Source organism: Magnolia sinica, chromosome 4 (assembly GCF_029962835.1).
Source record: "Magnolia sinica isolate HGM2019 chromosome 4, MsV1, whole genome shotgun sequence".
NCBI classification, from domain to species: domain Eukaryota; kingdom Viridiplantae; phylum Streptophyta; class Magnoliopsida; order Magnoliales; family Magnoliaceae; genus Magnolia; species Magnolia sinica.
In genome coordinates this window covers 31,595,999-31,740,177 of record NC_080576.1, presented here as the reverse complement: position 1 = coordinate 31,740,177, position 144,179 = coordinate 31,595,999, and the positions used below count along the sequence as shown (strand labels likewise).

Sequence of the window (144,179 nt, the reverse complement as noted above, 5' to 3'; positions counted from 1 at the left end):
GGCTATTATAGGGTTAAGTTGAATATTGAAAAATATTTCTAAGGTATAGGCAATGGATTTTCTATGTTCTTCCAAGGGAGAGGTTAATATATTGCCTTGTAATCTTCGTTCTTCATAGTGGAAGTTTGCATCTGTGATTTTTTACCCTAGTTTGGGGTTTTTACCACGTATATCTTGTCTTGTGGTTTGTTTAGATTGTTTTGATCTGTTTCTAGTTTATATTTCTTCTTGTTTATCGTTTGTAGGTGAGGCCTGAGTTTGGATCTAGGCTCACTGCATTGTTGGCGTGCTGCACAACAACTGGAATCAGAGCTATTGGTTTAGTTCTATTGGCAGCGATGACGGAAGAAAGAAAAACTAGAATTGAGAAGTTTGATGGTTCAAATTTTACCTTCTGGAAGATGCAGATGGAGGATTATCTGTATCAGAAGGACCTCTATATTCTTCTAGGAGGAAAAGAGAAAAAACTAAAAAAGATGACAGATGATGAATGGTTTTTACTGGATAGAAAGGCTTTAGGAACAATCCGACTCTCTTTGTTTAAGAGCGTCGTCTTTAATATATCCAAGGTGAAAACTACAAAAGAACTAATGGAAGCCCTAGCCACCATGTATGAAAAACCCTCTGCATCCAACAAGGTTCATCTTAAGAAACAACTATTTAACATGAAGATGTCAGATGGTGGGAGCGTGGCTGAACATCTAAACGAGTTCAATACAGTCACGAGCCAGTTGGAATCTGTTGGCATTATTTTTGAAGATGAGGTCAGGGCATTATTGATCTTATCCAGTTTACCAGACAGTTGGGATGGTTTGGTGATTGCTGTGAGCAATTCTCAGGGTCGACAAAGCTGAAATTTGAAGATGTGGCCGGTCTAATTCTTAGCGAAGAATCTATAAGAAAGGTATCAGGAATTTAAGGGGATTCAGGGAATGCTCTAAACGTTGAAGGAAGAGGAAGATCACTGAACAAAGGAGGCAATAAACATAGGTGTTCTAAGTCGAGGAAGAAGTCCAAGGGACCGAAAGACAAAGACGGGTGTTGGCATTACGGCAAGAAGGGACACATGAAATGTGATTGAAGGGCGCTCAAGAAACAAGAAGGAAGCTCTCAAGGTGAGAAGGATTCAGTGAATCTATCTGAGGAGAGTGACATAAAGGCATTGATCTTGTCTCTTGATGCGAGGAATGAGTCTTGGGTCATAGACTCGGGTGATTCGTTTCATGCCACTTCATATAAGGAAGTTCTGCGTGATTATGTGTCAGGTAACTTTGGAAAAGTCTACCTGGGTGATGATGAGCCGTGCAGTATTGTTAGAAAGGGAGACATTCATATAAATCAGAAAGACGGAACGACGTTGAAATTGAAGGATGTCAGACATGTAAGGAGTCTGAGAAGGAATTTGATCTCAATGGGGTAGTTGGCCGATACTGGTTATGTGACGACATTCACCAGTGATTCCTGGAAGATTACAAAAGGTGCCTTGGTGATATCTCGAGGTAAGAAGGAATGTACTTTATACGTGACTTCAGGATCGTATAGTTCACTCGCAGTCGCATCAAGTGGAGTGAATGGGCAGTTATGACATTAGAGGTTGAGACATATGAGTGAGAAAGGGATGAAAGTGTTATTGTCAAAAGGGAAGCTACTAGGGTTAAAGCCTATTGACTTAGAATTCTGCGAGGACTGCATGTATGGTAAGCAGAAGAGGGTAAGTTTCAAGAAGACGGGACGCACTCCAAAGACGCATCTGTTGGAGCTTGTACACACTGATGTGTGGGGACCGGCACAGATATTATCTCTTGGTGGCTCACGTTATTTTGTTTCCTTTATAAATGATGCTAGTAGAAAACTGTGGGTCTATTTCTTAAAACATAAATCTGATATGTTTGATGTATTTAAGAAGTGGAAAGTTATGGTAGAAAATGAGACAGGTAAAACAGTAAAATGTCTCAGATCTGATAATGGGGGAGAGTACTGTGATAAGAGATTTGAGGAGTATTATGTAGTAAATGGAATCAAACATCAGAAAGCGATTCCAAGGACACCGTAGCAAAATGGTGTGGTTGAGCGCATTAACAGGACCATCCTTGAGCGTACTAGGAGCATGAGGTTACATGCAGGGTTGCCTAAGACCTTTTGGGCAGATGCTGTGAATACTGCCGCATATCTCATCAATAGAAGTCCCTCAGCACCATTGGATGGTTGGCTACCAGAAGAAACATGACTGGGAAAGAAGTGAACCTTGCACATCTCAGAGTATTCGGTTGCACTTCATATATTCACATTGATGTAGAGCACAAAAACAAGCTGGATGCGAAGTCCAGGAGGTGCACATTTATAGGCTACGGGCAGCATGATTTTGGCTATAAGTTTTGGGATGCAGAAAACAGGAAAATCATCAGAAGTAAGGACGTAGTCTTTAATGAAAAAGTAATGCATAAGGACAGTGTGCAGAAAAATAAGGCCAAAGAGAAAGAATTCGTAAAGTTGGAAGAGTTACACGACACGGGTGTTACAGCACCATAGGATGATCATGCACATGAGCATTATGAGGCAGAGCTGCATACACCGGTTGTGAGGAGGTCTACTCGGGAGAGGAGACCCACAGTCTGATACTCACCCTCCTTACATTATCTACTGCTGACAGATAATGGTGAACCAGAGTGTTTTGAAGAAGCATTAGAGTTGGATACACGGGTTAAGTGGGAGCAAGCCATGGATGAGGAGATGGACTCTCTTGAGTCCAATCGTACATGGGAGTTAGTCACTCTACCCAAGGGTAAGAAAGCTCTTTATAACAAGTGAGTTTACAGACTGAAGGAGGAGCACGATGGTTCGAAACGGTATAAGGCTAGATTGGTTGTAAAAGGGTTTCAACAAAAAGCAGGTATCGATTTCACTGAAATATTTTCACCTGTGGTGAAAATATATACGATTCGCATGGTCTTAAGTATAGTGGCTACAGAGGACTTACATTTAGAGCAGCTAGATGTTAAGACAGTCTTTCTTCATGGGGACCTTGAAGAAGAGATATATATGCATTAGCCGACAGGATACATGACACCAGAAAAGGAGAACAAGGTGTGCAGACTGAAAAAGAGTCTATATAGCTTGAAGCAAACCCCGAGGTAGTGGTATAAGAAGTTCGACAGTTTCATGTCGGGAAACGGTTTTAGGAGATGTCATGCAGACCATTGTTATTATTTGAAGAAGTTTGATAAGTCGTACATCATTCTTCTTCTGTACGTTGATGATATGCTTGTGGCCGATTCAAACATGAAAGACATCTCAGATCTCAAAAGAAAAACTGTCTAGAGAATTTGCCATGAAGGATTTAGGAGCTGCAAAACAAATCCTAGGCATGAGGATAAAGCGTGGCAGAGAAAACAATAAATTAGTTTTGTTACAGGCAGAGTACATAGTCAAGGTACTTGATCGATTCAATATGGGAGGTGCTAAGCCAGTTAGCACTTCATTAGCCAACCACTTCAAGTTATCTAAGGACAAGGTGCAAAGACGCAGGAGGAACGAGACTACATGGCTAAAGTCCCATACGCGTCAACTATTGGGAGTCTCATGTATGCTATGGTGAGCACGAGGCCAGACATTGCTCAAGCAGTGGGAGTTGTTAGCAGGTTCATGAACAACCCTGGGAAGGAACATTGAGAAGCTGTGAAGTGGATCCTTAAATACTTGGTAGGTACTAAGGATGTAGGGTTGTGCTATGGTAGAACGGAAATCAAGCTACAAGGCTACGTGGATTCAGATTTGGCAGGAGATATTGACAGCAGAAGAAGCACTATAGATTATGTTTTTTCTCTGGGTAGTGCTGTAGTCAGTTGGGTCTCTCAGTTACAAAAGATAGTATCTATCAGTACGACGGAAGCAGGATATGTTACGGCTACAAAAGCGTGCAAGGAGATGGTGTAGATGCAAGGTTTTATGGAGGAGTTAGGTAAGAAGCAAGCAGATTGCAAGCTGTACAGTGACAATCAGAGTGCAATACACTTGACTAAGAATTCAGCCTTTTATTCAAGGACCAAGCATATTGCCATCAGATATCACTTCATACGTTCGTCACTAGAAGATGGATCGATTGCTCTTGAGAAGATTCATATAAGTGAGAATCCTGCGGGTATGCTGACCAAGGCGGTCACACGGGAGAAGTTGAAGCTCTGTTCAGCTTTGATTGGTCTTCAGGCTTGAAGACGGGGAGGTGGTGCACTCCGGATGAAGAAGACAAAGGTTTATGGCGATGTGTCTCCAAGTGGGAGATTGTTGAGAAGTGAAGCCACATCTAGGGCTACACACAACCGGTCGTGGCCCCTGCTCGACCGATCGTGGAGCCCGCTCGACCGGTCATGACCAGTCGTGGAATGGCATGACTCGAACTCTAGCGAGCATCAATTTTTGGGTCCAAGGTGCTTGACCGATCATGGTTATGCAGATTCGTTTCCGAATCTGATGCGGACTGCGAATTTCTGTGTCGCCTTTCGCAAGGGTGCAAAAGGAAAGTTGTCAAAACTATAAATTGGGGTCCCTAGGGATATTATAGGGTTAAGGTGAATATTGGAAAATATTTCTAAGGTATAGGCAAGGGATTTTCTATGTTCTTCCAAGGGAGAGGTTAGTATATTGCCTTGTAATCTTCGTTCTTCATAGTGGAAGTTTGCATCCATGATTTTTTACCCTAGTTTTGGGTTTTTTCCACGTATATCCTGTCTTGTGGTTTGTTTGGATTGCTTTGATCTGTTTCTAGTTTATATTTCTTCTTGTTTATCGTTTGTGGGTGAGGCCTAAGTTTGGATCTAGGCTCACTGCATTGTTGGCGTGTTGCGCAACAGTTCTTACGGTAGAAATTTCATATTGATAAAGATTTCATCAAACAAGTGGGCTACCAATAACACATAACATTAGGGTTACACTAATAAAGCAATTCAAGCACTAATAACATATGAAATCTCAAAGATAACTAAAAATTATTATCTAATACTATCAATAGTTGATGAAACGAAAACCTAGAAGAATGGTCCGCACCTTAGGAATGAATTTTCCAATTTTTGAACATCTAAGGTTAGGGTTTTAGAAAAAAAATTGATTCTTATACCAAATTCAAAAGAACTATGTCAGATACATTGAATTTATAACTAAGGTAGCGTAGTTCGAAAGATATGATATGTTTCCTACATCCGATCGCAAGGGAGATGGATTTGACCGAGGAAATGGTGACCACAAAGGTTTGTTGCAATAATCGCAACACCCGATAACAAAGGTCTAGAAAATTCAGCTCTCAATCCCTCACCCCCACTCTCTTTTTTCTCTCTACTTCTTTCTCTATCTTTCTCTTCTTTTCACAAAACTTAATAAAATTCGGATTTGGGAGTTTAAGGCTCAATAGTGAAGTATTTATAATGCTAGATGTGGTGCAAATGGTCCTAAAGCCTAGGTACTTACTACTATAACCCCATGGGAGGTTGTTTATAGATTTTGGGGTCAACTATGGAGTGTACAGGTCAATATATGCCATAAGATAATTGTCCCTAGTGATGATCTACATATAGATATGATCAACCCGCCATTTGGATGCATTGATCGACAGGTATGATTAGTAGTCAGTTCAACGGTTACTGATCATCGGTCGGGATTATGACTACACAAATGCTAGTAGGATATTAACTTAAATTAGTGCAAAATTTAGTCGCGATTTAACAATCCCAAAGCCATGGCTGTGGTAAAGATCGGGCGGGAAAAATTAACTTAAGTTCCTAATAAATCCTAAGGATATTCACACATCTCATGCGCTAGCCATACAAGCCCAAGTTAAATGATTCGAGATGCAATCTCAGCTTGATATCCCACGATAGACGTCAAGCCTGCTAAGATAAATGTATTTTTATAGTTTTGAGTTTAACAGCTCATTGACAAGCAATCTAGAGCTTGTTTGGATAATAAAGGAATTTCTTAAATGAATTAGGTAGCGAGATTTCTTGTGTACAATTATTAGAGTTTAGATTAGCTAAGTTCATAGTGTGGCTTATTTGTAATTAATAGAAATAAAAATTTGATTATAATCACCCTAAATCGTTATTTATTAGGATAATAAGGTAATTGGGATAGTTTGATTAGTTAATCAAGATCCGACCTCTAGTTGTCTTAGCTTGAGGTAGGTCTTTATTTAGTTATGGTTGTCTTAATTAGTCAGTGATAGGTCAGCTAAATCTGGGCCATAAATGAATAGGCCACTAGGTTGGGCTTAAGATTTTGGTGATCGGGTGTATTCATTAGTTTCCTACAATTAATTAATTGAATTCGTGTGGTTCTTTATTAGTAATACCTGCGTATAGGCTAACATCGAGTGTTAAAGGTTAGTAAGTGACAAAATAAGCTAATTCTAATGATTTTTTAAAAGATTTTTAAAATCTAAAATAATAAAAATCTGAGATGTTATATTCATTCAAACTTCCAGTATCATGCCAGTATACATTTGCTAGTTTAGTTTACTTTCTTGTAACCACTCAACATTCTAGTCCCGTACTCATCCTATTTACTTTTCCTATGAGCTTCTTGCACTAGTGCTCCTTACATTCAATACTCTAGTTTTGTAACAGTCCTCTTTACGTTCCTGTCTTTACATTTTTGAGTTTTCATACCTTTATTTTCGAAAAACAAAGAGAAAGATAGCAAAATAAGAGAGGGTCGAGGACAAAGAAATAAAAAAGGATATGAAGGGAGAGCCAGAAGTAGAGACATAAGTATCTAACCTAACTTAACCAACAATAATTAGAAGCTCTGCAGAATCCTGTAAGCTTTCATTCTCTATCTTTTTTTTATATATAACCATTCCAACCCAAGCTGTTCCTTGACTCTATTTTACATTCAATCACTTTTGCTGAAAATAATAGAAAAGAAGAGAGATATTTTGATCCTGTTCATGTGAGAGAGTTAAACTATCCTACAATCATTGTGCCCAAAAGATAGCTAGGAGTCTGACTCCCGGCAAAGTCAATCTACTAAAGCATCATCCGAACATGCATACAAGCCAATATGTTGGTCCAGGGAGATTTGTCGAATCCTACCCATAATTCACCCATTCAACAAACCTTTTAACCTATGACAGACCCTGCAATAGACAGTCTAGCTTCTAGCATGAATAAGATAAAGAACTTAATAACCTGATTTTTCCAAACAACAGCCCAACAGTCCATTCACAATGCACAACAACCTCCTACTCATGTGTATCCTTCAAATCCTTTCATTAACCATTTACAACCTATCCATTCCGAATGAAACTGGGTCCATTTCCAATATCCTACAACAGCTAAAAATCTCACCCATTCGTAGTCAAGTGTGAACCAAACAGTGCTTCGCTAAACATACTTTGGCAAGTCTCAATCCAACCAGTTCCAGCCACCTCCCCCCAATGAGACCGATGCCTAGTTCCAATTTGGACAATCACATCCACAATCCAATCCAACTCAAGCTTCACTCTCTACGCCCATCCAGGCTCACCCCGTGGTAGAAACTCTTTTCTAACCTCCTCAAATGTCTGTGCCCCACCAACAAAATCCTCCCATAAGGGACAACCAAAACACAGGAGAGATATATCATTATGAAGAGGAAGTCACTCGAGCTTCTCGAGGGGCATGGGCCCCTGTTCAATAATCATAACAATCTGAGATCAATGAAGTTAAGAGGCATTTCAAGGATCAGCTCAGAGTTATGAGAAATGAACTTAGGAAGAAAAATAGAGTGAAACTTCCGTCTACTCGATTTAGGGACCTTTGTCCCTTCTTTGACACGAGGTTACCTCCCAACTTTGAAATCCCTAAGTTTCAAAGGTACAAAGGAACAAGATGTCCCACCACCCTATCTAAAAGCTTTTTGTGGCGAACCCAATGCTTTAGCATGGGATGATGGACTATTGATCTGATTGTTTCAAAAGTTCTTGAGAGGTGATGCATTTAGTTGGTACACATCGCTCAATCATCCCAAAATCAGCACTTGAGAAGACATTTTCCCAAGCTTTCATTGATCGCTTTATGTACAACCTAAATGCAACACCAAGAAGGGCATATTTGGCCGCCCTTTAGAAGAAAAGTGATGAGACTCTGTCAGTTTACGTTGGACAATGGAGAGCCGTGGTCATGCAAATGAAAACACCTATGATGAGGAAGAGCATATTTTCATGATTGTCCATTTGGCTAATCCAAACATATCTAAATATCTAATCTCGTATCCATACGTCAATTTCTCTTAACTTATTCGTGCAAGGGAATAAGTCGAAGTAGGGATCCAAGTTGGCACCATCTCATTATACCCCCACCAATCCACTCCTATGTAAAAAAACTAAGATGACTGAAGAAAGGTTAAGCAAATATATCCCTATAAATAAGGGTACTTTCACTCCCCGTCTAACAGAAACCAACCATCTCATTGCTTCGACACAAGGAAGGTCAACGCCTCCTCCGCTCGAACAACAACAACAACAACCGTAACAACATATGTGGAATCCTCGATATTTCAATCAAAATAGGCAAACGAGTATGGTGCAGCTTCAGAGGTAGTTCACTCATTTGGCTCATTCTTACACTGATACTTTAGCCATGATGATTCAAAAACAACTGATGACCCTCATGTAGCCCACCACTAAACCCATTGCCTATGAGCTATAATGAAAATGAATATTGTGCATTTCACCAAGGTAGGGGCACACTATGGAGTGTTGTTTCTCTTTGAAACATGCAATCCAAAACTTGATCATTCAAAAGAAAATCGCAATCACTCCCTTAGTAGGCAACTGCTAGCAACTGCAACATATTTTGGAATCCTATGGCACAACATTTGACAGGGACAGGTACATCAGAAATTTTGATAATCAATGCAACGATCAATGTCATTCAAGGGGATTATACCCCCCAAGCCAAGCAATCCCAAAACTAGAACCAGGAATTCATATCTCTTGTCTTACAAGGGGCATTCCCGGCTCAGGAGAGGATTCTTACTCCTATGTACCAATCCACATCCATTCAACAACAATGTGACCAACCCTTTGGTCTTATAGGGGTGTTCTCCTTCAATCAATCCAAGTTACTATCAGGGGTCTATCTTAGGACTAGCAGCCAGTGGTGCTCATGCGAAGAGCACTAGATCCACCATCTTATTACAACCAAGGTTCATTGTGGAACCAACAACTAGTAGTGCTCATGGAAAGAACACTAGATCCACCATCTTACATCAACCCTCCAACAGTCACATTACAAGGAGGATACTTCTCTCCATTTAATAAGACACGAACTAGTTCTGATCAATCCAATCTAGTCCAATCACCCGCAACAACTTATTGTCTTGCCAGGGGCAAGCCCGACGCCACAACCAGATCATCGATATTAGTTTCCTTCCAGGACACATCTACACCGCTGCAACCTCCTTTGGGCATTCAATGAAGGCTGGTACTAGGCTATAACAATAAGGCAGCCCCATGACACTACCTAGAGTGCATGGAAGTGGTAAACATGAATCCAAACGGATCATGCATCCAAAGAGATATACCCAAAGGATCCTTCACAGGTATAACTTCCAAATCCAAGACTACTTTTGATGTGCCAACTCAGTCAAAACTATATTCCAACTCAAATATCAGTGTGGGAACTTCTTCGTACATCCCAGATGACACATCGAGAGATGTTTGTTAAAACTCTCAATGATGCACATATCTCTTAGGATGCCTACCCGAAACCTCACACACATGTAGGTCAACTCCTTGCTCCACAAACCATTGTCTTTTCTGATGACTAGTTAACACTAGAAGGCTATGACCATGGGCATTCCCTATACATAACTGTTTCTCTTAAGTACTGTAACATCTCACTCGTCCTAATTGACAATGGTTCAAGTCTCAACATTTGCCCACTTCGAACTACCATGTGCTTAGGACTAGACTCGTGCACTTTTAAACTAAGCAACATGAATGTCAGATCTTTTGATAACTCCTGAAGGCAGGCTCAGGGAGATTTTGACCTAGAATTGTAGATCAGTCCAGACACGTCCACCATCTCTTTCCATGTGCTAGATATCCCATCATCATTTAACATTATCCTTGGTAGATCATAGATACACAAGGTGAGAGTCATCCTTTCCACTCTCCATCAAAGAATCAAATACATCTTCGGCAACAAGATGTTTTCCAATCATAGTAGATCACATACAACTCTTTCCCATGGAGTTATCCTATTTAGGAGAGCCTAGTGTTCCAGTCATTGATGTTTGGGCTCCAGAGAGAGATGATCCATGTCAGAGCTTTCAATTCGAGAGAGTGGATCATATGCCAACAACTCGTCCTCTCGAGCATAGCCCTATCTTTTCTCCAGTTGAGCACCAAATTAAGAACTACCAACACGAGTACTAAGACACTCGTAAAGTGATCGAAGTATAAGAAAGGATGGGAAGGGTAGGACTAGGGTATGAGTCTTTCCCGAGAGATGAGACAACCTCCTCAGACCACAAGAAGAAAGGGAAAGGCTTGCCAAAAGGCCACAATCTTCCCCTCACACCAGTCTAATTCACGAGTGCTAGAGTTCTCCATCCGGACACACAATTACATTCCATCCAACCATATCACAGGTACACTCTCACTCATCCAATAGTCACTCAGCCAAGCCACAATCACAGCCTCAAACTCTTAGATTCCATTTACCCATATCATAGTCACTCTCTTACTCCCTCAATATTGCCTTGCACACAAGAGGGCAAGGGGTAGGTTTTGCCTCATATCGATTGGACCTCTATCATCATCCCACCTCAGCTACAACAACCCGAGGAAAGCCACGACCTCATGAATGAAGAAGATCAGGTTCGTCGAATATGGATTCAGACCATAGTCCTCGTATCATCATGATGGTTAGGCATGAAAAAACCAATCCAACCTTGCGTGTTGATTGATGTCTTAAATCTGTAAATCAACAGGTCTGTCAATGACAGTTCGATGTCATCGAGTAGACTTCGATGGTATCGAAGTCTACTCCATTGAAGTCTACTTGATGTCATCGTAAAATTCTAGAAATTTCACAAATGGTTGCTTGACACTTTAGTTGTCCTACACGATGCTATCAAAAGAGGTTCGATTCCATCAAGGGCGGTTTGATAACATCGAAGTCTTGCTCGATGTCATTAGAAAAATCTAGAAAATACAAGTTTAGTCGTTGGAAAGTTTTGGTGTTTTGTTTGATGACATTGAAGGGGTTTGATGACATCAACAGCCTATGATTTGTTTCCTATTTCAATTATGATTCTCATAAAGGCTATACATACATATATATAGGGTGTAATCGGGATTAGGGTGTGTCTCAGAGCTTTCTAATTCATTCATAGGGTTTTCAAGGGCTTATAAGGGTGATTCGAGGCTTGTTCGAATCGGGTAATCTCTATCTCTTATAATTTTTGCTTTCATAGTGCATAATTGTCACTTTATGCCGTGGTTTTTTTTTTCGAAAAGGTTTTTCCATGTTAAATTCACTTTGTTTGTGATTGAACTTGGTTGTTGTGATTGGAGTACTTTGCTTGATTCATCTTTGTGTGTTTCTGCGGTCCCCCAATAAGTGGTATCAGAGCAAGCATTGGGGTGTTGATCTAATTTGAGAGCAGAGTATCAATGCCTTCTAATCCTAAGTTCGATGTCAAGAAATATTTCAAGAAAAATAATTTTAAATTATGAAAGGTTAATATGACCGGTCTCCTAGTTCAGCAAGGATTGGGCAATGCACTCCTTGAAAAGCGACCGGAAACTATGACAGAAGATGAATGGAACAAGATGGATAAGAAATCGAGAACCTTTATCCAATTGTGCCTAACAAATGATGTCCTCTACAATGTCACAAGAGAGAAACTTATAGCAAGTACATGGACAAAATTAGAGGACATATATGCGAAGAAATCTCTTGAGAATTGCCTATACTTGAAGCTTTAGTTATTCAATCTGAAAATGGCAGAGGGGGCTGATGTTGAGGCCCACATTAGTAACTTTAATGAGATTATTTGTAAATTGCTAGATGTGGAAGAAACGATGAAAGATGAGGATCAGGTATGTATCCTGTTGAATTCTCTCCTGGCTTCGTATGAGTAATTCAAGGACTCGTTGTGCACCGGTAGATTGACCATTAGCATCGATACCGTTATCTCAGCCCTTTAAGGAAAGGCGATGAAAAATAAAAGTGGTGACATGGGCGCCTCTACTGATGTATTGGTTACAAGGGGCGGAATTCTAAGTGGGATAGTGGATCTTCTTGATTGAGGTCCAAATCCAAGAGCAGGGGCAAAGGGAAGTTGAAGTGCTGGAATTATGGGATGTTTGGGCACATGAAGAAGGATTGTAAGAATCCTAAGGTCAAGAAAGAGAACTCAAAGGCTTCTTCTAGGGAGGCCAACACTACCAAAATCTGATGAAGGTATGAGTGAAAGCGATGTGTTGTCAGTGTACATGGTCAGACACTTATACGATGATCGTAAGGATGAGTGGATTTTGTATACTGGGGCATCATATCACATGAATCCTCATCGGAGTTGGTTCACTAATTACAGAGAGTGCGATGGAGGCTAAGTATTTATGGGCAATAATAATGCTTATAATGTGGTGGGTGTTGGATCAGTATGTATCAAGATGTTTGATGGCATGGAGCGTATCTGGATTGAGGCAAGACGCATTCCTGGTATGAGGAAGATCTTGATATGTCTTGGAGCACTCGAGGCGCTTGACTGCAAGTTCATCAGGTTTGATCGTGTCCTTAAAGTTTTAAAGGGAGCACTCGGAATGAAAATCTTTACAGGTTGATTGGGAGCACTTCATCAGGTGGAGCTGCAGCAGATTCCATGTCTGCACGTATGTGGCATGCACGCTTCGGCCACATGAGTGAGTGGGGCATGAAGGTACTTTCTGACTGTTGTTTAATTCTAGTTTTTAAAGATTATAATTTAAGTATATGTGAGCATTATATCTATAGTAAATATTTAAGGTTATCTTTTAAATCTAGAAAACATATATGTAAGGGTGTTCTTACTTATGTGCATGTTGATGTATAGGGGTCATCGCTCGTAGTTTTTATGAAAAATAAATCTGATGTTTTCACCAACTTTAAGCAGTGGAAGGCAGTGGTGGAAAAACAGTCAGGGCAAAAGGTGAATGTATTAAGGATAGATAATTGTGGTGAATTCACTTTTGAGGATTTCAATCAATACTGCAAGGATGAAGGGATCGTGAGGTACAATATAGTACGCCACAGGCCAGAGCAAAATGGTGTGGTTGAACGGATGAATTAGACTTTCTTGAAAATGGCCCGATGCATTATTAGTAACGCTGGATTGGGCAATGACCTGTGGACTGAGGCCGTTAGTATGGCTTGTTACTTGATGAATCGGTCCCCTTCTATGACCATTGAATGTAAGATTTCAAAAGAAGTGTGAAGTGGTCAGCAGGTAGATTACTCAGGTCTGCGTGTATTTGGTTGTGATGCTTACTCTCATATATCGTCAGTTGAGAGATATAAGTTGGACCAAAGGGCCAAGAAATACATCTTTACTGGCTATGGTGGTGGTGTGAACGGATACATGCTATATGATCGAGCCACGTGAAAAATCATCATTAGTCATGACGTCAAATTCGATGAAGGATCTTTATTCTGTAAAGATGAGAACGGGGAACCATAAAATTTGGTGGTGAACGTTTAGTTAGACAAAGATGAGACACGAGCTGAGATGGAGATGCAGACAAAGGTACAAGAGTAGGTGGAGAAGCCACCTGTGAGAAGGAATTTGCCTTAGGATCCCAGGTTACTGGTGGGATACAAGGATGACCCAAATATTACATATGCCTTCATTACAGATGAAGGGGATCTGTCTACTCTTCAGGAGGCTCTTGATGAGTTGAATACAGAAAAGTGGAAAGCCACAATGGATGATGATATAGGCTCCTTGTACAAGAACGAGACGTGGGAGCTTGTGGAGCTTCTTGTCGACCGAAAAGTAATTGGGTGCAAGTGGATTTCAATAAGGAACATGATAGATACAAGGCAAGATTGGTAGCAAAAAGATATGCTCATAGGGAAGGTGTCGACTTGAATGAGATATTCGCAATTGTGGTGAAGCAAACATCTATCATATTTGTGTTAGCGCTGGTTGCCCAATATGATCTTAAGCTGGAGCAGATAGATATGAAGAGTTCCTTTCTGCATGAGAAATTAGAAGAGCAGATCTACATGAAGCAACCAAAAGGCTTTGAAATAAAAGAGGCAAAGAATAAGGTTTGTAGGTTGAAGAGGTTGTTATACGACCTTAAACAGTCACTTAGGCAGTGGTATAAAAAAATTTCATTCTTTCATGGAAAGTCAGAAGTTTACCAAGAGTGAATATGATCATTGTGTCTATTATAAAATGCTGAGTGATGAGAAGTTCATTATCTTGGTATTGTATGTTAATGACATGCTGATCGCCTATTATAGCATGTCTGAGATCGAGACTTACTGAAGACTCATTTATCAGGAACATTCGGGATGAAAGATCTGAGGCTATAAAAAGGTTTCTTGGCATTGATATATATATATAGATGAGAAAATGACCAAGCTTTTGTTATATCAGAATGAGTATCTTGAGAAGATATTGGTAAAGTATGGGATGGACATGACAAAGCCAGTTAACATTCCTCACGTGGCTCATTTTAAGCTTTCTTCTGAACAATATCCTAAAAAGGATGAAGAAAAGTAGGAGATGTCTCGTGTGCCTTATTCAAATGCGGTTGGCAGTTTGATGTATGTCATGATCTATACGAGACCGGATATTTCGCATGCGGTGGGTGTTATTAGCAGATACATGTCTAATCCTGAAAAGTAATACTGGGAAGTAGTGAAATGACTACTTCGATACATTCAAGGTACGTAGGACTACGTCTCGATATTAGAGAAATCAGGGACCAAGTTAATAGGTTATGTGAATTCAGATTACGCAGGCAGTATTGATACTAGAAGGTCGACTTACGGTTACTCGTTTTTGCTAGCGGGTGGAGCGATCAGTTGGATATCAAAGCTTTAGTTTGTGGGGGCTCTTTCCACAACTGAAGCTGAGTATATGGAAGTAACAGAGGCATTCAAGGAAGTGTTTGGTTGAGGGGGATGATAAATTAGTTGGGGTTTTAACAGGATGTCGTGCCGGTTAATTGTGATGGCGAAAGCGTGATCAATTTAGCTAAAATTTCTTTTTATCACTCATGTACTGAATACATTAATGTTCGTCACCATTTTATTTAACAGGTGCTCGAGGAAGGAGGCGTGACTTTGGAGAAAATTCACACGAGTATGAATCCGGTGGACATGCTCACCAAGGTGGTTCCCACAGAGAAGTTCAAGTTCTGTACAACTTTTTTGGGCTTGACAAATGCATTAATGGAAGACGGAGTGTGCACGAGAAGTGATGGTGGAGTCATAATGTAAGGTGGAATTAGAAATGAGGAAAAAAAAGCTATGAAGATTAGCGATTGAAGACATGGTGGAGATTATTGATTAATGTCTTAAATATATTGATCAACAGGTTCGTTGATGATAGTTCGATGTCATCGAGCAGACTTCGATTCGATGCCATCGTAAAAATTCAGGAATTTCACAATTGGTTGCCGGACACTTTAGGTGTCCTTCTCGATGCCATTAAACAAGGTTCGATTCCATCGAAGTCCTGCTCGATGCCATTGGAAAATCCAGAAAATACATGTTTAGTTGCTGGAACATTTTGGTGTTTTATTTGATGACATCGACAATTTGTCGATGCAATTGTCGATGCCATCAAAGTCCCATCGAAGGAGCCATTGAACGATCGTGTAGAGTTACGCAGAGATGCGTAACTATGGGATTTGTTTCCTATTTTGATTGTGATTCTCATAGAGGCCATATATATGGGTGAAATCGGGATTAGGGTGTGTCTCAGAGCTTTCTATTTCATTCATAGGGTTTTCAATAGCTTGTAAGGGTGATTTGAGGCTTGTTCGAATAAGGTAATCTCTATCTCTTGTAATTTCTTCTTTCATAATGCATAATTGTTACTTTATACCTTGGTTTTTTCCCGAAAGGATTTTTCCACATTAAATTCGGTTTATTTGTGATTGGGCTTGGTTATTGCGACTGGAGTACTTTGTGATTCATCTTTACGTGCTTTTGCAGTTCCTCAACACTACGTTCACAGGCCCTGTCTCCAATAGGGAAGGAACATATGGCCCAAATTAGTTCACAATCTCCCATACCTCTAGGTCGGCCAGCCAAACACATAACGAAGCTGATAAAAAAATGCCTATATAGATAGACATGCGCGTCGTAGGCTGAATCAGGTTAGCCCTTGGTTTGTAGTGACATTTTTCTTAAGGAACAACATTTGCAAAAACCCAAAAAAAAAGAAAAGAAAACCTTCAAAATTCAAAAACATCCATGCATTATTAAAAATTAAAAATATCTCAAATACCATGCACAACACAAAGCCAGACTAGTTCCTTGAGCCAGATAAATTCAAGGTTGACATCTATGATTTCACCATAGAAGTCGACTTTAAACTTATGGGCTTAAAAATGGTCAAGGATGAGGGAGATGATGATTCAACTTTCGAGCTTGACTATCTCCTCGAAAAGTTTAATTCAAAAGCCAACATTGTACCAACGACTTTGTGATGGTTAATCTAGATACCACCGAGACTCCTCGGGAAGTACGCATTTGAAAGAATCTCTGACCAGAAGACATACATGGAATGATCGATTTCCTAAAATCATGATTGTTAAATTCTTCCTTCTCCTACGAGAATATTCTTGGGCTTGATGAAGATCTAGTTATGCACCATCTACCCACCAAGGCAGAAATTGGGGCCGTCAAGCAAAAGCTACGAAGAATGCGGTCCTAGTAGAACCTGAAAGTACAAGAAGAGGTAATCAAGTAATACAATGTGGGGCTCTTGGTAGTGTCTAATTATCCAAAATTGCTCACCAATTGTCTCAGTTCTTAAGAAAGATGGCAAGGTCTAGTGTGCATTGATTTCCGGGACCTTAACAAAACCATTTTAAAAGATGATTTTCCGCTACCTCAGATCGATACTTTGGTTGACAAGATCTTTTCCTTCATGGATGGATTCTTCGGCTACAATTAAATCAAAATGGTTGTAGAAGACTGCGAAAAGATGTCATTTATCACACCATATGGAACTTTTTGCTACGGGGTTATGCCTTTCGGGTTAAAAACGTCAGTGCCATGTACCAACAAGCGATAACAATGTTGTTCCACGATATGATAAAGAAAGAGCTTAATATATATATATATATATATATATATATATATATAGATGACACGATCATCAAATCTCACTGCATCGAGGGACATTTTGAATATCTCAAACGACTTTTTGATTGCCTGAAAAAATTTAAGCTACGTCTTAACCCCCAGAAAGTCTTTAGAGCGATGAGGGGCAAGTTGCTCAGTTTCATCATCACCAAAGATGGCATTCGGGTTGATAACTCAAAGACCAAATAAATCCTCAAGATGCCATCTTCGAAGACCAAAAAAGAAATTCCGGATTTCTATGGCCGAATCCAACATATCATCTTCTTCATTGTATCACTCACTCATATATAAGAGCTCATATTCAAGATACTTTCCAAGCACGTGCCGAGGGATTGGAATGCGGATTCCTAGGAAGCATTTGAAAGAATCAAGAAGTTCTTGCTAAGTTCACCAATTTTGGTTCCACCAGTGCCCAATCCCAAATGAAATTTGCCCAAATAGTACAATCTATAGAAATTCATGTACTTAATCAACAAGTATAGAAAATTTACAAGGTTTTTGCATGGATGCTAGAAGGGTCATAGCTTTTGGATCTCCATTTATGATCATGCAATGTTTTAGAAAAACACAATATCACTTAGTTGAAGTGTACCTATGTGTAACTCAACCCTTTTTTTTTTTTTTTTTTGTCAATGCTAATCTCTCAATGTAGGGAGTATCTCCCTAATTTTATCTCAAGCGTAAGAGGTCAGAGAACTACATTAGATCCTCTAATAAAAAACCAAGGTTGACTCGAGCCATCTAAAAGTGAACCTCACGCCCAGGGAAGAGCATGCACGTGTATAGGATGAAAAGATAAAGTGGCCCACCTTTCCTCTTTCTTTCCACCCTCTTGGATCTCTTTATCTTGGATGTCCAATGAGAGCTTGGATGTCCAAGTTTCTCTAGTTTTTACTATCCCTCTCAAGACATCGTCTATAAATAAGGAGGGATTAGAGTTTTAAAAGATATATCATGATATAGTACTCCACCACTATACAAACTCATGTATATCCCATTGGGAATGTGGATTGTTTACCTTACTAATCCATATACTCAACCGTTCTAATCCCTCCACTATTCATGGTCACCATCCTCAGGCAATCCAATGCCTACTTAAGAGATCGATTAACATATCTCAGTCATTAAAAGTCCATTGAGTATGATTAAAAACAAATCACAAATTGAAACTCAAAATTAATAAGTTATGATTAATTAATCAGAAACCATAAAAGTACAACCCAACAATTAAAACACCTAATGGACAGTCCAATCATAAGATTAACCCATATATTAACGTCTCAGGTAAAATAGAGTGGATCCTATGTTGAATCATGTAGATTTCAAAGAACCTAAGGAAACCACCCAATCATACCTACTTTTAGCCATTATAAGGTAGTATCATAAAGCGAGCCAAAGAAGTATCGATTATGATCTCTCCATTTACGTATACTTAAGGTAAGAGATTTGATCAAGATTTGACCGAACAAATGCAATCGCAAAGACCTTTTAGTTTGAATATAAATGACCTCCTAGACTAGATACTTACCGGCAATTCTATTAATATAAGTGATCACAAACCAATACAAGGAATCATCTCTGACACACTCTTATGTTAGGTAAGGCAAAGGCACATTGACACCGAGTCAGATTCGATGGTGGAGACTATCCATCCTAACACTAAGTCAATTCCCTTATAAAAGATGATCAAATGAATAACATAGGTATATACAAGGAGCTATATGTCATGGCCAAATATGGTCATGATCAAGGCAATGAGATTTAGATCACAACTATTATTGACTACAAGCTAATCATAGGCAATAAATGAGTGATCTATGTATGAAAAAGGTCAAAAATCAACCAAGCAGGTCTGGCTCCATGGCTCAGTGGTAGACAGACTCTCTTTGGACACGGACCCATGTAGTGTGAGTGGGTGTGTGAGTTGGTGGGGTGTGGGGTTGTGTGTGAAAAAAAAAACAAGCATTTAATTTTTAGAAAACTCTAATATTAACACGGTCGTCACATCTCAGACATGGTCATCCAATGTGGGCAAGGTCAACCCAATGGTACTGGTTATCAAATGGTGGGCCCCACGAATTGAAAGATGCGAGTCACGTATGTTCTACTTACTCCGCTTATCCTTGGGAGTATTGCTTTGTTTGAGTCTTTCCTATCTTTGATGCCCTCTCTCTTATCACATTTATTTGCAAGAAACAAGAGCGTTGAGACAATGATGGATCACCCACCATCTGTCGTCTTTGTTCCGCTTCTCTTCTTTTACACTCTTAATATGTTTTGCAACATTTAACAAATGGTGTACGGAAATCCAGACCGTTAATAAACGCACTGCACAAGGTGCACGAAGAGCATAATCCAAAAATTACACTGGTAGATAATATTAAATATTTATATTTTCTGTTCAAATTTGGACCACTGATTTATTTATATTTAATCATTAATTGGATGGTTAAGATTTCTTACTCAGTATGGTTCCACAGAAATGCTCCATTCATTCATCCACAATGGGACCCACAATTTGGACTGTCTATTTGCTGTCCATCGGTGCCGCATGTGAGTAGGATGAGTCACCCCATTTTCAAGATAGCGATAAATTAGCATAGGAATTTAATCCCTCAATTATCGTCCTAGCCCCTCCCGTCTCTAGCCACAAATGGGCACATCTGTGGAGCCTACCGTTATGTATCTGTTTATCCAATCCGTCCATTCCTTTTCTTAGATCATTTTAGGTTATGAGCCCAAAAATAAGGCAGATCCAGTGATTAAGTGGATCACACCAAAGGTGACTCTTGCATTTAATGCAACCCAAGCTAGCTATTTGGTGTGGTCTAATTTAGCGTTGAATCTGCCTCATTTTTTGAATGATATCTTAAAATGATTTAATAAAAGGTATGAACAGTGTGGATATAAAGATACATCACGGTGGGGCCTACACAGATGTGCCCGTTCGTTGCTAAGATGGGCGGGGCAGGAGAGGACGCAATCCGCGTCCGAATTATCAATTAAAAATTATCAGCTACTTGCTCCAGTTCCAGAAGCTTAGCGCACTTCACATGTTTCCCATCGATATCTTACATGTCTACAAATCCTAGCCGTAAAAAATCTTGGAAAAATCACAGTTTTAGGTCATAATCAAAATCAAGCTGTTCAATATATTAGTTGGGCCACAATGTTGAAATGAATGAAAACCCGTCGATCTGAGATAACCTACAAATTTAAGCTACAACATGAATTAATCAGCTTATTTTAACATCAGGAATTCCTCGTTGTGGGCCCAACCTTTTTCACGTATCAGATTTTCCAAACAATGACAAGTTGGCGAGAAAACATTCCAGTAAGTTCAGCTCATGGTACTCGCGGCAGTACCCCGTCATATATCATTATCTAGCATTTGACGCCCTGATAAGGGTATCGTCAAAGAGACCTTTCCGTGGAGATCTAATCTCAACGATCCACCGTACACGTGCCTTCCAAGTGCGAGATCCAAACCGTTCAGTGAGCCCAGGGCGGTGGACAATCTTAGGCGTTCCACTGGTGCCTTCAATCAACGTTAACATTCAACGGGTAAAATCCATAGACTGGACGATTATGATTGTCCATCAAGTGCAATTCCCAGGATGGGGCACGTCAGCAGTAGAGCTGCATCGGATGGATGGTAAGATTGCGTGATCTAAATTTATATCCCTGAGAAGAATCTAATTTTAGGACGGTCAATGTACGGTCCACCTTATAATTGGATCGGCTTTTTTTTTTCTTTTTTTTTTTTGGGATAATGCTCTAAAATCTAAAATGATCGAAAAAACGGATGGATTGCGTGAATACATGATAAATACATCAAGGTGGGCCCCACGGTAACCCCAGGAACTGGACTGTCCGGGGCGAGGCAGGGGTCTCACCTAATCCGCTCTCTATAGGGTGGGGGTTTGTGGTCCAGGTAGTCTTCTGTTGTAACGTGGTCGCGGTGGTTGCCTATCCTTTCCTAGCATGGATGAAATGTCCCTTTATCATAGATATCTTTCAAACGTCAGCCCCTAGTCTCTAAAAGAGAGATATTTCGTAAAAGAGACGTGTGCCCCAGTAAAATCCGAAATTTGGCCATCTCTTTCATCGATATGACCCATTCATTTAAATTAGGCAACTATAAACATACAAGAAGGTTTTTCTATTTTCTTTTTTAAGTTCTTTTGTAGCCCACCACTACACGAACATAATGCGTTAATTCTAAATTATTTTCTCCTGTATGATACATATGTGATTTGTTTTGCCTTCAAATTTGGGTTGATAATATGAAATTAAAACTCTTATATATGGATGGGATGGATTTGCTTCGCAGCAATTCGGTAGGCCCCATGTAAGATGTGAATGAGTTTCCATTTGGCTATTTACTTCTTCCTTCTTTTTTTTTCATGGGAGGGAAAGAATATGTGAAATGGAGGATGGTGTTTTTTTCCTCTCCTTTTTCATTGCACGGTTTCTTTCATAATTGTTTTTCAGTTTTTTTTTAAATTTTTTTTTAATTTTTAATTTTTTATGAATGGTGGGAGTTTGTAAAAGATATGGGGTATAGTGGTTTCCTTCATACTTTTTTTTAAAAAAATTTTTGTTTGATTAAGTATAGTTGGTAGAAGTTTGTGAAATGGATAAGTGTGTGGTGATTCTCTTTATAGCTGTTATGGTTTTTTTTTTTTGTATGAACGATGAAAGTTTGTGAAAGATAAGAGAATGTTGAGTTCCATTTTAAATTATTTATTTATTTATTTATTTTGTTGTATAAATAGTGAGACAACATGGATTGCGAATATTCATTGTGGACCATTGATGTTGATAGTAGACCGATGATATTCAACCGAGGATCGCTAATATTCAGTTGATGACCATTGATATTCAATTGGTCTTAGAATGTCAGCGGTTCTCAACTAAATATCAGCGGTCCACAACTAAATATTAGCAGTCCACAATGATTACCATTGATTCATGCTGAATATCATTAGTCTACTTTAATGATATCTATAGTCCTTGCTAAATATCAACGGTTCACTACTAGTATCTGCATTCCATAGTAAATTCCATTGTTAATATCAACGTCCCTCTTTTAATATCCATGGTTCTTACTAAATATCAGTGGCTCACAGTGAATTCCACAATTCATGTTGTCTCACGGTTCATATAAAAAATAAAAAATAAAAAATGAAACCCTCATATTCTTTTCACTTTCACAAGCTCCTATCATTTATAAAAAAAAGAAAAAGAAAAAGAAAAACAACTATAAAGGAAACCAATAAATGAAGAAGAATGAAGAATGAATGGAAAAATAAAAATAAAAAAATCTTCCCTTTCACGCTCTCCTCCATTCTCATGAAAAAAACTAAGGTAGAAGGAAACGATCAAATGACTCTCCTGCTGCAAAGGCCCCATGTTTTCAACCCATCAATATTTTAGCCGGGGCCAATGGGTTGTGTTGAAATAAATTCATTCTGTCTACATTAAAATGTTTTAATTTCATGTCATCAGCTCAAGTTTTGTGACAAAACTCATCACAAATGGACCATATATGAGAAAATAATTCACAATTAACGCACAACGTTAATATAATTGTAGCCTATAGAAAACTTCAAACAAAAAATAGAAAAAACTCTTCAGTGGGCTCGCGACTATCCAATTAAAATGAGCAGATCAGATCGATCAAGAAATGAACCGAATTTTAATTTTTGGTGGGGCCATGTCTCTTATTTTTTTTTGAATTTTTTTCTCTTCCATATCAGAGCCCACCACATGCCATACGGTAGTTGTGACATATGAGCTTTTTCATCTTTCAAAAAATGAAAAACTGGTTTTAATTGTTATAAAAACTTAAATTAGAAAATGATGGGCTCCTGTTAGTACCACATCAATGTATGCAACTATTTTGACCCACCATGTAACTCCATTCATCCATTTTTTTCAGCTAATTTTACAGCACCATCATGAAAATGGGTAGATCCCATGCTCAAGTGGACCACACTATGGGAAGTAGTGGAGATTGAATGCCTACCATCGAAAGATTCTTGTGGGCCACAAAAGTCTTGGATCAAGATGCTATTTTTATTTTCCCTTCATCCAGGTTTACGTGACTACGTGACTAGATTAGATGGCAAATAAGCATTGCAGTGGATCCTGAAAGGTTTCAACGGTGTGGTCATCATCCCCACTACTTTCGTGGTGTGGTCCACTTGAGCTTTCGACCTTTCTCATTTTTGGGCTCATGTATTAATTTGAGGTAGAAAAATGGATAAACGGCGTGGATAAAACAGATACATTATGGTGGGACCTACGAGCTTTTCCTGTACCGACAATTAGCGACCTCGGTACTGGAGGGGTCACTACCGAATCCGAGTTCCTTGCAAGGCAGCGAAGGTGGACCCACACTGGGCGGTGGACGCATTGACATTTCTTTTTTCTGAGTGAGACAGGGACTACTCTAGCCAGATCAGAGTAGGCACGTGGACGTCCTGACTTGCGCTAACTGAGCCACACGTGCAACGAAAATAAATCTGATCCACCCCGTCCATCAGGTGAGCTGCCAAATTTTCACCATTAATCCTAATTCATTTCAATGAAAAACTTAGGTGGGCCACAGAGTAGAGAACGATATAAATCATCCCTAAAACCTATAAATTCATTTCGTGGGGGCCACAAGAGCCTTGGAATGTGTTTATTTCCAGAAAATCCATTCATCCTTGTGTATCGCGTCAGATGAGTGGATTAGATGGAAGATAATTGCTACGGTGGACCCCGCACACAATTTGGACGACTTTAAGGGTGGAAATTCCCATCTCAACTGGTTCCCATGGTGTACCCAAAATAACTGTTGAATCAGCGTAGTTTTTGGGCCCCTATCCAATAACATAGTGGCACACCCGATGGAAGGGTTGGATCTCATCCACACGAAATCGTTCCCCTCCACGTCAGCGTAAGTTACGGACCCTACAGGTAGGCAGGTTTTTTCGATTACAAAAGAGTCACTCATTCAGCAAAGCGGATGAACGTGGATGGGCCATCATCATACCTTTTTTGAGGGTTAGTTAAAAGGGGAGTGAATTAGCTGTTACCCGGGTAACAGCTCAGTGTGTGTAATCCTATCAGTGTGGGGCCCACATTTATGTATTTTTTTTTATATCCATGCCGGCCATATGTTTTTCGATCTCATTTTAAAATTACATCTCAAATCATAAGAAGATTCAAATATCATATGGACCACACCAATAGAAACAGTGACGGATAACCATTAAAAACTTTTTGTGGGCCACATAAGTTTTGCATTAATATAATCTTCTTTACATTATGAACAGGTTGGATTGCAAATAAACACTAGTAAAATCTTACGATGGGCCCTTTGGAATTTTTAATGGTAAGGTACTCAATCACCACTGTTTCCTGTAGTGTGGTCCACTTGAGGCTGTATCTGCCTAAATTTTTTATACCCCTTCCTAAAATGAACTGGAGAAACGGATGGACGGCGTGGATATACAACAAATCATCAAGGTGGGCCCTATGTTAGGGGTAACACCCACTGAGCTGTTACTGGGGTAACACCTAATTCGCTCACGTTAAAAGGAGGTTTGCTACAATACATCCCAACAGCACACGTCGGCACTTCATCGGTTAGATTCAACCGTTAGATTTAGGTTCTTTTCAATGATCTGGACCAGTTTATGTGATAGAGCTCGCCTTGATAGCAGGGACAAAAAAGAATCCCTCAAATTGAATATTTCTACCCTTTGATTAAACAAAGGTTACTATGACCGTTTATATTCAAAGCAAAAGAGACAATGGTTTAGATAGTCCAATTTAAAGATTTTATTTATTAACTATCCACCGTACAAAGTTACAGACATCATATAAACGGTCTGGATCGACCAAGTTCAAAGTCTCAACGTATCCTATTGCACTGTGTAGGGATGTATTCTGTTAGAAAAACTTGAAAATCACGTGCTTTCGAGAATTAAGTTTCCTTTCCATGTTTTTGAAAATCACATCAATGGTGCTGGGCCATGCCAATACTCCTGTACGAGTTAAAATGGTGGTGAGTCCGGTTACTCCACCGTACACGTGGCATAGTTGCACGGAATCAAGGCCATCCAAATAGCTGAGGCAGACAAAAATAGTAATAGTAAATTTTATTTTTCTCTTTACATTTGGCCCACTCAGTAATTTACTTATATCCATCAATTGGATGGGTAGGATGGTTTGATCAGCATGGAAAGTGAGATCCTGACAGCAGGGCCCACCTCGGTGCATTCACTTTATATACACATTCCTTCTGTTTTTTCAGCTTATTTTATGATATGGCGCAGATACAAATTTCAGGCGGACCAAACCATGGGAAACAGTGTTCATTCAACGCCCACTATTAAAAACTTCCTAGCAACCACCTTAATATTTATTGGTCATAAAAAACTTTTGTAGCCCATAAAAAGTTTTTAATGACCAATAATCACTATTTCCTATAGTGTGGTCCACTTGAAATTTATATTTACTTAAATTTTGAGATCATAAATTAAAATAAGCTAGAAAAATAGATGGACAACGCTAATATACATTGCATACATCAAGGTAGGCTCCTATGGTTAGGGTTTCACCAACACAGCTGGTTACCTGAGTCAAAGCCAAGTCTCGCTAAGCAAAGTCTCGCGGAGCAATATCTATAGGGTCATGCCGTCTGCAGAGGGTGACTTTTTAGTGGCTTGGCATTGGGTGGAGATTGGTTAAGGAATCTAAGGCTTTTTGGAGATTATGTTTGCTGGCGGGTCTTTGGATGATTTAGTAAGAAAGAATTTGGGAGAAGTTTTTGTAATCTTTTCGATAATGAGTAGGTGGTAGGAAGAATTTGGGGCTTTATATTAGAACGTAGATTGTGTATTGGTGGGGTAAATTCATCTTCGCTGTCGTTGCAATGTGACGGGTTGTTTTGTCCTTTACTTATTTATTATTATTATTATTTTGTGTATCTTTTGGCGCTTGTTTATAAAACCATTTGTTGCCTCTAAAAAAATGTCTATGCCTTGTTTGGTTATACCCAAAAATGATTGAACCTCATTTTAGCTTAACAAGTATTATATATTAGAGATCTTCATCTCTATTACATGAGAATTCACGAGCTAATAGTGACTATTTATTAGAGATCAAGAATTCTACATAATTATTATGAACTAAAACTAGGGTGTATGACAAATGCGGTGCATGTGAAGAGAAAGGAAGATGAGTTCGGAAGAGGGAAAGTTATAAAACACCTGAGTACCTCGCATAGATATCTTTTGGGGTTCCTTTCACTGGCATCGAATAAAAGACGATATAAATTAAATTAATACCATCAATCAGGTGAATCACGTATTGTTTGGCTTTGATTCGAAAAGTCAGGTGATTCAACTCTCTTGAATCTTGTAATTATTTTTTTTGGTTAATTTACTTAGCATGACCCCACCTTAGTCACGGAATCTTGAATTTTTTGGGTAATTCGTTATGGGTAAAGGCGGACTGACGGATAAGATAAGGTCGGGTCGCACATCCGTGCATGCCATGAGATCGGTTAACAATTGTTATGATAAAAACCTCAGCTTGATCTCCAATCCAAGTAGGAAATAATCTCGGTCTCGGTTCTTTAACACAAACCTCTATAGGTAGGTCAGCAGGCCGGTATCTGCTTGACGTCAAGAGAAATTGGGTGATGACTCGCTAAGAAAACTTAGGTCAGCTGAACCCCTCTTCGGAATGACTCTCTATCTCGACCTCCCGCCATGCGCTTCTACTAGTTTTGACCTAGCTTCAACTAACTCTACCTGAGAATCCAATCAAAGATCTCGAGGAACTATCATAGCACGGGTCTATCCGAGATCTTCACTGGAGGATCATGGCGATACGCCTGAGATTTGAATCCCTCTACAATACGTCCTTACTAAATAGGGAGATCACCTTTTACGTCACCACATCTCCTCACCTATAAATAGGAACATCCATAATGGTGAAAGATAAGCACAATTCTACTTTAAAAAACACCCCAAAGCCTCACGTTCTATTAGACCTAATTTGCCTATCTGACTTTGACATCGGAGGGTCCCTTGTGGTAGTCAGGGTCTCCATTATTGTCTTCTCTTGCAGGTCTCGAGTGGTCTAGGAATGACATCTAGATTTTTACATCAATAGTTTGGCGTCGTCTGTGAGAATAACATTGAAAGCCGTTCTCATCACATACAAGGGTTCAACATGACAAAAGGGAGGAAGAAAGCCCAAACCACGACTATCGTGCCCATCCCTGTGCCACCAGAATAGTTTGTAGATCATCGGGACTCATCTTAGGGATCTATATAAAAAATGAGAGGTATATAAATCTCAGGGAGACCACACCACATGAAAATAATAGTGATCGGATATGCATCATTAAAATCCTCCAAAGGCCCAATGTACTGTTTATTTGACATCCAATCTGTTTATTAGGTCATACAGGTCCAGATGAAGGGGCAAAACAAAATTCATCTTGATCCAAAACTTTTATGGCCCCCAAAATGTTTTTAATGGTTGACGCTCATTCAACATTGTTTCATGTAACGTGATCCATTTCATATTAAAAATAGATGAGCGGCATGGATGAAACACATACATCATGGTGGGGCCCACAGAGCACCGACCACGATCCATTAGCTGACGTCAGGGGGAGTAGCCAATCCGTTTCCCGGTATTGGAGGGGTCACAACCGAATCCAAGTTACTTGCCAGACAGGGAAGGTGGGGCCCACACTGGGCGGTGCACGCATTGACATTTCTTTTTTCTGAGGGAGACAGGGAGGGACTGCTCTAGCCAGATCAGAGTAGGCACGTGGACGTCCTAACTTGCGCTAACCCAACCATACGTGCAACAAACATAAATCTGATCCACCCGTCCATCAGGTGAGCTGCCGAATTTTCACCATTAATCCTAAAGATCATTTCAATGAAAAACTTAGTGGGCCACACAGTAGAGAACGATATAAATCATCCCTAAAACCTATAAATTCATTTCGTGGGGCCCACAAGAGCCTTGGAATGTGCTTATTTCCAGAAAATCCATTCATCATTGTGTATCACGTCAGATGAGTGGATTAGATGGAAGATAATTGCTACGGTGGACCCCACACACAATTTGGACGACTTTAAAGGTGGAAATTCCCATCTCAACTGTTTCCCATGGTGTACCCCAACGAACTGTTGAATCAGCCTAGTTTTTGGACCCCTATCCAATAACATAGTGGCACACCTGATGGAAGGGTTGGATCTCATCCACACGAAATCGTTCCCCTCCATGTCAGCATAAGTTACAGACCCTACAGGTAGGCAAGTTTTTTCGATTACAAAAGAGTCACTCATTCAGCAAAGCGGATGAACGTGGATGGGCCATCCATCATACCTTTTCTGAAGGTTAGTTAAAAGGGGGGACCGAATTAGCTGTTACCCGGGTAACAGCTCAGTGTGCGTTACCCTAACCGTGTGGGGCCCACATTGATTTTTTTTTTTTTTTTTTATATCCATGCCGGCCATCTGTTTTTTCCATCTCATTTTAAAATTCTATCCCAAATCATAAGAAGATCCAAATATCATATGGACCACACCAATAGAAACAGTGATTACAAACTATTAAAAACTTTTTGTGGGCCACATAAGTTTTCCATTAATATGATCTTTCTATTTTTCCCATCATCTAGATCTTCTTTACATTATAAACAGGTTGGATTGCAAATAAACACCACTAAAACCTTAAGATGGGCCCTTTGGAATTTTTAATGGTGAGGTACTCAATCACCACTGTTTCCTGTAGTGTGGTCCACCTGAGATTTGTATCTGCATAAATTTTTTATGCCCCTTCCTAAAATGAACTGGAGAAACGGATGGACGGCGTGGATATACACCAAATCATCAAGGTGGGCCCTACAGTAGGGGTAACACCCACTGGTCACTGTGCTGTTAGCGGGTAACACCTAATTCGCCCACGTTAAAAGGAGGTTTGCTACAATACATCCCAACAGCATACGTCGGCACTTCATCGGTTAGATTCAGCCGTTAGATTTAGGTTCTTTTCAATGATCTAGACCGGTTTATGTGATAGAGCTTGCCTTGATAGCAGGGACAAAAAAGAATCCCTCAAATTGAATATTTCTACCCTTTGATTAAACAAAGGTTACCATGACCGTTTATATTCAAAGCAAAAGAAACAATGGTTTAGATAGTCCAATTTAAAGCTTTTATTTATTAACTATCCACCGTACAAAGTTACAGACATCATATAAACGGTCTGGATCGACCAAGTTCAAAGTCTCAACGTATCCAATTGCACTGTGTAGGGATGTATTCTACCATTCCTCTAGTTAGAAAAACTTTGAAAATCACCTGCTTTCGAGAATTACGTTTCCTTTCCATGTTTTTGAAAATCACATCAATGGTACTGGGCCATGCCAATACTCCTGTACGAGTTAAAATGGTGGTGAGTCCGGTTACTCCACCGTACACGTGGCATAGTTGCACGGAATCAAGGCCATCCAAATAGCTGAGGCAGACAAAAATAGTATTAGTAAATTTTATTTTTCTCTTTACATTTGGCCCACTCAGTAATTTACTTATATCCATCAATTGGATGGGTAGGATGGTTTGATCAGCATGGAAAGTGAGATCCTGACAATAGGGGCCCACCTCTGTGCATTCACTTTATATAAAGTCCATCTATTTTTCCAGCTTATTTTATGATATAGCCCCATATACAAATTTCAGGCAGACCAAACCACAAGAAACAGTGTTCATTCAACGCCCACTATTAAAAACTTTCTAGTGTCCACCTTAATATTTATTGGTCATAGAAAACTTTTGTAGTCCATAAAAAGTTCTTAATGACCAATAATCACTATTTCCTATGATGTGGTCCACTTAAAATTTATATCTACTTAGATTTGGAGATCATAAATTAAAATGAGTTGAAAAAATAGATGGACAACGCTAATATACATTGCATACATCAAGGTAGGTTCCTATGGTCAGGTTTTCACCAACATAGCTGGTTACCCGAGTCAAAGCCAAGTCTCACTAGGCAAAGTCTCGTGGAGCAAAAGCTATAGGGTCATGCCGTGTGCAGAGGGAGACTTTTTGGTGGCTTGGCATTGGGTGGAGATTGGTTAAGGAATCTAAGGCTTCTGGGACATTATGTTTGCTGGCGGGTCTTTGGATGATCCAGGAAGAAAGAATTTGGGAGATGTTTTTGTAATGTTTTCTATAATGAGTATGTGGTAAGAAGAATCTGGGGCTTTATATTAGAACGTAGATTGTGTATTGGTGGGGTAAATTCACCTTCGCTGTTGTTGTGATCTGACGGGTTGCTTTGTCCTTTACTTATTTATTTTTATTATTATTTTGTGTATCTTTTGGCACTTGTTTATAAATTAATTTGTTACCTCTAAAAAGAAAAGTCTATGCCTTGTTTGGTTATACCAAAAATGATTGGACCTCATTTTAGCTTAACAAGTATTATATATTAGAGATCTTCATCTGCATTACATGAGAATTCATGAGCTAATAATGATTATTTATTAGAGATCAAGAACTCTACATAATTATTATGAACTAAAACTAGGGTGTATGACAAATGCGGTGCATGTGAAGAGAAAAGAAGATGAGTTCGAAATTCATGAGCTAATAATGATTATTTATTAGAGATCAAGAACTCTACATAATTATTATGAACTAAAACTAGGGTGTATGACAAATGCGGTGCATGTGAAGAGAAAAGAAGATGAGTTCGAAAGAGGGAAAGTTATAAAACACCTGAGTACCTCGCATAGATATCTTTTGGGGTTCCTTTCACTGGCATCGAATAAAAGACTTGATATAAATAAAATTAATACCATCAATAAGGTGAATCACGTATTGTTCGGCTTGGATTCGAAAAGTCAGGTGATTCAACTCTCAGGAATCTTGTATTTTTTTAATTTTTTATTTTGGGGGAGGGGTGGTAATTTACTTAGCATGATCCACCTAAGTCACGGAATCTTGTATTTTTTGGGTACTTCGTTATGGGTGAAGGTGGACTGACCGATAAGAGAAGGTTAGGTCGGACATCCGTGCACGCCATGAGGTCGGTCAACAACTGTTATGATAAAAACCTCGGCCTGATCTCCAATCCGAGTAGGAAATAAGCTCGGTCTCAGTTCTTTAACACAAACCTTTATAGGCAGGTTGGCAGGCCAGTATCTGCTTGACGTCAAGAGAAATTGGGTGACGACTCGCTAAGAAAACTCAGGTCGGCTGAACCCCTCTTCGGAACGACTCTCTATCTCAACCTCTCGCCATGCGCTTCTACTAGTTTCGACCTAGCTTCAACTGACTCTACCCGAGAATCCAATCAAAGATCTTAAGGAATTACCGCAGCACGGGTCTATCCGAGATCTTCACCGGAGGATCATTGCGATATGCCTGGGTTTTGAATCCCTCTACAATACGTCTCTACTAAACAGAGAGATCACCTTCTACGTCACCACATCTCCTCACCTATAAATAGGAACATCCATAATGGTGAAAGGTATACACAATCTTACTTAAAAAAAATACCCCAAAACCTCACGTTCTATTAGACCTAATTTGCCTATCTGACTTTGGCATCGGAGGGTCCCCTGTGGTAGTCAGGGTCTCCATCATTGTCTTCTCTTGCAGGTCTCGAGTGGTCTAGGAAGGACGTATAGATTTCTACACCAACGGTTTGACGCCGTCTGTGAGATTGACATCGAAAGCTGTTCTCATCACCTATAGGGGTTCAACATGGTGAAAGGGAGGAAGAAAGCCCAAACCACGACGGTCGTGCCCATCCCTGCGCCGCCAGAATAGTTTGTAGATCATCGGGACTCATCTTCCCAAACTCAGGCCAATTCTGCGCTCGTAGGGTCGGTGTAGCGATCCCGGAATTGAGGAGGTTGGCTTGTTTCTCTTGAGCATTAAGTTGAAGCCCTAACTAGCAACATCGATTAAATAAGGTGAATGTTGGAGAGACAAATCCTTCGTCTCAACCAAGGGGTTAAGGAAGTTGTTGCTCGGGTAGCTATAAAAGTTTATGCACCATCTTGAGCACCCATCAGCTCCCGGAGAAGCAGACAGATCGGCGCAGTGCTTTCCCACGCTTCAGGCACTGCCACGTTGGCTGCCTCCGACTTACATCATGAGTTGGAGAAGAAGAGGCGTGGCAAAGCTCCCGAGGCCGTGATTGAAGCAGTAGCCAAGAACGAAGACCCCTGGGAGGCCGAGCTCAATGAGCTACGAAGTCGGATCGGTGACATACGACAAGCCTACCGCGTGCATGCTTTGACCTCGATAGAAGCCATGTTAGAGGAAACTGAGCCGCCATTCATCGCCGACATCATACACGCTCAGTTCCTGCCCATTTTCAGGATGCCATAGATCACCCCTTGTTCTAGAGCCACTGACCTAGCTGAACACCTAGAATTTTTCAGCCCATGGATGGAGCTTTATGATGCATCGACTATGGTAATGTGCCGAGCATTCTCCCTAACTTTTTCAGGGGTAGCTTGGAAATGGTTTCGACAATTGAAACCACAGTCCATTAGTTCGTTCACACAACTTAGCAAGGCCTTTATTACCAACTTCATCAGAGGAAAAGAAAGGCTAAAGCCGACAACTCATCTCCTCACCATCATTTAAAAAGAAGATGAACTGCTAAAAGATTACATCTAACACTTCAACCAAGAAGCAATGAAAGTGGAGGGCTATTCGGATCAGATCGCTCTGGCCGCCATGATGGCCAGTTTGAGGGAGGGGAGATTCCTCTTCTCGGTCGACAAGAATCCCCTGATAACACTGGTCAATCTTCTAAACCGAGCCCAAAAATACTCTAATGCCGAGGAGCTTTTTAGTTCGTAAAAAGTTACTCGGAACAAGGGAAGCTCGACCAAGGAGAAACGACCTAAGGAAAACGGGCGTAAGCTCATAGCAACAAGCGGAGAAGAGACGAGGATCTGACCAGAGGTCAATGTCCGAGCAAACGACTCGAGAGTAGGTTCAACTCTTACACCCCCCTCAATGTTATGCCCGAGTAGGTCCCCATGGAAGATCGACAAAAATGACTCCTAAGATGGTTAAACCAGATGAAGTCCGATGCCGACAAGTGAGACAAACGGAAGTACTGCCACTTCCACATTGACCACGACCATTCCACTAGCGATTGTTTCGACCTTAAAGAAGAAATTGAGGCCATAATCCGCAACGGACATCTGCGAGAGTATGTTAATAGGAGGGAAGAACGGTCAGATCAGAAGAACGAGCAACCCATCAATGGTAACAACAACGAGGTTATGAGAAAAATCCGCACCATCTTTAGCGGACCTGCAAGAGGAGGAGACTCGAACTGAGCATGCAGAGCCCATGCCTAAAGTATCAACCACAGCAGCTCAAAACATTAAGTCCACCTCACCAGCAGACCTCCGAAGGAACAAAAAGTGGCCTCCTGCGAAGTGACCTTCACCGAAGAGGACGCCCGAGGTGTCCACCACCTCTACGATGATGCAATAGTGGTGGCTATGGCTATAGCCAACCGCAAAGTGTTTCGAATTTTGGTGGACACCGGCATCTTGGTCGACATCCTCTTCATCGACGCTTTCGACAAAATGGGAGTCAGGAGGTCTCGACTTCGACCTATCAAAACTCTTTTGCTCGGGTCCACGGGGGACAAAGTCACCTCCGAGGGATCCATATAGCTTTCGGTTAAAGTGGAAGAAGGATAAAACTAGACGACGGCTATGATTGATTTCTTTGTAGTCTACTGCCCTTCCATCTACAATGTTATCCTCGGACAATCGTCCCTCAACGCTTTATGAGTTGTAGTATTGACCTATCATCTCACAATGAAATTCCTGACCAAGCATGGAGTTGGGCAGGTTGGAGGAGATCAACAGGAAGCTCGGCAGTGCTACTCCATGGCACTAAGAACACAACAGTACCCGATGGCCATCACCTCCCTCGATCCTTGAGAAGACTCGATCGAAAGAGGGTGTCTAATAGAGGACCTCGTAACCATCCCGCTCAATGAATCCAACTCGACCTGAACAATACAGGTTGACTCATCACTGGCTCCAGCTCTACGAGATGAGATCATGGATCTCCTCCAACGATACGTTGACGTATTCGCCTAGTCCCATCAGGAGTCCAAAAGTGATGTTCACAAACTGAATGTCGACCCCGACCATTGACCAGTGAGGCAAAAGCGACGACCATTTGAACCAGAACGGTACGCCATCATCGGTGAAGAGGTCGGCAAGCTCCTCGAAGCAAGTTTCATCGAAGAAATCTACTATCCTGAGTAGATTACTAACGTCCTCTTAGTGAAAAAGTCCAATGGAAAGTGGCGGGTCTGTGTTGATTATATCGGCCCGAACAAAGCCTGCTCCAAGGATAACTTTCCCCTTCCACGGATCGACTAGCTGGTCGACAGCACGACCTGGCACGCATTCCTAAGCTTTGTGGATGCTTATTCGGGATATAATTAGATCGTCATGCATCCCCATGACAAGCAGAAGATGACCTTTGTCACCGATAATGGACTCTACTGCTACAAGGTCATACCCCTCGGGTTGAAGAACGATGGGGCCACATACTAGCGACTCGTCAACACGATGTTCGCTCAACAGATCGGACACTCCATGGAGGTCTATGTCGATGACATGCTCGTCAAGAGCAACAAAGCAATGTGCCACATTACCAACTTCGAGGAGATGTTCATAATTTTGTAAAAATATCAGATGAAGTTGAATCCGGGCAAATGTGCCTTTGGCGTCAGCTCAGGAAAGTTCCTTGGCTTCTGGTCAACCAAAGGGGGATTGAATTAAACTCCGATAAGATCCGAGCTCTACTAGACATAAACTCGCCCAGGACGACGAAAGAAATTCAGTGCCTCACAGGGCTTGAGTCACTGATAAGTGTCTCCCCTTCTTCAAACAGTTAAAAGGCAAACAGAAGATAAAGTGGACCGAGGAATGCGAACTCGCCTTCTAGCATCTCAAACAATACTTAGGTTCACCCCTACTACTTTCAAAGCCCAATTAAGGAGAGCTGCTGCTACTATACTTAGCAGTCTCAACAGCAGCGGTCAACTCGGCCCTTATCGGAGAGCAAGAAGGAAAACAACTACCAGTGTATTACGTCAGTAAAGCCCTGGTCTTAGCCGAGACCAGGTAGCCAGATATTGAGAAGCTCACCCTAGCTTTGGTCGTGTCATCCCTCCGTATCCGACAATACTTCTAGGCACATACAATCATAATCCCGACCAATCAGCCTCTTCGCCAAGTGCTCCAGAAGCCTGGGGTGTCAGGAAGACTCACAAAGTGGGTAATCGAGCTCAGTGAATTTGACATCAAATATCGACCCTGGAACACCATCAAAGGAAAAGTGGTGGCCAATTTTATCGTCGAACTCACGTGCGGGCACAACTTGGAAGCCAGTTCGATCAGTGAAACTGACCAACTGGCCAACCAGGCAACCGAGCTAGACCTACCAACCTGGACATTGTACGTCGATGACTCATCCAATTCTAAAGGCAACGGGGCCGGGGTAGTCCTTGAAGCTCACGACCAAACCTGCACACAATATAACTTAAGATTTGGATTTCAAACATCGAACAATGCAGCAGAGTACGAAGCATTGCTCGCCGAACTTAGGTTGGCAGCAACAATGGGAGCTCAGAACCTGAAAGTCCATAGTGACTCACAGCTCGTCATCAACCAGATAGTCAATGAATACCAGGACAAGGAAGAAAGAATGATCGCCTATTTAGAAAAGGCCTGAGAACTCATTAGCAAATTCTCCAAGTGCGACGTCAGCCTGATCCCTAGGTCGAAAAACTCCAAAGTGGATACACTAGTAAAGCTAGCCACAGTGGCTGAAGACGACATCCCGAAGTCGATCCCAATTGAGTATCTGGCCGAGTTAAGCATCAACAATTCCAATTCGGATACAGTTCTTTCGATGAATTTGATGTCGAGCTGGATGGATCCAATAGTCGACTACCTTCAGGAAGGGAAGCTGCCTGAAGATCGACTCGAAGTACACAGACTCCGATCCAGGTCGGCCAGGTACACCATGGTCGGGGATACTTTATACAAAAAGGGATTCTCTCTACCTTATCTCAGATGTCTCCGACTTGAAGAAGCCGAGTACATTCTAAGAGAGATACATGAAGGTATTTATGGTAACCACTTCGACAGTCGTGCCCTTGCTCACAAGGTTATCTGACATGGATACTTTTGGCCAACCATCCATAAAGATGCCAAGCAATATATCTAGAGGTGCGACAAATGTTAGAGATTCACGACAATATCCCATCAGCCACCTGAGCAGCTAACCCCCATGACCGCGCCATGACCCTTTGCCCAACGGGGGATAGACATCATTGGCCCTTTGCCAACTGGCAAAGGACAGACCAAATTCGCAGTTGTTGCAGTTGACTACTTCACCAAAGTGGGCTGAGGCTGAGCCACTAGCCAAGATTACTGAAGATAAGATCACAAACTTCGTGTGGAAAAGTATCATATGTCGGTATGGAATCCCGCGCACGATTGTCTTGGACAATGGGAAACAGTTTGACAATGATCAGTTCTGAGGCATATGTGAAAACTTCAGAATTTGAAATGCCTACTCATCACCTCGGCACCCCCAAGCTAATGGTCAGGTCAAGACAGTTAACAAGATCATCAAAAACTACATCCGAACCAAGCTTGAGAAAGCTAAAGGGGCCTGGGCCGAGGAGCTCCCCCAAGTCCTTTGGGTGTATCGGATCACTCCCCGAACGGCCACAGGAGAAACCCCTTTCTCCCTGACTATCGAAGCTGAGGCCATTGTCCCAGTTGGGATTGGGCTCCCTATTGCTTGGATCCGTTATTATGACGAGAATCAAAACACCGAGCAAATGGCACTGGACCTCAGTCTGCTCGAAAAAAAAGAGAGCAAGCCCAACTCAAAGTCGCAACTCAGCAACAGCAAGTCGCCCGATTCTACAATTTCCAAGTAAGGGTGAGAAGGTTCCAAGCAGGAGATCTGGTATCCGCAGAACCTTCCAAAACATCAAGGAGCTCGGCTCAGGAACCCTAGGGCCAAACTGGGAAGGACCCTACAAAGTGACGGGCATAACCCGACATGGGACCTATCGACTTGAAGATATGGAGGGGCGGCCCTTGCCACACTCGTAGAACGCTGAACATCTAAATATCTACTACCCATGAACGCCGACCAGATATCTGGTCGGAATCTACATGTCCGTGGCTCGGAATCTATAATAATCAACCGACTAGGTTGGGATCTACATGTTTTATTCAAAATCTGCAAATGAAATCCCAAAGCCGGGAAATTTTAAATTCTACTCGTTGACTACAAATATTCGATCTACATAGTCTATTAAGGATTTCCTTAAATACAAGGAAAAACCATCCTCTAACCAATCGTTCGACTCTTAGAGAAGAGGTCGGACCATTAATCGATCATACTATATATCCTATTGAGGACTTCCCTTAGTGCAATGTAAAAACAATCCTCACCAGTCGTCCGACCCTGAAAGAAGAGGTCAGACCACTAATTAATAATGCTAATTAGGTTGCGTAATCTACAACGAGGATCCCTTGATACAAGGGAAAATAATCCTCCTAAACAAACCACTTAACCCTCTATGAAGGGATCATTGCAATTCGCACATCTGTACTACAAAGGCAAAATCCCCTTAATGAAGGGAAGAGTTCAAGAGCTCGCCCCTGCACCCCTACTCGACTAAAAGGCTCGGCTTAGTACGATGACTAACAAACGACAAACCGATCTAATAAGCCTACTTGGAATTTCGCACACAACAATTGCTACAAAAAAATATTTTCTTTTCATTAACATGAAAAAAGGAGTACATATGGAAGCATACAAAAAAGAGGCCAAAAATACAAAAAAGGGAAGGGAGATCAAAGTTCCTTTGAGGTCGGTTGCTTGGGTATCCGTAGGAGATGGGTCCTCAGCTTCTGGCGGAGTCGGGTCTTCAGTGGGGTCGTCCTCGAGAGAGGACAGGTCGAGCTCGGGGTATAACCCCCTAGCATCCTCAAAGCACGTATCGTACTCAAGGCTACGAGCTTTCGACTTCCACTAGTCTAAAACATTAAATTCTTCGCCTTTGTTCTTTACAAGTGGCCCATTGAGATAATGGTCAAGTTCTGTTTGGGTTGTCTGCATTTGAGTCTCAACCCGTGCCATGAAAGACATGAAATCATCGATTGTGTTTTGTTGTTCATCAACAGTAGAACTAGAACCAACTTCATGAGTCAGGACTGCGGCTGCAGTATTGTCTTTTATGGCGCCCAAAGTTTGTACATAAAAATTATCGACCTCAGTGGTAGTCTTCTCACCTTACAACTTATTAAAGATAAATATAACCATGAACATCTTGTATCGAGAATTAAGAATGACTGCAACATCTATCACCAGACTACACTCAGACCAATATTTATCAAACTTTAACTGCATACCCATAGTTATTAATTGTAAACAGTCTAGTCTACTACAACTTTTTTTTTTTTACACACGCACTCGACACATACCCACGCACGCCATAGTGGGATTTCACCACCTATGGGTATCGAACCCAAGACCTCAGGTTAAAACTCCTCAGAGTCTACCACCGAGGTAAGGACTCGAACCCAGTCCACTACAACTTTTGTACAAAACATCTTTTACCCTCTAAAGTTCTGGAAGAAACATAATTGTTGTTGGATATTTGCTTCCTGAAAATTTCTTTATTGTGTCATAAAAAACTTAAAAAATTTTACAAATTGCTTCAACTCTTGTCTAATCATCATCAGAAGGCACCCACTGATACGCACTATCACGCTTCGTATAGTGAGAGAATGCATCTTTGAAAGCTATCGCCGAATCCAATATTTTAAAAGTTGAATTCCAACGTGTCATGACATACAACTTCATCGTTCTTTGATATGACAAATTTAACCATTTTACGATCTCATTTCATGTATTTAATCGTGAAGGTGACTCTCGTATGTATTTCACACTCTCTCTTATGTTCTTGATTGTTGGCTTAATTGTTTTAAGCCTGTCTTGTACAATTAAGTTTAGAATGTAGGCACAACACATAACATGAAATATCTTTCCATCAAAATACAAGTCATCGATGACCCTAAACGAGTTCTGCAAATTCGTTATCACGCTATCATTTGTAAAGGCATTGTTTAAAGTTCTTAAGGATGTTTTTTTCTCAATGCCCCATTCCACAAGACATCTGTAGATGTAGTCTGAAATCATCAATCCAATATGAGGAGGTGCAAGATACTGAAAGTTTATAACTCTTTTACAGAGCCTCCATTCAGCATCAACGTAGTGGACAGTTAATGACATATACCCATTTCGTTGATTGGATGCCGTCTACAAATCTGGTGTTAGGCTGATTCGGGAAACTGATTCCAACTATCCTTTAAACTTAAGCTTCTTACTTGCATACATCTTCATGCACACTCTCTTTATTGTTGCATGAGAGACCTTCTCGTATCTGGGGTTAAAGCCTCTGACTAATTCGACAAAAGAATGACTCTCTACCATTTAAAATGGCCTTTCATCGTAATAATAAATCTGGCCGTCAACTCATTCACACGGTATCTGTTATACTTATAGATGGACAATGTACCTTGCGATGGACCCACTAAAAATTGGGTAACTGAAAGTGTTTGTTGCCTTGAGGTCCGACTTCTTACTTTTTTATGATACTTCGAAATATATTTCTTCAGAGTTGTGGTCGACCCATCTACTTGTTTAGCATATTGAGCCTTGCAGTACCTATATTGTATTTTCACTGTGCTGTTTTTCAGGGTTACTTTTTCAAAATCTTCCCACACTACCAATATTTATTTTTTTCTTTTCCTGTAAGCTGTGACTGTGAGGTACTAATATCAATGAGAACCTCCTCATCTTATAGACCTAATCATTCATATTTCAAGATCATCTGCAATGTAACTGACAAACCGCTGGGGGTATTGGAAAGACCCTCACTAGCCATTTAATAGTTAAAAGATTCCAAATCATATTAGCATTAGCACTCTAATGCCTTAAAGGTTTTTTTACTAAACCCTAAATTAGTCACCCATCCAAGGTTGGATAGATTGTAATACTTTCATATTCCCATTTAAACGCCAACGCCGAAAATCCGGCAGCATCTTCCGTGTCTCTCCAGATAAATTGATCTTCCATTACATTCCGATGCTAAATATCTAAGCATGTGAAGATATTTGACATGAGAAATGAAAAAGAAGAAACATATCCAGAGAGAAATGAAAAGATAGAGCGCAGATCAGGCATGAACATTTAAATATATTATATGGAAGCATACTACGTATCTAACCTTGAACTGTCCAAAATGGGATAATTTGAGCGATTTCTATGCCACAAAAAACACACTATATCTATGTTTGGCCACATAAAAATCCTCAAATGGACAACTAATTATCTAATTCACAAGTCACAATAATAAGCTAAGAAAAAAATAATGTAATTCATACATATTAAGCTAATTATCTAATGCATAATAATAAGCTAAACAAAAAACAATGTAATCCATACATATTAAGTTAATTATCTAATGCACAATAACAAGCTAAATATTAAGCAATGTAAACCACAATTCCCAAAAATTAACGACTAATTATTTAACTCAAATAAATAAAACATATTAGCAATTTAGGATTCAGGGATTAGGTTTAGCCGTTTAGGAATTAGGGTTTAGGGTTTGGATTTAGGGTTTAGGGTTAGGTTTTAGGTTTAGGGATTAGGGTTTGGGGTTAGGTAGGGTTTATATTTTATGGATTAGGTTTTAGGGTTTAGGGTTTAGGTTTAGGGATTACAGATTATGAATTAGGGTTTAGAGTTTAGGGTTAGGGTTAGGTAGTGTTTAGTGTTTAGGTTTAGGGATTAGGGATTAGGGTTTGGGGTTAGGGATTAGGGTTTGGGGTTAGAGATTAGGGTTTAGGGTTAGGTTTTAGCTCAGCCACACCTGAGCCAAGCTAGATGCACCATAGTGAGCTCAGCCGCATCACACCTGAGCCAGGCAAGGCGGGATGCACCACAGGTCTACAGTGAGCTCGGCCTCATCGCACCCAAGCTAGGCCGGACGCACAACAACGAGCTCGGGTGCGGGCGGGACGCCCCACAGGTCTACAATGAGCCTGACTGCACACTCACACCGGACTCGAGCCAACCCGGACACACCACAGCGAGCCCAGGCCATTCCCAAGTCAGCCCGAACGCACCACAACAAGCCGATGCCGCTCTAGAGCCAGCTCGGGCTTATCCAAGCCATCCCAGACAAATTACGAATTATTAAATTTAAAAAATAGAAATGACCTTAATCGAGCCGGATTGCTGTCACGCCCCAAACTCGGAAACCGGGCTCACAAAATTCCCGATCGCCGAATCTGGTGTGCTGCTATGCCGGAATGGATTTCGGATTGGGTTGCTTCCGATCGGGTGCAGTGGGTAGGGTTAGGGTAGAGGGAAATGTTTATTTATTTATTTATATACTACCTGACGATCGGATCGAGTTGGGTTTAGGATCGGGTTGAGTAAGATCGGATCGAGTTACTATGTAACTCGAACTCGACTCAGTCGGGTTTTGGATCGGGCTAAGGCTACTCGATTCGAATCCGACTTAGCCATTCGGTTCGGGTCGAGTCGGACGAGTCGAGTCCACCAAGTCGGTTCGACTTGTGTGCAGCTCTACCCACATCCAAGGTTAGCCGCTATTGATGAATGATCCACATCCAAGGTGGGCCCCACAAGGCCCACACAATGAACAATATACATCAAAGGTTGGCCCAATGTGATGGATGGTAGATGTGAGGGGGACTAAACAGACTCGAGGGATAAAAATACTTGTGACTTTGGAAACAAAACATGCTTTTCTACTTTTTGGTTGATAAGTATATTGTTTACCAAATATACTTTTTGCTAAATAAGTGAAAACTAAGATAAGCTACTTGCGGCATAAGCAACTTATTTAAACTTATCATTCAAACGCCCCTTAGTATCTAAACATGACATTAAACATGCATATAACCTAATCTATATATTCTTAGCAATCAAGAATTTTATATATATATATATATATATATATATATATATATATATATATATGTGTGTGTGTGTGTGTGTGTGTGTGTGTGTGTGTGTGTGTGTGGGAAAAGGTACTATGCGCTCAACCTCACGATTAGCTCCCGTGAGGTCGAGCTGTGTGGGCCCCACCATGATGCGGGTCGACCATCAACATCGTGCATTTGATGGGTACCCTTTAAATTATGGGATATCCCAAAAATCAGTCGTATACGGAACTCAGGTGGGCCATACCATCTAAAATCATGTGAAACACCGTTAAAACATATAAAAGCACTTGGTGGGGCCCATCTGAGTTTTGAATTCTGCTGAAACTTGGTCTGAACCCTCATGCAAGTGGGACACACATAATGGATGGGCTGGATTTGCAAACCACATCTCTGTGGGCCCAAAAAACTGATTATGAATGTTTTAATGGTGCAAGGCCCCTCCCCACTTCTGTATGTGGTGTGGCCCACACAAGTCACAGATTGACTTGATTTTTGAGACCTTGGTCCACGATGGAATGGTGCATCTGACTGATGGGTTAGATGTTCGAAACGCATCACGGTGGGGCCCACACAACTTGACCTCATGTGACGGACTCGTGAGGTCGAGCGCATAGTACCTTTTCCATATATATATATATATATATATATATATATATATATATATATATATGGAAAAGGTACTATGCGCTCGACCTCACGATAAGCTCCCGTGAGGTCGAGCTGTGTGGGCCCCACCGTGATGCGTGTCGAGCATCAACACTGTGCATTTGATGGGTCCTCTCTAAATTATGGGATATCCCAAAAATCAGCCGTATACAGAACTCAGGTGGGCCATACCATCCAAAATCATGTGAAGACACCGTTAAAACATATAAAAGCACTTGGTGGGGCCTACCTGAGTTTTGAATGCTGCTGAAACTTGGTCTGAACCCTCATCCAAGTGGGACACACATAATGGATGGGCTGGATTTGCACACCACGATGGAATGGTGCATCTGACTGATGGGGTAGATGTTCGAAACGCATCATGGTGGGGCCCACACACCTCGGCCTCATGGGACGGACTCGTGAGGTCGAGCGCATAGTACCTTTTCCCTATATATATATATATATATATATATCAAAATCCATAGGACTATTTTTAGTTTTATATTCTTTTGCTTTTGAGTGTAATGTTTGTATTTCCATGTCTTTTTACATTATAAATTACAGGAATTGACTTTGAATAAAATTGCATCAGTTCAGTTGGATAGTGCATAGATTAAGGCCATATGTAAGGAAAAGCTACCATGTGCAATTATTTTTAGTATTTTATTATTATTATTTCCAAGTGTGTATTAGTGTCTTTTTTTTAACAATTTCTGAAGTTTCAATAAAAAATTCAATCAAATTCCCAATGTTTCCCAATAACAGCAATAAATTACACGCTACAACTAGGATATCCCATGCGATAACCAATTTATATCTATATCCCAAGAGAGTGCAATACAATACACGATAAGTATATGGAAAACATTGCTTATGATACAGACTAATATAAATGATCGCAGACCGTGAAAATACATTTTTGTTCTTCAAGATTTGACCAATGCTAAACACTAGTGCGATTGAATATCATGTTCCTGAAACAGAAAAAACAAGCTATTTACATAGAAGGCCCATGGTATCAATGGCTAATTTTAATTGAAAATGAGGGCAAAATGAAAAACCTAAAAATGTTAGACGACTTGCAGCCTAACCTTAATGCACTTAGATTGGGTCCTTAGCCTAACCTTATTGCACTTAGAGTGGGTCCACATATTAAAAGGTACAACCTGTCTCATCATTACTAAAGGGAGGCATTTGCCATGGCTAGTTTCTCTTGAAGCTTTGCAACCCGAGCCTGTATTAGAAATGTGATATAAGTCAGGATCCATAAAATACTACGGATTCAAGAAAAAAAAAAAAAAACCCATTGAAAATGGCCAAAATGCATACGTTTTATGTTACATCTCAGAATGCTCAGAATCTTTGGAAGGTTAAAAGATAACAGAAATTAAAGGAGGGGCACGTGCATCCTATGAAAGAAAAGTACCATGCACGCCCCCTTTTTTGTAAATGCATTGGAAAAGGTGGAAATAATAAGGGGCGCAAAGTTCCAATTCATGAACTATGTAAAATCATATCACTTGTAACTGCACACATATCATCGGATGGGCCGTATAAGTGTCCTGAATGTGGACTGCTGTCAAGTACTTTCACTATCCACTTTTTCACTGAAGTGCAGCTCAATATCTCAATATATACATGCATATCCCCATGAACGTACAGGCCTAACTGGGGCATGGTGCAGATTTTGGGCTGACCAGATGAAGGATTCGGATCTAGCAGAGGCACCCCTGCATGCAACTCTGCATCCCGGGTTCTCTACTGGTTACTTGTAACCGCACTGTTTATTTTGATAAAAATAAATTAATAAATAACGAGGCTATTTCAACTGTGTTCTTAAAAAAAGAAAAAAAGGGGGGAAAAAAATCAATTTTATAGTACAAGAGGTCCTCCTTATATCAGTAGTCTTGCTCTATCTGGTGAGATATTATGCTGATATTCACTATCCCTCACATGGCTGTGCATATACTGGTGTACTTGATTCTTGCCCACTTAAAAAGAAAGGATAAAGAAAAGAGGGGAAAAAATGGAAACCTAGATAGAGCTGCTTTTCAGTTACTTATGAAAGAAAGATTTAAGTACTGAATAGAACCTTGAAAGACTTAGACCGGCGAATGGATGGATCAATCAGTAAAGCAGATGAATATGCCTTTTCTGCTGCTTCACATTCCTCCATTGCCAAGAAAGCATCACCTTGGGAAATGTAGGCCTGTAGCATTGAACTGGTTAATATATCCAGAATTTCATGAAAATTTCTATATCATATTTTAGGAGCTCCATCACCCTAAACTTTCAAATTGATTAATTTTACTTTTTTTTCTGGATTTTTTACAAAGTGTTTCTTGAGAATTTTAAAGAGGAGAAATTGTCATGCCCTGACAGATCAGCACATGTATAAGCAGGGCCATGTTTTGGTGATCCAGGCAGTTGATCTGATGAGTCCCGCAGTTGATGAATGATGAGGAATAGCCTGAATCTTCCACATTCGAAGATCCTAACCTTCGCTATGCAGTCCGCAAAAATAACAGTTAAAGAAAATTGGAAACTGTCAGGACAAAAATGCCAAAGATTGGATGGCTAGGAATTTCCAATCTAGAAGATTGGTGGGGCAAACTCGATCCACAGCAGAGTATATCAGCTCAATGGTCTAGATTCTGGATCATTGAACCACGGTCCCACTCGACACTTTTGATCAAATGGTTTATCACAACCCGGAAGCTCCTCCAAAAAAACAAAGAAGAAAGAAAGAAACTCCTTTACATGCAGCCAAAATCACTTGTGCATTCATATAGTTTTCTGTTCATGTCACAATTTATCGCACTCAAGTTCATACACGTGGGGCCAGTTCACTGGTCCAGACTGTTTCAGTGGGCTCCACCATGAAAGGACATGTCCCAAAGAACTACAATATTTGAAGATCCTAGCTATCCAACCTTCTATTTAGAGGCCACGCATTGAAGGGTTAGAATTTTCCACTGGGAAGATATTTGGGCACAGAGTCCATTTCATCAGATCAAAGTTCTGAACCATCAAACTGAGGAGCCCCACTTAGGGGTGGCAATGGATCAATTCGGCTCACAAGTCAACTGGCTCAACCTGCTTCTGAGGTGAGTTTGGGCCAACCTCAAGAGGTAGTAGGTCAGTCATGGGCTAGAAAACGTGGACCATTTAAGTAAATGGACCGAGCTCAGGTTGAACCCTACCTGAATTGATCCACCCATGGAGGTTATCAATGGGTTTGGCCAAATGACCCAGCCAACCAAAATCCAAAACAGGATAATAGAAGATAAGGATAGATCCATGACATATAATGTCTATGTGCATGCTGTATAGATACATCCATATGATGTTTGTATCCACTAATTGGGGAGCCTAGGCTGGTCATGCCGCGTTGGGTCAACCAAGATCGACTCAGTTAAAATTAAAGGGGCCAGGCTTGGGCCTGATGAATTTTTGAGTGCATCAGGTTGGCCCAAAGGGTAATGGATCATGGGTTGGGTACAGGCGAGAATTCTTGCCCCGTTTAGTAAATGGGCCGGGATTGCAGCCCAGCACCGACCCAACCCATTGGTACCCCTAGCTCCAATTGATTGGACATGGTGACTTTGTACACTGTCAGTGTCCTCAGCTCAATGATCAGATAATTTGTCAGACCACACCCTCAGTTCAAGGACTCTGTAGTTTCTCAGTGGCATGTGCATGAAGCCACTACTGTAATGTAAGTCTTACCTGAGGATATCTAGGAGCTATTCTTGAAGCTTCTTCAGCATCTTCAAGAGCACCAAAATTATTGCCCAGTGCCAATCTTGCAGAAGACCTGAGAAGTGAAAAACCTCATAATTATGGATTGGAGTTGTAAATGGCACAAGAGAACTGAAAGAAAAAGATCCTTAAAATTTCAGTAATTTAACACAATACCCTTCTTCTTCATATGACAAACTCCTAAAGAAAAAGAATGATACATTTAACAAGAAGGTGAAGTAGGAACACTCAAATAAAACAAAAGATTCCTTTAGTCTGTTGGGATATTAGGAAAAGAAAAGAAAACTATTAGCTATACAATGATGATTTCCCAAGATTTTCCATGAGAATGGACTCCAATGGATTCCATTTTGGGGTTCTTGTTTGGATAACAAGTAGAAATCGAAATAAAGCTCTAAAAATAGTCACCTCATATCTTGTGCGTGAGAATTTCACTATGGTGTTTGGGTAATGATTGCTTTTTGAAATCATGTTTCGTTTGCTATCCAAATGTAGCGAAACATCCCATCATAGGAAAACTTATCCATTTTTTTTCTTTTCTTTTCCCACTATCCAAATAGACCCTTATGAAGATAGTTGTGGTTCAAGAGGCATGATTAACTAAATGCACTAGAAACAATCATGAAGAGTATAAGCATATTGCTGGCATTATGAAGGGATAGCAGAACTATGAGACGACAAAGCTCTTTGAACTTTACAAAATAAAATAGACCAATAGCCTGTTCTTCAGAAAAAAAATCACTCAGAATTATAGACTTCATGCACGATAGTAATTTCAAGGGTAATCCCATATATATATTTGAAAAAAAACAGGCAGCTAAGGCCTAAGAGACACATGAGGCGTCCTTATTTTCTCATATCACTATCAACTCAGCCATTTCCAGATGATTATATACTTCTATGAGTTTTACAAACCTGCATTTATAAATAATATGCAGACCTCCGGAAGGTTTGAGATCAATGGCCTGCAACCATGAGAAAGATGATATCATTAGAGCCTCCTTACCACACCTAACCAAGAGAGAGAGCATATAGTTAAAAGGCTTTTATTAATCTGGATTCATGGTACATTCCGGGTAGGGGTCTAGCACATGCCCTTAATTACATTCCGAGGAAAATACCCTTGATTGTAACACAAAGCTTGAGAAAGCTGTAACATGCGTGATGCAAAGGATGTGCTGCAAATGAGCCTAGGCTGTTAAAGGATCAGCGTCATGTCCTTTGCTGGCTAAAGTAAGCTCGTCACCCAGGAAAATAACATTGGGCAATGCCCGGAAGGCTAGTGATCATTCAATGAGGTGTTCATGAGTCATGCATCACTTTCCTCATTATTGACTAGTGTGAGGTCGCACAACATTGAGTTAACATGTGTGATATTGGCAACATGGCTCATCACAACGTTGTTTGACTTTGTCCTCTTTTTTTTTGAGAGGCAACAAAAAATTTATTAAAAAATGGCAAACAAAGTGGGAAAGAATACAACAAAAACAGCAAGAAGATAAAACTACAGGCACAAAAAGGCTACAATAGTGCAAGGTTCCATATCCTTCAAACCCAAAGGCCGCTCGATCACCCAAGTGCTTTTCAAAAGATTTGATCCGCCAATTTGGATTTGTTCTCAAAATATCTCCTGTTTCTCTCTACCCGGATAGCCCACAAGGTAGCCATAGCAGCCAAGTACCAAACCGCCTTACCTTCTTTACCCACGCCTCCTTCGTCCCATGAAGCCAAAAAGTAAGGGATGGAGGCCGGCAAAGCCCAACAAACATTTTGAATAAATAGGAAAGTCTCCAAATCTTCCTAGCAAAGGGGTAATGGATAAATAGATGATCCACCAACTCAGCATCCCTCATACATGAGAGACAAATATTTGGAAGCACCATTCCTCTCTTACATAGATTGTCCACGATGAACACCCCATTCCTACCTACCAACCACACAAAAGCTGCCACTTTTGAGGGAGCTCCATACTTCCAAAACCGAAAGTTATAACTAGGGGGCGAAGGGGATGAGGATAGCTTTCTGTAAAAAGACCGAACCAAGAAGCAACTTGATTTGTGATCCGTCCAAATCAGCGAGTCTGCCTCCAAAACATCTGGCAGACTGACGCTACTAACTTTAGCCTATCCAAGAGACTAATGAGCATCTCCACTTCCTCATCATTAAGACCTCTACAACAAGGGAAAGCCCACACGACTCTTCTATCAGATCTTGAGAAACAATTAGCTATAGAAACATTCTTGTCTTAGGCTAAAACCGCCAAGTTCGGGAAGGCATCTTTAAGCAAGCAATCGCCCAACAGAAGAACTTCCCAAAACCAAATTCGAGATCCACCCCCCACCGAATAGGAAACTCCTTTAAACTTTGGGGCTACCGAGAATATGGCTTTCTAAAGACCTGGAGCTTTGTAGTGCAACTCGTATGTTGATCAAATTGCCATTCAGTCTTGAAACGGGGAATAATGCTTGTCATAATGTTAGCACAAATGGCCATTAAAGTGTCTGTCGTGGCTAGATGATCGAGGTGTAGCATCGATTAGGAAGCAACTGGTGTCATCTCCATCGACATGTTCATTGTGTAGCAAAGGGAGTATTGGCTGTATGGTTGAGTGGGTCATCTTGATGCAAAGGCTTTTGTTGATTGGATTACAACGCTAAAAGATTATTTTTCATGGTACGACATGGATGATGTCCAACGAGTGGCTTTTGTCAAAGTCAAGTTGAAGGGCCCAGTAAGCATCTTGTAACATCGCAGATGTTACCGTTTCAACCTAAGTTCAACATCTAGCTTGTGATGTGTATTTTCCCTTAGTTAACGAGAATTTTAACTTATTTGATGAACTCTTTATCTGTGATGATTTAGATATAGGTTCTTTTGTAAGAATTTCTTAGAACCATGCCTAGAACCATTTAGAATTATTAGATTTCTCAAAACTCTCAGATCAGAAAGAATTACAAAAATGCCACTGACCTAGACCCTTGATTTCTAAATTGCATGGTTCCGATGATTCGTTTGACCTAAGATTTTATCTCATGCCTATCTATCATAAATTAACCATACAAGTCAAATTTCAGCCCTTAGATCATAGTAGAAGTGGCCTAATTGCAAATCAGCCCCTTAATCCTTGATTTTAGTGAGTGAGGAAAGTCTGTAGGTAATCGTAGTCGAATATTTTCCTTCATGTGAAGGACTTGGATCGCCCATCATGTGGACTGAATGTGAGTGCCTCACCTTGTTAAGCCATTTCTTAAGCGCCAAGTCACCTATTATAAGAAATGGCCACGTTACCAAATCCAGTGTTTTAAATATTGATGATATCGGCCGATATATCCCATGACATATCTTATATCCCACCTGCGCGATATGAAACACACAGGACCACAGGTAGTGCCGATATATCCTATATGTTTGATCCGATAAGCATTTTCAATTTTTGATCATTTTTTTTGTTGAAAATATGTTAAATCGGTGTCAAATGGTTACAAAGCCATTGGTTCTTCATGTTTTGCATGAAAAATCATGGAGTTAGAGCTTTGATTTCGATATCCAATGGTTCTTCATGTTCTCCATTTTTTTTTATTTTTTTTTTTTTTAAATTTTCGAAAACTTCCTTTAATCAACTATCAATTGAGGCTAATTTCATGGTATTTATAAGTATTTAAACAATTATCACATATACTCTAATTTCGAAATTTGAATGTCGTGGTCCGATTTGGGAAAAAAATGGAGAAAATTCAAAAATTTCCCAATTCTCCCAAATTGCTTGCAATGTTGCACTCTAAATATGAAATCAAGCATGTATGAGGGTTGATTTACTGATTTGTTAAGTCCTTGTCAATTTTTGAAAAATAAAAATCATTTTTAATTAAAAATTAATAAAATAAATATTCAAATAGTAATTTTTTTCTTCGAAATTTCCCTTCAACCAACTATCAATTGAGACTAATTTCAAAGTATTTAGGAGTGTTTAATGAAATGATCATCACATACACTCTAAATGGTATGCATTCAATTTGAATATAGTTGCATTAGTTCAGTCAGATAATACAGCTTAGGACCCTATACAAAGGAAACCTATTATGTGCATTTTATTTTTATTTTTATTTATTTTTAGATGTTATGATTTAAAAGTATGTATTAAGGTCTTTTTTAACAATCCTTGAAGTTTCATTGAAAAATTCAACCATTTCCCCAATGTTTTCCCATGTGTCCCAAAAAGTGCAATAAATTACCTGATACAAACGATATATCCCGTGTGATAACCGATACATATCTGCATCCCAATGATGTGATACATAACGCGATGCTAATATTTCGAACACTGGCCAAATCTTCCCAAATTTGGACCTTCCAATTGACCCGCTTCCTACTGTCAACCACTCAAATTTGGATCACGCCTTGGCCTGGTATGACTACAAGATCATACAAAATTTAGACCCCGCTATATGATCCTACACCATTGAATGATGACAGCCTTAAAGCTAATTTCTTCATTTTGATGCAACATGTGAAATTTCATATTTAGATCTTTCCTACCATCAATCAACCACCAAAATTTTCCTAATTATTTGCTTATCATGACCACATTTCCCCCAATTTTGGGCCCTGATCATCAGGCGTGGATCGTTAATCAAGATCAAGTCCGTTTTGGCACCCACCAAGCCATTTTTCAAGATCGGTCAATCTAGATGTCGGATTGCCAAGAAATTAGTGCCACCCTACTCTATTCGACGGCATAGACATGGTGAACGGATTAGAATTAGATAAAGATCGCCCAAAATCAACTTTTTTGTGTCCCAATTGGATTGGGAGGTGGGGATGCCCAGCCTTGCACCACACCATGCACACACCCCTTTCTCCCTATTTCTCCGCAATTTCTCAAGTTCCCTATTCCCCTCTTAAAGCCACACACCCCCACTCTCTAGACCAGCCCTCCACACGTCCAACAAGAGAGAGAGAGAGAGAGAGAGAGAGAGAGGACGTCTCAGCAAGGGCGCACATCCCCTTTTCCATCCAATGTGTGATGCTTGTGCATATGATCATCTTCAACGTCGTGGTTCGTGTAGACACCGTGTCCCTTTAAGTTCCACTAGGGTTTTCATCCAAGGCTAAGGTGAGGAACTCCTTTAGGCTTATACACAATTCTAGCTAGTTTTCTCATAAACTTAGACATTGTTTTCCTTGTTTGTTTGTTTGATGATTTGGGTGGTAAAACCTATGTTAATTCTTTGATTTATTGTGTATAATTGCAATAAATTCTATGATGGTTGAATGGATTCATGGTTGGGTGAAGTTTGTGGAGAATTGATGATGAATGGGCTTAAACCCAAAGTACGTGATGTAGGGTACTCAAACTAAATGATGATGGAAACCTCATGTACCTTGAACATGTGAACCTATGGTGCTCCAATTGACATTCCATAATGGTGGATCTTATGTGGACTTGTAGGTCAGTGAGTTAACCCGTTGAGACAAGCTAACCTGCTGAGTCTACATGGTGCACCCACTATGTTAGCCCATATGAACCCTATGCACTGTAGATTGGTTTAGCTTATTTGTTGTGATGTTTGTACGATGTTTAATGTTGTTTAACATGTGAATTAAATAATGATTTGTCGCTGGACATTTTGATTCTTATGAACAAGTTACACGTTTGGACGTTTGAACATGGACTTGTGGATGAAATCATGTATATGGAAGGACTATGTGGAAACTATGCATGTTTCATGATTATTAATACATGTTGATGAACATGGCACACCCATGATATGTGGTGATGATGGAATTATGTATTTTGAACGCCACATTACAAGAAACCCCTTATCCCATGTATTTTGGAAAACATTGTAGAAGCCCATGTGGTTTATCCATGGTGAGTTGTGAAGAATCTAATGGTTAGATCATTTCTTATGATAGATCCTTGAATGGTAGATGTGTCATGTGCCATGGAATGGGTGAGGTGGTGACTTGTTGAGTGTGAGCATTCTTGTAACGGCTGGATGCATCCATTATAGTATGATCACTACCTATAAATGGTGCATTATAAGCCTACTTGCTATAGTCTCATGAACCAGGCACGGTGGTATGGGACACTATGCTCGAGTTGTCGGTCTATGCTGGATGACAAGCCCCCCATGGTGACCTTTAAGCTTACCTAATATGGCTGGATTTAAAACCGGAATAATTAAATGATGGAACTAATCATGCATTCACTGGGATCCGAATTGGTGGATCAGCCCCTTGGGTGTTACAATACAATTTGTAATGGATTAGTCCACCTCTGATTGTGTACTATCTAGTGGAAGTTGTAATGGATTAGTCTGCTTCCATTAGTTGGGTTTTGTTAGTGTGAAGTCGTAATAGGATTATTCCGCTTCACATAACTCTGATGAGTAGTGGCTAACGTTGAAGTTGTAACATGATTAGTTCGCTTCATTTACCGAGGGTGCTTTCATCAGAGCATGCATATCATGCATTGCATTAATCAAGATTTTCTCATGGATGTTTTACTTTGATTGTTTATATTATGAATGTGCTATTATTGTGATAACCTTGTAGGGGTGCCTTGAGTTGAACCTAGGCAACTCATTCCTCTTGTTGGAAAAACAATCGTAAACTGTGCAGGTGATGATCCAAAGAATGAGCCAGAGCTTCAAGGTGAGAATTATGATGGTCCATGGCAATGGATGGTGGACGATGAAGCCAAAGTGACTTTATAGAGAGATTATATTTTACTTGCTTTGTTTTTAATATTTGTTGTTTATTTATTTTTTAATATAATAAGTCTCATGGAAGGACCGATCATGTAATATATTGATATTATGATGGTGAATGAAACTTAGAGTAGTTACTTTAATGGAATGAGATTTAATTTTTCCATCATTTATGCCGCTATTGCCATGAAAATTTAGAATTATATTATTTTAAGGAAAAAGTGGAGTATTTATACTCTGTCATATTCAAATTATTACTTGGAATTCAGTTTTTCATATTGTCCACGATAGACAAAATCACGAGTTGTTACAAACCTAATCACGAAGCATTGATGACAACAATCTTATCATGGGTCGTCCTACTATCACCAGGTGGGCTGACATGAAGGAGATGCAGGAAAGTAAGTATTTGCTTTCAGATTACATTGATACTCTTCTTCAAGAATTTGCATTCAAACAAGGAACTTTATCGGTGGATGACTACACCGAAAAGTTCAATGAGTTTTCTATCTGTTGTAAGCTTGCAAAGACAAACCGCGTAACAACTAACCACTATCGGGCAAGGTTACACCAAGTGATCCATCGCAAGATGGTCATGTATGATTTTGAGACAGTTGATGATGTTCATTGAAAGGCTTGATGAGTTGAATAGCAACAATAGCAACATACTCTCTGATGTTTTGGTTCGCCAATTAGGGAACCTTCTGTGAGAAGGGGTTCAAATCCGCACCTCAATCGGATTCCACCACAGGGCTACCGACCACCTCCTCTCCCTTTTCAGTTGTGCTCACAGATGCATGCTCCTCTTATAAAGCAGCCCCAACCTTTGCAACCCCCCACCCCCCTTCGGAATTCATACCCAAAGCAACCAATGGTGCAGGGACATGACACCATGGGGCGAGGTTTTATTTTTAATCCTTCTCTTTAAAGAGAATGGCAAGGTGTTGATTTTTAGCGTTGTAGATAGATATGACACTTTTCTAATGAGTGTCCGCAAGCCAGTAACCTCCACTATTGCAGTAATGAGGAGGACCCCCACCACCCAGACGGCCATGAGTATTGCGATGAGCACATTGAGATGGAACAACCCTATGTAGAACCTGCATCATAGCTAGAGGACCCTGCCGTTGAAACTGCAATTGAAGCTAAAGATGAAGGCCCTACTCTTATCATATGATGCCTCCTTACCACCACCGAGGAGGAAGAGGAAGTCTGCCGATAGACCATTGTTTTCTGTACGTGTTTAAAATGCCAAGGCATGTTATGTAACATGATCATTGATGACGACAGTGCAATGAACATCGTATCTCAAGAGGTGATTGGCAAGCTCAAGTTGCCAATTGAAAGGCATCCAAACCATATGAGGTTGCGTGGGTTGATGATAATGCCATCCCCATGACTTAAAGGTGTGTGATAATTTAAAATTGGCATATAAGAGGATGATATTTGGTGTGACATAATTCCGATGAATGTCGGCCACATCCTTATCGGTTGACCTTGGCTTTTTGACCAAAAGGTACAAAGTGACGGTGAAGCTAACACGCATACTTTCCTATGGCGAGGTCATCGTATCCTTCTTCACCCATTGCAACCTATGTCACCTCCTTAATCATCGACATTGGCTACCTTTTCAAACTCTCATGTTCTCACCATGTGAAAGTTCGAAGACGAGAGCAAGGAGAAAGGCATAATGTTCGCTTTAGTTACAAAACTGGTGCAAGAGCCTGTTATTGACCAGGATGAGCCTATTCCTGATGAAGTCAAACTATGCTACATGAATTCCACGATTTGGCTCTCGATGATCTACCCGAGGAGTTGCCTCCATTGTGGGATATTCAACACGCTATATATTTGGTTCTCGGAGCATCCTTACCCAACTTACCTGCATACTGGATGAGTCTTGCCAAGCACGTTGAGTTGAAGTGGCAGGTTGATGAGTTGCTTAAAAATGACTACATCCAAGAGAGCCTGAGCCCATGTGCGGTGTCGGCCCTCCTTACTCCCAAGAAAGATGGAAGTTAGCGAATGTGTGTAGACAACTGAGCTATTAATAAAATCACAGTGAAATATTGTTTCCCCATTCCTCGGCTTGATGATATGCTGGACTTTATGCTAGGTGCTACCGTTAGAGCTGGGCATTGAGTCGAGTCGGACCAAGTTAGGGCTGAGCCGACTTGATCCAGTTTTGAAATAGGCCTGACTCGAACTCGAACCGACTCGGTATCGAGTCCAGCATGCTCGACCCGATCCGAGTCCGGGTCTGGCCTGGACTAATCCGGACTAAGTTCGACCTGGTCACAAGTACCGAGTCGAGACGAGTCAGCACCAAGTCGAGTCAGGTGTAGCAGGTATTCACGGGCTAAAATCACCACTCAAAGCCTAGATTCACTTGCCAGAATTGCAGCCTCTCCATCAGCTACACGCCATCTTAGATCTAAAACGTCATATCTGAGTTTTTTTAATACACACACACACACACGAGTTGAGTTGAGTTTCAAATTGAGTCAAGTTAGTACCGAGTTGGATTTTGGGTTGAGTCGAGTTACTGGGTGACTCGAACTCGACATGGTTTGAGTTCTTATTGGACGAAGTCAACTCGATTCGGATCAACTCACCCACTAGGTTTGGATCGAGTTGGATTTGAACGAGTCGAAGGAGTCGAGTTTGCTGAGTCGAGTCATTTTGTGCCTAGCTCTAGCTACCGTCTTCTCCAAGATTGATCTTTGCAGTGGATACCACTAGATTCGCATAAGAATTGGTGACGAATGGAAGACGACATTTAAGACGAAGGACAGTCTCTGCGAGTGGCTAGTTATGCCATCCGGTCTCATAAATGTGCCTAGCACTTTCACGCGCGTCATGGCGCAATTGTTGCACCTTTTATTGGTAAGTTCGCCGTTGTCCATTTTGATGACATTCTTATCTACAGTATGTCAAGTCCTTTGTCGTGAGCGCTTCTACATCAACTTTTAAAAGTGTCTTCATGTGTGCATTAGTGGTTTTCTTAAGGTACATTGTCTTGTTGCAAGGTGTGGAAGTGGACCCCGCCAAGGTGAAAGCCATAATTGATTGGCCGACACCCACCACTATCCCTGAAGTTTGCGATTTTCATGGCATCGCTACATTTTACAAACGTTTTGTGCAAAACTTTAGTAGCATCATGGCCCCAATCATCGATTGTATGAAACAAATGGAGTTTCGATGGAAAAGTGCACCAACACGAGCATTTGATAGGATCAAACGTACGATGACTGAAGCTCTAGTCTTGTGCCTTCCCGAGTTTGAGAAGGTATTTGAGGCGAGTCGTGGCACCTCTAATGTCGGCATTAGTGGAGTTTTCAGTAAGGAGAACTATCCAATAGCTTTCTTCAGCGAAAAGCTCTTTGATGTGAAGCAATGATACTCCACTTATGACTTGGAGTTTTATGCCGTTGTTCAGACTTTATGGCATTGGTGTCACTATTTGGTTGGCAAAGAGTTTGTCTTATATTCTGATCATGAAGCACTCAAGTACCTAAAACTCTCAACAAAAGATGAGTGCTCGTCATGTTAAGTGGAGTGCTTACCTTCATGAGTTTTCTTTCGTCATTCGTCACGAGACTGGCAAGGACAATTAGGTTGTTGATGCATCAAGCTGTCGCGCACATCTATTGTCATTGATGGCGGTCATTGTTCTAGGATTCGAGGAAATATGACTTGAGTATGCTGATGACAAGGATTTTATACGTATTTATACAAGCGTTCTTAGTGGAAAGCTTGCGAAACACCTACATTTCAGCATTCGTGATGGCTATTTGCTCCGAGGAATGCAACTTTGTTTACCCAATACATCCATCCGCGAGTATGTTGTGAGGGAGTTACACGCCAGTGGGTGTAGTGGTCACTTGGGCCACGATAAAACCCTAGCCCTCGTTGGAGATAGATACTTTTGGCCTTGTCTAAAATCATATGTCATAAAGATTTGCCAGTTCTGCAGGGTTTGCCAGCTTGCTAAGGGTCAAAAGAAAAACAGCGGTTTGTATCAACCGCTATTGATCCCACATGCTCCATGGGAAGATCTCAACATGGACTTCGTCTTGGATTTGCAAAAAACCGTTCGGAAAGTTGATTCACTATTTGTTGTGGTTGATTAATTTTCAAAGATGGCTCATTTCATACCATGTTCGAATACAACAGATGCTATCAAGATTGCTCAATTATTCTTTTGAGAGATTGTTCTTCTTCATGGGCTTTCGAAGACAATTGTGTCTGATCGTGATACCAAGTTCACGAGTTATTTCTAGAAAACTCTTTGGACAGTAACGAACACCAAGCTTCAATTCTCTAGTGCGTACCACCCACGGACCGATGGTCAAACAGAACTGGTCAATCGTAGCTTGGACAAGTTATTACGGTGTCTTGTCCGTGATCATATAGCTACATGGGACCTAGTAATACCCATGGCTGAATTTGCTTATAATACCTCAGTCAATGGGTCCATATAGGTGTCACCTTTTGAAGCAATAATTAGTATATGACCACATCTTCCAGTCAATTTGGTTCCTCTACCTGTAGAGTCGAGAGTAAGTGCAGAAGCTAATGACTTCATCCGCCATATGCAACAGAAGCATGACGAAGTTCGACGCAATATTGCCGCAAGTAATGGAAATTATAAACAACATGTAGACACAAGACGTTGCTTTGTTGAATTTGAGGAAGGTGACATGGTTATGGTCCGTATTCGACCTAAATGTTTGTCCCCTGGTACCTCGAAGAAGCTCCATCTTTCCATCTATCATGGGTGTCATACTGACGATGGTATCGAAGAACAAGCCATCACACTTCCGGCCATTTTACCACCTACGGACATGGTCGTTGATGTTCTCAATGACTAGATTGTCTCCACGCGCCAAGGTGGTTACCAAAAGTTTCTTATCTGTTGGCAAGGACGACCTCTCTCTGATGCTACGTGGATCACAACAACCAACTTCCATGTTTGAATCTTGCCCTTTATGAGAAATATGAAGCCATTCACTCGCCGGAGTTTAGTTCTATCAAGCGCGGGAGGACTGATGTAGGCTGATCTGGGCCCATTATCGATAGGCCAAGCGCAGGCCTATTAAGCCCAAGCTCAACAGTTGGCCCATCAATAAGGAGGCCCACGCCTCCTATTTAGGTAGGTAGTTAGAGAAATCAATCAGCTAGCTATGAATAATCCACTAGTTAAATCTTTTTTATTTATTTTCCATATTTGTAATAAGTCATTGGTTGTCAATGACATTATGTATTTTCCTTATATGTATGTTTCAAAACCTTATATGAGAGCCTGTGATGAGTAGTTGGAAGGCATCTTTGAATTGAATAAAATTTTTTAGCATGCTTCTTCCTACTTTATTTAGTTCTCAAGTTTAGATTGAAGGTGCCTATGCATGGGCGGATCCTTCCCATCAGCCGTTTGCACCACATATCAACGAGCACAAGCTAGAAACACCTATAAAGGGTTGTGGCTGGCTACATAGATAGCAAGGAGGCACTGATCCATGTTTATCAAGCAGGACTTACATGCCAAACACGGTCACATCCCATGTACAAAAACTTATCTATTATTCTGTTTCATAACAAGACTAAGTCCATTATATTGGCATATCAAGGTGGGTCACAAGGCATTCCTATCATGAACAAATAGTGCAAGTTCATAATCAACAACAGCATTTTGATGAGATGGTCTGTCTCCTTACACCAACTATGAATTACCCAACAGGAGGCATCAATTGTCTTAAAGAGACCAACTCAAAAACTACATTCCAGTCCAATATGAGTGCAAATTCTACAACATTCTAAAGTCTATTAAATGCCAAATTGCCAACAAATAACAAATATCATAGGAAGAGATCCAATGCTTGCAGAGGCATGGAACTTCTTTTATGGAATTATGCATGCATACCATGAGCCATTGCTGATTTGTTTTTTGCTGTCCATTTGCATGACAATGATACCAAACTTGTTCTCGGCAATTTCTTGCCCCTGAAATTTCCCAAGATTTTCAAAATTTGAGGTTTTTCTCAGGATATTATCGGGAAAATCTCTGCAAAAATAAAAATATTTATTGTAAAATAATAAATAAATTTATATTTATATTTATATAACAAAATACCCTAAAAGAATGCAATATTTTAAATATTGCGATAATATCACAATAATATCATTTAGTATATTTCTTGCGATATTATCACAACATTTCCAAAATCTTGGTGGTATTTGTCATACTATGTAGGACCACCCAAATGAGCAGTCCGGTCTCCTCCATGTTTACAAGATGTGCAGCAATGATACAGACATACCTCTCAATTCTCCAGAGGCACAGCATCAGTTCCCAATATCATAATATCATCCATATCAATGATTCTTACTTTTATCAACACAGAAAATTTCTGCTTATTCATTACACACACACACACAGAGAAAAAAAAAAAAAACTACTTTTCCAAAGCGAACTTCAATTGAACTCTCTCCTCAATTCAAACAAACAAATTCCAAAAACAGAAGTAACAAAGAAAACAGAGAACCGAGGAAAGAATGAGTTAGATAACCTGCGAGAGCAAAACCTCAGCCTCCGAGAAATTTCCCTTCTCCAATTCTCCCTCTCCTCTCTTCCTCAACGCCAGTACCGCCAAATTCTTTGAAGCATCAAAACCGCCGCTGCCACGGCAGACCTCCGCCAAGACCTCGGCCGCTCGAGTCGCAGTCCCGCAGTGGCGGACATAGACAGCGTCCGGCAGGACGACGAGGTTTGGGCCCGCGCCACATTGGCCCAAGCAGCCGCAGGAATTGACGGAGACTTCTGGCGGGGCGAGATTCGAGAGGAGTTCAAGGGTTTGTCTGGATCCCAATCTGCTGCAGCTCCTGTTCACGCAAACCCTAATCTCGGTCTCTGCTCTTATAGGGCGACGAGCATTGGAAGGAGATTTTGAAATTATCGGATTTGGAGAAGATGATATGGGACGATAATTTGAGAATGAGGACGAGAAGCTGAGATTTTGAGGTGTGGAATTGAAATGGTAGCTCGCAGGTGCTGCTGCCACCTTCATCTCCGTTTTATCTTCTTCTTTCTCTGGTCCGTCTCTTTTTTCGCGGTCTTTTTTTTTTTTTTAATGAAGATATGGTTAAGACTATCTTAGAACCCGTTGGATGCCTATAAGTTGGGTAAGCGGGCAGTGAACTTGGTGTAATCACCTGTAAATAAAAGCAAATTTACCAAATAACTGCAGGGGAGTGAAGGTAAGAAGTCTCTTCCCTGACTTTAACCTGTAAGTCACTTGCAACTTAAAATAACTTACATGCATCCAGACGGGCCCTTAGTTTTGCACCAATTAAGAAATGGCAGTGACACATCATCCTCCTTCCATGCTGCAATGTGAACAGATATCCAGACCATCTGAATTGTGGGTCCCAGTGTTGATATAAAGTATATGTTTAAAATCACATCGATCAAGAAATTTTGACTATTCATTTATTGGATATCAAATGTATGATTAGAAGTACAATAGTTTGAGTGGTTCAAATTCGAGGAAAAATCAAACGGTTTACTATTATGTTGTCTATGCAAATTTTGGTTTATTCCCAGTACAGAGCTGAGTGGGAGGTTTGGACAGTTTAGATTTCCTTAAACCTATGCGATGTTTATGTTCGGAAGAGTCGCCACTGTCTTTTAAATGGTGCAAAACTAACATAGGAGTCTTCAATTCGAGATGGATGTTGAAGGAAAAAACTTACTCCGCTGGACTAATCGAATCTGTGGTATCTAATAGGTCAGAGAAATGATGACGTACAAGCTGGTAATGCACCACAGCTCGCCGTCTCATGTTTCCCGCATCCCCGCCACCATACCACTTGCGTAAAATATCCGAGCCATGAAAACGGTAGGCCCCACCATAAAGACCAGCTGATACAAGATTCAGACTAATCACCTCATCAGATGGGCCACACATTAGGAATCAATGAAAAGCAGATGGTCAGATTCAACATAGAGGTGTGGCCCAACAAGTAGGTCGGTCAGCTTGATTTTTTAGAATGATGATCCTCATTGTCGGTCCCACCGTTTTCATGGTATGGATGTGCTACAAAGTAGCACGGTAATAGTAGAACCTGTATATGATCGGATCTCTTACAGATCACACGTATCCATCGGCTGTACTTCTCGCCGTTGACCGTTCATTCAATTTAACGGTCGACGTTGCAAGATCGCACCGACAGTATCCTTCGATTAGCTAACCAGTTCGTGTTGAAGTTGGACTATAGTAGTTTTTATTTCTGGCCGTTCGTTTTTTTTTTTAAAAAAAAAAATTATCTTTTTTTGGTTGAATGTTTCTCTTCCTGGCCGCACAACACTTCCTATATATCTCGCTTGTATTTAGGGAGGTAGACTCTGCGATCGTTTAGCACCGTTTAAAATTGCTTGTGGCTTTTTGAACGAAGATACGGCATGGTCCGTACGGCAATCCGACCGTCCAAATCGCTGAAGATTGTTAATGGATCGTAACCAAAAGATTGCACTGAGAAATAATATTAACGATCTGATTTTTTCCATTGAATTTCACCCCACCATTTTACATTTTAACCATCTATTTGATAGCATTAAATGGTTGGTTAGGATTATTTTATCAGTTTGATTTTAGATATAGGCTCCATTCATAACTTGGATGGTTTTGATAGCTGTACATCAGTGCCACATAAGGTGAAATGGGTCAACACCATGTTTTCAACGGTGCGAATGGAAGGAGCTGAAACATTGAATTAGGCACCATGTGGGCTGAGAGACGTCCGAACTTATTTGGGCTGAATTTAGAATGAGGCAGGACTTTGTGCATTTAACAGACAATATTGGAAAAGCTCAGGCCAGGTGGGCCGGTATACTTGACCTACAGTAGAAAACACACCAGAAATTTAATATTAGCCATTGAATTAAAAGGGAATGGCCCAGATTCAAAAGGTAAAAGTCTATTAAATTAATAAACTTTGACGGTTATTGCATCAGCCATCAATTGTATGCCCAACATTTGTACGGTCTGGGTTCACCGATCCCACAGCCAAGCATCATCTAGAGCTGCTACTGACCATGACCTGTTAGTAGCTGTTAATCAGACGCTGGAATTAATCAACTGTACCATGAGACATAGATAGCATATCCCACCATTTGGATGGTCCAGATTCACCAAATAAAAGCTCAACCAGGTTTGAGACCACCAGCATCATGCACAGGTCAATACCTTCAGGCCTGTTTGGGTGCAACTTCAAGAACAGCTCAGAGATTAACTCATTTTTTAAGTGGCAACCAAACAGATATTAAAACAGAGTAAATAAAAACTATCAACAAGCGACCATTAATTAAAACTTAAAATCATTCAATCAATCTGAACTTTGGAGGATGACCTATCTGCAGTGGATGTTGGAATTTGGACGGTTTAATTTGAGTTATGCCACTTTTATTTCTGAGTGCCTGTATATCAAGCATCACACCCTGTTAGAGTATCCAATAACACCACTTCCCACAAACCATACATTTGCAAGTACATATCCTGAAAATATACAAAGGCCTCACACTTATTTTTGTTGGGGCAGCGCCCAACCTTTCAGTGACCCAGAACATTTGTTCACAGCCACAATCATGGCAGATGATGATGCCAAAAAGTTCTTCCCCACCAGATCTTAGCCTCTTGATAATTAGTCCGCCAATGGACGATTCAAAGGAATTTATATCTAATGGTCCATATGCACTAGCAAATATCTGCTGATCTTACCAATCAGGCTTACTGAAAGACGTGGCCGACTCCTTGAGAAAGAAAAAGGCGGTGAATCACCAAGTTCACTTGTTCATTTCTAACCCCTTCCAGACCACACTTCAAATCTAGAACACAATCTAAAGAAAAGAGCAGATTTAGGGATCAAAAGTCACAAGCTTTACCTAATGAAGAGGAACCATTAGATCCTTGACCTGGAGTATGCAGTCTAATTGGGTTTCTGGTTCATACAAGATAGGCCAATTTTGTAATGATCCCGACCATTGGTCTGATGGGGCCTGCACAGATGTGCCTATGTCCCGAAAATCTTCAAGATTGGAACAACATAGCCCCCAATCCTGTGATGTTTCTCAGTTGAATGTTGATAGTTGCTCTCTCCTTGTTCATCTACTGGCTGGTGAGAATCAGAGAGGGTAGGATTGTCATACCAAGGATATTCTTGTGGCATGGTCATCCACAGTGGGTCCCAACAGACAAATGGCCTTGATTACTAACCATGGGCAGCGGTACAAACTGCAGATCCAAGTAAACTGGGCATATCATCCAGTTAGAGGATCCTAATTTTCCCACAGGAATACTTCCTTTCATGAATCCAAATACAATACCGGAAAACCAAAAGTACACCATAAAGCACTAGTTCAGACCCACTTCTCCCGAATGACCAGAAACTCTCTCAAACCATCGAAAACTTGAATTGCGAAGGGGGAATTTGGTATTACCACTCTCGACGGCGGTCACGCTCCCTCCCATGTTCTCGGCCTCTGTCATGATCGTACTCTTGGTCTCTATCTCGATCTCTATCTCTATCTCTCCCTCTTTCTTTCTCACGGTCCCTATCCCTTTCTCTGCTCCGGCTCCGGTGCCTTTCTCCCTTATGCATGTACCCATCTCGTTCCCAGTTCTTGCTACTCTCCCTCTCACCATGGTCCCGTCCTCTGTCTTTGCTTCTTTCTCTACCATCTCTCTCCGTCATACCTACAAAAATAACCATTAAAAGCATTCAACATTGGACCAGCTTGCTGAAAATTAGCAGACATGGGCAATCTACACAATTTGCCATTTTATCGTCCCCCATTCCACTTATAAAGCTTCAACAGTTTTGCCCAGCCACATTTCCAGGCCAATCCATGCTGCTGACCCATGCACGAGGTTCAAGTTGTACATCTGGTGGGGCCCACCATGTAGACAACCTGGTCCAAAATAAGCAGGTCAATCATCATGTGGGTTATATATGCACGTTGAATGAAGACAGCTAACCTTTCTTTCAGCTGTCCACATTCCACATGGTGTGGCCCACCTGACGATTATTGAACCAGCCTATTTTTTGGTACATGCTGGCGTCCACCTGATGCACATCCTGGACCTTTAAACATGCCATGGTGGCATGTGGCCACACGTAGATGGGCTGTGATCCATAGGCCTGTTGGCTCAGGTAAACTATATTAGTAGTTCTGTTCTATGACTTGACCATTCATGAATTAATATGCATACAAGTGGCAACAATGGATGCACATGCTATGTAGCCACTGTACAAGTTGCATACATGTACCTTTAATCAAAACCGTTTAAATTGTGGGCCCACTGTAGATCTGCCATGGGCCCAACGTCAGGTCAGTGGCTGTCATATGGAGGGTTAAAAGAAGTGGTCAACCCTCCAAATTCAACAAACAAATGTCCATTAATTAGAGGTAAGGATTGTCCACTCAATCCAATTTTGGTGCTAGGCCCCATCTACAATAGGGCACTGTGATTCAGACAGGTTTAGATTGACCTACGTGTCACACCATGGGAACAGTGGCTGTGTACCATTTGTATAGAGATGGTCGTTCTGAAAGCATATGGAGTGACTCTGTCTACATAACGTATATGTTTCAAAATCATTGCATCCATGTGAATGTGTCAACATGTCATGTTTCCAGGGTCATGATGCATGACAAATACAAGTGTCATGCCTAAGTTGTTTCACACCGGTACATGCGTCATGCCTAAGCTATCCATTTTTTTTATTTTTATTTTTTAAAGGCATCATGCCTAAGCTATCCATTTTTATTTTTATTTTTTAAAGGCGTCATGCCTAAGTTGTTTCACATCAGTGCAAGCATCATGTTATTTAGCTTTGAACAAAGCCGAAAAATAGCACCCAACAACAGCAATACATGGAAATCAACCTTTCAAGAATATTATTATTTTGAGGAAAATGCAGTTTTCTCAAGAGATTGATACAATACCTAGCTCCTCAACCTCCCATCCTGCACGCCCGGAGCCTGGAAGTATCTGGCCAGATTCCACTTGCTGCATTTTGGCACGGAATTTCTTCTTGAGATTGCCAAACTCGTCGTACATCTCCCCATCATCCTGAAATTGAAGCAGACAGATCTTAAATACTACAATCTAACTTACACCATTTTTTTTTTAATAGAGGAGAAAAGAGGCTCTTACTTCTTCAGCTTCCCGCCGCCGTCTTCTTGTTTCCTCTATTTCTTCTTCGTCGAGTTCTTTGTAACCCCCAGCACGGCCTCCTCTGATGCACAAGAAAGTAACATAAATGTATGCCTTGGCTAAAATAAACTGGACAGCAGATTTTATTTCATTCACTCTTCACAAAGCCAAAAATGAGGCCCGAAAATTACTCAATTGAAGAAGGACAACGAAAGGACTTGATATTTGACCTCTAAAAAAGTTAGTCCCACCCCTATAAGGGTATTTTGGCCATTACAGAGGTTGTCAGGACACATGAAGATATGATGGGGGCATCATGCGCACACGCGCATGCACACCACCCCCCTACGCATGTACGTACGTAGAAGGAGGGCCCCACCATCGATCTGGATTGATGACGACGTCCAGAGAGGACCTCCTAGCTAGAAGACGAAGTTTTAGTTTAAAAGGGTGGGCCCGATAGTCCAGAAAAGCCCATCATGGGATCTCATGATCGTGGTCCACTCGTCGAATTGATCTCATATTTTAGGTTTTGCTTATTGTTATTATTTAGAACATCATGAACGCTTTAGATTTCTTTGCTTAGTTTTTTATTTTAATTTACTTCACCACCAAGTAATAGGTTGCACACATGGTGCGAGTTTTGGGGGTATGGGATTTTTCCTATAAATAGGCACCCCTTGTAGTTCTTTTCATTCATTGAAGCTTAATAAAAATTCCTACTTTATTTTTCTGCTCTCTTAGTGAGTTGTGGAAGAATTCAAAAGTGGGTGCGAAGCCCTCCCTTTTCGAAGGGCTAACTACCTTGGTGCGAAGCTACATCTATCCCCATCCGCCTCTACCCTCTTCCATCCATATCTCTCATCTTCTATCATCATTATTGTTTTGAATTTCTCAGTTTTTGCAGCTATTCATCCTCCTACAGCCAGTTTCTAGAATCTAGACCTGTAGGAGAGCTGAAACTTCGGTGAAACAATACGCCTTGACCTTACGTCGGATCGTTGTCAAACTTGGAGGGATTGGAGGTCTCCCCTAGCCGACCAAGGCCTATGTGTCACTTTGGGGAGGCGGGCTTCCATCACACGTGCGGCCAACCCCCACCCGTGCACGTGCGTCAGCCCTGGGCCACCATCTGCACGCAGGAGCTTTCTCCGGGTCAGGTTTTCTTCTGGTTTTCCTCTTTTCATTTCTATTTCCTAAACCCTAGCCTTAGTTTGCATTAGCCCTAATTTATTTGCCCATTTTTTCACCCTAGGGTTCCTTGAATTGAAATTGGGGAATCCCTTAGATTAGGGACTAATTCTTATGCATGTATGGTTGATTTCTATTTCCCTTTGACATCGTTTAGCTTATAATTTTTATTGGTCCAGCCCTAGCCTTTGTCGGCCTGGACCCGCATAGATTCTCCTTTCATTGAATGTTTGGACTATCATGTGGGATGTGGAATTTGTATAATTGTTTCTGAATTGGTATGATCTAAGCCTGAATTCTTGCACATCATACTTGAATTTCATGTCCTGCATCAAGAGAGCTTGGCATGACCCCACCAAAATGGCCCTATAGGGGGTGGACATATCAATTTTAGGTGGTGGAAAACATCCCACCAGAAAATTACAAACAGTAATTCAAGAACTCTATGATACTCTACCCGAGGATATGCTTGAACCATATACTCAGTTTATTGTTTTGTACATGATGGAACACGTACGATCATGTCGGGTAAGCAACAACCACTTCATCACAGTACTGACTGACAGGCTAATGGGTCACACTTTGGCTAATTATCCTAAAAGAGACTCCTGAGAACCAGAAGTATTGTGGGAATGGTCTCATCATGACATCATAAGATGTCCCGCCTGAATGAATTTGTTGGTAGAAGATATGTTACAAAAGGTGAACAAAACGAGTAGCAAGGAAGTGAAAAGGAAAAAGACACTTCCCAAATGGAAAGCAAAGCTACCACTGATGGTATATGTAGTGCAAGTGAGTACCAAGATCATATTCTGCCGTTCATCCTTCACCCCATTCCTCTATTTGTTCCCTTCAAGGGTGCCAACAAGCAACAACTAGCTTCAAAGCTTATTTCTATATAGTCAAATGCACTAGCACTTTAATTTATAGTCATTTTGGAGCTGGGTGAAAAGGATTTATGTACAATCGTGCTAGTGTCTTTGGCTTTTATAGATAGTCACAAGCGTTTTGAAGCAAGCTACCCATGATTTAGTGATCCAAACCATTGATTTGCAGGGTCTTTCTTTTTTGTTGGAGGATTGCAGGGTCCTATAGGACCTAGAAAAGATAATAATTTTCAATCCTGAAACCAAAGAATGAAGAAAACTTCAAGAGAGAATCTATGAGTGGAAAAGAGATACTCAGAGAGCTCTATCCTTCCAAGAGATATAATTCGAGCAAAAAAGGAAATTGAAAGACAATGGGATATTCAATGGAGGGAGTGTGATCTTTGCTGGAAGCTGAAGAATGCATTCGATCCGGTGACAAAATCTTTCTTGAAGGTCCTCATGGCAACAGCACAATCGTTGCGGAATGTGTTGCAATCAAAGAAAATCAATGGAATATGGAATATTTGGAGCATCCAACTCCGGCTAATCATAATCAAGATCGAAGCCATTCGGGAAATCGGAGAAGAAGCTACTCACCTCCCAGAAATACACTTCACTCTCACAACTGGGATGAAACTGTAGCCGATAATCTCCAGAGCCGAAGGGAGAATCCCCTCTCACCATTTACACAGAGAACATAGGCACATCCTAGGACAAGCCCCATCAAAGGTGACGAAGCAAACCAAGGACGGATGGACTATAGTCTCAAAGAGAAGATCATCAGCATCAACGAAAAGACAACCGGTTTCAAGGTATGCAAATTTCCCCACCCTCAGTCTCCAATATCCCAAAGGATTGGGACGAGCACACGATTTCTCACATCTTTAGCAAAGTAGGGAAAATCATGGAGATTATCATTCCTGGAAGACGGGACTCGGGAGAAAAAAAAAAGGAGTTTTGCAGTTGTTAGAACAAGTGTTTTAAATAGAGAATAGCATGTAGCGTAGAGTTCATGCCTGTGAAGCGTGAGGCGTAAGCTACATAGAGTGTAGCGTAAGCCGATGTTTTAAATATCGACGATATTGGCCAATATATCCCACGATATATCTTGTATCCCACCTATGCGATACGAAACTCACAATTAGTGCGATATATCTCACATGTTAGATCTAGTGAGCATTTTTTATTTTCGATCTTTTTTTTTTTTTTTTTCTATAAATCATGTTAAATCAGTATCAAATTGTTACGAGATTTAGAGGAGATGGGCTGAGTTGCGAAAAATTGAAAGAAAATAAAATAAAATCAAAATTTCCCACTGTCTAGCAGATCGGTTGCAATCCTTGTGTCCAAACATAAAATCAAACATACATGTAACCTAATCTAGTGATTCTTCTTTTGCTTTTGGGAAGAAGAGCAAGCCGGAAATTTCCTGCATTTCAGGAGTAGGAGAGATTTTCTTCAAAATTGAAGCTTAGGTGGAGATGTCTAGAGATACGCCTATTGAATCCACTCCCTCTTCATGCAAGAAGCTCGGAAATCATGGAGGCTCATCTTCCTCCAAGCAAATCCGAGAAGAAGGAACATGGCTACTTTAGTGCTCCGGCAGACTACTGGCACTCCCCAAGAATCCTCAAGAAGAGTACGTGGCATTTCCAACTCTTCGCCACGACAATCAAGAACGGGACCGAATTGCCTTGACTTTCGTGTTTGGGTCCCAAACCACCATTCTCAATCTCCACGCCCCGATCTCTATGCTCAGGACCCATCAACCAAACTAAACTCTAGAGTGGATACTCGAGATGGTCTAATGGGTACACTGGTGCAAGACCCGACTCCTTTGGGTCACATCTCCAGTGAACCAAACCCGCCAAATCCTCTTACGAACTCGGCCCCGATCCTACAAAATGAGGACCGACTCAAGCCTTTCGAGCCAAGTCCCCCTGTCCAAAGTTGTCTTGATATAAACACATGTTCATCGAGAACGATGACTCTTTCGTCGATGAGCCACATGTCAAAGGAAGAATCAATCCTGCATATCTTGAGCATGCTCCTCGAGATAATGAAGTAACGTGCATTAATCTCAATGCAGTGAGAAAGCCTATCTCATTTACACGTAGCCTGTCTCTTAGCTCCTTGTATGATTCTGAATCATACGTCAGCAAGGGAGATTTGGATGATCTCAGCGTCGATTTGCACGAGTCTCAACGTCTTCTTTCCTCCACTGACAACAACGTGGCCTCTTCTCCAGGAGACACGTTCTCCCCTAGCCTTTTCAATCAGTTCTTGAAACAGGTGAGGCTCCTTTCTTGGAGCCATGTGGTTTCCAGCATTCATTACCATTCCTTTCAATTTATTCGATCATCAATGCCCTTCCCTCCTCCCACCTCCTTGTTTCACCACGTGTCCTCTCAGAAGCTAACCCAATTTCCATCCCAATCCCTCTTTGCAATTCTCCTTTCTCAGGGCTCTATTCCCCCTCCCTATCTCACCACCTACATCTCGATCCTACCACTGGCACAATGTCGTACGAAACTCCGTTGGATACCCGTCCTCTTTCCCCTCTTTCATCAGGATCGGCTATGGTTCCTTTCCAAACAAAGGAGTGATGGCTAACTCACATCCCCACTCCCACTTTAATAATTCTCTCTTGGATGTTGTTCACTTACAAATTGTTTCTAGTTCCCATGCCCTAGCTTAATTCCCTCAACTCCCAAGTGGCCCACAAGCAATTGCTCTGTTCTAGCTAATTGCAAAGACCCTCAGAAAATCAAAGAGGCCCACATGGAGTTTGGCCATTCTATTAGGATGTCCTTTGGAGATAAGGAGGAAGATTACATTGCCCTATACCATTTTATCGAAGATTGAGAAGCTCGAGCAGCCCTGGCAATTAGAAGATCTCCCAAATCGACTCAGGGAAGATGAGAGATGAGAGTTAGCCAACCTTGAAACTACAATCAATTACGAGGAATGCTCAAGTTCCAGATCCTCGAAAAAAGGAAGAAAGGGTAGTTCAGGTACCCAATGAAAATTATCTCTTGGAATGTTTGAGGTCTCGGATATGCAAGGAAGAGATCAAAACTCAAAGACATGCTCCAAAAATAAAAAGCTTAGATAATAGTCATCCAAGAGACATCTTCAGACAGTTAGGAAATCTAATCTCGATAACATCTGGGGAATTAGGCACAGGGACTGGATCTTTCTAGGGGCAAATGGTTCAGCAGGTGCTATTCTAGTTGCCTAGAGCCTCTGCACCAAAGACGACTCTTTAATAGGTAACTCTTCTGTCTCTACAGTACGTACTCGTCTCTGTAGTCCATAAAGATAACTCCTCTAGTTTCAAATGGGTTTTCTCTACCATTTATGGACCTGGCAGGGTTTTCCTTAGGCACACTCTTTGGGACAACCTCAATGCCTTTAGTCTCAAGTGGTCCTTTCCGTGGTGCCTCGAGGGAGATTTCAATGTTATTAGGTTTTCCTACGAAAAATCGAACTGGGGGCCAATAATAAAGTGTATAAAATCTTTTTCGAAATGGGTTGGTGCCACTAACCTTATTGACCTTCCTCTTCTAGATGTTAGATTCACCTGGACCAATGGTCAATCCCCACTATCTTGAATCACTTAGATTCTTAGTTTCCCCGGTTTGGATGGATGTTTTTCATGTTGTCTTCCAAAGGGGATTGCCTAGACCGGTTTCCAATCACTATCCCATCCTTCTGGATTTGGTGGAAGATAGTTGGGGTCCTAAAACTTTCATATTCGAACTTTCCTGGGTTAAAGGATTATCTAATCTTATTTCCTCGAGGTGGTCCTCCATTTCTGGCAATCATGGCTTTGTCCTCAGTCTCAAGCTTCACCTTCTTAAAACCCAATTAATCGAGTGGAGGGAGACTCGAGACAATCACGAGATCATTGCCTCAAATGCGCTTTCTGCTATCTAGTTGCTTGACGTGCAGGAAGAAGTGGGGCCCCTCTCTGAGGAAGAATCCAGCCAAAGATAGAACCATAGATCTGTGTAAGCTACTGCTTCTATCTAAATTGAAATCAAATGGAGACAGAGATCCATATTTGTTTGGCTAAAAGAGGGGGACAAAAATACGTGCTATTTCACGCCATAGCCAGTGCTAGATCAAGGTCCAACAAGATAAACTCCGTGAGTATTAACAAGAGGTAGGGACATGACCATACAATGTCCCACTTCTCTTCCCTTCACATTGTGGAATGTTGGTCTAGACTGAGATTGGACAATCTTCAATTTCAATCAGATCTCTACTGAGGAGGCTTCTTCCATTGAAGCCCCATTCTCTAAGGAAGAAATTAAATAGGCCGTCTTCTCTCTTAGTAGAGGCAAATCATTGGGGCCGAACAGCTTTCCTCTAGCATTCTTTCACTCTTTCTACAATTAGGTTAAACAAGAGATTATTGACTTCATTGATGATTTCTTTTCTTCGGGTTCCATTTCCAGGGCAATGGGAGTAACCTTCATAAGCTCTTATCCCCAAAATGGAAGGTGTGACTAACCTCAAAGATTTCAAACCTATCAGCCTTATGGGTGCCCCTTACAAAATCCTAGCCAAGGTTGTCTTCTAGACCGAGACTAGTACTCTTTAAGGTAATCTTTGAGGCTTAATGGACCTTCTTAGCTAATAGACAAATCTTTGATTGTGCTCTTATAGCCCACGAATGTATTGATTCCCACCACAAAGAGGGTCTTGAAGGTTTAGTTTGTAAATTGGACATCGAAAAGGCATTTGACCATGTTGATTACATTCTGGGTCACCTCGGTTTTGGCACGAAGTGGAGAAGTTGGATTCATCGTGTTTGCCCTTTGCCCATTTCTCCATCTTAATCAATGGATTGTTGAAAGGCTTCTTTCGATCCTCCAGAGGAATCATGCAAGGAGACCCTCTTTCCCCTCTACTTTTTGTTATTGTAGTTAAAGGCCATAGCTGAATGATGTTCAGAGGTGAGTTGATAGGCTTATCCAAATTCAATGGATTTGGTCTTCTTCAAGCCCTTCTATTTCACATATCCAGTATGCTGACGATACTTTAATTGTTTTGCAAAGCCTCTATCATAGCTGTGACTAATCTGAGGAAAATTCTTCGTCGTTTTGATACTATTTATGGGCTTAAAATTAACATTTTTAAAAGTGAAATGCTTGGTATCAACATTCCACCACACTCTCTATCCAACTTTGCTAAGGTGTTAGGATACAAACTTAGGCCTTTCTGATGGGGACATAAGAGGACCCACTCGAGCATACAAGAGGCGGAGGTGACCACCGACATCAGCGCAACCCTCTCTGTGGATGGGAAACAAGTTCTCGATGGGGCCCATCAGACCACTATGAAGACCCCACAAGCATCAAACATGCATCGGGAATCCCACATTGGGATGATGCACATGGGCTGCTTACGAGACACTTTTAGTCATAGGTTTTTATTTTTCGTGTTGATCCGACCATTGGATCTTGTCGATCGGGCCACCAAATCTTCCAGATCTAGGCCCCTTGGACCCTGATCTTGCTTTATTTTTATTTATTTTTTGTTATTTTAGGATTTATTAGACAGTTAAGATTGCACTTAGGTGTTTTAGTGTACTTATTTTGGATTATGGGCCATAACAATTGAGTGGATGGCAATTTTGTAATTTTTGGTATTTTGTTATATACAAGCACGGGGGTACGCCCAACCCTAATAGTGTTTTAAGTAAAAGAAAACAAAAGACTTCTCTCTCTTGAGAAAAGCCATTCTTCATTTTCCTTTACACCCCCCCCCCCCCCCTCTGCTTGGTGGACTCCTCCAAAGTTCTCTTCTTCCTCTCTCTTCTCCAACAAGGTACACAACTCTCTTCACTTTTTTTCTTCTTCCTTTTTCTACAACTCCTCTAAAACTGAAACCCTTTTCATCCCACATCCTTTTTTAAACCTTTCCCAATCAAACCCATCAAAACCCAACCATCCATCGAACCCACATGCACGTTTGTACGTACCAGCCTTACGGACAGCCCTATCCCCTCGTTTTACATCTCATTCTCCTCACATTATCCTCTACACCCTTTTGTTAACCCTAGCATCAATCTTAAACCTAAAACCATAATTCCCAATTTCCTAAAACTCTAAATCCCTAAGTCCCAAAATCCCAAAATCCTCAATTCCTGATTCCCAAAACCTCCTTCAAGTCAGAGGGCAAATTCTCACAATAGACAGTCTTCAAAGCAGAGGCATGATTTTACCAATGTTTCAAATAGCATTCATACTGTAGTGGTAGCGTACGCTACATAGTGTACTAAATAGCATAAATCCCCTGTAGCGTACACTACAGGGGTCATAGCATATGCTCCAACTACATAGCGTGTAGCATATGTAGCGTACGCTGCCATGTATTTTTTATTATTTTATTTGTTTATTTTTTTACATTTTCGTTGTATCTAATGTTGAGGTATGTGACACTTGTATTATACTTAATACTTTTAACTTGTGGGATTTTTATTTCTTTTCATACTTGCGACTTGTGGTTTCAATATTAAAGTGGTTTGCTTAGAAAGTTGTTGGTGTGATAATTATTTGATTTTGTTTATATATGTTGATTGGTTTTTGATAAATGATAATCAATAACTTTTTTGAACATAATTATACTTGAAAAAATGAATCATCTTTTAGGTATTTTATATTTTTTACCTTTTTTCTTACTATTTATCATATTTTTCCTATTTTTTAAATTAAAAAATAGAAGTATTGTGTAGCTTACGCAACACACTACAGAGGGTTGAGTGCTACACAACACACTGACGCTATTTAAAACACTGGATTTTACCAAACGTTTGTTGCCTTTGTTTGGGGAATGAGGAAACAATTAATTACTTGTTCCTTCACTGCCCTTTTGTCTTTGAAATTTGGGCTTCCATTTGTGTGCCAAATTCTAAGTTCCATGGGTCATGCCTAGCTCAATTACTGATTTCCTTTTCTGTTGGCATGGAGTTGGAGGGGAAAAATCCTTTAAAGCTATTTGGAGATTGGTCGTCCTTGCTTCTCTTTGGGAAATCTGGAGAGAGAGGAACAAGGGACGGCTTCTAATCTTTTTGCTTCACAAGAGAGAATTCAAGGATCAATCTTTTGTGATATCATAGACTGGGCATCGGTTCTCAATCTTCAATCTGAACTGGATACTTCTCGCATCCTCTACTAGCTCTCTTCTTCTGGGGTCTCTCCTGGGTGCTTTTGTCTGCCCTCTTTGTAGCTGCTCTTGCAGTCGTTGGTCTTGAGTTGTATAGTTCTAGCTTTCTTTCCTTTTCTTATTTCTTCTTTTTCTGTTCTGTTTAGTTTTTGTTTTTCTTCTTTTGTTTATGTTCTGTTTTCTTTTTTCGAGTTGCCCTTGTTTCCCTTTAATAATATTCAATCTTCAAAACAAAAATTTTTGCAAGGTCCTATAATAGATGGACCATGTGGTCGGAACTCCCAAATTGGAAGATCTAAGCCACCCATCTTAGGTTTTTTCAGTTAAATATGGACCGTCAGACTTTCCTCTTAACCATATATTTTCCTTCCACAAATTGAACGGACAAGATTACCCTACGGAGGAGATTTTCGAGGCATGATCCATATCCATGCCCAACAGATTAGTCAGCTGGACCACAGAACCATGGCTCTACTTCTACAAGCTGGAAACCCGACCACACTATGCATATCCTTTTCTTTTTTTCTTTTTAAGCTAATAGATCTAGGCCCTGATTTATTGAAAGGTTGCTTGAAAAATATCAAAGCAACAAAAAATAGACGAGGTGTTACATCCCAAACAGTAGTATGGTACAACATGCCAAGCAAAGAAGAAACATCATGAATATTACATGTTAAATCCCAGAAGCCCATTCTATGACACCCCTGTTTACTTTCCACATTACTTCCTCTCACAAACCCTGTTTGTTGAGAAAGCATCACCTATTTTGTTCCCCCCATATATTTCAAAGCATGGCAAGCAAAAGGCGCCAAGACATAACTTCTCCTTAGCAAGCAGAACTCCATGCCACATCCATAGCAAGTCATCCACTGACAATGGCATCACTCATTCCATGCCGAAGGTCTATAAGAAGGTGGAGCACATGCTGCGCAAATGAGCAATGAATGAATAGATGATCTACCGACTCAGCGTCGCCCTTGTAGGAGGCATATATGTTGGGGATAATCAATGATCTTTTCTGAAGATTATCTAGAGTTAAGATACAGTTTTGCCCAACCAATCAAACAAAAGATGCAACCTTACAAGGAGCCCCAAGGAACCAAAAAGCATGGGAGAAATCTCGTCTACGTGTACTCAACGAATTCCATAGCATCATGTAGAAAGACTTGACTGAAAATTTACCAAAAGATGACACGCTCCATGACAAGGAGTCCTTCAAACCCAAATTGGGATAATGTTGTGGAGCCTCTCCAATAGCATAGCATAATCCCCAGCTTCCTCTTCGCTTAACTCTCTACGACAAATGGGACAGCACATGCCGCAGCCACCAGTGAAGGAGAAACAGCTTGCCACTGACATGTTCTTTCTAGGAGCAACTCTTAGCATCAACGAAAATTCCGATTCCAACATTCTAACCCCACACCATGGATCCTCCCAAAAACAGGTTCTACTTCTATCCCCATCTCCAAGTGAGAATAACAAGCCTGGTTTGAGCATAGGAGCTACTGAGTTGATGGCCTTCTAGATACCCGAAGCTCAATAGTGGGACGATGTCTTAACCTCCCAATCCCCCTCTTGGACGCCATACTTGGAAGCAATGACTTCCCTCCACAGCTTTCCCTCTTCAACTCGGAATCCCCATTGCCACTTTCCTAAGAGAGACACATTCCTGCACCCCAATCGGCTAATGGTTTGCAAACATCTTCCCACTTAAGTAGATGAAATTTATGCTTCACTTCTGCCCCTTGCCATAAGAAATCTTAACGTACCTTTTCTAATCTATCCAGAACTGACTTTGGGCATTGGTACGAGGACATAAAATAGAGAGAGAATGGAAAGGGCTACTTTGAAAAGAGTGATACATCATGCCATCAATTTTGTCAAAATTGTTATCGTATCGTAAATCGTAAGGTATTTTTACAAATTTCTTAAAAACTTTAAAAAATATATATGAAAACTATAAATAAATCAGATTTAAATTTTTTTTTTTTTTATAACTCATCAATCTTCCTTTAGCCATCAATGTGCACCATATAATACCATGTCATTATAGTGTTAAAGGATTCTTATTCCTTTTCTTCTTTTTTTTTGTCATTCAATAAATTTTCCTTAAAAAACATACAAGGGTCCTTTAATAATTTATTTTCTTGTTACCTTTCTTGAATGTAAAATCATGGTGGAAAAGCGGCCTTTGGTACTGTAGACCAACGAAAAAAGATATTTTGATTTCTAAACATCATTCCATAATACATAAAGTCAGAATGATCATAACCATCCATAAAAACATTACAGGTAAGCCATACACCAATTTGGTCCAGTTAAGAAGTAAGAAATCACAAAAAAACAAAAAAAAACAAAAACTGCATGATTTAATGTAGAATATATATCATTTAATCTCTTATAAAGAACAAATAAAATAATTAATTCAAATTAATTCTTCATCATCATCATCATTTGGGGGCTATGTCCAAATTAATTCATCATCATCAAAGCCTTGCCCAGTTATTTGGGGTCGATTTTGTGAAACTCGGAACCTGGTTTTCACTAGTAAATCCTATCAACATCTAAGTTAATTACTTCATTGTTCTTCCTTCGGAATTTTGTGGGCAAGCACCACTAAGCAAGACCGGAAAAATTAGCATGAAGAGATGATGCAATTTGGCAGCTCGGGATGAGTTCTACATCTAGCGGTTACTCAAAGCCTATTTTACTTGCACTCTAAATGGGACCTACTAAATGGGTAATAATCAACCTGACCGTAAACGCCAATTTGGAAGAATTCATTTTAAGTATTTAGGTAGCATGGCAATTCATGGGTACAAACTACATTCGCTCCCAATGATTTTTTGCAAGTTATTTGAGCTCTGTTTTTATTTCTTCCTCCCAATGCATTTTCTTTATTTTTGCTCAACTGTCATTCTGAGGGTTTAATATAAATTTGACACCAAAACCAAAACACCAACATTGCACCAAGGGACCGATCAGATTATAAAAGAAAATGAAAGAATATGATGGGAAAACATTAGAAATAGCGACAAAATGATCAGGCGATGTCCAAAATTTGATGACAAAGCATTAACTATCTCACCAAAATATTCCAGGCTTAAGTTTCTTTACTTTCTTGAAATCAGTTTTCTTCTTGTTTCTGTTTTGCACAAGGATTTCGTTCTGGTTGAAACAGTCTGAAACTAACAAGCTGATTGAACTCTGTTTTGCACTTCAAAAAATTCATCCTTTCGCTTTATGGATAAAAATCAGCCATTTTAGCTGTGGTGTATCTTGATCCCTCAAGGTTGTATTAGTTAAAAGAGGTCCTCCCAATCCAGTGTAAGGGTTAAAAATGTGTGAAAACCTGAAGAGAGGTTTACGATTTTCTTCCTATATATATATATATGTGTGTGTGTGTTTGTGTGTGTGTGTGTGTGTGTGTTGATCTTTGTGAAATTGGAGCAGCAAAGCAACCAAAGCGCCAAAGCATACCATTCAAGTAGGAAAAAGGAAATGCCCCTCAATGGGAAAAAGAAGTGTTAAAGGGGTCAGGAGTCTCAGACAGAGGGATCCTCTTTCTCCTAACCTTTTCGTTGGGATGTGATGTAACAAGATGCTTTGTGAATGGGAGGAGAATGATTTAATTAGTGGTTTCAAGGTGTCAGACGATGGGATTCAAATAGGTTATCTTCAATATGCGGATGATACTCTCCTATTTTGTGATGCGGATGTCGTTTCAGTTGATAACCTTCGGAAAATCATTGTTTATTTTGAAAAAGTCTTAGGGTTAAAAATTAATATGGCCAAAAGTGAAATGTTGGGAGTTCATGTGATTGGTGAGGGTCTATCGCATTTAGCAAATGTTTTCAGTTGCAAGACAGAGGTGTTCCCCTCGACATATGTATGGTTGCCTCTATGTACTGGGAAGCCAGCTAAACATTTTTGGGATAAGGTTATTGAAAAAATTGAGAGAAAGTTATTGAGTTGGAAGTGTCAATATATCCTTGGGAGGCCGGTTGACTCTCATTAAAGCGGATTTTTCTAATATGCATGTGTAATTTATGTCTCTTCAAAATGTCATAAATCGGTGTTGGATGGACTAGAAAAGTTGAGATTAGACTTTTTCTAAAAAGCAGCCAAGGATGAAAGGAAGTTTCATCTCCTCAAATGGGAATAGGTGTGCCAATCGATTGCTACTTGTGGGGCCGATTTAAAATTTTTGGGAGTCATGAACTTAGCGCTCCATGGGAAATGGCACTGGAGATTTGGAACAGAGGCAGGAAGATTATAGAGAGAGCTTATTGCAAGCAAGCATGGAACACAAGTGGGAGGTCGGTATGTGAAGAGCTCCTCTCTCTGTCGAGCCCCCAGTCTTTGGAAAACAATAGCATCAAACATTTGGTCAGTAAAGGAATTGCATTTTTGCTTGGGAATGGGTATCACATCTGTTTTTTCGGTGGATGTTTGGTGTGGAGATCGGGCATTTCAAGATCTTTTCCTAAGAGTGGCTCGCCTCGCTTCAAATAGATTCATAACTATGGCCCGAAGTGATTCTTATTGTGGTCGCTCTATCGTGTGGAATCCTCATCACCATAGAATAGGCAGATGAGGAGATTGTAGAGTTTGCCGAGTTACTGGACTACTCAAAGAGTATAGCTCCCTCATCTCAAGAAGAGGACTCGATGATTTGGATCGCACATCGCTTGGGTAATTTTTTTGTTCACTCATTCTTCAGTATGATTAGCGAGTCACCTCTTCAGAAGAGGACTCGATGATTTGGATCGCGCATCGCTTGAGTAAGTTTTTTGTACGCCTTGTTTCAGATCAATTCATAACTATGGCCCCATGTGATTTTTATTGTGGCAGCTCCGTTGTGTGGAATCCTCATTGCTATAGGAATAGGCAAATGAGGAGTGAGTAGAGTTTGCCGAGTTACTGGACTAGTATAGCTCCCTCATCTTAAGAAGAGGACTCGATGATTTAGATCGCACATTGCTCGAGTAATTTTTTTGTTCACTCATTCTTTAGTATGATTAGCGAGTCACCTCGCAACACTAATCCTCCTCATCCTCGTGCGGCGATCTTCGTTTGGCAAGTAGGAAGAAAGAGAGTTCTCACTATTGAAAATCTTGAAAGGAGATCCTTAGTCCTCCCTAATACCTACTTGATGTTTCTGGAGAACGCAACGAAGATTGATCACCTCTTCATTCATCGTCCTTTTGTTCGTAAAGTGTGGGACATGGTGTGTCATAACGGCCGTTACATAAAGGTAACGGTGGGTGGCGCATCTAGAAAGGAAAATTAGTTAAAAGCCCCTCTTGCTGCCAATTGATCATGATTGTTCCTTCAGTAATCCGGAATTAGCGAGCATTTGTGGGTTGTCTGTGACAATGACGGTAGAGCTTGATAGATTTCTTGGCTCTATTGGGATAAAAGATCTAATTATGCAGAAGTTGTTGTCCTTCTTCAAGCTATCAAAGTGGCTATTGATTTCAATTCATTCATGTTGGTTGTTGAAGGCATTGTTCGAATTATCCCCGATTTTTTATTTTTTATTTTTGACAACACAAGGTGTCCCTATCCCATTTTAAGGCAAGACTATTCCCTGCGGATGCACGCAATCACCTGCAACCACGTGCATCGGGTAATGCCGGGGAGGGGAGTCGAACCAATGCCTATAGGGAGCAAACCCATGGTGTTGGCCGCTTGCCCAAACCCATTGTTCGAAATATCCCTGATATTATCTCTATCTCTAGCTCAGCGATACCGATAACACGGATAATATAAAAAATTCCAAGTATCGGCAATGTATCGCTAAGTATCTCCAATGTATTGATATCGCCAATGTATTACCAATATTTTCGACTATGTAAATTCCAGGTGTCGCTTCTATCGCCAATACTTTTTACTGTGTAAATTGCAGGCATCGCTTGTATCACCAGTGTATCAGTGATATTTCAATAATATAGCCAATGTATCGATGTTGCCAAAAATCTGTTTATAAAAAAAATTCCACTTCAAATTATTTTTTTAATGGGAGATATGAAGACCACATTTGATGCAAACCTGAAAGAGAAAGCAAATAAATCAATTAGAAATGAAAGAGATTGTGGGAAAAGACCCAACAATCCTCTAGCTGAATGCTAGAGATCACAAATGCAAGACTATGAGCAAGCTCAACAGTCCTCTAGTCTTGAACTAGAGACCACTCCCCCTCCCTTCAACAGCTACCATAGAGAAAATATGAGAATTTCATAAAGAGAATATTAATCAGCTTGTCTTATTCCATAGGCCATAGGTCCTATTTATAATCAACCTTAAAATCTGTAATAAAGGATACGGAATCTAAAAATCTGCGAAAATAGAAAAACACCTAGATAACAAAGCATTCTAATTAAGAAAATGCATAAAATAAGAAAATACTTAGATAAGAAAACATTTAAAATTATTCTCTACCTAAAATAAAGATATGAAAGAAAGAGCAGATTTCCTAATCTAGAGATTTGAAAGAAATGGGAAATGGTCATGAGCTAAAAAAGGAAGGTGGTCCTTTTCTTGTACAAACGTGCGGAGCGTGCACATGTGGGCAGTGTTCAAAATATCGGTATCGCGTTACGTATCACATCCTTGGTATGCAGATACATATCGGTTATCGCACGGGATATATCATTTGTATTTAGTAATTTATCGCACTTTTTGGGAAACATGGGCAAACATTGGGAAAATGCTTGAATTTTTCATTGAAACTTCAAGGATTGTTAAGAAAGATCTTAATACACACTTCTAAATCATAACATCTCAAAAAAGAAGTGCACATAATAGGTTTCCTATGTATAGGGCCCTAAGTTATGCATTGTCTATCTGAACTAATGCAACTATATTCAAATTGAATACATAACATTTAGAGTGTATGTGATGATCGTTCCATCAAACACTCCTAAATACTTTGAAATTAGTCACAATTGACAGCTGGTTGAAGGGAAATTTTGATTAAAAAAAAATATATATTAATTTTTAATTAAAAAATAAATTTTATTTTCCGAAAATTGACAAGGACTTAACAAATCAGTAGATCAGCCCTCATACATGCTTGATTGCATGTTTGGAGGGCAACATTGCAAGCAATTTAAGAGAAATTGGGAAAATTTTCCTAATTTTCACCAAATCGGACCACCTATACTCAAATTTCAAAATTAAAGTGTATGTGATGATCATTTCATCAAATACTCATAAATATTCGAAATTAGTCTCAATTGATAGTTGGTTGAAGGAAATTAAAAAATAAAAAAAAGTAAAAAATAAAATAATAATAATAATAATAATAAAAGCATGGAGAACATGAAGAACCAATGGATATCAAAATCAGAGCTCCAACTCCATGATTTTTCATGCAAAACATGAAGAACCAATGGATTTATAACCATTTGACACTAATTTAACATAATTTCAACCAAAAAAAGGGATCGAAAATTGAAAATGCTCAACGGATCGAACATCTGGGATATATCAACACTACTTATGTTCTTTATCGCATAGGTGGGATACAAGATATGTCGTGGGATATATCGATTGATGTCATTGATATTTAAAACATGGTGTGGGATGTGGGACGATTGCATCAATTCCCCCTAGCTTGAAAAAACTCGGCTCCGTAGAGTTAATGGCAATATACTCCTCATAGAGTTCTGGGTTGATGCGCCTGAAATCCTTTGCTAAAATCCATGTGTTATCAGACCTTGACAAGAAACTTCTGATACCCCCCCTTGGCGTGTGGAAACTATCTGATCATCCAACACGTCCTCAATGATTTCTTCGAGTTGGCGTGGTACCTCAGGTATCTGGATAACATGTTCTTTCGTGCTCCCATTTGTGTGGTGTCCACGATAAATTGTAAGGTCTTCCACATTAAAAATGGTGTTGATCCTCATTTCAGGTGGCAGCTCAATTGGGTATGCCTCATCACCTAGTTTCTTCAAAATGTGGTAAGGACCTACCTTTCTGGAGTGGAGCTTTGTATAAGAGCCTGTTGGAAATCGCTCAAGCTTATGTCGCACCATGACTTTATCTCCTTCTTGAAATTGTGCAGAACGTCGTCAAACATCTGCATATCCCTTGAAATTTTCATTACTAAGGGTGATCTTTCACCTAACTTTTTCATGTATCTCCTTAACATGCTGTGCAAAAGCTTCAGCGTCCTGGCTCGATCGAGTCACACTAGGAAGTGGGACTAAATCGATAGGTTGCCGCAGTCGCATTCCGGTCGCAATTTTGAAAGCAGAGTCCCACAGTGCAGTTCATAGAACAGTTATAAGCAAACTTAGCTTGTGATAACACGATGTCCCATAAGCTGATGTGATCACCAACCAGACATCGAAGTAGATTCCTAAGGCTACAGTTTACGACTTCAGTCTGCCCATCTGTTTGCGAATGATAAGCACTTGAGAATTTCAACTTAGTAAGACCACAAGGTGCACCAGAAGTAGCTCATAAACTTGACGTCACGATCAAATACAATAGTTTTGGGAACACCATGCAGACGAACCACCTCTTTAAAGAAAACATTGGCGATGTGCATAGTGTCTAATGTCTTCGTGTATAAAATGAGCCATTTTCAAACACCTGTCAACCACAACATAAATAGAGTCATGGCCACGTTGACTCTTAGGTAATCCCAAGACGAAATCCATACTGATGTCTTCCCATGGAGCATCTGGCATAGGTAATGGTGTATAAAGACTAGTATTCTACTTGCTACCTTTACCCAACTGACACGCTCGACATTAACGAACAATGATCCTAGCATCTTTTTTTAGACATGGCCAATAGAAAGGGTCCTCAACCAAGGCTGTCATTTTATTGATACCAAAGTGACCACCCAGGCCACCTGAATGAAGCTCTTGTATAACAAGCTCTCGCAGGGAACTCTTAGGAAGACACAACCCCATATCAAAGAATAAGTACCCATTGTGCAAATTATACCTTCGGTACTCGGTGCCTACACCGGAAATGAGTATTGAAAATACCTTCCCAAAATCATCATTTGTGGCATAGTCCCGTTTAAGTTCTTTAAACCCAACAACGGAAATTGATAAGGTAGACAATAGGTGTGACTTTCGGCTGAGGGCGTCTGCTACCTTATTTTCAATACCAGCTTGATTTTTAGGTTGAATGTGAACTCTTGAAGATAGCACTCCACTTAGCATGCCCAACGCTCAACTTTTTTTGAGAATTCAAGTAACGTAATGCCTCGTGATCATAATAGAGCACAAACTCTCGATGAATGAGGTAATGACACTAAATAGGTATCCCAAATCAGATACGTATCGGCCGTATCGATAACGGTGGGAACCGTTATGCGTTTCGGGGCTGTGTCGGCCAATGTCCATTTTTGTACCCTTAACGGCCGTTACTGACCCGTAACGGCTAGCCCGTAATGGTCATATAATGGTAACTTTTTTTTTTGCCTTTTTAAGCTCCATTTTTTCATTTTTTTTGAAACCATTTGCTTCCAAACTCTCACTCAATCCTTCTACTACTAATTTCGACTAATCTTGGCTTGGTATTTGAGATAAAAACACATTATATTACGGATTTTCTTGAATCGAAGCTCGGTGGGCCATTTTTCAAAAATTCGTCAAAAATAGGTATTTATACTTTTTTTAATATGTTTTGTTGTTTTAATCATGTCATATGATGTATTAATCATAGTAGAACATGTTAATGTGCATTTTCCAGATTTGGGGTGCCATTTTATATTTTTTTCTATTTACACATTAATTTTGGCCCTTTTTTTAAATTTCGAAAATCAATTTTTAATGATTGTTTTGTCGTTTTAATTATGCCATATGATGTGTTAATCATAGTAGAACATGTTAACGTGCATTTTACAGATTTGGGGTGCCATTTTATATTTTTTATTTTTTTTTCTATTTACGTATTAATTTTGGCCCCTTTTTTTTAAAATTCGAAAAATCAGTTTTTAATGATTGTTTTGTTGTTTTAATCATGTCATATGATGTGTTAATCATAGTAAAACATGTTAATGTGCATTTTATAGATTTGGGGTGCCATTTTATATTTTTTCTATTTACGCATTAATTTTGGCCCTTCTTTTAAAATTCAAAAAATCAATTTTTAATGATTGTTTTGTTGTTTTAATCATGTCATACGATGTGTTAATCATGGTAGAACATGTTAATGTGCATTTTACATATTTGGGGTGCCATTTTATATTTTTTTCTATTTACGCATTAATTTTGGCCCTTTTTTAAAAAATTTGAAAAATCAATTTTTAATGATTGTTTCGTTGTTTTAATCATGCCATATGATGTGTTAATCATAGTAGAACATGTTAATGTGCATTTTACAAATTTGGGATGCCATTTTATATTTTTTTCTATTTTCGAATTTGTGACTTCATGTTTTTATTTGCTTATATTGGACAAGTTTTGGAGCTTCTTAAGGTTTAGAACATAAAATCATCTTTATTGACATAGGTCATACACTCATACTCTAATCTATATCTAATTATCTAGTATCTACCTAAACCTAAAGAAATGTCTGGGTCTAGCCAACAAGTGAGGATATTGGATGGCAACATTGTGAGAGGGTTGGTGGTACTAAGCACCAAATGAGGTGCAAGTATTGTGATAGAATAGTGACTGATGGAATTACCCGTCTCAAACAACATTTGCCACATCGAAAGGGTCAAGTTGCGGCATGTACTAGAGTACCGAAAGAGATAATGCATTTAATGCAAGCTAGTCTAGATGAGTCGAAGGGTAAATATGCTGCTGTACAAAAGAAAAAAGATGATGTTTTGAATGCAGCTCGACAGGAGGTGTTTGGTCCTGAATATATGGGCGTTCGTGATGAAGATATTATTGATTCTGATAAAGATTCAGATCGGGAAGTAACGATAGCTAGGAGAGAAAGCTTACGTCTAGCTCGTGAAGAGGAAAAACGTCGTCGCATGGGTCAGTGCATGATACTGGGGCCGGGGGGGGGGGGAGGGGCAGTGGGAGTGGGAGTGCAACTGAAAGTGCAACTGCTTCTGCAGGGGGGTTACAACGTGTGTTTGGGAGCCGACGACAGATATCTTCACGTGATGCCCCTATACATTTGGATGAAGAAGTAAATGAGCCTAGGAGACCCTCCATTGATCCAATCCTGTTTAGGAAAGAATCAACTAAACAAAAGAAGATAAAACAAATGTGGAGTAGAACTTCCGTTGTGAAATTAGGTAGAGCAGCAGCAAAGTTATTTATATATGCCAACATACCTCCTAACGCGGCCAATTCTCCATATTGGCAGGTGGTAATTGATGCAACAGCAAAAGCAAGTGAAGGAATAAAAGCTCCCGCGGCTAAGGAGATTAGGGGGAAATGGACAGAAGCAGAGTATGCGGATGTGAAAGCATACGTGGCTACCTTTAAACCTGTATGGCAAGCCAGAGGATGCACGATCATGTGTGATGGTTGGACTGGCCCAACCAGATGCAGCATACTCAACTTCATGGTGTACTGCCACTTAGGAACTATATACCACAAGTCAATTGATGCCTCAGAAGTAACAAAGGATTCTAATTATATTACTAAATTAATGGATAAAGTTATAGAAGAGATTGGAGAGGAAAATGTAGTGCAAATTATGACAGATAATGAAGCATCATATAAGCTTGCAGGACATGTTGATGGATAAGAGAAAACATCTTTTTTGGTTACCATGTGTTGCCCATTGTATTGATCTTATATTGGAAGATATTGGGAAGAAGAAGAATGTTAAGGAAATAGTCGAAAGGGCAAGAGAAGTGACGATGTTTATTTACAACCATAATCAAGTAGTCGCAATAATGAGAAAGTTCACGAAAGGACGAGAGTTGTTGAGGCTTGTGGCGACTAGATTCGCAACAAACTTTATAGCATTAGAGAGTTTATTCCAGCATAGGGGAGAGTTGAGTGAGATGTTCGCTTCCCAAGAATGGCTCAACACAAAACATGGGAAGACATCAGGGACACCTGTTGAAGTTGTGAACACTATACGAGATAACAAATATTAGAAAAAGGTCAAGTCGATCCTAAAGGTGATGGAGCCACTAATGAGGGTACTCCGTCTTGTTGAAACCGACGAAGCACCTACCATAGGCTTCCTATACGATGCCATGGATAAGGCAAAGTTGGCAATTCAACGTGATTGTAGAAGCTGGGAATCTTATTGGAGGATGATCGATAAGAGATGGACAAAACAACTCCATCATGATCTTCATGCAGCAGGTTACTATCTAAATCCTAGGTATAGATATGCACAATCATTTGTTGAGGATGATGAAGTTCGTGTCGGGTTAAAAAATGTGATAAAGAGATTAGAGCCTGACACAGATCTACAAATAAAGGCATTGAATGAATTAGATACATTTGGAAATCGTCTTGGTAGCTTTGGTGATGTTCTTGCACAACATGCAGTATCTAGGTTGCAACCGGTCGAATGGTGGATTAATTTCGGAGAGAGTACGAAGGCTTTCCAAAAATTGCAGTAAAAGTTTTAAGTCAGACAACATCTTCATCTAGCTGCGAAAGGAATTGGAGTTATTTTGCACTTATTCATTCAAAGAATAGGAATAGATTGCAGACTAGAACATTAGATAGACTTGTCTTCATGCACTACAATATAAAACTAAGAAAGTGACGAAATCGTAGGAGCATTACAGCTGTCGATGACGGAGACTGCTGTCCAATAAACTTCGACAATATTTATGATGAGGATGACCCGCTTCTACCTTGGTTGGAAACAAGAGAAAAGCAAATTGAAGAGGATAGTGAAGAATTAGAAATTGATAACCCAAAAATACGTAAAGCGCAACAAGAGAATCGTGCAGATGTGTTGGACTCAGTAATAGGGGCAGCGTTTATGCCAAGTACGGATACGGCTCAAGATCAACAAAAGAGTACGAGCAGTGGTAGCGTGACCGTGTCGGATGATGGTGACGATGACCCCCCTGCCCCTGGTGCTGGCACTTCCGGTGTTGCTCAATGCCCTATACAGCCGTCTACAGATCGCGATGCTGATGAACATCGACGAGATGGTACATGAGGTCGGACTTATGAGTGTACCGAGTCACGATACAGCCAGTAGGAGGGTACATCTAGAGGTGCATCGGGTCCGGGAGGTCCGGAACATCAGCAGGCTCATGGTCTTGGTTATTATGATAGATACTCTTATGGTCAACTGGATTATGATTATGATGGTTATACTGAGCCTGTTCCATCACATTCATGTTGGAGTAGCCCTCCCGATCAATATCCATATGATTATAAATATCCAGATCCAAATTCAAGTTACTCGTCACAGCAGACGCACTCTCAATCTCAAGATTCTCAACAGCCTAAGTATGGGCACCAGTATGGCTATTCGACGGGCACTGGTGGATATCCTTACTCTGGGTCAGAGTCGTTGCCTAGTCAGGATCAGTCATCCTCTGGTTTCGTTGATCTAGTATTTCCTTCTGGCACTGGATATTATGGATATGCAGCACCTACACCTATTGGATAGCCACAGCCTGATGGTGACGATGAGGATGATGTGGAGATCGAGCAATCACAAAAAAGCAGATTTTCATTTTGGTGGTGACTTGTGATTGTGAGTATATATTTGTATTGAGGTAAGTATTTGCAGCAGACAGCTCACAGCAGTATTATTGCAAGAAGCCATGCACATACTTGACACTGCGAACTTGTATTTAAAATAGCTCCCCTGACAACCAATCAAGTAATCCTTAATCAAGTTGCAGAGGAGTATATCAGACACTACTAATTTATTTTTTTTAATATTCTTGACTTGAGGATGACAGGTCATAGACAGGAATCACAGTCACGTGCACAGGTATGTTCGAGAAATTCCTCAAAAATAATTGCAAACACCTAATGTAAGATATTTTCATATTACATTCATTCTAATATATCTATCATTGATGGTAGATAGTTAGAAAATTAAATATACGAATTTTGTAGTCAAATTCAGGTTATCTGGTTCACAAATTCATCAGACAGTCCGATACAACTTCTCACCAAAGAGTGGACTGTTACACCACCACAAACATGTTCCAATTTATAAATGAATGCATATTTGGAATGCTTAGAATATTCCGGATTTAATCCATATTTTTTCATATTTTTTTGGAAAAAAAATAATTTTGCGCCGTTACGCCCCGGTATCGTCGTTACACGCCTATATCCGTATCGGTTTTGGAGGTCACCGTTACGCCAACCGATACCGATACGGGACACCTTCACCAATGCTTCAGAGCTTGTACAATAGCATAAAACTCCACATCGTATGTAGAATACTTCTTTCATGCCTTATTGAGTTTCTCACTGAAAAAGGCCACCGGATGTCCTTCCTGGCTAAGGACACCTCCTATGCCTATGTGTGATGCATCACAGGCAACTTCAAACACTTTTTCGAAATCAGGAAGTCTAAGAACTGGAGCCTCTGTCATTTTCTGCTTGATTTCTTGAAACGCCTTTGTTGTTGCTTTAGTCCACTCAAATGGATTGGACTTTATACATTCAGTAATTGGCGCCATGATGGAACTAAAGTTCCAAATAAACCTTTGATAAAATGTCGCAAGCCCATGAAAACTACAAACCTCATGAATGTTTATGGGAGTAAACCATTCAACAATGGCCCTTATCTTTTCTGAATTAGCCTTCACGCCCTTTGTTGAAACGACAAACCCCAGAAAGACCACACTAGAACTCATGAAGGTACACTTCTTCAAATTGATGTAGAGTTTCTTATGGCATAGTACTCTCATCACTTGGCGAAGATGGTCCAGATGATCTTCTCGTGAATGGCTATAGATGAGGATATCATCTAAGTATACGACTTGCCAATGAATGGTTGTAGAATTTGCGTCATTACCTGCATGAATGTGTTAGGTGAGTTCGTCAAGCCGAATGGCATAACAAGCCATTCACGCAATCAATCCTTTGTCTTGAAAGCAGTTTTCCATTCATCGCTAGGATGAATTCTTATTTGGTGGTACCCGCTTCGCAAATCAATCTTTGAAAAAATTGTAGCATTTGCCAACATGTCCAGCATGTCATCTAGGCGCGGGATGGGAAAGCGGTACTTTATTGTTATCTTGTTGATGGCACGACTGTCAACACACATTCACCAGTTGTCATCCTTCTTTGGTGTCAGCAATGCTGGCACGGCACACAAGTTGAGGCTATCATGAATGAACCCCTTTGTTAACAATTCTTCCACATGTCGACGAAGCTCTGCATGCTCTGTCGGGTTCATTCAATATGCTGGAAGAATTGGTAATGGCGCTCCGGGTACCAAATCAATTGCATGTTGAATGTCGCACATGGGTGGAAGGTCACTTGGTCGTTCATCAGGGACCAAATCCTGAAATTGGGACAGAATGTCCAGAATCTCAGGTGGTTGAATAACAACATTATCAATTGGATTGGCCTTGCATCCTACTAGAGCATACATGATTCCATGTTCACGACTCTCCTCCATGAATCCTCCTCCATGAATCAGGCCATACTCAATACTGTGGAAGCCAACTTTGCCTCTTCAAATTCGGCATCCTTCATAAGGTTAAGAGTAATTGGCTTTCCTAAGTTGTAAGTGTTCTTGCAACCCTTGTGAGTTACATCATTGTCGTATATCCATGGGCACCCCAGTAATATATGTGTGACCTTCATTAGAATGATGTCACACCAAAGCGATTCTTCTTAACGACCTAGAGAGAAGTTAACTACGCACCTCTTAGTCACAGGGATGAAAGTGTCATTCACCCACACAATCTTGTATGGCTTGGGATGCGTTTGAGGTTTCAGTTTCAACTTGTCCACCATGCTTTGTGAGACCACGTTCATGTTGTAGCCTCCATCAATAATGACCTTGACAACCTTTCCACCACACAATACTCTTGTATAGAAAATATTCGTTCGAAGCCAGTCTTCTTGGGCCTCCGCCTTTGGTGCTGTCAGAATCCTTCTAACCACCAATGATAACTTGTTTTCATTTAGACCATCGAGGCCTTCCTCAAGTTCCTGCTCATCATCTTCTGGATCATTTGCGTGTTCATCTTCCACTTGGTCTGCAGTGAAATCTTCTGTCTCACAAAAATCGAGATTGTAAGAGTCACATAATGTCCACTACCACCACACTTTAAGCAATTATTGGTCGACCTCCTTTGCGTTACTGCGACAAACTTTCCCTTTGTATCAGAATTGGTAGCGGATTGGGCGGAGTTCTGACCAATTTTGCAATCTCAAGGTAAGTTAGTGGAGGGCACGAAGTGGAGTCACCAATAGTGGGACAGGTGGATGCATAGGCCCCGCCTTGAGGGTTATCGCGCCTTATCACCAACTTCCGGTCTTACACTTTTTGGGCCATTTGATATGCCTTGTCTACGTTGTTGAGCCGAACAATTATCAACTCTCTTTGAATCTCGAACCGTAGCACATTACAATAACGCGCCACTTTTTGTCTTCCAGTTTCTGTTAAGCGGCACCGAATGACTAAGTTGTAATAATGTTGTGTACTCATTCATGGTCGGATTGTCCTGTCGAAGTGTGAGGAGCTCTTGAAAAGATGTCGTCTCATAATCTAGCAACAGAAACCTTCGCTTCATTCTTGCTTTCATTTCTTCCCAAAGCAATTGGGAGGAAAGCCACACTATTGTAGATCTTCTTCGATGGCGTACCACCAGTCTTGAGCTACGCCTTGAAGTTTTAAGGTAGCAAGATGTAACTTGACAACTTATTCCATTTATACCAATGAAAATATTGCTCCATTGACTTTAGCCAGTCATTAAACACTTTGGGATCCAAATTACCATCATAATCCGGAATATCAATCTTGAAATGCTTAGCGAGATCCGAAGCGTGAATATTCCTTCGTCCTTCAAGATAAATTGGATGATCCCATCAAAGGTTGTTCATCCCTCTGGCTCTCGGTTGCTAACGATATTGTTGAGCCCCGTAGTCAAGCTCATATTCTTCTTCTTGGAAATTAACATTTCGACCAGGATGCCTTCAGTCAACATTTTTGAACTCCAATTCTCCGTCAAGGTCATCCATAGATGTTTGGCAGTCTAGATTGATTCCCTTGTTTGCATTTTCGAGAACAATAATACGTCCTTCCAAAGCATTCATTCTAGCTGTGGAATGGGCCTCTAGGTTATTCACCCGTTTTGTGATCAAATTGACCACTTGTTGCGATGTTGTGACAGTTTCATCTTAAGGTTGTGTGGCCATCTCAGGATTGTAAACCGTCCCTCTTCTAGTGCGGCGTATAAGACAACAGGCTTTGGCAAAGCATGCGAGAAAATTTTTCTTCTTCTCTTTTTTTTTTTTCTCCTTTTCTTTTCTTTTTTCCCCCTTTTTTTTTTTGGTTTTTTTGGTAAGGAAAGAGAGGAAGGGCAAGGAATTGATATGTTGAAACGGGAATAGGATGTGGTAGGGTTGGAAGAGTTTTGAGATGGGGAAAAAAGGAAAGAAAAGAATATGAAAGATGACCGATGGATGAAGGGAAAAGATGAAAGGTTAGATTGAAATGAAAAAAATTACCTTCTAGTTTTCCCAAGAGCAGAACTTGCTCTGATACCAATTTGATGCAAAACCCAAAGGGGAAAGCAAATAAATCAATAAGAAATGAGAAATGAAAGAGACTGCAGGAAAAGACCCAACAATCCTCTAGCCGAATGTTAGAGATCACAAATGCAAGACTGTGAGCAAGCTCAACAGTCCTCTAGTCTTGAACTAGAGACCACTCCCCCTCCCTCAACAGCTACCGTAGAGAAAATAAGAGAATTTCATACAGAGAATATTAATTAGCTTGTCTTATTCCATAGGCCATAGGTCCTAGTTATAATCAACCTTATAATCTGTAATAAAGGATATGGAATCTAAAAATCTGCAAAAATAGGAAAACACCTAAATAACAAAGCATTCTAATTAAGAAAATGCCTAAAATAAGAAAATACTTGGATAAGAAAATATTTAAAATTATTCCCTGCCTAAAATAAAGATATGAAAGAAAGAGTAGATTTCAAAATCTAGAGATTTGAAAGAAACGGGAAGTGGTGATGGGCTAAAAAAGGAATGTGATCATTTTCTTGTACACACGTGCAGAGCGCGCATGTGTGGGATGCGGGACGATTGCATCAACATCCTTTCGTCTCCTTTTCAATTGTCGACGATTTTGCAACGAAATATTATGTGTTGTCTATATTCTTAAATATTGATGGATGTTTGGATGGAAGGATGGTTGGATGGATAAATGGGATTGATGGGATGGTTGGACTAATTTCTTACAACAACACATGCCTTTAAGCCCCCCATTAAATGGAAACTTATTATATATGCATTCCTTTTGCTATTTTTTTATACCTAAATATGCAAATATGTGTATTTTAGCATCTCCCAAAGTTTCACTGAAAATTTCTGTCGTTGTCCCATGTTTCCCCAATGTTTCCCCGCATTTCCAGTTATCAGCAATATTATCAACGATATCGATATTGTTTCTGTATCCTCGTCCAACGAAACTTGTAGCGATACCGATACTTCGAACGCTGGTTGAAGGTGACTCTTCTAACACTATTTGGTGGGCTAGATCAGGTTCCTGTCCTTGGACAAGCTAGAAATTTTGTGTGGCTAGCATCTAGTGAGTTTCTCTTAAGTGCCTAGATAAGCCAATGATGTAGCGGGCGTGTTAGCCAAGCTTGGTGCTGAAAAAAATCTTTCTGCTGGCGTGACACACAAGATAAGCCTCTCTTTCTATATTTTATTATTTTTCTGTTTTCTTTCGTTTTGCTTTAGCTGGGAGGTCATTGATATATGCTATTATGGGTTGTTCTTTTGTCCAATTTTGGGTAGACCCTCCTACTTGTTGTCTTTTCTTCTTCTTCACTTGATAAAAGTCCAGATTGCTCAAAAAAATCCCGTGGGAATTGCCAGCTAACATTCTAATAAAATCTTTGAAGCATGAACTTGTAAAAGCTTAAGATTGTCCTAAGTGTTTGTTCTCTAAATGGGTTCTTCAGAGGATGGTCTGGGGCAAAAAATGCAGGACAAGAATGGAGTGATGTTTCATTCAAATTCCTGTTTTGGTTAATGGACCAATCCAGAGAAGTTCCTTTCAAATCTTCACAACCAATAGCTAAATAGGCCACTGATAAATTGTATCAAAGCCATGACACTCCCAACCACTAGAAATCATTGCCATGAGTGACAGGGCCTTATTTTGACATCATATTTTCAACAATCCCATCCATCTTTTTTTCTCAAGTTATGCACAGTAGCAATCTTACTATATTAGAGGGTCATGTTTTATAGAGACGTGCATAGAAGGCCCAGCACTAAATAGAGCTGACAAGAATACCCTAGAAAACAATGGAGATCATTAACTTTCAGTTAAGGCCTTAGGAACAAAAAGCATGTATATCGTTACTTAATGATCTCTTCACAAGCCTTCCACTAAGCATAAAAGATTCAAGTTTCAAATACAAATCCAAGTATTAAGACAGTTCATTACCTCACACCACCCTCATTGTGACCAGGCTTATTGGTGTTACAAATATTGCATTTCGTGCGTTTTGCCCAGTTGATATTGCCACACCTGAAACAACAGTACAAAGGATAAGAAAATAAAGCAGCAGTAATGATGGGTATGAAATAAACAAATCACTCCATGAAAATTTATCCATTAGGTTGTTCATCCCTTCTGAGTAATCATTCCAATTCAAGAAATATAGCCCTTGATAAAAAATCCCAAAATCACCCATTGGAGATGAGATTCTGTAATAAAAAGGCTTTCATCCCTTTTGAGTAATCACTTCCAATCAAGGTGTCCCGTATCGGTATCGGTTGGCGTAACGGTGCCCTCCGAAACCGATACGGATACGGGGGCGTAACGGCGTAAAATTTTTTTTTTTGCCAAAAAAAATATGAAAAAATATGGATTAAATCCAGAATATTCTAAGCATCCAAATATGCATTCATTTATAAATTGGAACATGTTTATGGTGGTGTAATGGTCCACTCTTTGGTGAGAAGTTGTATCGGACTGTCTGATGAATTTATGAACCAGATAACTTGAATTTGATTACAAAATTCATATATTTAATTTTATAAATATCTAATTTATATACTTAACAATTTGATATCATTTCTCCCAATAGTTCTTTAAAAAAATGAAATTAAATTCAGGTAGATGGCGTTGCCAATTTGGGGCTGACTTGGAGGACCAATCCATGCCCCAAATCAGTCTCAAATTCATGCAATTTATTGGCATTATCCTACTTATGAATTGGTGGACATTTATTGGATAGTAAATCATGAAAAAAATCGAAAGGCCCTATTTAAAAAAATAAGCATCTACAAATTAACAATTAAAACTATCCAAACAATTTGATTTTGGCATGGTGAATTACCAATTATAGTCCATAATTTAATTGGTAAATTTTAAGTTAATACATGTCTCGTGTACAATTTTTTAAGGGCCCGAATTAGGTGGGACCCGAATTGTGAAGTGTAGCACACGAGTGTCAAAGTTTTTTGGGCCCTACCCGTGATGAATGTGTTATATCCACACCGTCCATCCATTTTGACAAATAATTTTAGGGCATCAGCCCAAAAATGAGGCAGATCCAAAGCTCAGGTGGACTGCATCGTAAGAAACAACAATAATTAAACATCCACCATTAAAAATTTATTGGGGCTACAAAAGTTTTAAATCAAGCTGACGTGTGTTTTCCCTTCATCAACGTCAATGTGACCCCATTAACAGGTTAGGTGAAAAGTAAACATTATAGTAGACCCTAAGTAATTTTTAATGGTGAGCATTCTATAACCACAGTTTCCTATGGTGTGGTCCACTTGAAATTTGGATCTTACTAATTTTTTGGATCATGACTTAAAATGATGTGGCAAAATGGATGGACAGCATGGATAAAATATATACATCGTGGTGGTGCCACGCAACACGTGTACAAAAGCCTACCACGCACATTTATTTGAAAGTGGATTACACTGTGTACCTCAATGACGTACCTATATTAACGTCAATAAGTCCTGTGGGTCTGATCATGACGTATGTATTATATCTAAACCGTCCATTCATTTGACGAGCTCGTCTTAAGGCTTGATACTTAAAATAATACAGATCTAATTATCAAGTGGACCACGCTGCTAAAAGCAGTGGGGGATTGAACGTCTACCATTGAAACCCATTTTGGGATCACAGAAGTTTTGGATCAATATGAAATTTGTTATTCCCCTTCATTCAGGTCTTTTTGACCTTATGAACAGATTGGATGGAAAATAAACGTTATGGTGGGCCTACGAATTGTTTAACAGTGAAAATCATGATCTCCGCTGCTATTTTTGGTGTGGTCCAGAAGATCTTTGGATATGATTCATTTTTTGGTTAATGCTCTAAATAATATCTAAAAATAGATGAACGGTGTAGATATAACAAATACATCACTGTGGAGCCCATGTAACTTTGATCTCCTTTGAATCGTTTGTACAACTCAGAGCTCGAGGAGTGTCAGTGCTCGTTTTAGCATGACACGTACCTACAGTAGCTATATAGCTATAGCTGTTGTGTGGTACACCAGTGAATCAGCTTCCGATATCAGACGAAAAAGACGGGAGAGAGAGGGCTTCCAATTTCAAACGAAAAAGACGGGAGAGAGAGGGAAACCGAAAATCTAAAGAGGGAGAGAGAGAGAGAGAGAGAGAGAGAGAGAGAGAGAGAGAGAGAGAGGAAGAAGAAGAAGAAGAAGAAGGAAGAGGAGGCCCGCAGCCGCAGTCGCAGCAGGGCGAGAAGAAGAAGAAGAGGACGAAGAAGAAAAGAAATTAAAAAAAGGTATGCTTTTTTTTCCCCATTTTTTTTCTTTTTTTCTTTTTTTCTTTTTTGGCCTGTAACAGCCGTTACGGTCACAGAATTCCGTAACGGCCATTTCGACCCCGTATCGCGTAACGGTGCCGACCGTTACCATTACGTATCGGCCGATACGGCCGTATCGTAACGGATACGGGACACCCTACTTCCAATTTAAGAAATATAGCTCTTGATGAAAAGATCCCAAAATCATCCATCAGAGATGAGATTCTGTAAATAAAAAGGCTCTAGACATATCCATTGAAAAGTTGTCCACACATTTTCTTGACATGGCCATTGGTTTTATAAAGAATTTATAAAAACCATAGTCCAAAACTACTATGAAACCTCAAGATGGATAAAATATCAAAGAATAAAGAAGGAAATATAGTGGTATAATTACAGAAAATGACGAGAACCAATGCAATGAAATCCAAATGAGTTACTACTACAGCACCGAAGGCAAAAGGAACCTTAAATAGCCTATGAAACTATGAAAAATAAGTTAAAAACCTGAAATCAAATCTTATATATATGAACAGGAAAGCGCAGAAAGGATTTTTATTATGAATAAATAGCTCCAAAAGAAAAGAAAAAAAGAAGAAGAAGAAGAAGAAGAAGAAAGCTCCCAAACAATCAAAGTTCCAATGGTACTATACCTTTTAGCAAACACATTGAAATGGTACACAGAAATCATATAATATACAAAGTAACTACAGAACGCATCTGCAAAATAAACAAAAGTATACATTGTAATACAATTCATGCAAAAAGTACATAGACCTTTTCAAAATCTAGTTTATGATAAAATAATAAAATATGTAAGTCGAGGGGAGAAAGGAATCACGAAATAAGCAGCCTCTCGAAAGTCAATCCTAGAAATTGTTTCAACAAGTCCTAAAAATATGCAAATTCAAATTCTAAAAACAAGATAGCCTTACATTGGACAGGGCCAGTCATTTGGACCAAAAAGCCCTGTAGGACCACCAGCAGCAGCAGCACGGCCACGGCCCCCAGAGTCATTGTTGCTGCGGCCCCTCCCTCGACCACCACTCCCTGCACCTGTGCCAGAGGCGCCAGCAGGACGAGCAGTTCCACAGCGATTACAGACACCACGGAAAGCAAAGTTTACATTTGCACAGCTGCTAGAAAATGGCACAAGGGATCCAATTATATATCTTTCATAACAAACAATGCACCAAAAATAAAGTAGAAGGGTCTAAAGTGCAAGAAAGAGCTGCTCACCAATGTCACATCACAGACCTTGTATTCGGACACAACCAATCTCCATCCTGTTGCCATGCTTTTCCTGCAGCATCACCCCGTCCTCCACCTCTTCCTCCAACCCCATTCAAATCCCCAGCATCTTCCCCTTGGCCGCCAAAATCGCCATCTACACTTGGTTCTCCGGCATGATCCAGTTGATTAGCAATGCCCAAGTTATATGAATTGTCAACTGAATCTTTGGTCTTTGACTCAGCTATATGTACTCCAATAATGCTTCCATGAAAATCCTTTTCGTTAAACCATTCCACAGCAGCAAATGCTGCATGTGGATCTTCATATGTAACTGTTGCATCGCCCTTTGGTTCGCCAGTTACTTTATCTCTATATAACCAGATCTTTGGTTGTCCAGTCCTTCTATCTTTCTGTAAGTTTTACAACAAATTGGAAAGGAAATATCAGGATTTATTAACTTTCCTGAACACAAAAAAAATAATATTAATTAATAAATAAAGAATAGACATTGATTTTGCATACTAAGAAAAATGCTAATCTTTTTCTTTTTTCTTTTTCTTTTTTTGAAGGCAAGAAGAATGATAATCTTACATGTCGATCTCAGGTAAAAGGGGCTTGTACGAAATCCGGGTCACTCATCAGGTGGTCCCAATGATGGATGTGACCAAGTCCAAAACCAGGGCAGTTGGACAATCCTTACCACTGAATAGAGCATTCAATGTTGACTGTTGGTCAACTCTTTTTGGACATCCACCTTTTCCACAAATCCAAAGATTAGGACGGTCCAGCTGGCACTTTTTGGACATTATCGCATCCCCCAGTCAGCAGCTTGGATCTCTTAGATGTGGTGTCATGTGTAAGATTGGGGATGCACGTGTAAGATTAGAAACTCTACCAAAATTTAGCAAAACTACAATGAAGTGTGGACTAAAATGATACCTGATGGAACTCCCTACCTTTAGCAACCCTATGGTGCCAAAAAACTCTGCCAGCATACTCTCGTCAGTTCCAGGGGGCAAGTTACAAACATACACTGAGCCATTTGAAGGCGATCCTCTTCCTAAATAACTTGCCATTTCAACAAATACGATCCGCCCTCATGAAATCACAGAGAATGAAAGAGCGCCCAGTTCTGGACATTGAAAAAAATTGCGTTACATTACATGAAAACACCTTCATACAGGGATTAATCCATAGCTTAAAAATCATATGACGTCTAAAGGTAAGTATCACAAACTGTCAAACTGCAAAAGAAACACAATTACTTGAAAGCGTTTATGGTGCATTTGGATGTTAAAACAAACTGAATATCAATAACTCAATTCAGTGAAGAGAAGATGGCAAAATTGGAGTGGCACCAATTTATTTCACAACAGCAAACTAAACTTCCGATTGCAATTCCATGCATTTCAAGTTGGGATGCAACGAATTGTAATGGAATTTGCGCTAAGTGGAGCCTAGCCCTAGACTTGTCATTTTGTTTCTGTTGAACTATTGTAGTTTAATTCATTTGACATCCAAAGAGTCTTAGCCTGGTGAACTAGATTGGTATGCTTAGCATGCTTTAGAAAATTATATTCCATTCCAACCAGCAACCAAACCAAGAGATGAGTGCTTAAGAAAAAACAAAGTGATGAGTTGGTCACTTGCATCTTGGAGTTGAAAAACAAAGTACATGCTTCTGAGCATTGGACAAGTAGTTATGCATCTTGGAGTTGGTCACATGCACCTTGCGCATGGTGAACTAATGCACATTTGGACAAGTAGTCGTGCATATGTAACTATTAGACCATGGATTGGGTATCTTTGATGCATACATGGAGCAACTTGTCAATGGCACTTTGTAGTTTTCAGTGCACATGAGAATCATATCCATCAACGCACGTGTGTGACATATTTCAATGTGTCACGTGAGCGACCTTTAAAGTTCAAGCATCCCACATATGCATATGTGCAACCATCAATCTTCAAGCACTAAAAATTGTGACATGTCACATGTGTCAAATGCATACATGCACATGTGTAACTATGCCATCAACCAATCCTTAATTTCCACACATGTGCCACAATCTATCTTGTCCATGATCAACAGTGTTTGACAAACAAGGGACAGAACAACTAGTCGGCAAAAGCATGTCCATGACCAACTAGCCTTAACAACATGCCACGAATTGCTAGTCGTGAAACAGCTTTGCCAAATCCAAACAGGCCCTTGGAATACAAGCATTTGTTGGATAGGGCCAAATAAATTATCACTTGCGGGCCTTTTCTGAAACCGTTTGTGATTATTCAACGACTGGTGGAGGACTAGATAGGGTGTGACGATAAGATCTTGGGTTCGAGCCAAGTGTACCTATACAAAAAAGATGGTATCAGTGCAATTTTTAGGAACATGGCCCGTGCAAGAGGTGACCCCACTGACTGGACAATCAGGATCCATTGCCCTGTACACCAATCCATGGTCTGTGTGATTGCTACCATTCACTATGTGTGCACTAAATCCTAAGCCTTTCTTGTTGATAGTATCTAGCATAATATCCTGTCTAAGCATTACATGCACAGGAAAGCGAGAATTTCAAAAGAGAGACTTTTGGGAGTTGACATCTGCATCCACCTGGATTGAATTGCATACACCTATTTTTCCATTTTGGGAGTTGAAATGGTGCACTTGTACTAATTCCATTCCAAAAATGTGGGTGTGAATGGCTTGTGTTTCTGGACACCTAACAAGGATGCAATTATACCCTCCCCAGAATACTAAGTACAGAAGCACATGATATCACGGATGCACATGAAAAAAAGATATCAACACGTGCAGAAATTTCATGCAAGATACAATTCGTTCATTGGGTAGGCCCCACCATATCATTATTATGACCAAGATGAAGTGAGCATATTACACACAGGAATCCACTGATCACATGGCATGAATGTGCCTCAATCCAAACCATCCAAATCAAGGGGCAACTGCAGAGAGGGTAGAGCACCGGTATCCAATCAATTGGATTATCATAACCTATTAGTTTTTTCTTCTTTTTTTTTTTTCCTTTGGACGGCTGAAAAGTTTCGATTCGATGGCCACCAACTGAACAGTTAGGATCATCCGCTAAGTGTGGTTCTTAGGTTATGGCCCATCCATAATGAAGTCCGAGATTTGGACGGTTTGGATTGACGGCACATGCGTCCCATGTGTGCATTGGCTGTGTGGATTTGAAATCCATCAATCGAACGAAAACCAGAAAAGTCGAGACACCCCAACCCTAATGGAAATTTAAGATCTAATAATATCGGAAAAACGAGAATAGATATTTGAGATTCCGATAGCTAATCAACGAGAGAGAGAGAGAGAGAGAGAGAATCGAAACGTGAGAAAAACAAGAAGAAAGAGAGGGATAGAAACTCGCCTGGAGATGAATCTGATGAAATTTCCGCGAGTCTGAAGAAATTTATGTCCCAGATATTGAAGAAAAGGGAAGAAATTGAATAAATATGGGGTTTTGGTTTGCCAAACGGAGGGAGAGAGAGGAGAGGGGTTTCAGGGGGGGTCGAGGACCCGCTAAAAGGACACTCGCGGGCACGCGTGTCCTGGATTCGTGCCATTAGAAAGAACGGTAGACTCGTGTGCTGGCCCTGGAGGGATTGAAAGTAACGGCGGTGATTTATCCTCCTCGCGTGTGGAACTGTGTAAGGATGTTCTGACCATCCAAATTGTAGGTCCCATTTTGGATGGAACGTATCATTAAAAGCATAGTGGTCAAGTTATCCCAAGTGTTATACCCTATTTTCTAGACATTCTTAGAAAGCCCATCAAGGGGAGACAGGTGGCATTCCACGGGATCACAATTCATGTAAGTCTATTTTTCCATGTCAGTTGATGGTTGGATAAGTACTGCGGTTCAAAACACAGTTTCGCTAATTAAGATATAAATAACAAGCGAGGCCAAGAAAATTTTAATAGACAGAAATGAAACCTTTGTAAAAATAAATAAATAAATAAAAATACTAAAAGGAAGGACCTAAAGAAGAAAATAAGCTAAAAAGACTTTTAGACTTGAATAATTATTACAATAATAGAAAAATGATATGGAAGAATAAGATATTGTAGAAATCTATAAATAATAGAGGAATGTAACGAAAAAAGACTCACCAACAACAATAAATTAAATCTATTAATTTATCTTTTATCTCATATTATTATAGGAGTAATAGCATTTCTTAACCATAATATTTAGTTGTAATCCAAGTCTACACTCATACATTGGATTTGTTCATTATCCAATATCAAACGATTCTTTTAAGAGATATGTTTTTACAGTTGCTCATAGTGATCGATTATGAGTTATTATTTAAAAAAAAAAAATTACACTAGTATTTTGAAAGTCATTTCTTGTGAAAGTTACAAAGTAACCCATCTTTGGATGAAGAACCCCCAGCCTTCGATTATCACCTGATCATTATCAATTTGTATAAGTGTCTGAGTAAGCAACCGATCTTCTCAGAATTTGGTCATATACATTCATATTGGGCGCATCTGCTTATTTTGGCACTTAGTGGTCGAAGTTGATCAATTTGAATCAAGTTGCTTAATCAATTTTAGCACGCGTAAACAACTGAAAATAAATCAAGTGACTAACATTTTTTGTACGCCCGGTGAGACTACAAACTAGGTTGTCATAACATTTGGTTGATTCAAATATATTTGTCAGTGCAGTATTCATTCAGAATCATGAGCTGAAGAGGTAGTCGTAGTTGTTTGGCCCATATCCTAGTCCGTACCGTTCTTTAGACTCTCGTGATCCTCCCCGTCGAATTCCGGCAACCCGTGACCTGTAATCAGTATTTGTGCGTAACCCTAAGTCGTATCCCATAAATCTGACTCGGCTCGACTCGAGACTTGTACCATTACGACTGCATCGTAGTCGCGGTTTCAACTCCGCGTCTTATGCACCGATGCGATACTTAGACCAGGAGTTGTGGGCCCACATTTATTTTGAGAAAAACACCGCGCATTCGCAAATCCTGAGAGAATCTCTACAATTCATCACATCAATCAATTAAGTCAAGTCAAGTACACATCTCATCCTTAGCCCGTGCTTTCTTTCTCCCCGAAACAATCAACCCACCTAAGTCAACTCTCAAGTCAAGTACATCCATCACTCACCCATCCCTCTCCCTTACAACCACTCTCTCTCTCTCTCACTCTTCCCTAACCATTTTTTTCCAAGCAACCAAAGGAGGTAACCGTCCAAGCTCCAAGAGAACTTAGGTGTGGCCCACTCCCTACCACCCAATCTCTCATCCTAGCCATCCATACTTCATCAACCTTCATCAAAGAGAGAGCTTAGGAGCTTAGTATTTCAAGGAACCAAGAAAGAGTGAAATCAGTGGGTGTTTTATAGGCTTAGATTTGTGTTTTGATGATGGCCCAAGTGAGGCCTACCGATTAATGATTTGGATCTCATTTGGGACCCATCTTGATGTATGTATTGTAATCCTAGGAGGGCTCATAGCGGCGGAGCCCTCCATCACACGATTTTTCTCTCTCCTTTTGTGTATGATGACCCACCTTGATGTATGATCCACGTCGTCCATTTAGTAGGCCACACCACTACTTAAGCGGGGCCCACCTCGTTTCCATGGCTGGGGCCCATTCTAGATGTCCATTCGAATTGGCCTGGACCGAAGGGAAATACAAATATCAGCTTGATCCAAACCAAGTGGGCCACGTGCGCATGGGACCCACCTTGAGGTGTGATCGGTGTCCACACCGCCCAGCCCAACAGGGGCAGCAAGCCCATGTGCCTCACCCAGGTCGTCCGTCCGCTGGAAGTCCAGTAGGCTTGGACAAGGTAAAACACAAATACCAGCTTCATCTAAGCAGGTGGGCCACATGTGTGGACCCACCTGACATGTACATTTTATCCATGCAATCCATCCACGTGGGACGTGGACCCCACCCTCGTGGCCTGCCTTGAGGTATGTATTGCATCCCACCGTCTAGCAATGGACGGTGTGGCCCTAGTGTATGTATTCTATCCAAACCGTCCATCTCTCGGTCCCACGCAGCTGCTTAGCTACTGCATTGATGTCAACATGTTTCGAGGGTCTGATCGTGGGGTACGTGTTATATCCCAACCATCCACCCTACCTTAATGGCACGTGTGGCCCACTGGACGTGGGAGCACCGTGGCGCATGTGATTAATCCACACCGTCCAGCCTCTTAGACGGTGTTACCCACCTCAATGCATATATAAATAAATATATATATATATATATATGTATATGTATATATATAAATAATATTATGGTGGGCCCCATGTGGGACCTACCTGCAGTAGAAGCAGATTCAAATCTTAGATGGTGTACAGTGTCCACCGTCCAGATAGGACTGGATGTGGGAAGGTGGGACCCACCGGATGCGATTATCCACGTCATCCATCCATTTGTGTGGGACCCTGCACGTGTGGTGCATCCACATCGTCCAGACCTTGGACGGTGGGACCCACCCTACATGTGGGGCCTACCTTGATGTGGAAAGCAGATTGGCTGGTGTATCTCACACAAGCAATATAGTTGTTGTATGACGTCAGCAAGTTCTGTGGGGCGGTGGGTCCCCTTTGATATATGCACCTCACCCACCATCCACGTGGACGGTGGGGCCTGCATGTGATGTGTGTGGGGTCCACACCGTCCAGATGGATAGGACAGTGGGACCCACCAGATGTGTGCATTTTATATTCACACTGCCCATCTGTGTGGGCCCCTCTACATGATGTATGTGTGGTATCCACACCGACCAGACCTTGGACGGTGGGACCCACCATGATGTATGCGTTGTATAACCACATCGTCTAGACCTTGGACGGTGGGGATTGGATTGACTAGTGTACCTCACTCAAGCTATATAGCTGTTGTATTGACATCACCAGGTCTTGAGGGTCTGATCATGATGTATGTGTTTCATTCCTGCATTGTGGTGCACACCGTGATGCAGGTGTTTTTCACCCACGCTATCCGATCACTAGATGGGTGGGGTCCATCGTGATTTATGTATTTTATATACACGATGTCCATCCGCGGCCCATTTGATGTATATGAGGCCCATATATTGTGGCCCATTTGATGTATATGAGGCCTATATATTGTGGCCCATTTGATATATATGAGGCCCATATATTGCGGCCCATTTGATGTATATGAGGTCCATGTATTGGGCCCACTGTGATGTATATGAGGCTCATTGTGATGTATATGTGGCCCATTTGTCAAGGCCCAATATGATGAATATGAGGCCCATGAGTGAGGCCCAATGTGATTTATATGTGGCCTATGAGTGAGGCGCATCATGATGTGTATTAGGCCCTCGTGTGAGGCCCATTGTGATGTATATTTGGCTCTTGTTTGAGGCCCATTACGTTGTATGTGAGGCCATTATGTGAGGTCATAGGCTCCACTATATGCTTGGCCCTATGAGGGCCACTCCTTAGGAGCAATGTTGGTTGAATGTCCACATTGATGAGCAATGATGGTTAAATGTCCACATTGTGACGTTTCCTTAGGCCTCATTAGGCCCATTCTTGATATGAGTAGGTCATTTAGGCCCATCCTTGATATGAGGAGAGTACATCATCATCATATAACATGCTTAATATAGCTCCACGATCCATACCTATGTGCATCATATGTATACTTGATATGAGAGTGATTGGTCATAGCACATGCCATTGGGCGGATTATTATGGGACTCCCTGAGAGACGGAGTTACCCCGCATGATCGCGCGGCACGCGCAGGTTTGACGCATGACTGGATGGTATGACTCATGCATCTCGCATTTGTGTGACATGATCACTTAGCGCCCTAACGATATCAGGGTTGTGGCCACCACAGGTTCATTGTGGATGGCCAGATAGGATACTGAAAATATTTAGTTCTAGCACTGTGGGCACATAGGATGTCCTTGGGTGAGAGTCTCAGAATTCTCTTAGTACCGGAGGATACTCCAACGTCTAGACCGAATGGATACATAAGTGCCCGAGTGTCGAATACCAGTAGGTGGCGTCTCTCACTGTGTCATAGTTGGTTGGGAAGGGGGTGTGGCCTTATCCGCCCGAGTGAGGGGGCTGTAAGCTAGGCTGAATATGACCAACTATTAAATGGGTCTGCTATCGACGAGCCGAGTAAGTATTGGCAGACTACTGGCTAAGCGGATTGTGATGTCTTTTCCCCTCGCTGGTTGTACAGCTAGGAAGGTGGCAGCCATTGTGGAGTGTACTAGACCCCGGTGATATCCCAGAGATAAGCTATACTGATATGTGGATTTACTGAGTAGGAATTGCGTACTAAGTATTTGACTCATTCATTTATTCATTCATTCATTATCCACTCGGGCTGGTGGTGCGCAATCAAGTCATCGTGTGTACCTTCGCAATGGCCAGAATTTCGGTTGGGGCGCGCGACCAACCTGAGATCAGGAGGTTACCACATTGAGTCTAGCTATCCAAATTTAGGTATGAGACTAGTTTGGATAGAAAACCCTTGTGATGGACCTCATAGCCTACGATATTATGTACTATCATGCCGACTTCACACTCCAGCTTGGTTATTTCATTCGCACCGCATATGGCATTGCATCCTCAGCACATAGCTTTTGGTTTACCATCCTTCCGTTTTACATAGTCTGAATAAGGTTGATGGTATTATGGACTCGCTGGGATCTGCATATTGTATTACATCCGCGGCATATGGCATTTGGGTTACTATGTTTCTGCATTTATATGGCTTAAATGAGGTTGATGGTATTTGTGGACTCATCAGCATTTGCATGTTGCATTGCATCCTCAGTATATAATATTTTGTTTACTATGTCTCCACATTGCATAGCTGATCTACATTGCTTCCTCAGTATATGATATTGCCTTATTATGTTTTTGCATTGTATAGCCTGGATAAGACTGATGGTATTCGTGGACTCGTCAGCATTTGCATATTGCATTACATCCTTAGTATATGATATTTGGTTTACTATGTTTCCGTATTGCTCTGATATTGCATTCTTAGCACTTATCTTATGCACACACTTTCACCATCCTCTAAGCTTTCTATAAGCTTATGCATGATAAATGCGTGCAGGTGACATTAGGTTGCAACAGTGTTGAGCTTGGAGCGTGCAGCTGTCTTTTGGAGCTTTGATTTTCGATATATGTATTTCCCTTTCAGCACTGTATTCAACTGTTTATATTAGTGGATGTGTGATGATGATGACGCCTTTGTGATTTGGGTAAACTCGTGGTTATGCTTCTTACGAGATAAATGTACATTGAAAAATCCTCCTTGTTGGATCGCAGGATCGGAATCTGGCGTATGGGCGCTGGGAGCCGAGAATGGTATACTACGGAGGTTGTCGGCACCGGATTCGGCGATAAAAATTTGAGTTCGGTTTCTGAGTTTGGGGCGTGACAGTAGTTGGTATCAAAGCATAACTTGGGAATACCTGAGGATAACATCACATATTTGCTGATAGTTACCTTACACTATATGCTTGTTAAAAACTTAGAATGATTAGGTTCCCGAGTTTGAATAACTTAGAAACTTTCTGATATAACTCCCTACCGTTGAGATTGTGAGGCTGCATAGTATTCTAGTCTCGATCGTTTCTGATCGGGATCCGAGGATCAGTGGGGTCATTATAATGCTGATGAGGCATCTTAGGAGCAAGAGGCTGAGATTCATGGGCGTTATCCCCATCTCTTAGGTGTTTGATTATGTTAGTATGTTGTGTTCTGATTATATCTTAGTGATAGGATTTTCCTCCCTTTGTGAGCTCTGTATTGGTTGTGTTGTCGTTTAAATTTCGATGACGAAATTTTTATTAGGAGGGGAGAGCTGTTAGGCGCCGTATCCTAGTCCATACTGTTCCTTAGACTCCCTCGATCCTCCTCGTCAAATTTCGACAATCCGCAACCTGTAATCGGCATTTGCATGCCACCCTAAGTCGTATCCCGTAGATCTGACTAAGCTCGACCCGAGACTTGTATCATCGCGACCATACTGTCGCCACGGTTCCAACGCCGTGTCTTGCGCACCGATGTGATACCCAGGTCATGAGTTGTGGGCCCGCCTTTATTTCGAGAAAAATGTCGCGCATTTACAAATCTGGATAGAATCTCTATAACTTATCACATCAATTAATCAAGTTAAGTCAAGTACACATCCCATCCCTAGCCCATGCTTTCTTTCTCCCCAAAACAAGCAACCCACCTAAGTCAACTCTCAAGTCAAGTACATCCATCACTCACCCATCCCTCTCCCTTACAACCCCACTCTCTCTCTCTCTCTCTTCCCTAATCATTTTTTTTCAAGAAACTAAAGAAGGTGACCGTCCAAGCTCCAGGAGAACCTAGGTGTGGCCCACTCCCTACCACCCAATCTCCCACTTAGTCATCCATACTTTATCAACCTTCATCAAAGAAAGAGCTTAGGAGCTTAGATTTATAGGCTTAGATTTGTGTTTTGATGATGAGCCAAGTGGGGCCTACCGATTGATGGTATGGATCCCATTTAGGACCCATTTTGATGTATGTATTGTAATCCTAGGAGGGCTCATAGTGGTGGAGCCCTTTATCACACGATTTTTTTCTCTCTCTCCTTCTCTCTCTCCTTTTGTGTATGATGGCCCACCTTGATGTATGATCCACACTGTCCATTTAGTGGGCCACACTGCTGCCCACGTGGGGCCCACCTCATTGCCATGGCTGGGGCCCATTCTAGCTGTCCATTCGAATTGGCCTAGATCGAAGGGAAATGCAAATATCAGTTTGATCCAAACCAAGTGGGCCACGTGCACGTGGGACCCACCTTGAGGTGTGATCGATTTCCACACCGCCCAGCCCAACAGGGGCAGCAGGCCCATGTGCCTACCCAAGCCGTCCATCTGCTAGAAGTCTAACAGGCCTGGACAAGGTAAAACACAAATACCGGCTTCATCTAAGCAGGTGGGCCACACGTGTGGACCCACTTGACATGTACATTTTATCCATGCAGTCCATCCACGTGGGACGTGGACCCCACCCTCGTGGCCTGCCTTGAGGTATGTATTGCATCCCACCATCTAACAATGGATGGTGTGGCCCTTGTGTATGTATTATATCTAAACCGTCCATCTCTCGGTCCAACGCAGCTGCTTAGGTGCTGCATTGATGTCAGCATGTTCCAAGGGTCTGATCGTGGGGTACGTGTTATATCCCAACCGTTCACCCTACCTTGATGGCACGTGTGGCCCACTGGACGTGGGACCACCGTGACGCATGTGATTGATCTACACCATCCAGCCTCCTAGACAGTGTTACACACCTTAATGCATATATATATAATATTATGGTGGGACCCACCCGTCCACCGTCTAGATAGGACTGGACGTGGGAAGGTGGGACCCACCAGATGTGATTATCCACGCCATCCGTCCATTTGTGTGGGGCCCTGCACATGTGGTGCATCCACACTATCCAGTCCTTAGACGGTGGGACCCACTGTAAGGCGTGTATCCTAATTCGTACCGATCCTTAGACTTCCGCGATCTTCCCTATCGAATTCTGGCAAACCGCAACCTATAACCGGCGTTTGCGTGTGACCCTAAGTCGCATCTCGTATATCTGAGTCGGCTCGACCTGAGACTTGTACCCTAGCGACCGCACCGCCACCGCAGTTCCAACGTCGCGTCTTGTGCACCTATGCGAACCCAGGCCAGGAGTTGTGGGCCTGCATTTATTTCGAGAAAACACAGCGCGTCACAAATCCAGAGAAGAGAATCTCTACAATCTATCAAATCAATCCCATCAATCAATCAAGTACAACCCATACCTCTCCCATCCAAAGTCAACTCTCTCTCTCTCTCTCCACTCATCCCTTCCTTACACCCATCACCATCTCTCTCTCCCAATCATCACTCTCTCTCTCTCTCTCATTTCTCTCTTCACTCCCAAGCTACCAAGGGAGCAACCGTCCAAGCCTTCCAAGGAGAGAGAACCTCAAGTGTGGCCCACTCCCTATCACCCAATCTTCCATCCTAGCCATCCAACCTTCATCATCTTCCATTAAAGGAAAAGCCAAGGAGTTTAGGAGTCTAAGGAGCCAAAAAGAAGCGGAATCGGTGGGTGATCTTGAAGTTTCCTCCATTGATTTCTATTTGTGGGCCCACTTATGGTGAGACCCACTTGATGTATGCTTTGTATTGAGTGTAGGGAGGGCCCATAGTGGCGGGGTCCCTCCCCTTCCCACGTCTCTTTATTTCACTCTCTCTCTCTCTCTCTCTCTCTTCCCCCTATTGATGGCCCACCTTGATGCATGATATTATCCACACTTCCATTATCCGGACGGTGGAAATCCCACCTTAATGTATGATCCATACCGTCCAATGATCAGGTCTAGACGGAGGTAAAATATAAATATCATTTTGATCCAACACGTGTGGCCCATTGGACATGGGACCACCATGATGTAAGTATTTTATCCACTGTCCAGTCCCTGGATGATGGAAAACCACCTCTGTGTACGTGTCCATGTCCAGGTCGCCCGTCCAGGGCCTGGACGCTGGAGCTGTATGATAATAATAATAATAATTATTATTATTATTATAATATATACTAATATATAATATAATATATATTATATACATATATCTAGTGGGCCCCACGTGGGACCCACCTACCGTGGAAAGCGGATTGGCTGGTGCGTCTCATACCAGCTATATAGCTGCTATAGTGACGTCACCAAGTTCCGTGGGACCTGCCTGTCTGTGGATTTCATCCACACCGTCTGTCCATCTGGATGGGACCCACCTGATGCGTGGATGGAATCCACGCCGTCCGTCCATCTGAATGGAGCCCACCGTGATATGTGTACTTCATCCCATCGTCCATCTAGACAATGGGGACCACTGTGATATATGTGTGTTTTATCAACACCGTCCATTTAAGGACGTGGCCCCAGTTGCAGCATTGACTTCAGCAGCTCTGTGGGTCCGACCATGGCTACGTGTTATATCCAAACCATCTATACAGTGCAGCAAGTAGTTGCTGTGTTAACGGCAGTAAGTTCTGTGAGTTGGATCAGGAGGTATGTTGATCCAAACCGTCTATCAGGTGGACCACACTGCAAAAAGTCAGCGGGGGATTGAACATCTACCACTGAAACCCTTTTTGGGTCATAGAAGTTTCGGACCAATATGAAATTTATTTTTCTTCTTAATTCAGGTCTTTATGACCTTATAAACAGATTGAATGGAAAATAAACATTATGGTGGGCCCCATGTGGGACCCACCTCTGTGAAGTGGATTGGCTGGTGTACAACAGTTATATAGCTGCTGTATTGATGTTAGCATGTTCAGTGGGTCTGATCATGTGGTACGTGTTATATCCACCGTCCAACATTTTTGGACAGTGGGCCAACTTGATGTGTGTGTTTTAAATCCACACCATCCACTATTTGGGATGGTGGGAACCCACCTATAATGTATGTATTTTATCCCCGCTGCCCATCCATTTTCTAGGCGAGGGACCCACCCACACGTGCTGCACGTGTGGGGTGGGGCCCACCTTAATGTATGTGTTGTATCCATACCATCCAACCATTTGCAGAGATCGTTTTATGGCATTGCAATGAGAATGAGAAAGATCTAAATTTCAAGTGGGTCCCACCTTGATATAGTGTCGTATCCACTCCATGCATCCATGGGTCCCACGTGAGGCCACCATGATTTATGTATTCTATATCCCCACCATCCACATGATTGGGACAGTGGGATGCCACTGTGATGCATGTGTTTTACAGCCGCACCGTCCATTTGGACGGTGCTGTGAGGGCCAACCATGATGTATATGCTTTGCAGACACGCCGTCCATCTATTTTTCTAGGGTGGGGCCTGCCTTAATGTCTGCATTGTATATCAGCACTGTCCATTTGGACGGGCTGTGGGACACACCATAATGTATTTGTTTAATCCACGCCGTCCTAATTGCTGGATGGGTGGGGCCCACCTTAAGATGTGCTTTATATCCGGTCTGTCCATCCTTGGACGTAGACCCAACCATGATGTATTTGTTTCACCCCACCGTCCATCCACGTGGGCTCATCATGTTGTACGTGTTTCGTCTATGTCGTCCATTTGTGTGGCCCATATGTGCGGCCCAATATGATGTTTGTATGGCCCATATATGTGGCCCAATATGATATTTGTGTGGCCCATTGTGATGTATTCGAAACCCATGTAATGCGGCCCATTGTGATATATTTGAGGCCTAGATATGAGGCCCATTATGATTATATGAGGCCCACATGATGCAACCTACTTGAGGTATATATGAGGCCTACGTGATGCAACCCATTTTAATGTATATGAGGCCCATTATGATTATATGAGGCCCACGTGATGCAACCCACTTGAGGTATATATGAGGCCTACGTGATGCAACCCAATTTTATGTTTATGAGGCCCATTATTACGGCCCATTGTGATGTATTTGAAGCCCATGTGATGCGGCCGATTGTGATGTGTATTAGGCATATGTGATGTGGCCGATTATGATGAGTGAGGCTTATGTGATATGGCCCATTGTGATGTATATTAGGCCCATGTGGTGCGGCCCATTGTGATGTGTATTAGACACATGTGATGTGGCCCATTGTGATGTATTTTAGGCCTAAATATGAGGCCCAATGTGATTTATATGAGGCCCATGAGTGAGGCCCAATGCGATATATATAAAGCCCTTGTGTGAGGCCCAAGGTGATGTATATGAGGGCCATTGTGATGTGTAATTCCATCAGGATGTATGTAATGATGTTTATGATGCCCATCTATTTTCCTAGTTGATATTAAACGCGCCATGCTTTGGGAGCAATGATGGTTTAATGTTCACGTTGGATGAGCAATGATGGTTAGTTGTCGACATTGTAACTCTCCCTAAGGCCTGTTGTTAGGCTCATTCTCATCTCCCCTTAATAGGCTAACCCAAACCATTGGGCTCCCATTGATGAATATATTACCCATCTTTCCCTTGATTAGGCTATCCCAATCCGTTGGGCCCCCATTTGATAATGATGCTTTCCACCATACCTTGTAGGACCACTCAAGCCTTGGAGCTCATCTTGTGTTCATACTGAGCTTTCCATAGGGAATGTGGCCCACCTTGTACTTATTAAGCCCTTAGGAAGCCCAGATTACTATGTGATGGAACGGTCGAGGAAGCCCACTCGTTGTTCTTAGGCCATTCTTGATAGGAGTAGGCCATCTAGGCCCATCCTTGATATGGAAAGATCGGTGGTATCAGGTTTGGTATATCCACTGTTGAGGACCGATTCTCATGTTATGGATTAGATCTGCTGTCCTTCTATGAACCCCGCCATATACATAGGCCGATTATCGATTACGACTATGGTTGGTATACACACTGAGTATGTGTTAGCATAACATTGTGATTGTATGAGGCCCATTGTGACTATGTAAGGCCCATCGTGATTGTATGAAGCCCATTGTGTGATTATATGAGGCCCATTGTGATTGTGTGAAGCCCCTTGTATGTGTGAGGCCCAATTGTGATGTGTGAGACCCACCATGTGTATGTGATTGTGTGCACGCCACTCGTTCATTATTACGGGCCATGGGCCGCCTTATACAGGCCCACCATGATGTATGTGATTATAATCAGGCTTAGTATACTTCATGATACATGCCCATATGCATCATTCGCATGCTTGTTATAAGGAGTGATTGAACATAGCATGTGTCATTGGGCTGATTGTTTATGGGACTCCCCGAGAGACGGAGTTGCCCCACATGAGCGCGCAGTACGCACAGGTTTGATGCATGACTGGATGGTATAACTCATGTGTCTCGCATTTTGTGACATGATCATTTGGCGCCATAGCGACATTAGGGTTGTGGCCTCTATAGGCATATCGTGGATGACTAGATGGGACATTAAAAATATTTGGTTTGAGCATATGGGCACTTTGGATGTTCGTGGGTGAAAGTCCTTAAACTCCCGTAGCCAGGGGATGCTCCAACGTCTAGACTGAGTGGAAGACATGAGTGCCGAGTACCGAATACCAAGAGGTCGCGCTTCCCACTGTGTCGTGGTCGGTTAGGAGGGTTGTGGCCTTATCCGTCCGAGTGAGGGGGCTATAAGATATGCTGAGTTTGACTAGCTCACAAATGGGTCCGCTATCGATAAGCCGGGCCGATATTGGCAGGCGGTTAGTGAGGTCTTTTTCACTCGCTAGGTTGCGCGGCCGGCAGGAGCGGTAGCCAGCTTGGAGTGTACTAGACCTCGATGATAATCCCAAAGACATACTGTATTGAGATGTGGAGTTGCAAATTTATCATTTGACTCATTCATTCATTCATGCACTATCCACTCGGGCTGGTGGTTCGTAACTAAATCATTATTTGTACTTTCGTAAATCCCAGGATTTCGGTTGGGCGCGTGACCAACCTGAGATCAAGAGTTTACCACATTCAGTCTAGCTATCCAAATTTAGGTATGAGACTGGTTTGGATAGAAGTCCCTTGTAATGGACCCCATAACCTGCGATACCACGTTCTGTCATCCCGACTTCACACTCCAGCTTGGTTATTTCATTTGCACAACATATTACATTTCATCCTCAGCACATAGCATTTGGTTTACTATGCTTCTATATTGTATAGCTTAGATGAGGTTGACGGTATTCGTGGACTCCTCACGATTTGCATATTGCATTGCTTCCTCAGTATATGATATTGTCTTATTATGTTTTTGTATTGTATAGCATGGATAAGGTTAATGGTATTTATGGACTCACCAACATGTTTTCGCATTGCTCTGATATTGCATACTTGACACTTACCTTGCGCACACACTTTCACCACCATCTAAGCTTTCTATAAGCTTATGCACGATAGATGCGTGCAGGTGGCGTTAGGTCACAACAGCATTTAGCATTGGAGCGTGCAACTATCTTCTGGAGCTTCATTTTTTATATATGTATTTTCCCTTTCAGCATTGTATTCAACTGTTTATATTAGTGGATATATAATGAGGATGTTGCCTTTGTGATTTGAGTAAACTTGTGGTTATGCTTCTTACAAGATAAATGTACGTTGGAAAGTCCTCCTTGTAGGATCCCAGGATTGGAATCTGGTGTATGAGCGTCGAGAGCCGAAAATGGGGTACTACGGAGGCTGTCGGCATCAAATTCGGCGATCGGGAATTCTGTGAGTCTGATTTTCAACTTTGGGACGTGACAGAAGTTGGTATTAGAGCATAACTTGGGAATACCTGAGGATAACATCACATGTCTGCTACGAGTATAACTATTGTATTGATGTAAGCAGGTCTTGAGGGTCTGACCATGATGTATGTATTTCATTTCTGCTGTGTGGTGTACACCGTGACCCATGTGTTTTTCACCCACGTCGTTCGATCGCTGGAAGGGTGTGGCCTTATCCGCCCGAGTGAGGGGGCTGTAAGCTAGGCTGAATATGAACAGCTTATAAAGAGAGAGCTTAGGAGCTTAGCCTTTTAAGGAGCCAAGAAGGAGCGAAATCAGTGGGTGTTTTATAGGCTTAGATTTGTGTTTTGATGATGGGCCAAGTGGGGCCTACCGATTGATGGTATGGATCCCATTTGGGACCCATCTTGATGTATGTATTGTAATCCTAGGAGGGCTCATAGTGGTGGAGCCCTCCATCACACGATTTTTTTCTCTCTCCTTTTGTGTATGATGGCCCACCTTGATGTATGATCTACGCTGTCCATTTAGTGGGCCACACCATTGCCCAAGCGGGGCCCACCTCGTTGCCATGGCTAGGGCCCATTCTTGTTGTCCATTCGGATTGGCCTGAACTGAAGGGAAATACAAATATCAGTTTGATCCAAACTAAGTGGGCCACGTGCGTGTGGGACCCACCTTGAGGTGTGATCGGTGTCCAGACCGCCCAGCCCAACAGGGGTAGCAGGCCGATGTGCCTCACCCAGGCCATCCGTCCATTAGAAGTCCAGTAGGCCTGGACAAGGTAAAACATAAATACCGGCTTCATTTAAGCAGGTGGGCCACACGTGTGGACCCACCTGACATGTACATTTTGTCCATGCAGCCCATCCACGTGGGACGTGGACCCCACTCTCGTGGCCCGCCTTGAGGTATGTATTGCATCCCACAGTCCAGCAATGGACGGGGGGGCCCAGGTGCATGTATTCTATCTAAACTGTCCATCTCTCGGTCCCACGTAGCTGCTTAGCTGCTGCATTGACATCAGCATGTTCCGAGGGTCTGATCGTGGGGTACGTGTTATATCCCAACTGTTCGCCCTACCTTGATGGCACGTGTGGCCCACTGGACATGGGACCACCGTGACGCTTGTGATTGATCCACACCGTCCAGCCTACTGGACGGTGTGACCCACCTCAATGCATATATAATAATAATAATAATAATAATAATAATAATAATAATAATAATAATATATTAAAATAATATTATGGTGGGCGCCACGTGGGACCCACCTGCAGTAGAAGTAGATTTAAATCTCAGATGGTGTACACTGTCCACTGTCCAGATAGGACTGGCCGTGGGAAGGTGGGACCCACCAGATGCGATTATCCACGCCATCCGTCCATTTGTGTGGGGCCCTGCATGTGTGGTGCATCCACACCGTCCAGACCTTGGACGGTGGGACCCACCCTACACGTGGGGCCTACCTTGATGTGGAAAGCAGATTGGATGGTGTATCTCACACTATCAATATTGTTGTTGTATGACGTCAGCAAGTTCTATGGGGTGGTGGGTCCCCTTTGATGTATGTACCTCACCCACCGTCCACGTGGACAGTGGGGCCTGCATGTGATGTGTGTGGGGTCCACACCGTCCAGATGGATAGGACGGTGGGACCCACCAGATGTATGCATTTTACATTCACACCGCCCATCTGTGTGGGCCCCTCTACATGATGTATGTGTGGTATCTGCACCGTCCAGACCTTGGATGGTGGGACCCACCATGATGTATGCGTTGTATATCCACACTGTCCAGACCTTGGACGGTGGGGATTGGATTGACTGGTGTACCTCACTCCAGCTATGTAGCTGTTGTATTGATGTCAGCAAGTCTTGAGGGTCTGACCATGATGTATGTGTTTCATTCCTACTGTGTGGTGCACACCATGATGCATGTGTTTTTCACCCACGCTGTCCGATCGTTGGACAGGTGAGGTCCACCTTGATTTATTTATTTTATATGCACGCTGTCTATCCGCAGCCCATTTAATGTATATGAGGCCCATCATGTATTGTGGCCCATTTGATGTATATGAGGCCCATGTATTGCGGCCCATTTGATGTATATGAGGCCCATATATTGCGGCCCATTTGATGTATATGAGGTCCATGTATTGCGGCCCACTGTGATGTATATGAAGCCCATATGAGTGAGGCTCATTGTGATGTATATGTGGCCCATTCAGCAAGGCCCAATATGATGAATATGAGGCCCATGAGTGAGGCCCAATGTGATGTATATGTGGCCCATGAGTGAGGTCCATCGTGATGTGTATTAGGCCCTTGTGTGAGACCCATTGTAATGTATATTGGGCTCTTGTCTGAGGCCCATTATGTTATATGTGAGGCCCTTATGTGAGGCCATGGGCCCCACTATATGCTTGGCCCTATGAGGGCCACTCCTTGGGAGCAATGTTGGTTGAATGTCCACATTGATGGGCAATGATGGTTATATGTCCATATTGTGACCTTCCTTTAGGCCTCGTTAGGCCCATCCTTGATATGAGGAGAGTACATCATCATCATTATATAACATGCTTAGTATAGCTCCATGATCCATGCCCATGCACATCATATGTATACTTGATATGAGGAGTGATTGGTCAATGAAAAGGCCGAGCAATACGTCTTAGAGGGGAGGGGGGGGGGTGAATAGGACTATGCCAAAAAAAATAAAAATACAGAATTTAAAGAATGATAGCACAAACAAATAATAAATAAGCACAAGTAAATAGCAACCTCAAATGTATTAGTATTAAGAGGTTGATACAAACTTAGTTCTAAGGACAACCTAACACTAAAAACTAAATGCTTATGACAGGACAACCTTACTATATCGTTTGTAAGTATCAAAAATCCAAACTAATAAAGAGGTAAAGGAAATAGCAAATAAAATAAACTAAGTTATTACAACATTCCCACAAGTGCATATAATAAATTACACCATTCACCACAAATGTTGAAAATAAATCACAACATTCACACACATTGGCACATTCAACCATCCACCATAACACTAGGAATTATAGTGGTTCGCTTGTGTGTACACCAACCGTTAGAAAACAACCACACAACTACTCCACTCCTAATATCTACTCCCTCGGGATATTAGCGTTTACTTATGAAAAAAGGTTTTCCAAGGTTCATCTTAAAACCTTCACAATTGTGTCTTTGATTGGACTTACATAATTCCAAAAACCCCACACTCTGAGATTTTCTGGATTACCTCAGACAAACCAAGAAGAGATTTTTCTGGCACAACCTCAAAAACCAAAAAAAGATACAAAAATGTAAATGTACTTATCTAGAAATTCTCCTTTGAAGAAGCCCAGTAAAACCGATCCGATGTAGACGAAGATGTTCAATGTCCAGTCTCACAGATGATAAGGTTCTAGTTCTAAATGATTTTTAAATTAAATCAACCTGGGCTAGCTTGATTTGATTTTAATCTCAAGAAAGGGGAAAACACAAATCCCTTCTTAAAGTAAAATTGGAATAAAGATTTCAAAATCAAATAACAAAAGCTAATTAAAGAGAATATTAAATGAGCACTATATAACTTAAAAATATTACAAACTTATCTCTCAGAGTGGTGTCTTGATTTCACTTTAAATGAATGAATCAACTCTGAAATTCGTGCTCTATTTATAGGTGAAAATACTATTCACTCGACTAGTCTAAGGGTCGGTTCGACTGGTTGAAGGACTAACAAAATTTCAAATTTTCTGGCGTAATTAGCTAAGGCCGTTACTCGATTAGTCAAGCCATGCACTCGACTAGTCGAGTGGGACTAGAAAAACTTGCTGGACTTTGAGTCAAGCACTGCACGACCGGTCGAGCACTGTTCACTCAACTAGTCAAGCAGTTTCCAGGATTGGTCGAGACCCATAGAAATATCTAAAAATTAGCAACAAACCTTTGACTGGTCTAGCCAGTACTTGGATTAGTCGAACAAGGTTTAAGACTAGTCGAGAAAATGACCTATAAACATATGAAATGACCTACATACAATATGCAATGAATATGACACAATGTAGGGTCATCCAAACCTGTTTGTGAGTAGGAACACTTGAAACATCATTCACTTCAAATTCTTGAATACTTGTGATACTTGAAGCTTGAGTTTGAACTTGAGCTTGAGTTACGCTTGAGTTCTTAAATCTTTAGTGTTCAGTAGTTGAACTTCAATCTTGAACTTGAGTTCATGAATATGATCTTGAAACCATGAATTTCAACATGCTTCACTTCAACTTGAAGATGTGGGCAAGATCGATGAAGATCCAGAGAACTTAAAAATGTATGAACCTGATCACTTCAACTCAAAGCATGATACAAATACTAAATGGTTTGACACAACAAAATTTGACAATACAACGGGTGCTAGATTACACAATAGCATTTACAATCTCCCCCTTTGTCAAATTTGTGATAAAACCAAATAAAGAGAATCATGCGCATGAAGAATCATGTACTAGTTATATATCAAGCACCATATGAGTAACAAATGATCAAATGATCAAAATAAATAATCTGATCAACAGACACAACTCCTCTCATTCCATTACTCCCCCTTAATGTAGGAGAGGTGATATGCAGAACTTGTAAAAATTTTCATACATACATACACTTCATATTCCATATTCCACAATCACACATCTCTATAATTTCTCTCCCCTTTTGGCACAACATGACAAAGGAAGGATAGATAAAGATAAGAGTAGTAAATGAAATAAGATAGGAAATATTACCATGATAATCAAAATATCAACAGAAAGCACAATATCAAGTCAACATACTAAAAAGTAAAAGTATGTCCAAGAAATATCCCAACACACATGATCCCAATACAAATGTAAGAGAAGAAAGTATTAATACATGTCCAGAAAGAAATAAACAGCTAATCAAATCTAGATGGAGTAGGAATAGAAGGATATATCTGATGTAGTCCTTTATTAATGCGCCTAAGGTATTTGCACATGTATTTAAATTGATTTTCTTGAGACACATGCATACCCTCTACCTTCTCCTCAAGGGATCGCAAACGCACATTAAAGTCAGAAGGTTGAAAGTCAGGATCAATCGCAGAATCTGACTCATCAATCTCATCAAATAAGTCATACATATTGATATCATCTGGAGGTAAAACATCATCCTCTTTAGTTGCTTCAGCTGCTCCACCAGCACCCACATCAACTTGGCCAGGAGCTAACCTCAAATTCATCTTATTTATGTTCGAGTTGTTGAAGGGAAGATGGTTAATGAGAGCTTCTCCAACAGGTATATCCACAAGACTATGGGTGGCTAAGACAGTCATAAGATAGGCAAATGGAATATCACTATAACCTGGATGGAGACAGAACTGAATCATGATGTAATAGATAAGAGATGGAAGACATATAGAGACACCAGTAACAATAGAGTGAAGGATGCGAACCATGAAAGTAGTGAGCTCAGTTTTGTTACCAGACCTAAGATAGACATTAGAGATGAAAATGTGATGAGAACCCTATCTGGGTAACATAAATTTAGAACTGAGCGTATTCCTGGAACTTCATTTCGTATTCATGTTGCATAACACTCTAGTGAGCATTCTTTTCTTAGACTCAGAAGGTTTTGCTACAAGAGTAAAAATGGGAATACCGTCATCATTAACTGGAAGATCCATCAATCCAGATATTAAATGACAGTCCACTTCAATAGGACTTTCTCTAGTTGTAATTGTAAAAGTTAGATTCTCAGATGAGAAGTCAGTTATGCAAGCATACATGGCCTGCGTAATAGAACGGTATGCCGGACCGCTCCAATTTAAAATGTTATCCTATCCTATAGTTTGAAGGGGGGGAACAATGCCAAATGGTTCCAAATGATTTGAGTTGACTGCTTGTTCAACAATCATGTTGTGAAGACGTATATCCCGCACATACTCGGGGTTTTCTTTGGGTGACCGAAGATGGCTTACCATGATTGGAGTGGAACGAGAAGAAGAAGGACCACGAGAACCTTTCTTCTTATGTTGACCTTCTATAGCAATAAGAAAGACAAGGAACACAAGCAATGCAAGAAAGGAAGAAAGGGTTTCAAGGAAATCAGATTATTAGCAAGAAAACCCAACAAACCACCATAAACCTTGAAATAAACTACAAAAACAAGGAAATGGAAGTGCAAAGAACTTAAATCTATAAGGAAATCGAAAATGATGCACTAACCATGAAGGAATCGAAGGTGGGTTCGACTGGTTGTGGTAGGGCTGGTTGAGAAGATGAAATAAATGAAGAAAAAGTGCTTTTTACACAATAAAAACCCCCAAACCTGAGCGGCTCGACTGGTCGAGTACATACTCAACCGGTCGCGCCACGACTGGTCGAGTGTGTACTCGACTGGCCGTGCACCACAAAAATTCTGCAATTTTACATATTTTTGAAATTTAAAAATTTATAAAAATAAATAAAATAAAAATATGCAATAAATTAAAAATAAATACAAATATTTCAGTTCATATTGCACATACCCATATCCAATTTTAACTCAACAAACATGTTTTTATCAAGTAGCTTTGTAAATATATCAGCAAGTTGATTTTCAGTCTGAATATAATCCATTGAAATTGTAAGAACTGTATCCTAGCCCGTACCGTTCCATAGGCCTCCGCGGTCCTCACGGTCGAATTTCAGTGACCCGCGATCTGTTACCAGCATTTGTGCACGACCCAAAGTCATGTCTCGTATTCCAGAGTCGGCTCAACTAGAGACTTGACCCTTGCGACCGCGTCGTCGCTGCGGTTCCAACGCCACGTCTCGCATGTCGGGAGGATACCCAGGCCAGGAAATGTGAGCCCGCGTTCAGTTCGAGGAAAACACTGTGTGTTACAATCTCAAAAGAATGTCCCATGAATCACATCAATCAAGTACACATTACTCTCATCACTTACACCCATCCCTAAGTACAACCAACCATCTCTAAAGTCAACTCTCTCTCTTACACAAGTACTCCCATCACTCACTCACCCATCACTCACATCTCCCATCTCTCTCATCTCTCTCATCTCTCTCATTCTCCCAAGTAACTCCAACGTCCCTACTTCATGTTTAAAGGACCAACAAAATTTTAAATTTTCTTGCACGATTAACTAAGGCCGTTACTCGACTGGTCGAGCCATGCACTCGACTGGTCAAGTGGGACCATAAAAGCTTACTGGACTTTGAGTCGAGCACTGTTCACTCGACTGGTCGAGCAATCTCCGGGGCTGGTCGAGAGACCAATAGAAATTTTTAAAAATTAGCACCAAACCTTGGACTAGTCGAGCCAGTACTTGGACTAGTCGAATAAGGTCTAAGACTAGTTAAGAAAATGACTTATAAACATATAAAATGACCTACATACAATATGCAATGAATATGACACAATGAAGGGCCATCCAAACCTGTTTGTGAGTAGGAACACTTGAAACATCATTCACTTCAAATTCTTGAATACTTGTGATACTTGAAGCTTGAGTTTGAACTTGAGCTTGAGTTATGCTTGAGTTCTTAAATCTTTAGCGTTTAGTAGTTGAACTTCAATCTTGAACTTGAGTTCATGAATATGATCTTGAATGTCACACCCCAAACCCGGAAATCAGATTCACAGGAATCCCAATTGCCGAACCCGGTGCCGACAGCCTCCGTAGTACCCCATTCTTGGCCCCTAGCGTACATATGCCAGCTTCCGATCCTGGGATCCTACAAGGAGGATTTTTCAACGTACATTTGTCTCATGAGAAGCATAACCACAAGTATACCCAAATCATAAAGGCAACATCATCATCACATATCTAATAATATAATCATTTGGATACAATGCAGAAAGGGAAATACATATATATCGAAAATCAAAGCTCTAGAGGACAGCTGCACGCTCCAAGCTCAATGCTGCTGCAACCTAACGCCACTTGCACACATCTATCGTGCATAAGCTACAAAAGCTTAGTGGGTGGTGAAAGTGTGTGCACAAGATAAGTGCCAAGTATACCATAAAGCCCATATATCATACGTCATCGAAATAAGCGGAAATACTGACAAGACATGAATCATACGATATCAGAGTAAGCGAAAATATACTGGTAAGTCTATGAGTGCTATCAGTCATACCAAGGCTATACGATGCAAAACATAATAAGATAATAACAGATGTTGAGGATGCAATGCAATATACAGTGCGAATGAAATGGCCATGCTGGAATGTGAAGTCGGGATGATAGTACGTAGTATCGCAAGCTACGGGGTTCACCACAAGGGACTTCTATCCAAACCAGTCCCATACCTAAATTTGGATAGTCCGACTTAATATGGTAAACTCCTGATCTCAAGTTAATTGCGCGCCCAACTGAAATGCTGGCCATGCGAAGGTACACATGATAAATATATATGCACCACCAGCCCGAGTGGATAGTGAATGAATGAATGAATGGATATGCAATTCTTGCTCAATAAGTCCACATATCAGTATGGTTGCTCCCTGGAGAAATCACCGGGGTCTATTACACTCCACTCCGACTGCCTCTTCCCTAGCTGCATAGCCCAGTGAGTGGAAGAGACCTCACTATCCGCCTGCCAATATCGGGCCCGACTCGTCGATAGCGGACCCATTTACGAACTGGTCATACTCAGCCTAGCTTATAGCCCCCTCACTCAGGCGAATAAGGCCACACCTCCTTCTGACTGACCACGACACAGTGGGAGACACGACCTCATGGTATAGGCACCGTCGCTCATATTCCACTTAGTCTAGACGTTGCAGCATCTCCTAGTACCAAGGAGGTTCTGAGATTTTCACCTAAGGACATCCTACGTGCCCACAGTACTAGAACCAAGCATTTTCAGTGTCTCATTTGGCCATCCACGATGTGTCTGTGGAGGCCACGGCCCTGATGTCGCTAGGGCATACAATGATCAAGTCACATATATGTGAGATGCATGAGTCACACTATCCAGTCATGCAGTAATCTTGTGCATATGGCACGATAATGTGGGCACTCCGTCTCATAAGGAGTCCTGTAAATAGTCTGCCCAATGGTGTATGCTATGATCAAATATTCCTCATATCAGGCATATATATGATGCGTATGGGCATGAATCATGGAGTTATACTAAGCATTTTATATGGTGATGAACTATCCTCACAACGAAGATGGGCCTTGATGGCCTACACACAACAAGTATGGGCCTATCAATGGGCCCTAGGGAGAGTTATAATGTGGACATTTAACCAACATTATTCTTACAATGTGGACGTCAAACCAACATTGCTCTCAAGACATGGTCCGCCATAAATGTCATTAAATAACCCATGGTGGAATCACACAATGCAATAGACCTTATATACATCCCATTGGGCCTCAACTCATGGGCCTCAAATACATCAAATGGGCCTCAACCCGGGCCCTAATACATCATAATGGGCCTTAACCCATGGGCCCTAATACATCACAATGGGCCTTAACCCATGGGCTCCAAATACATCAAATGGGCCACATCATATGGGCCTTATATGCATCAAGTAGGCCTCAACAACGGCCCATAAACATATCAAAGGTGGGCCTCACAGATGGGTCTCATACATATCAAAGGTGGGCCCCAATGGATGGGCCATAACTACATCAAGATGGGCCTTAGAATACGTCAAAATGGGCCTAATCACATGGGCCATATGCATATCATATGAGCCTCAATGGATGGCCACAAATAAATCAAGATGGGCCTCATACACATACCAAGGTGGGCTTCAATGGACGGCCATAAATAAATCAAAATGGGCCCCATACATATACTATAGTGGGCCTCAATGGACGGCCATAAACAAATCAAAATGGGCCCCATACATATACCAAGGTGGGCCTCAATGGGCGGCCACAAATAAATCAAAATGGGCCCCATACATATACCAAGGTGGGCCTCAATGGACGACCATAAATAAATCAAAATGGGCCCCATACATTTACCAAGGTGGGCCTCAATGGGCGGCCATAAATAAATCAAGATGGGCCCCATACATATACTAAGGTGGGGTCCACTTGAACTATAGATCTATCTTATTTTTAGTCTCAAGCCGTTAAGATAAGCTCGCCAAGTGGTTGGACGGTTTGGATGCAACATATGCATCAAGGGTGGGTCCCATAAAGATGGACGGTGTGGAGAGAACACGTACATCATAGGGGGTCCCACCGTCCAGTGGTGTGGACTGTGGTGATAGAACAAATACATCAATGGTGGGGCCAGCACTGCACGTACAGGGGGGGCAGGCGCAGGTGAAACACATACATCATGGTGCAGCCGACCGTCCAACTATCTGGACGGTGTGGACCAACCACAAACACCAAGGTGTGGTCCCACGTGGGGCCTACCATAATGTTTATTTGCAATCCAACCCGTTGGTAAGGTCACACGGGCCTGGATGGAAAGGAAAAAAAATTTCATATGATTTCAAAACTCCAGGGACCCAAAAGGGTTTTCAAAGGCAAACGTGCAATCACCACTATTTCATATGATGTGGGCCACCTGAGTCATGTATAGGGTTGATTTTTGGGTGGCCCACTGTCCCACAGGGGACCCAATAGATGCACGGTGTGGATGTGCAAAACACATCACGATGGGGCCCACGTATGGTACCCATTTCCCTGCCCTCCAGCGTCAAACGCGGGACGCCGTGCGTCCTGGCGTCAGCAACAGCAACAGCAGCACTGTTGCCTATTTTATTTTATTTTTTTTGAAAAAATTGAATTTTTGTGGTTTTTCAGAGGTAGGGCCCACATCTGCTGAATCCAGGTCCGCCGATGGATTCCACCATCCATAACAAATCCATCAAGTCCAATATTGGGCATCTTTCGGTGTGTAGAAAAATTAAGGTGAGTTTCAATGGTGAAAATCACTGTTTTCAAAGGTATGGCCCGCTAGAAAATTAGATTGGCCCTATTTTTCGGCTCAATGCCTAAAATGGGGTAGGAAAGGGGATGGACGGCTTGGATTAAAAATATATATCAAGTGGGGCCTGCATTAGCGGCCCCCCCAAAACCCTTAAAATCCTTTTTTTTTATTTGCTGTAGTCCGTACACCCACCATCTGTTCACATTTCACTTTGCATTTTGCAACCACGTCTAGCGTCTAGGGACGCTGGACGGTTTACATACAATTAGAGTGGGTCCCACAGGGACGTGGTCCACTTAGATCAATTTGATATTTGTGTTTTCCACTCCTATAAGGTAGGGCCCACATGACTTGGACGGTTTGGATAAAACATACATCAAGGTGGGGCACATCCGGGTGGGCCATACAATCACATCATCACACAAAACAAATGAAAAAGAGAAGGAGAGAAAGAAAGGGACACATGATGATGGAGGGACCCCGGTACTATGGGCCCTCCCTTCCATGATCTACAATATACATCAAGTGGGTCCCATTACATGTGGGCTCACCGATCAAAATCAACGGTGGAGATCCTTTCTCCACCAAAAGGCAATGGTCTAGATGACCCTATTCATGCAAGGAAAACAAACATCATGATGTGGTCCATGAAGAATGACTCCACCATGGAATGATCATGAGAATCATGGTGGGCCATCGGCCACACCTAGGGTCCAAAATGAGATCCATACCATCAATCGATAGGCCTCACTTGGCCCTTCATCAAAAAAAAGGAAATCTAAGCCTAATAGAGCACCCGTCGATTTTCTTGGTCCGTTGGAACACCGATCTCCTTGTGCTTCACTTTAAAGGTGAAAGATGAGAAATGAATGACTAGGATGAAGGTTTATGAGATGGGAAAGTAGGCCACAAAAATCACTTCTCTCCTTAGAAATGCATGGACGTCCACCTCTCTTCTCTCTTGGAATTGTTGCTTGGAATTTTGTGTTGAGAAAGAGAGAGAGAGGTGTGGTGGTTGTAAGAGAGATGTGAGTGATGGATGTGAGGTGAGTGATGGGTGAGGTGAGAGATTGGTTGACTTTGGGGTTTGCTTGACTTGTGGAGAAAGGAAGCATGGGTTGCTCTTGTACTTGACATGATGTGATGTAATTGATTGATGGAGTGATTGATTGATGAGACATGTTGTAGAGATTCTCTTGGGATTGTAAACGCGCGGCGTTTTCTTTGAAATAAACGCCCGCCCACATCTCCCTGCCAGGGTATCGGATCGGTATGCAAGACACGACGTTAGAACTGCGGCGATGGTGTGGTCGCAATGGTATATGTCTCGAGTCGAGCCGACTTTGATATACGGGACACGGCTCAGGATCACGCATAACTGCTGTCTACGCGTCGCAGGTCGTCGGAATTCAACCGGGAGGACCGCGGAAGCCTACGGAACAGTATGGGCTAGGATACGGGTCTTACATTAAAACCATGAACTTCAACATGCTTCACTTCAACTTGAAGATGTGGGCGAGAACGATGAAGATCCAAAGTACTTAAAAATGTATGAACCTAATCACTTCAACTCAAAGCATGATACAAATACTAAATGGATCGACACAACAAAATTTGATAATATAACAGGTGCTAGATTTACATAATAGCATTTACAGTCATAACACATGCCATTAGGCGGATTATTATGGGACTCCCTAAGAGACGGAGTTGCCCCACATGATCGCGTGGCATGCACAGGTTTGACACATGACTGGATGATATGACTCATGCATCTCGCATTTGTGTGACATGATCACTTGGCGCCCTAGCGATATCATGGTTGTGGCCTCCACAGGTTCATCGTGAATGACCAGATGGGATACCGAAAATATTTGGTTCTATCACCATGAGCACATAGGATGTCCTTGGGTGAGAGTCCCAGAATCCTCTTGGTACCAGAGGATACTCCAACGTTTAGACGAAGTGGATACATAAGCGCCTGAGTGCCGAATGCCAGTAGGTGGTGTCTCCCACTGTGTCGTGGTCAATTGGAAGGGGGTGTGGCCTTATCCGCCCGAGTGAGAGGACTGTAAGCTAAGTTGAGTATGACCAGCTCGTAAATGGATCCGCTATCGACGAGCCATGTAGGTATTGACAGACTACTGGCTAAGAGGATAGTGAGGTCTTTTCCACTCACTGGTTATACGGCTAGGGAGGCGGCAGCCATTGTGGAGTGTACTAGACCCCAGTGATATCTTAGAGATGAACTATACTGATATGTGGACTTACTGAGTAGGAATTGCGTACTCAACATTTGACTCATTCATTTACTATCCACTCAGGCTAGTGGTGTGCAATCAAGTCATCATGTGTACCTTCGCAATGGTTAGAATTTGGGTTGAGGCATGCGACCAACCTGAGATCAGGAGTTTACCACATTGAGTCTGGTTATCCAAATTTATGTATGGGACTAGTTTGGATAGAAGTCCCTTGTGATGGACCTCATAGCCTGCGATACTACGTACTATCATCCTGACTTCACACTCCAGCTTGGTCATTTCATTCGCACCATATATGACATTGCATCCTCAGTACATAGCATTTGATTTACTATCCTTTTATTTTGCATAGTCTGAATAAGGTTGATGGTATTATGGATTCACCAGGATCTGTATATTGTATTACTATGTTTATGCATTTATATGGTGTAGATGAGGTTGATGGTATTTATGGACTCATCCGCATTTGTATACTGCATTGCATCCTCAGTATATGATATTTGGTTTATTATGTCTCCGTATTGCACAACTGATCTACTTTGCTTCCTCAGTATATGATATTGTCTTATTTTATTTTTGCATTGTATAGCCTGGATAAGGCTGATGGTATTTGTGGACTCGTCAGCATTTGCATATTGCATTACATCCTCAGTATATGATATTTGGTTTACTATATTTCCGCATTGCTCTGATATTGCATTCTTGACACTTATCTTGTACACACACTTTCACCGCCCTCTAAGCTTTATATAAGCTTATGCACGATGATGCGTGCAGGTGGCGTTAGGTTACAGCAGCGTTGAGCTTGAAGTGTGCAGCTGTCTTTTAGAGCTTTGATTTTTTATATATGTATTTTCCTTTCAGCACTGTATCCAACTGTTTATATTAGTGGATATGTGATGATGATGTTGCCTTTGTGATTTGGGTAAACTTGTGGTTATGCTTCTTACAAGATAAATGTACGTTGAAAAATCCTCCTTGTTGGATCTCATGATCGAAATTTGACGTATGGGCGCTGGGAGCCAAGAATGGGGTACTACGGAGGCTGTCGGTACCAGATTCGGGGATCGAAAATTTTGTGAGACCGGTTTCTGAGTTTGGGGTGTGACAGTAATACTTCTACAGTCGTTGTTGTGGCTAACAAGCCTCTTACTCGTGAGAAGGAGTTACAAGTCAGCAAGTGCCTAAGCAAGGAGATCTACTACCTAATCCAGTGCATGTTCCTTCAAATCCATATAGACCATTGACATCTCGGGTTGAACCTCTTAAGATTATGTCAGCTGGGATGGTTGATGTGCAAAGAGGTATTCAACACGTCGCAGAACTATTACGAGTTCAGGTAGAACACTCATGAGTTGAAAGCAAGGCTTTCAATAGCTGGATGGTTGGCCACAATGATAATATGAATCGAATGGCAGCTTTGTGCACTGAGAGAGCACTTGTTGCACCTCAACAACGGGCTGATGCAAGTTCTATTGAAAATCTAGCACTTGCACCACTAGTCCGGCCAATGTAAAAGACACTTATATTGCAACAAAACATACCACATGTTCCTATCCCTGATCTAATCTAGTATGTGCGAAATTCACTGATATTGATAGATTTCAGACGTATTGAACATGTTCCTATCCAGGAAATACGAAATTAACTGCCACCGGTAAAAATAGGAATGTAATTCATGAAGCCAAGAATCAATGGATGGCCGGGGAGGGGGGAACCCTTAACCTAAAAATTAACCTTATAATGAGCAACAATATCAGGATGGCCCTGAAGTATCTAAAGTTGTTGCACAACAATAATAGAAGCGTAACCAAATTGTTCAACTGGTTCAGGAAGTAGAAGCCCAAGTTCTCGATCGAACTACTAATCTAGTTTATCATAAGCTATATCCTGATTGGATCAACCGGCAATATTCATTGCCGACATATGTCAATTTATCATAGAATGTGAAGAATTGGTCAATAATGAGTACTATAAATTACAACTATTTAGGCATTCACTCACTGGGGTAGCCTTTATTGGTATTCCAATTTAGTACCAAAATTTCATACAAATTTGGCAAGAGCTAGAAGAAAAAAATTCATGTTTGATTATTTTATAAGGATAAAGAAAATTTTATGGCCAATCTTGGTCGTTTTCAACAATTGTCAGGGGAATTGGTCGAGAATTATATTGCTCGGTCTAAAGGAGCAAAAAATCGATGCAAAGTAGTTACAACCGAGATAGAATTTGTCTAATTGGCTTAAGATAGACAGGATGTCAAGATTCGAAAGAAGTTTATCATAATAGAATTCACAGATCTTTACTATTTAACCAGGAATGTGTCTCGATATGAGGCTCTGCTTCAAGAGTCAATGAGGCAAAAGAATTCATCGACAGAGACATTATTATGACCATAATTATGATGTTGTAGTAGCTGAAATAGTGGTTAAACGGTCATTCATATGTTCGGCCTTAGTTAAAGCAGAGACAGTGACATCCACTAATCAGAAAGTTCAATGATCCTGCACCTTTGATATTTCTTATGCTGATGAAATCTTTGATATTATGTTAGCTATCAAATTTATTAAAATTTTGATTAATCATAAGATTCCAACAGGCAAAGAATTGAAGAAAATTAATTATTGTATATGACATGGAACTCTATCGCATTCCACAAAAAAATGTATTATTTTTAGGAATGTTATTCATTATAATATCGATAAAGAGTTGCTGAAATTTTTTGAAAAAGAAGCAATGTTGATCGATATTGATACATTTTCATCTAATGTAGAGATTAATATGGCCACTATCAATCCTCAAAGGCTGGTTTAACCACGACAAAAAGATCAATCTTGGAGTTCAAATAAATCAACCCAAGGAGCAAAAATGGCATGAGCGGCATGAAGCTAGAGTTTGCGGTCAACCAAACCGAAGCATATCCAAGGACAACAATGTCAAATTATCAGTAACTTTATGAGAGATGTTATCGATCGGAATATCTAGCGAGACAATCGAGCAATTAGAATTATGAGGAAAGAAACATATTTTACCCTTATAATGAAAAACACGTCAGTGATTACTCTCAAACTGTTCAAGGGCCAAGGATGGTTAAGCATCGGGGGGCAAGAAAGTGTTTGGAAAAGGCTGAGTCATCTGAAATTTCCAGCTATACTTGAGGAGATGACTCGTACCTAGAAGCGTCGTTGGCAAAAATAACTTGCAGCAAAGAGAAGGCAATTAGTCGTTGCTTTTGTATCAATCGTAAATGTACTAGCCAACTTGACTAAGGCTGGTAGTGCCAAAGTCAGAAGGAGAATAACATATATTGACCAATATAGAAGAATCAATTAGATTTCGTGTGGATCATGACTCGATCAAAAATCCTAATTATGATAATATAGGAATGAACATGGAGGGATCAACTGAATACTTCAGTGCTGAGGAATTTTCGAATGATCTTTTGATTGAAGAGTTTCTTGCTAAGGCAGGAGCATTAGATTCATCTTCTTTTAAACTGAATAAAGGAAGCATAAACAAAGCTACACATGAAGTGGATACATAACCATATTCGAAAAAACCTGGGGTAGTATCCAAATTCGGTCTACAATTTATCTCATTACCACCGATTACATTGGATTGTAATATTGTGTTGAATATATCATTAAGTTTTCAGGCAAAACCATTTCAACCGAGCACGACGAAAGGAGGTGTGAAAGAATTAGGCTCGCTAATAATTATGTAGCATAGATCTTTCAACTCTGATAACAAAGTTAAAAAGGTGTCAACCGCGACTGTAACATCCCGAATTTTTGTAAGCCGAGTACATACTCATGTCTAAGAATTCCGGTTGTTAATAATGTAAAAATTAGATGCTTCAAAATCGCACCTTGTTTTTTATTTTTCTTTTTTTCATTTATATCCAGTTACATTCAAGAAGGTAACCATTCACGTGAGTAAAATCAACTATATTTATTATTTCATTAGATTAAAAGAATTCAACAAATTATCAAATGCTCTCTCAATGGGAACTTATTACATTATTAAAGTTTACAGTGGAAATGAATAAAACTAAACATAAAGCTATCGCTTTATTTATTTATAATAATCTTTCGTAAGGGGATTATCATCCGTGTCTTCAATTTGCACATCACCTGCATCATCTGTACGGTTGGAGATGGTTAATGCCCTACTCATAGTGATAATTATCCTTTAAGATTAACAATAATTCAAAAGATTCATAAGAGTGATGTGAGGGTTCTGATACGTCTCGTATTCCACCACTACGAGTGGTATCAGTATGCGTAACCAATATATATATGAATGCATGCCTAACAAAGTGTGTACGGTCCATCATACGTAGTGATCGTTACAATGTAGAATATAATTCATAAAAAACCTGGCTTGCCCCGCATCCCATACTATGGAGATTCGTTGGTGTGTCCAATGTTAATGTGAATTTATGCAAACATCTTAAAGCGACACAACAACACGATTGAGAGATTGACGTGACGTGATGTGTTCATGGAGCAACTATTTGTGACATCCAATCCCAAGAAGTGATGTAACACGCATGACGAATTACTTACATCAATTGTGCACCACTCACCAACTCACGGGATTACGTTCCGACCAAGAGGCCGCTACCCGAAACGCATTATGTCTATGATAATATATATGAACCACTATATATGAGACCTATAACATATCACTTGCATCAATAAAGAAATAAGTCGAACCATGAGGGTTTTGGAATTTCAAGACACATGCCCACGCCACAAATGGAGGTAGTACAAGGCTGACCTAATAAAGGAGAAGAGTAGTAATAAGCTAACTCAATAAAAGAGAAGAGTAGCAAATAGGCTAACTTAACAAAAATAAGGGCAGATGAGCAAAATGGTAACTCAATATAGAATGGAAGCACACGTCGCTCTCAAAATTGGCAAAGGGTAAGGCTTGCATCCATCACCCCACATAAATTTATAAAAATCATGTATAACTAAAATCATACCTTAACTATAATTCCTAAAAGGATAAATAATTGATAATGGTAAACCAATCAATTGTATGAAAAAATACAGTAATATGAAAGCATGCAAAAATAAGATAAATCATATCAACTTAAATTAGTGTAAACTTTAAAGGAATCCGTCACCTTAGCCTTAGATCTAAGCCCTAGGTAGATATCCATGTAGGAAAGTTTCTATATGAATCACGACATCGCTTGAGTAAGAGGGAAACACCACACGCGTGGAGAAGGAAGAGGATGATGACGTCTAGACTTTCTCTTTCTCTTTCTCTATCTTCCTTGGGCATTGGGAGATTTGGGCATGTGAGTGGAGAGGGGACGAACACTCCTTTTATAAAGGAGTGGGCGTGTGAGAGGGGTGTGTTTCACATCCCACTTGGATTGAGTTTCTCCAATTTGCCCTTTTCTGATGATCTTTCTTTAAATCTAATTCATCCATTGTATCAGGGTCGTCAAATAGAGACATGGTATATGATTTTCTTTGTGATCCGAAATTTAGATTGGCCTATCTTGAAAAGTTCTCTCTACGAGTACCAAAACAAAATTGATTTTAATTAACAGTTTACACTTGATGATCAGGGCCCAATTTTAGAAGAAATATGTAGTCAAGATAGATAAACGGTTGAAAAAAATTTGGTGGTTGATTGATGGTGGAAAATGCCTAAATATAAAATTTCACCTTTTGTACCAAAAGGAAGGAACTGGCTTCAATCTTCAACGGTGTAGGATTGTATATCGGGGTCTAAATTTTGTATAATCTCGTAGTCATATGAGACTAAAGTGTAGTCCAAATATGAGCTGGGATAGACGACAGAAAGTAGTTAAATTAAAAGATCCAGATTTATAAGGAGTTGGTAAGCCTTAAAAGGATAACTTCACGCTTAAGGAAAAGTCTACTAAAGTGTGGTCTTCATATTTCACACTTGGTCCATATGATGGACAATTCTAGTCGTTCATATAAAGAAAAATATCTTACTACGACTACCCACGAAGTTTCTTCACTCAATGGACACCAAAATCAATGGTTAAGGGGACGATTTGTCAATTGGGTCACTTTTACAATGATCTAAGGGCTGAAATTTGACATGTATTGTTAATTTATGATACATAGGTATGGTATAAAATTTCACATCAAACAGATCGTGAAAACCATGTCATCTAGAATTTAAGGGTCTAAGTTAATGATATTTTTGCAATTATTGTTGATATGAGAGTTTTGGAAAATATAATAGTTCTACATGGTTATAAGCACGTTTTAAAGTAATTTTTACAAAAGAACTTATTTCTAAATCATTATGAATAAAGAATTATTCACCAAATTAATTAAGAGAATGTACATATATCAACCAACATAATGGATGGTCAAATAACATGTTAAAAATAGAAAAACTTGATGGTTAGTACTCTGATCTTGTATGTAAGTGGGAGTATGGTCAGTTTCATAAACGGATGAACACAAAGTAGGTTTTTGGAGTGATCGAGAGGTAAAACATGTATACCGTTAGATTAAAATAACTTGTTCACATGTGTAAGTTCTTTGGATTATAGTTCTGATGTGGGTTAAGCATATTAATAGGTGGTGAATAAGATGAAGGGACCGGAATCTTTATTCGATATGTGTACAAGCAGATGTTGAGATCAAGTAGCTAGTTTACTATGATCAGGTGGTCCAAACTCAGAGTGGACGATCAGATATATTTACCTAGCGGTGAATAGTTGACTGAACGATTGGTTATGATGGACAAGTGAGAATATTTGGGTATATAATGATCCTATCTCAAAATCAACAGTCAGATGACTTGATCTATGAATGGAAATTATTCCCAAACGGTCAAATTCGTGTTGGAGAATAGATGCAAGGTTAAGATAGTTAGATTCATATCGTACACATATACATAATAAGTTAAATTTCATGGCAACACTCGAGAACTTTCAATACTTGGGTATTGAAAAGTTCGGGGTGTTACAGCAATGGTCGAATTAGGGTCACCTTCTAAAAAAATCATTATTGAAATGTCGACTCTTACAATGACCCAATATTTGAATTCATTGCATATCTCTGTTCACTTAGAAGGATGTCTGATCACTCGAATTTTGATAGACAATGGAATTGTTATTAACATTCTACCAACCAAAATAATGACTAAATTGGAAAAGATTCAAGATGACCTTATCTGATTAAAGTCACAATGAGTAATTTCGTCAGAATAATAATACAAACACATGGTGTTTTACCAGTCAAATTCATGATGGAGACCAAGAATGCTTTGCTTGGATGAAATTGGATTAATTCATTTTCCTGCATCTCATAATCATTGCGCCAATTCATGATTTTCTGGAATCAAGACAGGGTAGAACTGATTTTGGCTAATAATAAACTGTTCTTAGCTATGTCTAATGCAGTCAAGGCTTGTTTATATGGATATGAGATCGGATTTATATGATTTATAAGGCGAGACAAGAATGGTAAACCAATCGGTACTGATGCTAGACTCTACCTTGATAATATTGTACAAGATATTGCTATCATGATTTGTTTAAGCAAAGAGTTGTTAAAGACTATAATTCCCTTCCTTGTGACTACGAGGTGTACGATTAAAGAAATTCTATGATGAAATAATCATCGGTCAAGGCCGAGTTCATGACCATAGTGCGCCAGCTCAAGGAGAGCTTATGAAATTATGATAATGGTTGTTTGTTGATATGGTCGACATAGCTGTACTGGTCGATTAGGAAATTGAAGATGGTATTGAAATGAAGGATTTGAAACCAACTCTAGAGAAATTGGAGGATTCTCAGGTTCAGGTTCATGATCCTTTAGTAAAAGTAAATTTAGGGATTGAGCAACATCCCAAACCTACTTTTATTAGTAGATTGATTGATTCTCAAACATAGGTCGAACTCCTTAATTTACTTAAAGAGTTTGCCGACTGCTTTGTTTTAGATTATCATGAGTTTCCTAGATTAGATTGACATCTGGTTGAACACAAGTTACCCATAAAGGAGAGATATCAGCCACATAAGCAGCCGCCTAGGTGGATGACGACTGAAGTAATGCAAAAAATCAATGAGAAAATCGAGTAGCTTTTGAAAGCATGTTTCATTAAACTCATCAAATATATCGAATATATTTCAAACACAATGCCAATTATCAAGAAGAATGGTAAGATTAGAGTGTGCATTGATTTTCAAAATTTAAATCAAGCCACACCAAAAGGACGAGTATCTCATGCCTATAGCCGATGAACTAATTGATCGGGCAACTGAGCATCCAATGATATCTTTTATGGACGACCATTCAAGATATAATCAAATAAATATTGTAGCAGAGGATGTCCTAAAGACAACTTTTAGATGTCATGATCCTTTATGTATGTTTTGTTAGGTTGTAATGCCTTTTAGGCTTAGAAATGCCGGAGCTACTTACATCTTTCATGATATGATTAACGATTCATAGAAATTTACATCGATAACATAGTGGTCAAATCAGCAGCTTGACTGTAACATCCTACAAAATTCTGTACTTGAACCCTAGTATGTCCACCAGCGGAGCCGTCAGGGGACCGTATTAGTGCAACTAAATTGACAAACCCTGCTAGGATCAGCGGACTTAGGACATTTGGGGTCAGATAACCATTTCTACAAACTGTGAGCGGGTAACACTAGCTAATCCCAGCGCTAGCCGAGGCCGGTGACTAATACCGGGGATCTACTTCCCTTGGAAGTGCCCCAATTTTTCGTATTAGATCTAGACCACATGGCGGTGCTCTGCTAAACCCGAAACTATAAAATAATGTCCATCTTGTCGAGCTTGACGTCTATCAAGGGCGTTGAGTCAAGATGGTGTCTAGGATCACTTAACTTGGACCCACAAGCGAGGTGCATGAGATGTGCGAATGTCTTGGGTGATGACATGAAATTTGAGTAAAGTTAGCACCCTCATTCGATCGCAAAGTTGTAACCTTCGGACCGTTGGGTGACGACCAAACTTGGGGCACCAATTAAGATTACTACCCTGCCCAAATCCATAAAATTCAGGACCTGATCGACGATCGATCGTCGTCAATTTGAGGCAGGGCCCTCCTAGTTGATCAATGCACCTGATTATTGGAGGGTTGTGTCAGAGCATATATCCCTTAGTGGGGCACCTATCCAAGGGCATCGATTGCCTTGTTTACCTCCCATATGACTCACTAGCCTGAAATGATCCCCCTAGGGTTAATATGGTGGACAAAGTGTCGTTGGAGCCATTTGGGCACAAATTGGCATTATAAACACCCTCTTATCTCACACCCCCTCCCCTTACACGAATTCAGTGCCCTAACCTTAAAATCGAGAGAGAGAGAGAGAGAGAGAGAGAGAGAGAGAGAGAGAGAAATAAGAGGAGAAAGGGGTATGAGAGAAGGATCAATTGAGAGAGATTATTCTTCCCTCCTTCAGTCGTTGTCCGTGCCACAACAGGAACCTTCTTCGGATCGTCCCAGTAGCAATAAGGTAAGATCCAACCCTTGTTTTCAAACCTTAGAGCAATTAGAGGTTTTTTCCCCAAATTCCTTATAAACCCTCGTGTATTGTATAGGTCTCAATAATTTCCTCTAAAACCCTAACCCTAAGAACTCTAAGCTGTGCGACTCATTGTAAAGGTGTAGACCATTATCCTTAAGTTACTTTTTATCGACCATTGAGGGTCCAATTAATGATCTCTTGTAGTGAATATTTTATCGATTGCTAGCATGTCCATATTTCGAATTTGATTGTAAAATGTGTTATTAGTTGTTTATGAAAGCTCACATGTTTGATAAAATGCCTAAGTGATTGAATGTATTGTTCTATTGATGCTTACATGCTTGATGGAATGCCTGGGTAGATGTGTAGTTTTATTGATACTCACATATTTGATAAAATGTCTAAGTAGATGAGTGGTTTTATTGCTGATCACATGTTTGATAAAAATGCCCAAGTAGATGTGTGGTTCTGTTGATGCTCACATGTATGATTTAATGCTTTAGTGAATGTATTTTCTATGAATGGTCACATGTTCGATGAAATGCCTGAGTGGTTATACTGTAATACCTTGAATTTTTACAGCCCGAGTTCATACTCGTGCCCGAGAATTCTGAGTGTTAATAATGTAAAAATTAGATGCTTCAGAATCGCGCCTTATTTTTTTCATTTAGATTACATCCAGTTACATTCACGAAGGTAACCATTCGCAAGAATAAAATCATCTATGCTTCTTATTTCATCAAGACATAAAATTCAACTAACCGTCTAACACCGTCTCAAATAGGAGCTTATTACATTATCAAAGTTTGCAGTGAAAAATAAATAAAATCAATCGTGTGCTATTCTTCTTCTCTATTCGAACATGTCTTCTACAGAAAGGTCGTTGTCCATATTATCAACCTATATTTTGCCTGTAATATCTGTATGGTTGGAGTGGGTCAATGCCATACTCATAGTGGTGGTTGTCCTTTAAAGTTTATAATGATTTAAGTGATTCATAAGAATAACAGAAGGGTTCCAATACATCTCATACTCTACAAATATAAGTTGTATCGGTATGCACAACCATTCTACATGAAATGCATGCCTAACAAAGTATATGCGGTTCATCACACTCAGTGATCATCACAATGTGGAAAGTAGTTTAAAGATATCCGGCTTGCCCTGCATCCTATACTATGGAGATTTTTCGTCGTGTCTAACGTTAACGTGGATTTATGCAAACATTTCAAGGAAACACAACACACGATTGAAATATTTACATAATACGATTTGTTCATGGAGCAACTATTTATAACATCCAATCCTAAGAAGTGATGTAACACGCATGACGGTTTACTTACATCAATTGTACACCACTACCCAACCCACGGGATTACGTGCTGACCAAGAGGGTCACTACTCGAAATGCATTACGTCCATGATAATATATTGATCACTATGAGTGGGATTTCCAACATAATATTTGCATTATGTAATATTGATGCAGTAATTAAAATTATGTATCAATGACTTGCATAGTGAAGATAAATGTCATTAAAACTTGAAGTAAGAAAGAGGAAATCAAATCAATTAAATTACAAAATTTAAAGGAAAAACCCTCACTTTTCATGATAGATCGACTTCCAATTGCTAAGTTTTGGTGTTTTGTACTTTACGTCCAAGATCTAATCATGATTAACATACTTCGTGTGGTTAGATCATAATAACACACGATTCGTACAGTTAAAATAAATGACTAGGGTTGGGCTCGCAATGTTGGTCTAGGGTAATATAATTTAATAATTTAATTTGAAAACTTTAATTAGGTTATTACATTGGTGGACAACTTGTTCAGCCCCTAGATTTCAGCCTAACAACTTGAATATAACAAATCATTATAAAGAATCTGGAGTTATACCGAATTGAACACGCGGACTCAACAGATTTGAGTCAACTCGGCATAACCCGAACTCTATCTTTCTCTTATTTTTCTTTTCTTTTCTTCCTTTTGCATTCTTTTCTATTCTTCTGTTTTCTCTCTAGTAGAACTCATCTAGCAATGAGAGCTGGAGACTGCGACTCGCTGAATCTGCAACATGCTAACGCACACTCCCCTTTTTTTCTCAATAGGCCTCTCTTTCTCTCTCTTACGTTATAGAGTGGTGTTCTCTTTTCCATGCTATCCCTTTATAAGTTCGTACTCAAGAGGTAACCAGTCCCAGTTTTATTACAACAACACCTTGGCCGGTTCGAGCTTATACGACATGCGAAGGAATCTCATACGTACCAAGTCATGTGTAAAGAGCAACACCGGTCAATCATGGTGTAGATGGTTGATTGGTTTAGCTTAGTACTCAAGGGGAATGGGGACATTTAAATGGGCCATCTGATGTATGGATCTGATCTTGGAATGGAGCAACTTTAGTGATTGATGGTCGGCACTTAAATAAGGAAGACAATCGTTGTTTTAATGGCAGGTTTCATTTCGTCCCATCTTCCTTTGAGGTGATTTTTGTGGATGGTTCAAATGGATGCACGAAGCTTGTGGTCATTGAAAATCTAAGGTCCAATAAGTTCCGTTAATGTTTTTTATGAAAGAAATCTCCGCGATGTGCGTCTTAGTTTCAGGGAAAACGGAAAGACGTCGGGATTATCTCACTTCTCCCGTCTCCTATTCTTGTCAGGAGGCGTCGAAAAATCCTCTAAGGAGGATTGGATGGCTCATATTTGATAAAGGATCTCAAAACTGACAGTTCTTGGTGGAGAAGTTTCTCTCAAACTCGTATTTATTGGCTGCTGTTATAGCAGGCGGAAACTCCAACTTTTGGCTCGACTTTCAGCGATCAGGTGGGGCCTACTGTGATCGGTTTTGAAAGATCCACTTCGTCCATCTGTTTCTCCCCATCATGTTAGGACATGGGGTTAAAAATGAGGCAGATCCATTAATCAGATGGACCATACGATCTGAAGTAGTTGAAGACGTTCACTTTTAAAGTGCTTTTGAGATTAGAAATTCGGGGAAAGAAGTTTCATTCAAATATGTCTATGTATGTGAGGGTAGCTTAGACGCAGACATGAGTTGTCTGTAAGTATAATGTGGGTTCCATCATGATATTTATAAGGAATCCAGTCCATTCATTAGTCTAAGTAGGTCGTGTTGGAAGATGAGACCAAATATGGAGTTGATCTGAGGCTTAAGTAAGCTTATCTTTAAAATTATCTTAGCGGGTACCAAAATGAACTTCACCTTAATTGTTGGTCCACAGTTAATTATCAAGGCTCAATTTTTGGAGGAAATGTGCAATCAGGATAGGCGAACGATTGAACATAGTTGATCGATGGTGAGAAAAGCCTATATCTAAAGTTTCACCTTTTGCGTCAAAAGGAAGGAATTGACTTTAACATTCAACGGTGTAGGATCATAGATCGGGGTCTAAATTTTGTATGATCTTATGATCATATGACTCCAAAGTGTGGTTCAAGTTTGAGTTACGATGGATGGTGGGAAGTGGTTAAATCGGAAGATACAAATTTTTAAATAGTTGATAAGCCTAAAATGGAGAACTTCACGCCTAAGGAAAATGATACCAAAGTGGGGTCTTCATATTTCACACTTGGTTCATATGATGGGCAATTCAAGTCATTCATATGAAGGAAAATATCTCACTAAGACAGCGTACGGACTTTCTTTACTTGACAGACACCAAAACTAAGAGTTAAGGGACTTACTTATCAATTGGACCACTTACACTATGATCTACTGGTTGAAATTCAATGTGTGTGGTTAATTTATGATAAATAGACATGGAACAAAAATTCACATTAAATGTATCATGAGAACCATGTGATCTAGAATTCAAGGGTCTAGGTTAATGGTATTTTTCATAATTATTACTGATTTGAGAGTTTTGAAAAATCTAATGGTTCTGCATGGTTATAGGCATGTTTCTAAGCAATTCTTACGAAAGAACTTATTTCTAAATCAATATGAATAAACTGTTATTCACCAAATTAATTAAGGAAATGTACATATATCAATCGACATAATGGATGCTCAGATGACATGTTAAAAATAGTAGAACTTGATGGTTAGTACTCTGACCATGTATGTAGGTGGATGTACGGTCAGTTTTGTAAACGGATGAACACAAAATGGGTTTTCAAAGTGATTAAGAGGTAGAAAATGTATACCGTTAGATTTAAGTGACTTCTTCATATGTGTAAATTCCTCAGATTGTAATTCTGATGGTGGGTTAAGCATATTCATAGGTGGTGAACAAGATGAACGGATCAAAATCTTGATTTGATAGTGTACGAGTAAATGTAGAGATCAGGTAGTTAGCTTACTATGATCGGGTGGTCTAAAGTCAAAGTAAACAATCAAATATCTTTACCTAGCGGTGAATAGTTGACTAAATGGTCGGTTATGATGAATAAGTGAGAAGACTTGGATATACGATAATTATGTCGTAAAATCAATGGTTGGATGACTTGATTTATGGATGAAGATGATTTCCAATGGTCATTTAGATGTAAGGTTAGGATTGACTAAATTGGTATTGTACACATGTACATACTAAGTTAACTTTCATGGTAACACTCGAGAACTTTCAATACTTGGGTATTGAAAAGTTCGGGGTGTTACAATCTACCCCCTTAAACAAAATTTCATCCTAAAAATTTAATTACTTATACCATTTACATTAATTTCTTATGTTAAAGTTTTCACTATGTTCCTCGTAAGGTAGATATATATGTTTAGGTGTGTGTATAATTAGCTACATAAAAGTGGGGTACTACATGTACAGTGGCGCCTATGTTACGATTGCATGACGTTTCGCTTAGTTCGTAGCGATACTTAAGATTGCTACGACGTTGGGTCAGTTAGTTAACTGCCATAATTACCGGGGTGGCCCGATGTAGGCCGGCCACTCCAGACTTGTTTGGTCGACCTGGGTCGAACATGGATGACCGATAGTAGCTAGACTACGTGAGATGCTCGCAACCAATGCCGGTCGAGCCGAAGTGCCCTAAGTCGACGAACTAGTCTAAAAGTTGACTGACTGCTTATGTTTGCGATGTATGATAACACCGAATAGAATCTAGGATACCCCGTTCCCATTGAATGAGTCTACTTCTAATCGTTAGAGCTGGGCATCGGTCCGAATCGGATCGGATTAAGTCTAACTCGACCCGATCCAAAGTCTCAATGGCCTTACCCGAACTCGATCCAATCCGGGACCAAGTCCGGGCCACCTGACTCGGACCGATCCGATGCATGATTGGCCTAACCCGAACCGAGTCCAACTCGGTCAGGGAAACTGAGTCGGATCGGGTTCGATAGGATTTGGATCATATGAATTTAATCCAATTGTTTCACATGGTGTGGTCCACTTCAGCCTTTAATATACCGCCTTTTTGTGTTCAAGGCCTAAAATGATATGTTAAAATGGATGAACGGCTTAGATAAAACATATACATCGAGTTGGGGCCCACATGGCTCTGAAAGAACTCTCCATTACCATATCCATGCTTTTACCGGACATATATTGGTGTTGACGTGCACTGTACGAAAGTGTAGTGAGTGCTTTTCATGCAAGTGACTTGCTGTAATGACGTTAGCAAGTTCTGTGGGTCTGATCATGGGGTATGTGTTATATCTAAACTGTCCATCCATTTGGTGAGCTCGTCAAAAGGCTTGAGACGAAAAATAAGACAGATCTAACTTTCAAGTGGACCATACGAAATGTTTAATGGTGAAAATCATTCTCTGCTGCTATTTGTGGTGTGGTCCAGATGATCTTTGGATACTATTCATTTTTTGGATAATGCTTTATAATGATCTCTAAAAATATATGAACGGTGTAGATATAATAAATACATCACTGTGGAGCCCATATAACTTTGATTTCCTTTGAACCGTTCGTACAACTCAAAGCTCGAGGAGCGCCCGGAGCTCATCTTCACACATGACACGTAC

General features: G+C 40.7%; 2 protein-coding genes across 7 annotated transcripts; both read right to left on the bottom strand.

Annotated features, from left to right (window-relative positions):
* Positions 1 to 44,066: 44,066 nt before the first annotated feature.
* LOC131242967 (small glutamine-rich tetratricopeptide repeat-containing protein 2) lies at positions 44,067 to 60,801 on the bottom strand. 3 transcript variants are annotated; one of them, XR_009169789.1, is made up of 6 exons: positions 60,218 to 60,797; positions 47,851 to 47,900; positions 46,903 to 46,990; positions 45,266 to 45,382; positions 44,265 to 44,407; positions 44,067 to 44,147 (listed from the first exon to the last, which is right to left on the bottom strand). XR_009169789.1 is itself a non-coding variant. In XM_058241981.1 (5 exons), the coding sequence occupies exons 1-5, from the start codon at positions 60,713 to 60,715 to the stop codon at positions 44,354 to 44,356; spliced, it is 807 nt and encodes a 268-aa protein (XP_058097964.1). In that variant the 5' UTR covers positions 60,716 to 60,797; the 3' UTR covers positions 44,067 to 44,353. The 3 variants fall into 3 exon arrangements, 2 of the variants coding, with proteins under 2 accessions (XP_058097964.1, XP_058097965.1); XM_058241981.1 differs by having other exon boundaries at positions 44,067 to 44,407; XM_058241982.1 differs by lacking the exon at positions 45,266 to 45,382 and having other exon boundaries at positions 44,067 to 44,407; positions 60,218 to 60,801.
* A 2,282-nt stretch (positions 60,802 to 63,083) lies between these two features.
* LOC131242966 (transcription initiation factor TFIID subunit 15-like) lies at positions 63,084 to 101,799 on the bottom strand. 4 transcript variants are annotated; one of them, XM_058241976.1, is made up of 9 exons: positions 101,637 to 101,799; positions 99,189 to 99,364; positions 98,257 to 98,642; positions 97,935 to 98,138; positions 94,642 to 94,725; positions 65,864 to 65,945; positions 65,653 to 65,779; positions 64,144 to 64,399; positions 63,084 to 63,123 (listed from the first exon to the last, which is right to left on the bottom strand). In XM_058241976.1, exons 2-9 carry the CDS (start codon positions 99,306 to 99,308, stop codon positions 63,099 to 63,101), a joined length of 1,284 nt encoding a protein of 427 aa, XP_058097959.1. In that variant the 5' UTR covers positions 99,309 to 99,364; positions 101,637 to 101,799; the 3' UTR covers positions 63,084 to 63,098. The 4 variants fall into 4 exon arrangements, with proteins under 4 accessions (XP_058097959.1, XP_058097961.1, XP_058097963.1 ...); XM_058241978.1 differs by having other exon boundaries at positions 97,935 to 98,135; positions 101,637 to 101,798; XM_058241980.1 differs by lacking the exon at positions 63,084 to 63,123 and adding an exon at positions 63,462 to 63,531 and having other exon boundaries at positions 101,637 to 101,798.
* Positions 101,800 to 144,179: the final 42,380 nt, after the last annotated feature.

What these genes read in the sequence shown, in the direction of transcription:
- LOC131242967 (XM_058241981.1), bottom strand. Translation starts at nt 60,715, where the DNA reads ATGAAGGTGGCAGCAGCACCTGCGAGCTACCATTTCAATTCCACACCT. An exon ending in CTGAGGTTTTGCTCTCGCAG is followed by an intron (nt 47,901 to 60,217) that starts GTTATCTAACTC and finishes TCATGGTTGCAG; the next exon opens with GCCATTGATCTCAAACCTTC. An exon ending in GCCGGTCTAAGTCTTTCAAG is followed by an intron (nt 44,408 to 45,265) that starts GTTCTATTCAGT and finishes TTTCTAATACAG; the next exon opens with GCTCGGGTTGCAAAGCTTCA.
- LOC131242966 (XM_058241976.1), bottom strand. Translation starts at nt 99,308, where the DNA reads ATGGCAAGTTATTTAGGAAGAGGATCGCCTTCAAATGGCTCAGTGTAT. An exon ending in GCACCATAGGGTTGCTAAAG is followed by an intron (nt 98,643 to 99,188) that starts GTAGGGAGTTCC and finishes TAAAACTTACAG; the next exon opens with AAAGATAGAAGGACTGGACA. An exon ending in TGGTTGTGTCCGAATACAAG is followed by an intron (nt 98,139 to 98,256) that starts GTCTGTGATGTG and finishes GCCATTTTCTAG; the next exon opens with CAGCTGTGCAAATGTAAACT.